At 41.7% G+C, this 143818-nt stretch overlaps 3 protein-coding genes and 23 non-coding genes across 26 annotated transcripts in view; 13 read left to right on the top strand and 13 right to left on the bottom strand.

The window, feature by feature from the left end:
- The window catches only part of LOC116680458 (protein NLRC3), a gene marked incomplete at its 3' end in the record, with an annotated part of 2377 nt that extends 830 nt beyond the window's left edge, over positions 1–1547 (bottom strand). The window contains exons 1-2 of the mRNA XM_032509491.1: positions 1258–1547; positions 1–676 (exon numbers count right to left, since the gene is read on the bottom strand). The exon at positions 1–676 is cut by the window's left edge and continues 830 nt beyond it. Of these exons, the coding sequence (XP_032365382.1) occupies positions 1–676; positions 1258–1546 (965 nt within the window). The remainder of the gene's footprint in view (positions 677–1257) is intronic.
- A 31929-nt stretch (positions 1548–33476) lies between these two features.
- On the top strand, positions 33477–33548 carry trnae-cuc (transfer RNA glutamic acid (anticodon CUC)). The gene has a single exon. It is a non-coding gene; the product is annotated as a tRNA-Glu (tRNA).
- Positions 33549–38268: 4720 nt separating this feature from the next.
- trnat-cgu (transfer RNA threonine (anticodon CGU)) lies at positions 38269–38341 on the top strand. Its single transcript has one exon. It is a non-coding gene; the product is annotated as a tRNA-Thr (tRNA).
- A 721-nt stretch (positions 38342–39062) lies between these two features.
- Positions 39063–39135, top strand: trnat-ugu (transfer RNA threonine (anticodon UGU)). Its single transcript has one exon. It is a non-coding gene; the product is annotated as a tRNA-Thr (tRNA).
- Positions 39136–40512: 1377 nt separating this feature from the next.
- On the top strand, positions 40513–40594 carry trnas-uga (transfer RNA serine (anticodon UGA)). Its single transcript has one exon. It is a non-coding gene; the product is annotated as a tRNA-Ser (tRNA).
- A 544-nt stretch (positions 40595–41138) lies between these two features.
- On the bottom strand, positions 41139–41211 carry trnat-ugu (transfer RNA threonine (anticodon UGU)). Its single transcript has one exon. It is a non-coding gene; the product is annotated as a tRNA-Thr (tRNA).
- Positions 41212–41833: 622 nt separating this feature from the next.
- trnat-agu (transfer RNA threonine (anticodon AGU)) lies at positions 41834–41907 on the top strand. The gene has a single exon. It is a non-coding gene; the product is annotated as a tRNA-Thr (tRNA).
- A 4208-nt stretch (positions 41908–46115) lies between these two features.
- LOC116680459 (zinc finger protein 345) lies at positions 46116–117882 on the bottom strand. Its single transcript, XM_032509492.1, has 6 exons — positions 117409–117882; positions 111109–111396; positions 109489–109598; positions 106017–106784; positions 104606–105006; positions 46116–46934 (listed from the first exon to the last, which is right to left on the bottom strand). Exons 1-6 carry the CDS (start codon positions 117599–117601, stop codon positions 46421–46423), a joined length of 2274 nt encoding a protein of 757 aa, XP_032365383.1. The 5' UTR covers positions 117602–117882; the 3' UTR covers positions 46116–46420.
- trnal-uag (transfer RNA leucine (anticodon UAG)) lies at positions 55251–55332 on the bottom strand. Its single transcript has one exon. It is a non-coding gene; the product is annotated as a tRNA-Leu (tRNA).
- Positions 56475–56562, bottom strand: trnay-gua (transfer RNA tyrosine (anticodon GUA)). The gene is given in 2 exon segments: positions 56475–56510; positions 56526–56562. It is a non-coding gene; the product is annotated as a tRNA-Tyr (tRNA).
- On the bottom strand, positions 63041–63112 carry trnaa-cgc (transfer RNA alanine (anticodon CGC)). Its single transcript has one exon. It is a non-coding gene; the product is annotated as a tRNA-Ala (tRNA).
- trnal-aag (transfer RNA leucine (anticodon AAG)) lies at positions 65278–65359 on the top strand. The gene has a single exon. It is a non-coding gene; the product is annotated as a tRNA-Leu (tRNA).
- Positions 67370–67443, bottom strand: trnan-guu (transfer RNA asparagine (anticodon GUU)). The gene has a single exon. It is a non-coding gene; the product is annotated as a tRNA-Asn (tRNA).
- On the top strand, positions 75719–75790 carry trnap-cgg (transfer RNA proline (anticodon CGG)). Its single transcript has one exon. It is a non-coding gene; the product is annotated as a tRNA-Pro (tRNA).
- LOC116680460 (zinc finger protein 260-like) lies at positions 78493–86308 on the top strand. The gene is made up of 3 exons (XM_032509493.1): positions 78493–78986; positions 82643–82912; positions 85009–86308. The coding sequence occupies exons 1-3, from the start codon at positions 78794–78796 to the stop codon at positions 86031–86033; spliced, it is 1488 nt and encodes a 495-aa protein (XP_032365384.1). The 5' UTR covers positions 78493–78793; the 3' UTR covers positions 86034–86308.
- On the top strand, positions 89154–89225 carry trnag-ucc (transfer RNA glycine (anticodon UCC)). The gene has a single exon. It is a non-coding gene; the product is annotated as a tRNA-Gly (tRNA).
- Positions 89488–89569, top strand: trnas-aga (transfer RNA serine (anticodon AGA)). Its single transcript has one exon. It is a non-coding gene; the product is annotated as a tRNA-Ser (tRNA).
- Positions 91223–91338, top strand: LOC116680463 (U5 spliceosomal RNA). Its single transcript, XR_004329767.1, has one exon. It is a non-coding gene; the product is annotated as a U5 spliceosomal RNA (small nuclear RNA).
- Positions 93651–93732, bottom strand: trnaf-aaa (transfer RNA phenylalanine (anticodon AAA)). The gene has a single exon. It is a non-coding gene; the product is annotated as a tRNA-Phe (tRNA).
- On the bottom strand, positions 99399–99614 carry LOC116680461 (small nucleolar RNA U3). Its single transcript, XR_004329766.1, has one exon. It is a non-coding gene; the product is annotated as a small nucleolar RNA U3 (small nucleolar RNA).
- Positions 101235–101306, bottom strand: trnaa-ugc (transfer RNA alanine (anticodon UGC)). The gene has a single exon. It is a non-coding gene; the product is annotated as a tRNA-Ala (tRNA).
- Positions 101844–101915, bottom strand: trnaa-ugc (transfer RNA alanine (anticodon UGC)). Its single transcript has one exon. It is a non-coding gene; the product is annotated as a tRNA-Ala (tRNA).
- A 1939-nt stretch (positions 117883–119821) lies between the features above and the next one.
- Positions 119822–119903, top strand: trnal-aag (transfer RNA leucine (anticodon AAG)). The gene has a single exon. It is a non-coding gene; the product is annotated as a tRNA-Leu (tRNA).
- A 551-nt stretch (positions 119904–120454) lies between these two features.
- On the top strand, positions 120455–120542 carry trnay-aua (transfer RNA tyrosine (anticodon AUA)). Its single transcript is given in 2 exon segments — positions 120455–120491; positions 120507–120542. It is a non-coding gene; the product is annotated as a tRNA-Tyr (tRNA).
- Positions 120543–121177: 635 nt separating this feature from the next.
- trnap-cgg (transfer RNA proline (anticodon CGG)) lies at positions 121178–121249 on the bottom strand. Its single transcript has one exon. It is a non-coding gene; the product is annotated as a tRNA-Pro (tRNA).
- Positions 121250–123113: 1864 nt separating this feature from the next.
- Positions 123114–123187, bottom strand: trnan-guu (transfer RNA asparagine (anticodon GUU)). The gene has a single exon. It is a non-coding gene; the product is annotated as a tRNA-Asn (tRNA).
- Between the last annotated feature and the right edge of the window lie 20631 nt (positions 123188–143818).

Raw genomic sequence — 143818 nt, 5'->3', positions numbered from 1 at the left:
GCTGCTGCAGGTCGTGTGGTTATCCAGAGGCGAGCAGAGGGAAGCAGATTCCCCCTGATGAGGTTTGTCAGCATCACACCCACTGAGGTGGACTCTGTAACATCAGTCAGGATCTCAGTGTTGGGGAAGTCCAGAGGAGGTCGACACTCATCCAGACCGTCAAAGATGAAGACCACCTGGACCTCTTCAAACCTGCTGATTCCTGCTTCTTTGGTTTCACCAAAGAAGTAATCAACAAGTTCCACCAAGCTGAACTTTCTCTCTTTCAGCACATTCAGCTCTCTGAAGGTGAATGGGAATAAGAACTGGATGTCCTGGTTGGCTTTGCCTTCAGCCCAGTCCAGAGTGAACTTCTGTGTTAAGACTGTTTTCCCGATGCCGGCCACTCCCTTTGTCATCACTGCTCTGATTGGTTCATCTCTTCCAGGTGGGGTTTTAAAGATGTCTTCTTGTCTGATTATTGTTTCTGGTCTGTCTGGTTTCCAGGATGCTGTTTCAATCTGTCTGACCTCATGTTCATCATTGACCTCTGCAGCTCCTCCCTTCAGGAGGTAGATCTCTGTAAACATCTGATCCAGAACAGTTTGGTCTCCTTCTTTAGCAATCCCCTCAAACACACGCTGGAACTTCCTGTCTAGCTTAGATTTGAGTTCTTTCTGACACTCAGCACGAATCTCTGAATGAATAAAACAATGATGTCAATGAGGGTTTGTTCTGGTGAATGTGAGTGTGAACACACACTGATATGTTGGGTGTCTCAGTCAAAAAGTATAGAAGTAACAAGAGGCCAAACTCTAGAGAAGGTTGTGTGGGTTCAGTCCAAGATGGAGGAGCTGCAGCTCGGTCATGGGTGCGTTCTGTTGAGTTTCTCCTCTTGTTACTGCTATACTGTGTCTCAGTCATACGTCTAGGAACTCCTCATTGTCCAATAAACCAGAAGGTATATGACCTAATAACAGAGGGAATTAATATTGCCCAAGCAGTTTCTTCCAGTGACATCAGAGTGTGCTGACTCTAACCAGCAGTTACCAAAACAGTCTGACTGGGTTTCATCATGTTTTGATGTCAGAGACCCTTTAAATGTAGTTCCTCTGGTGGAGGATTGGGAGCTTGTTCTCTTCTTGTCAACACAATATATGTATCTTTGTAGATGAGAGGGAGACATAGGTAACACAGCTATGGGTTGTTGACGACTGGGATATACAAGTTTGATCTTTGTTACATCCATTTTTTGAATTTATAATGAATATGACTTACCTTCACCTTCTGGGGTGTTGACTTCTCCATGACGCGGTAACTTCTTCACCAGATCATATCGATTCATCTTCACTAAAACTATTCTGGTCACATCAATAATGTGTTTACTGTAGGTCTGGAGCATCATATCCACGGTGTTAAGCCGGGTTTCTTTCTCCAGTTTACACCTTGGGATTGCTGGGAAGTCGTTGAGGGCTCCTTCCTGCTGCAGGTGCCAATTAAACGTTTCAAAGTGCTCAGCTCCCAAGGCTTGTAAGATTCTTAAGACGACTTCCTGAGGCGTGTCCATCTTTTGTCCCTGCGATGATCCAAAACATCCCAAAAAGACACACACAATTATGGTTACACACACACACAGACACCTTTGTTGACCTTTGTCACTTATTGACGTAAACACACACACACACACACACACACACACACACACACCATCACACACACATTCCATCTTCCCCCCGTTATAATGAAGCTGTTTCTTACCACCTTTAGAAGTGAGGTGAACCTCTCTCTGAAACTAAAGAACAGCTGGAGTTGACGAGTAGAACGTTCCAGACAGACGAGTTCAGAGACCTTCATGTGGAGATCCACGTCGAGAGAAAGAACTGAGACACGGACTCTGGAGAGAAAAAGGAACTAGAAACAGGAACCAAGAGGACCCGCCCAGAGAGGCTCAGCATTAGCACATCCACTGCAGACAGTTAACATGCAATAACACACACACACACACACACCACACACACACACACACACACACACACACACACACACACACACACACACACATAACTGAGGTAAGGTTGGAGACACTACCTTTTTTAATCATTACATTGTGTGTGTGTTTCCTCTTTGAACATTTCCAGGAAGAGAAACATAATAAATAGATTTTTGTAGATTTACACTTTAACATTGTTGGTTTTAATATGCTGAAGAATCATATTTTAGACATTTGCTCATGAAAATGATGGCTCCGTGTTATTGATTTACTGGCTGAAAATTTTAGGATGAATATTATTTACAACCTAGGATCAATAAGGGGTATCAACATAGTATCAATAAGGGATATCAACATAGGATCAATAAGGGATATCAACATAGGATCAATAAGAGGTATCAACATAGGATCAATAAGGGGTATCAACATAGGATCAATAAGGGGTATCAACATAGGATCAATAATAGGTATCAACATAGGATCAATACGGGGTATCAACATAGGATCAATAAGAAGTATCCACATAGGATCAATACGGGGTATCAACATAGGATCAATAAGAGGTATCAACATAGTATCAATAAGGGGTATCCACATAGGATCAATGAGGGGTATCAACATAGTATCAATAAGGGGTATCCACATAGGATCAATGAGGGGTATCAACATAGGATCAATAAGGGGTATCCACATAGGATCAATAAGGGGTATCAACATAGGATCAATAAGAGGTATCAACATAGGATCAATAAGAGGTATCAACATAGGATCAATGAGGGGTATCAACATAGGATCAATAAGGAGTATCCACATAGGATCAATAAGGGGTATCACACAGCGGTGAGTCTGCACATCGACTATTGCAACACTTCCTGGCCAAGAAAGGGAGTGGAGTCCGGCCTGTGGTTGCTTTCAACACAGAAACAGAAACTTTGTTTCCAGCTAAAACACAGACGGCACCGGTAACGTCTGACTACTGTGTACAGATAGAAGTTGTATGTATAATAAACACACACCACAACACAACACACACACACACACACACACACACACACACAAACACACACCCCTCCCCCCCCTAATAATGAAGCTGTTTCTTACCTCCTTTAGGAGTGAGGTGAACCTCTCTCTGAAACTAAAGAACAGCTGGAGTTGACGAGTAGAACGTTCCAGACAGACGAGTTCAGCAGTGACGTGCGGTGATGTCAGTAAGAGGGTAGGCACTGAGTCATGAAAGCCAGATTACCTGATTTATTGTTTAGGATAATAATCAAAACCGTAGGCTTAACGTTACGCAGAAGCGCGGCACACACGCGCGGTCGATAGCAAGACATTTCCAATCAATCTACCAATCAAAATCAATCTAATGTAATTATATAACACTTTACAGCAACCAGCAGGCTACGGTGCTTAACAGAATGAGTATAATGACGTCATCCAATAGAAAGAGAGAACATAGAAACAGTATAATGACGTCATCCAATAGAAAGAGAGAACATAGAAACAGTATAATGACGTCATCCAATAGAAAGAGAGAACATAGAAACAGTATAATGACGTCATCCAATAGAAAGAGAGAACATAGAAACAGTACAATGACGTCATCCAATAGAAAGAGAGAACATAGAAACAGTATAATGACATCATCCAGTAGAAAGAGAGAACATAGAAACAGTACAATGACATCATCCAATAGAAAGAGAGAACATAGAAACAGTATAATGACGTCATCCAATAGAAAGAGAGAACATAGAAACAGTAAAATGGGAAAAGGTCTCAAAGAAACAGAAGAATGAAACTGTCCCACCACAGCTACGTATTAAAAGCCTGATTCATTAGATACAGTGGTGTGAAAAAGTGTTTGCCCCCTTCCTCATTTCCTGTTCCTTTGCATGTTTGTCACACTTAAGTGTTTCGGAACATCAAACCAATTTAAACAATAGTCAAGGACAACACAAGTAAACACAAAATGCAATTTGTAAATGAAGGTGTTTATTATTAAAGGTGAAAAAAAATCCAAACCATCATGGCCCTGTGTGAAAAAGTGATTGCCCCCTAAACCTAATAACTGGTTGGGCCCCCCTTAGCAGCAACAACTGCAACCAAGCGTTTGCGATAACGTGCAATGAGGCTTTCACAGCGTCCTGGAGGAATTTTGGCCCACTCATCTTTGCAGAATTGTCCTAATTCAGTTACATTCAGTGATGTAGTGGAGGCTAAACGCGCGTAAACGCCGTTTATGCACCTCTCAAAATTCGGAAATGGCGTTTACCCACCTCCAAAGTGCGTTTACCCACCTCTGAATAGCCTATTGTCCCAAAGCCATTCTAAATTAAGCTTATGTCGTTTTAGTTTCATATTGTTCATTATTAGTTTCATAGGTTGTTAAACCTAAGACGAAGTCCATCATATTGCGCTACATTACTGACAGTGTTGACTAATCTCTTGCGGTGTTTGGGGTACTGAGCCTACCTGTAATGTACTAGGATTGGGCAATGGTTGGGTGCCTTGAAGTCCCGGTCGCAGCGCTGCTTGGAAGTCAACATTGAGGGCTTAAAACATAAGCAGGAAGCGGCAGACTAAAGTCAAAGATTCGTCGGTCATGTCATACTATCCTCCATGTAGTTAATGATGAATGGGTTTGAAAATGGTAAACATGTGACTTTATGTCAGATTGTTGTGTCTTGCAAATGTGTGTGAAGCATAAATATGTGTAGACTTTTGGGGACTTGAGAAGAGGTTTTGCTCTGTGTGTCAGTTTAAATAATTGTTCTATGCATGTCATTTATTGTGTTAGCAATTGGAAAAAACTGTATTCACCAACTATTTTGTTAATCAATTAGTTGGTTTGAGTATTTTTGTTAAGACAAAGTAAAAGGTCTTTGATTCCAGCTTGTTATATGTGAATATTTTACACATATTTTTGTTGTCTCTGTTTTGTCATTTAGTAACTTTATAGATTCAACCATATAATTCCTTCTTGAGTCTTTTTAACAAGAACTTTGATTAATGTATGAACTGAATACTGATTGTGCGACCTATGAGGGAACAACCAGTGATAAATTGCCTATAGCAATGTCATCAGGGTGCACCGGTAGACCGTGGCCCCCCTTATCGGTGATCGCGTCGTGGTCCACCTGATCGCAGAATTTATAGTTTACCCACCTCTTTTTTTACCACTACACCTCTGGTTACATTAGAGGGTTTTCGAGCATGAACGGCCTTTTTAAGGTCATACCACAACATCTCAATAGGATTCAGGTCAGGACTTTGGCTAGGCCACTCCAAAGTCTTGATTTTGTTTTTCTTCAGCCGTTCGGTGGTGGACTTGCTGGTGTGTTTAGGATCATTGTCCTGCTGCAGAACCCAAGTTCGTTTCAGCTTGAGTACACGAACAGATGGTTGGACATTCTCCTTCAGGATCTCTTGATAGACAGCAGAATTCATAGTTCCTTTTATCACGGCAAGTCTTCCAGGTCCTGAAGCAGCAAAACAGCCCCACCATCACACTACCACCACCATATTTTACTGTTGGTATAATGTTCTTTTTATGAAATGCAGTGTTCCTGCTACGCCAGATATACTTGGACACACACCTTCCAAAGAGTTCCACTTTTGTCTCATCGGTCCACAGAATGTTGTCCCAAAAGTCTTGGGGATCATCAAGATGGTTGAGGAGAAATTGAGACGAGCTTTGATGTTCTTTTTGCTCAGCAGTGGTTTTCTCTTGGAACTCTGCCATGAAGGCCATTTTTGCCCAGTCTTTTCCTGATGGTGGAGGCATGAACGCTGACCTTAACTGAGGCAAGTGAGGCCTTCAGTTCTTTGGACGTTGTTGTGGGTCTTTTGTGACCTCTTGGATGAGTCGTCGCTGCGCTCTTGGGGTAATTTTGGGCGGCCGGCCACTCCTGGGAAGGTTCACCACTGTTCCATGTCTTCGCCATTTGTGGATAATGGCTCTCACTGTGGTTCGCTGGATTCCCAAGCTTTGGAAATGGCTTTATAACCCTTTCCAGACTGATAGATCTCATTACTTTCTTTCTCAATTGTTCCTGAATTCCTTTGGGTCTCGGCATGATGTGTAGCTTTTAAGGATCTTCTGGTGGACCTTACTGTGTCAAGCAGCTCCTATTTAAGTGATGCCTTGATTGTGAACAGGTGTGGCAATAATCAGGCCTGGGTGTAGCTAGAGAAATTGAACTCAGGTGTGGACAACCACAGTTATAGTATGTTTTAACAAGGGGGGCAATCACTTTTTCACACAGGGCCATGATGGTTTGGATTTTTTTTCATCTTTAATAATAAACACCTTCATTTACAAATTGCATTTTGTGTTTACTTGTGTTGTCCTTGACTATTGTTTAAATTGGTTTGATGTTCCGAAACACTTAAGTGTGACAAACATGCAAAGGAACAGGAAATGAGGAAGGGGGCAAACACTTTTTCACACCACTGTATTTTGGCCCTAAACCGTTAAGTGATTTATAAACTAGCAAGAGTACTTTGAAATCAATTCTTTGAGACACAGGAAGCCAGTGTAAAGACTTCCGAACTGGAGTGATGTGATCCAGTCTCTTGGTCTTAGTTAGGACTGGAGCGATGTGATCCAGTCTCTTGGTCTTAGTGAGAACTGGAGCGATGTGATCCAGTCTCTTGGTCTTAGTGAGAACTGGAGCGATGTGATCCAGTCTCTTGGTCTTAGTGAGAACTGGAGCGATGTGATCCAGTCTCTTGGTCTTAGTGAGAACTGGAGCGATGTGATCCAGTCTCTTGGTCTTAGTGAGAACTGGAGTGATGTGATCCAGTCTCTTGGTCTTAGTGAGGACTGGAGGGATGTGATCCAAGGCAAGGCAAGGCAAGGCAGCTTTATTTGTATAGCACATTTCAGCAACAGGGCAATTCAAAGTGCTTTACACAAAATCAGTTAAACAGATAAAACACAAGTACAAACAGTTAATAAAATCATAAGCATTAAAAACCGGTAAAACACATGAATAGACAGTTAAAACAAATATAAACCTTAGGACACATAAACACAAGAATAAAAGTTACAGTGCAGCATAAGAAATTTAAAGAAATGAGAATTCATTTAAAGAAAGGCAGCATCAAAAAGAAGGTCTTCAGCCTTGATTTAAGAACTGAGAGTAGCAGCGGATCTGCAGGTTTCTGGGAGTTTGTTCCAGATATGAGGAGCATAGAAACTGAAAGCTGCTTCACCCTGTTTAGTTCTGACTCTGGGACAGAAGTAGACCTGTCCCAGATGACCTGAGAGGTCTGGGGGGGTCATAGTGTAGTAGTAGACCTGTCCCAGATGACCTGAGAGGTCTGGGGGGGTCATAGTGTAGTAGCAGATCAGAAATGTATTTTGGACCTAAACCGTTAAGGGATTTATAAACTAGCAAGAGTACTTTGAAATCAATTCTTTGAGACACAGGAAGCCAGTGTAAAGACTTCAGAACTGGAGTGATGTGATCCAGTCTCTTGGTCTTAGTGAGGACTCGAGCAGCAGCGTTCTGAATCAGCTGCAGCTGTCTGATTGATTTTTAGGGAGACCTGTAAAGACCCCGTTACAGTAGTCAAGTCTACTGAAGATGAAAGCATGGACCATTTTTCCAAGTCCTGTTTACACATAAGTCCTTTAACCTTGATATGTTCTTAAGGTGATAATAGGCTGACTTTGTAATTGTCTTAATGTGGCTGTTGAAGTTCAGGTCTGAGTCCATGACTACACCCAGATTTCTGGCTTTGTCTGTTGTTTTTAAAATTGTTGTTTGAAGCTGAGCGCAGACTTTTAATCGTTCCTCTCTTGCTCCAAAAACAACCACCTCAGTTTTTCCTTCATTTAATTTCAGAAAGTTCTGGCACATCCAGTCGTTAATTTGTTCAATGCACTTAGTCAGTTTTTGTATTGGACTATAGTCCCCTGGCGATAAGGTTATGTAAATTTGTGTGTCGTCCGCATAACTATGGTAACTTATTTTGTTGTTCTCCATAATCTGGGCCAGTGGGAGCATGTAGATGTTAAACAGAAGAGGCCCCAGAATAGAGCCTTGGGGAATTCCACACGTCATATTTGTATGCTCGGATGTATAATTACCTATTGTCACAAAGTAATCCCTATTCTGTAAGTAGGTTTCAAACCAGTTTAGTACTGAGCCAGAAAGTCCTACCCAGTTTTCCAATCGGTTTAGTAGTATGTCGTGGTCGACCGTGTCAAATGCAGCACTGAGATCAAGTAATACTAAGATTGAAATTTTGCCACTATCTGTGTTAAGGTGGATGTCATTAAAGACTTTGACGAGAGCCGTCTCAGTGCTGTGGTGTGGTCGGAAACCCGACTGAAAGGTATCAAAACTGTTGCTTAGTGACAAGAAATGGTTGAGTTGTTGAAAGACTACTTTTTCAATGATTTTACTTAAAAACGGAAGGTTTGATATTGGCCTATAGTTGCTCATTAGTGACTTGTCTAGGTTGTTCTTTTTTAAGAGTGGCTTGATTACTGCAGTTTTCAGGGCCTGTGGAAAGATACCTGAAAGAAGGGATGTGTTCACAATCTGTAGAAGATCAGAAGCCAAACAAGTTGAAACACTTTTGAAAACACCCGTTGGTAGAACATCAAGGCAACAGGAGGAGGATTTCAGATGTTGTATAATGTCCTCCAGGTTTTCATGGTTGATTATATGAAATTCTGTCATATTGGAACTAGTTTTGCTTGAACACTGTGACAACACATATCCTGTACTTGATATGGAGGCACTGACTGTTTGTCTAATCTTCAGAATTTTGTCTTTGAAGAAGGAGGCAAAGTCATTGCAGGCCTTGGTAGATAGAAGTTCAGATGCTACTGGTACTGGAGGGTTTGTTAACCTATCAACAGTGGCAAACAAAGCACGTGAATTATTATTGTTTCTAGAGATAATATCAGAGAAGAAGGACCTTCTTGCATTCCTCAGTTCCAAATTATAAATGCGAAGTCTCTCTTTATAGGTGTTATAATGGACCAGGAGATTTGTTTTTCGCCACCTTCGTTCAGCTTTCCTACACTCTCTTTTTTCTGTTCTCATCAGTAGGACATTTCTCCATGGAGATCTTTTCTTACCAGAGACAACTTTGACCTTAGTGGGAGCAATGGCATCAATAACATTTGTAATTTTACAGTTGAAATTATCTACAAGCTCACTGACTGCTAGCCCAGAGAGGGCGGGTGTGGAGGAGAAAAGCTGAATAAATGTTTCACTGGTGTTTTCAGTGATATACCGTTTTCTGATTATCTTTGTTTGGACACTTTTGGGCACAGAGATAGTGCCGTTAAAGAAAACACAGGAATGATCAGAGAGAGCAACGTCAGTCACCAAAACCTTGGAGATGTTCAGACCTTTGGAGACAATCAAGTCCAGAGTGTGCCCCATATTGTGAGTGGGCTCTGTCACATGCTGAGTCAGTCCATAGTTCTCAAAAACACAACACAGCTCTTTGGTCCCCCTGTCCTGGGGGCTGTCAACATGAATGTTAAAATCACCCGCAATGATTACACAATCAAAGTTAATACAGATTATAGACAGCAGTTCAGTGAAGTCATCAATGAAGGTTGCACAATATTTAGGTGGCCTGTAGATATTTAGAAACATCGCTTGAGGGGAAGATCTTAATTGAAGAGCAACATATTCAAAAGAAACAAATTTCCATAACATATTTTCGTACAGTGGAATGAGTCATTAAACAAAATAGCAACTCCACCTCCTTTCTTATTCACTCTATTCTCACTCATAAAACTGAAGTTAGGGGAGCTGACTCGATGAGAACAGCAGCGCTGTTGTTATGGTCTAACCAGGTTTCAGTTAAAACATAAAATCTAGATTGTGCTGTAATAAAATCATTGATTAAAAATGATTTTCCTGCCAAAGACCTGACGTTTAGTAAGGCTAGTGTTAGTGTGTTTTCATTTTTTGGGACAGGCTGTAGCTGACGAGGAATGGATGCTAAATTTGCTAAGTTTGCAGTTAAGTGCTTATTCGCCATTCTTTTCCTATTACCTATCACAACATAAATTGAGGAAGAATTGAATCCACAGGGCCCAGGCTTGTCTTTGAAAGAGTCATTAGTATCACTAGTCCTGTTGTGGTTCTGCTGCCTTTTTGTAAGCCATTCCTCCCTTTCCCCAGTTTGTCTGTGTTGTATCATCTGTCCACCACACGAGGGCGTCCTGGAGGGAACGGTCTGCCAGCACAGCTGCAGCTCATCTCCATTATCCGTCTACCTGCACAGCTGCTTCTCGTCATCATCACCACCACCACAGTATTAAAACCCGGGCTGACCACCTCCTCAGCGCCAGTTCGTTACATACTCCCAAGTGGTAACTAGGCCAGTCACTTAGTATTCGTTGCTCTACTAACCTTGCTATTTGACTAACTTTGTTTTTTCGTTCCGTCACAGATACTGTGTTCCGTCACCTATCTGTGCAGCTTCCCCGGACTGGATTACCACATACACCTTCACCGTCTCCTGTTCCTTGGTTTTTGTTTTGTGTGTTCCTTTGTGGATTAAACCTTTTGTTACCTTTTCCTGTCGTCCTGTGTTGTTCTGTGTTCGGGTCTGACTGTAACCCCAACAAGTCCTGCAGCCAAGGCCCGGCACATATCAGATAGTGCTTGCGAGATTTTGCACACAAGCGTCCTTATCAGTCTGGGGGGAAGGAGTTTTCTGACATCCTGGTATGGTGCTTGGCGTTTTACTTTTGCCCGGGGTTGAGCCATGGGGGTAGGAAGGGTGCATAATTGATGGGGGAAATAAGGAAAGGGGTGTGGAGACATCAGTAGAGACAGCGATGAATCCTCAGAAGGTTCGGGTTGGGAAGGTTTGAGGGGTGCTGGACGGGTGAAGAGGGGAGTGGAGTTTCGTGTCTCTGCTCTCTGGTCTCCCATGGTCAAATCTTTGCACAGGCGGGGCTGTCTGGATCACTGCCGCACTTTGTTGTGTCTTCCTTTTGTTTTGTGACCTTGGCAGAGGGAGCAGATGTGTAGCGCAGAAAGTAAAGCAGATTAGAGGTGAACAGCTTTACTCCTTGCTTGTTAAGGGAAAGTCTATCTGCTTTAAAAAGATGTCTGCGCTCCCAGAAAATGTTTAAATTGTCAATGAACTTCAGAGAATGGACGGTACATTCAGTTGAAAGCCATTTGTTTAGTCCCAACAGTCGGCTGAATCTCTCATCTCCTCTTCTGACTGACGGTATAGACCACTGATAAACACATTTGCGTTTAGGGGGGTGACTGTGTCAAGCAGTTCCTTAAACCAGTTTCTGCAATTCAGACGGTTGCTTTACAACATCATTGACCCTATATGCAGAATAATGTTCTTCACAGTTGGGTGTGCTGCCACAATATCTGGGATTTTTTTGGGCCAAGTCAGGCACCGTGTCTTTGGGAAAACAGAGTATTTTGGTGTTTTTACTGTTTTTTAAATCTTTTACAGCAGAGTCACCCACAATCAGGGTTTGTTGCTTATTTTCCCTTTTGCAGCTGTCCACGGCTGTGTCCTACTAGGTACAGGGGTTGAAGAGGCACTCTGCCCGGATGATAATGCAGGCCAGCCGGTCATATCACAAATCTCAGGGCGCTGTGCCCTGCCCGTTAGTCGTCCTCCCATTACCCAGGAAAATGATTTAGTCTTCGGCTTCGCACCAGACGAGTTCCAGGGAGGACCGCCACTTGTTGATTTATTACCAGTTCCACCCTCCTGTTTCTTTGTAGTCTTGTTGGTGTTAATTAGTCTCACAACAACAGGACGGTGACCCGGGTGGAGGAGGATCAGCCATATCCTGGTCATCCAGAGAGGTTTGAGTCCTGGTCTCAGCTGCTGTGTAGAGATGGTCTGACTGGTCGCTGTTACTGGGAGGTCCAGACCAGAGGACGGGTTCATATATCAGTGAGTTACAGAGGAATCAGGAGGAGAGGAGACAGTAGAGACTGTATGTTTGGATGTAATGATCAGTCCTGGAGTCTGGTCTATGATGATGATGGTTACTATGTCCGTCACAATAACAGAGTAACCTCCGTCTCCGTCCCCCGTGTCTCTGGTAGAGTAGCAGTGTATGTGGACTGTCCTGCTGGCTCTCTGTCCTTCTACACAGTCTCCTCTGACTCACTGATCCACCTCCACACCTTCAACACCTCATTCACTCAGACCCTCTATCCTGGGTTTGGGTTTTGGTCTCCTGGTTCCTCAGTGTCTTAGAGTCTTGTGTAGGACGGAGATTCTCCTCCTGTCCCTCACTGCTGATCAGCTGAGTCTGGACAGGATCACACACACACACAACCACACACACACACAGACACACACACCACACACACCAACACACACACACACATACACACACACACAGACACAGACACACACACACACCACACACACAACCACACACACACACACCACACACACACACACACACACACATACACACACATATATATATATATATATATATATATATATTATATATATATATATATATATATATTGGTTGTGTACCTCTTCACATATCAGCTGTAAACCAAGTACTGTAAATACTGTAATACTGAGTTTTAATCACTATAATCTTCTTTAGACAACTTTAGTTTGAAACTAAACATGAAGTTCTTATTCCAGAGCTTTACTACCATTTTACAACAACGCAGTACTGCAGTACAACGGTGAGGTACTTTTACTAGAGTATCTTCATTTTCTCCTACTTGCCTATTGTACGTTTTAATGATCTATTTGTATAGTTTTACTTTGCATATTCATGTACATGTTACTATATATGATGAGTATCATAACTGGAACTGTAGAAACGCCGTGGACTTGTCTCATGTTAGTTTGAGTTCTGTATCTTTTCACAATAAAAGCATGAAGTTCCTGTGAGAGTTTGTGGTCTTTCTGTTTAACTTTTAAAGCCAGTGTGTGGGGGGGGGGGGTCATCGAGGACTTGTTTGCTGATCAGGATTTATTTCTAATTATTTTAGTGTTACTTTAATAACATCCAGACCAGAGACTGTATATATGAATATTATAGTAACATTTACAGTCTATGATCTGAACACTTTCTTAGTCAGCACAACTACATGGAGGGTGCAGGTGCATTATGGGTAAACCTGCCAATCAGAAGGTTGGTGCTTCGATGGTGGTGATGCTGGTTCCTGTCAAAGTGTCCTTGGGCAAGACACTGAACCCCGAGTTGCCCCCGATGCTGCCCTGTTGGTGTGTGAACGGTTCCTGTACCCCCCCACGTAGTAAGAAGATATCCGAGACTCAAGAGAACTCGAAGCAAAATGTCCCAACTAAACACCAGGGAGACCGGCCAGCCCTTCTACATCCCTGGTCGTACCTGGACCAGGAGGTTGGTAGCCAGGGAGACCGGCCAGCCCTTCTACATCCCTGGTCCTACCTGGACCAGGAGGTTGGTAGCCAGGGAGACTGGCCAGCCCTTCTACATCCCTGGTCCTACCTGGACCAGGAGGTTGGTAGCCAGGGAGACCGGCCAACCCTTCTACATCCCTGGTCCTACCTGGACCAGGAGGTTGGTAGCCAGGGAGACCGGCCAACCCTCCTACATCCCTGGACCAGGACGTTGGTATTGACTCCATCTACTGGATCATTTGCAGTAATTGCCTTACTGTTTAATAACCTTCATAGATGTGTTTCCATGTACTTCTGTGTATATGTACACACTTTATTATATATTGTAATGGGAAAATTACATTTAAGCAAGATTTCATATAACCTTGTGTATTATTCCTCCATTATTTATATGAATCATTACTATGCTTTCCAGTTATCTGACTTCCTTCCATTCATTGTGTGTGTGTCCTCCCTGAAGAAGAGTCCCAGCTGAGACCACCACCATCACACCAGTTGGAGGTCGGGGCCTTAACGTCTGAAGGACCCAGTTGTGACGAGCGATGTTGATTGATAAGGGTTCAGGGTCAAGAAGATCTTCTATCTGTAGGGGACCAACGGCACCAGGTTGTCTTTGGCAGCTGAGATAAATAACCGCTAGAAAACTTGGAGACATGAGGGACAGAAGTAGAAAAGACACGGACACTGGCCAGGGACAGGTAGGGTTGGCTGTGGTGGGCCATGCAGAAACCTTTATTGCTAGACCTCTTCCCAAACCCTTCTCTGGGCAGGCTGCTGGTTTCCTTGCCCTCACTGAAGCATGTAGTCAGCATACTGACCAGGATGGCTTTTGGATATTGGTTCACGAATTTCCGACTCCTTCCTGATATCGCCAGAAGACCCGAGGCTCTGCTTGGCCGGGCGAAAGTGCTCGCAGGCGGCGTCGAGATCGTAAACAAAGGCGGGGGAAGGGCAGAGGACTAAGAGCTCAGCTATGCTATGAAAGAACTTCACGCATCCATCAGTAAACAACAGACTGTTCACCCGGAAGCTGCGTTTATTGTTGTGGACCAGGACCAGGACCAACAGAGTAAAGAACAGTTTTTTCCCCAGAGCTGTGTCTTTATTGAACTCTAATCCTCATTAAACATACTCACATACTGATAGACTCTCCTCTCCCTCTTCACACCTGCCTCCCTCTTTTTATCTGCAATATTATAATTTTCACCTGCACTGCTGACGGTTACTATAGTGACATGTTGTGGTTTGGGGTTTTTGTTTGGCCTCCTTGTGATTTTGTCTGGTTTCTCCATGGTCCAGTGTTCCTGGCCTTGTCTTGTTCCCCTGTGTCTGTTTGTTCTACTTTCTGCTTTATTGTGACAGTCATCTTCCTGTCTTGTCTTGTCTTGTCTTGTCTAGCTTCACTTTTTGTCTGATTGTCTAGCCTCGCCCTAATGTGATTCACCTGACGTCTCACCTGTTTCCCATTACCTCATTACCTCTTGTATTTAACCCCTGTGTTCCATTTGTCTCTTGTCAGATCATTCTAGTTGTTTGCCTGTCTATACGTCAGCCTCTGCAGCTTTCCCGGGATTGTTCCTGTTCCCCTGGATGATTTTCCCGTGAATTTTCCCTGCCTTCTTCCCCTTGAACCCTGTGGACTTCTTGCTTGCATTTTTGTGGACTTTGCTACTTGGTTTTGAATCCCAGAATGGAGGCCACTGACTGGGACTGGAGCTAACCAGTTTGGCAACCCTCTGGTCAAACTCTGCCACTTTAGCCTCGAACAGGTGCCTCTCTGCTGGGTCCATTCTACGGTCAGATCATTCTGTTATGGGTTGAGGAGAAATGGAGGACCCAAACACAGAGAAGAGGAAGGCAGGCGGGAACAGGTGCACTAGAATTTATTAACAAAGGTCCAAAAACAAACACAGGAGAGACTCACCACACATCAAAGGTGGTTGAGGAGAGGCCGTGGGTGAGTCACTTCGTTCCTCGTCTGGAGGCAGTCAGAATAAGACTGGAGACTTTTTTACTCACGGCGTCCAATGATTCGCTCCCCTGCCCGGTCACATCCAGACTCACCAACACCGTTGCAGTTGGAGCAGAGTTCCTTACCCAGCCACCAGCTTCCCCCTGCCACTGACGCGGACCCCCAGCCGCCGGTTCCCGCCTGTAGGGGCGGATGCCCAGGGAGTGTCCACTGAGCAGTCCTCCCTGAGAACAGACCCAGACCGGTTTTCCAGTGGCCGTTACTATAGTAACATGTGGCGCTCGGTGGCCCTGCCCCCGGCCAACGTTTTTGGCCCTCGGTTGTGGGTCGGTGCACCTGACCCCCAGCCGGTATCTGGGCCTCTGCCCTTTCTAGGCATTGGCTCCCGGGTCCCTGTTCCAGGGGTCCCCTGAGACTCAGTCCTCTGGCTTTCTCCGGTCTTGGCCGTAGTCCCAGGTCCTCAAGAACCCCAGTTCCTCATGTCCTAGCCCCCCTTAGTCCTGGTCACCCTAGTCTGGTGTCCGTCCCTGTCTTTGTCCCCATCACTGTATCTGTTCCTGTCCCTGTCTCTGTCCTGGTCTGTATCCCTGTCCCCGTAATTATCCCTGTGCCTACGTCTGTCCCCGTGCTTGTCTCAGTCCCTGTGTTTGTCTCTGTTCCAGTCTTTCTCCCTGTCCCGGTCACTTTCTCTGTCCCTGTCACAATTCCTGTCCCCTTCTTCCTCCCTGCATCCACCCCATCCAAATTTGCTCCTACACCTGATCCGTCTGTAGTCTCAAAGTCTCCGTCCGTCCCACGCAAAATTGTAATTGAAACCGACCCGTCTGTCTCTATGCCTGTCCCGTCTCCCTGTGGGTCTTCCGTGCGCCCCCTAACGGGTCTTCCGTGAGCCTCTCCGCAGGCTCTTCCGTGAGCTCCTCCGCGGGGGCTTCCTCGTGTCCCTAGTGCGCCCTCTCGTGGTTTTTTTAGCATACCCGCTCTTGGGTCCCTTAAGTGCCATCTCCTGGGCACCCTTGTGCATCCTCTCGAGCCTCTTTAATCCCTTCTATGCTTTCAGTTTCTATGCTCCTCATATCTGGAATAAACTCCCAGAAACCTGCAGATCCGCTGCTACTCTCAGTTCTTTAAATCAAGGCTGAAGACCTTTCTTTTTGATGCTGCCTTTCTTTAAATTACTGCTCATGTCTTTAAATTTCTTATGCTGCACTGTAACTTTTATTCTTGTGTTTTATGTGTCTATTTTTTAACTGTCTATACATGTGTTTTATTGGTTTTTAATGCTTATGATTTTTAACTGTTTTTACCTGTGTTTTATCTGTTTAACTGATTTTGTGTAAAGCACTTTGAAATCCCCTGTTGCTGAAATGTGCTCTACAGATAAAGCTGCCTTGCCTTGCCTTCCCTAGGTCCGTCTTCGGTCCCTGTGTTCGTGAGTCACCGATACTCTCCCCTTTTCTGTTTGTTGGTGTCCCTGTGTCAGTGTCTCCCTCGTTTTGTCTCTTAGTCTTGTCCCTCTCCTTGGTCTGGTCTTCTCTCGTTCCGTCCTCCTTCTGGTTGCCTGGTCTGTTTTTTTTTTTTTTTTCCTCTCTGCTTCAGTCCTTGTGCCTGTCTGTCTCACTCTCTTTGGTCTGTCTGGCTTTTACAGTCTCGTCTTCTCCCTTTTTGTGTCTCCACCCCACTCGTCCAGTCTCTCTGTGTGTTCCCCGCGCTTGGTCCCACTCCCTTCTGGTTATCTCTTTACGTGTTTTCCTCTCTGCCCCTATCTCCCACACAATTCCTCTCTTTGTCCCTCGCCTGCATTGCTCTCTTTCTGTCCCACAATCTGTGTCTCTTGGCCTCCCTCTCCGTTCGTCCAGTCTCTCGGTGTGTCCCTCCCGCTCTGTCCCTTTCGCGTTGTTTTTCTGTTTGTTTGTGTGGGTGTCTCTCTCTTTCCTTATGTCTGTCCTGCTCTCTGGGTTTTTGTCCCTTTTTCTGCTTGTTTGTGTGGGTGACTCTCCCTGAGCCTTCCCGTTTTCTCCAGTCTATCTCAACCTCTCGGTGTTTTCACCCTTCTCTCAGTGCCGCGCTGTTCCTGCCCTTGGTTGCGTCTCTGCTCCCTTTCTCTGTTCCTCTCCTCCTATTCCTCTCTTGTCTTCATCCTCGATTACTCGTCTCCATCACCCTGTCTCTCTTGCTTTCTGTCTGTCGGTCTTGTTCTCTGTGGTTCTCTCTGTCTCTTTCTGTTCATTGTATTTCTGTCTCTCCCTTTCTTCTTTCGTCTGTTTGGGTGTGTATCTCTCTCCCTGTCGGTCCTGCTCTCTGTGTCTTTTCCCCGCTGTCCCTTTGGTTCCCTGTGTCTGTCTGTCTGTCTGTATTGTCCTCTGTGTCTCTCTTTCTCTTTGTTCTGTTTGTTGTCTGTCTCTCTCACTCACTCTCTCTCTTTCTAAGTGTGTCTCTGTATCTCCCACGTTCTGCCTTTTCTCTCCCTCTGTCTGTCTTGCTCTCTGCATCTTTCTCTCTCTGTGTCCCTGCCCTTTTGTCCCTCCTCGTTCATCTCTCCTCTGGTCCCTCGCTTGCCACCGGTCTCCAGCCCTTTTTCTAGACTCCTTGGTGCCCTCCCTCCTCCTGAGTCCCTCTCTCGCTCCCTCCTCCTGAGTCCCTCTCTCGCTCCCTTCTCTTCAGTCCCTTTCTTGCTCCCTCGTTAGTTCCCTTCCTTGTTTCCTGCTCGGGCTCCTTTGTCCATGCTCCCCTGTGTTCTTGTCCCCAGTGCTCCCGGTTTGCTTCTATCCCCGGTGTCCTTCTGTCCCCTGGTTTCCCCGTCCCTCGGCCCCCTCTTTTCCAGTGTCTTCCGCCCTTTCTGGTTTGTTATTGGGGTTTTTGTTTGGGTTTTTTGACATCTGGGATTTTTCTTTGGGTGTATGTTTCCCTTTCTTTGGCCTCCTTGTGATTTTGTCTGGTTTCTCCACGGTCCGGTGTTCCTGGCCTTGTCTTGTTCCCCTGTGTCTGTTTGTTCTACTTTCTGCTTTATTGTGACAGTCCGCTTCCTGTCTTGTCTTGTCTTGTCTAGCTTCACTTTTTGTCTGATTGTCCTGCCTCGCCCTAATGTGATTCACCTGACGTCTCACCTGTTTCCCATTACCTCATTACCTCTTGTATTTAACCCCTGTGTTCCATTTGTCTCTTGTCAGATCATTCTAGTTGTTTGCCTGTCTATACGTCAGCCTGTGCAGCTTTCCCGGGATTGTTCCTGTTCCCCTGTGAGTTTTCGCTGTCTTTTTTCCCCTTGAACCCTGTGGACATCATTGCAGTACTTGATATATGGATACAACATTTAATAATACAACATGATCGCAACGTTTATGGTCATCAGGTGCCGAGTTTTTCCGACCACTTTGGCTAATTTAGTACTTGTGGCTCTAATGTGAGGTTTCCAGGATAAAGAGTCATCTAATGTAACGCAGAGGAAACGAGCAGTTTAACATTATTAATGGAGATATCATCAGTTTGAATTTTCATTGAAGATTTAAATGTATCAGACTTAATACCCAAAAATATATAACTTGTTTTTTTTTTATGTTGAGCGACAGTTTGTTGGACTTGAACCAAGTAGATAACTGGTCAAGTTCTTCATTAACTACTTTTATTACAATTTCAGGGTTTTTATGGGAGTAAAACACACTTGTATCATCTGCAAATAAAATGTTAGAAAGTTTATCTGAGACGTTAGGAAGGTCATTAACATATAATATAAATAACAAGGGACCCAAGATGGAGCCCTGTGGTACGCCACACCGAAGGGAAAGGGGGGGGATCTGTCCCATTATAGCTGACAGTTTGAAACCGGTCTGAAAGATACCTGGTGAACCAGAGTAGTGACTTGTTACGTAAACCATAATGTGAGAGTTTTTTTAATAGAATGAAGTGATTAACGGTATCAAATGCTTTTGAAAGATCCCGAAAAATACCTCCAGTATTTTCTTTTCTATCTTTTTATTTTGTATATTTCAGTCAAAAAATTGACAAGTGCCATGTAAGTAGAGTGTTGTTTCCTAAAACCATACTGGTGAGCATATAACATATTATTTTTGTCCAGATGTTGGATTAATCTTGTGTAATCAAGTTTTTCAAGAACCTTGGACAGGGCTGGTAACACAGAAACTGGTCTATAATTGTTAAACATTGCAGGGTCATCTTCTTTATAAACTGGTCTATAATTGTTAAACATTGCAGGGTCATCACACCACTCCAGTAAAATGATAGGTATGATAGTTTTGGGCCGGATTTTTGCTGTCTGACGAGCGCGTGAGCAGCTTTGATGTCGGGACTCATGACGCGGTCTTTGTCCCAAGGACTGGAGAGACAACGCTGACTAATGACGTCCTCATACAACTCTGGCCACACAACATGATTTATCATGTTATCATGTGTTTCTGAGTTTACTGCTTCTAGGAAGGAAAAGTCCAAACTGCTCAGCGACCTATGTGGCTGTTTTCAGAGGCCCTGGGACTTAGTGTCTTCAATAATCAGAGGTGTGTTGCTGGGCCCTGGGACTAAGTAATCAGAGGTGCGTTTTGGGCCCTGGGACTTAGTAATCAGAGGTGCGTTTGGGCCCTGGGACTAAGTAATCAGAGGTGCGTTGCTGGGCCCTAGGACTTAGTAATCAGAGGTGCGTTTTGGGCCCTGGGACTTAGTGATCAGAGGTGCGTTGCTGGGCCCTGGGACTTAGTAATCAGAGTTGCGTTTTGGGCCCTGGGACTTAGTAATCAGAGGTGCGTTGCTGGGCCCTGGGACTTAGCAATCAGAGGTGTGTTTTGGGCCTGGGACTTAGTAATCAGAGGTGCGTTTTGGGCCCTGGGACTTAGTATCAGAGGTGCGTTTTGGGCCCTGGGACTTAGTTATCAGAGGTGTGTTTTGGGCCCTGGGACTTAGTAATCAGAGGTGCGTTGCTGGGCCCTGGGACTTAGTAATCAGAGGTGTGTTTTGGGCCCTGGGACTTAGTAATCAGAGGTGTGTTTTGGGCCCTGGGACTTAGTAATCAGAGGTGCATTTGGGCCCTGGGACTTAGTAATCAGAGGTGCGTTGCTGGGCCCTGGGACTTAGTAATCAGAGGTGTGTTTTGGGCCCTGGGACTTAGTAATCAGAGGTGCGTTGCTGGGCCCTGGGACTTAGTAATCAGAGGTGTGTTTTGGGCCCTGGGACTTAGTAATCAGAGGTGCATTTGGGCCCTGGGACTTAGTAATCAGAGGTGTGTTTTGGGCCCTGGGACTTAATAATCAGAGTTGCGTTGCTGGGCCCTGGGACTAAGTAATCAGAGGTGCGTTTTGGGCCCTGGGACTTAGTAATCAGAGATGCGTTTTGGGCCCTGGGACTAAGTAATCAGAGGTGTGTTTTGGGCCCTGGGACTTAGTAATCAGAGATGCGTTTTGGGCCCTGGGACTAAGTAATCAGAGGTGTGTTTTGGTTCCTGGGACTTAGTAATCAGAGTTGCGTTGCTGGGCCCTGGGACTTAGTAATCAGAGGTGCATTTGGGCCCTGGGACTTAGTAATAAGAGGTACATTTGGGCCCTGGGACTTAGTAATCAGAGGTGTGTTTTGGGCCCTGGGACTTAGTAATCAGAGGTGCATTTGGGCCCTGGGACTAAGTAATCAGACGTGCGTTTTGGGCCCTGGGACTTAGTATTCAGAGGTGTGTTTTGGGCCCTGGGACTTAGTAATCAGAGGTGCATTTGGGCCCTGGGACTTAGTAATAAGAGGTGCATTTGGGCCCTGGGACTTAGTAATCAGAGGTGCGTTGCTGGGCCCTGGGACTTAGTAATCAGAGGTGTGTTTTGGGCCCTGGGACTTAGTAATCAGAGGTGCGTTTCTGGGCCCTGGGACTTAGTAATCAGAGGTGCATTTGGGCCCTGGGACTTAGTAATCAGAGGTGTGTTTTGGGCCCTGGGACTTAATAATCAGAGTTGCGTTGCTGGGCCCTGGGACTAAGTAATCAGAGGTGCGTTTTGGGCCCTGGGACTTAGTAATCAGAGTTGCGTTGCTGGGCCCTGGGACTTAGTAATCAGAGGTGCATTTGGGCCCTAGGACTTAGTAATAAGAGGTACATTTGGGCCCTGGGACTTAGTAATCAGAGGTGTGTTTTGGGCCCTGGGACTTAGTAATCAGAGGTGCGTTTGGGCCCTGGGACTTAGTAATCAGAGGTGCGTTTTGGGCCTTGGGACTTAGTAATCAGAGGTGCATTTGGGCCCTGGGACCTAGTAATCAGAGGTGTGTTTTGGGCCCTGGGACTTAGTAATCAGAGGTGCATTTGGGCCCTGGGACTAAGTAATCAGACGTGCGTTTTGGGCCCTGGGACTTAGTATCAGAGGTGCGTTTTGGGCCCTGGGACTTAGTAATCAGAGGTGCGTTGCTGGGCCCTGGGACTTAGTAATCAGAGGTGTGTTTTGGGCCCTGGGACTTAGTAATCAGAGGTGCATTTGGGCCCTGGGACTTAGTAATCAGAGGTGTGTTTTGGGCCCTGGGACTTAGTAATCAGAGGTGCATTTGGGCCCTGGGACTAAGTAATCAGACGTGCGTTTTGGGCCCTGGGACTTAGTATCAGAGGTGCGTTTTGGGCCCTGGGACTTAGTAATCAGAGGTGCGTTGCTGGGCCCTGGGACTTAGTAATCAGAGGTGCATTTGGGCCCTGGGACTAAGTAATCAGAGGTGCGTTTTGGGCCCTGGGACTTAGTAATCAGAGGTGTGTTTTGGGCCCTGGGACTTAGTAATCAGAGGTGCATTTGGGCCCTGGGACTTAGTAATAAGAGGTGCATTTGGGCCCTGGGACTTAGTAATCAGAGGTGCGTTGCTGGGCCCTGGGACTTAGTAATCAGAGGTGTGTTTTGGGCCCTGGGACTTAGTAATCAGAGGTGCGTTGCTGGGCCCTGGACTTAGTAATCAGAGGTGTGTTTTGGGCCCTGGGACTTAATAATCAGAGTTGCGTTGCTGGGCCCTGGGACTAAGTAATCAGAGGTGCGTTTTGGGCCCTGGGACTTAGTAATCAGAGTTGCGTTGCTGGGCCCTGGGACTTAGTAATCAGAGGTGCATTTGGGCCCTGGGACTTAGTAATAAGAGGTACATTTGGGCCCTGGGACTTAGTAATCAGAGGTGTGTTTTGGGCCCTGGGACTTAGTAATCAGAGGTGCGTTTGGGCCCTGGGACTTAGTAATCAGAGGTGCGTTTTGGGCCCTGGGACTTAGTAATCAGAGGTGCGTTTGGGCCTTGGGACTTAGTAATCAGAGGTGCATTTGGGCCCTGGGACTTAGTAATCAGAGGTGTGTTTTGGGCCCTGGGACTTAGTAATCAGAGGTGCATTTGGGCCCTGGGACTAAGTAATCAGACGTGCGTTTTGGGCCCTGGGACTTAGTAATCAGAGGTGTGTTTTGGGCCCTGGGACTTAGTAATCAGAGGTGCATTTGGGCCCTGGGACTTAATAATAAGAGGTACATTTGGGCCCTGGGACTTAGTAATCAGAGGTGCGTTGCTGGGCCCTGGGACTTAGTAATCAGAGGTGTGTTTTTGGCCCTGGGACTTAGTAATCAGAGGTGCGTTGCTGGGCCCTGGGACTTAGTAATCAGAGGTGTGTTTTGCGCCCTGGGACTTAGTGTTGGATATTCCAGACCAGTCTGAAGCCTGTTGGCCGGTAACCCCCCCCCTCACATATCATCAGTGTCCCGTATCAAAACAAACAACAATATACAAGTGCATGAACAAGAATTAATTACAAATTATTACAATAACACAGTACCAATGCAATAATGAATGGGTACAACATGAACACAGGACTTAGGAAACTTCTGCCTTTTCAGCCCCAAAGTGGATCAGCTGCTGTTTCCTCCTGCTTCAAGTAAGCTTGCGTCCTCCCTTGATTTTGTAATTCACTGCCTATGGTTCCAAGGGCCATACACCCTTTTCCCTTGTTCAAAAGTTTATTGGGACAGCACTAGGTTTCACGTGAACGTGCAAAACCAAGGGGAAGGGGTAAGATAGAGAACTGAGATTCAGCCAAGACCTCCTGTAACACAAACTAAGCGGTATGCCCCCTTTTAATACCTCAGAGTATCAGACAACACAACAAGCACTTTAAATGTACATGATTTACAGTTTCTACTTTACTATTTATCTATTTACAGTATTGTACTGTAGTATATTTATTGTTTTGTGTTTATGCTGCAGTTTTTATGGGTGTTAGATCAGGTTTGAGTGCTTTAATTTCTGTTTTTATGGATGAAATAACCTAACATACTATTATGGACAACCAATGCATCTCTCAGCATTTATTTTCAGTTTGTGTTACAAGATTTGCAGTGATCGTTGCATTGTCCAGCAGAAAGGCAACAGGTGTGTTACTTTTCGACTATAATTTATACCATAGGTTTTGAAGCCATATACAACATTCCCTTTACATGTTTACTACAGTTTCTTCTTTTATTCAGTGATATTTATATCTCCTTGCGGGAGTCATCCCAAAAGGATAATAAAGATAAGTTTAAGTATATCTCAGAAAACAATCCAAAAAAACATGAAAATCTTCCGGTGATGTAGCTCAGTGGTCTTTTATACCTCAGGCTATCAGACAGCCCAACAAGCACTTTAAATGTACATGTTATACAGTTTCACTGTATTTATGTACTTGTACTGTAGTGTAGTATATGGCATCAAACTCCAGTTTGTTACGTATCTGTACTGTAGTGCAGTTTTTTTTTCCAGTGTTACAGCAGGTATGAGTACTGTAGTTTCCATATTTATGGATGAAAATCAACTTGTCATGCAATTGAGTTCACTCTTCAGCAGGTGAATACTTTTCACTTCAGACACTTGTAGCAACAGATGCTTTGTTAAACATGGAAATAGACTTCATGCTGATACAAAGCATAGGAAATAGCAGAGGATGGTTTCGATCCACGGACCTCTGGGTTATGGGCCCAGGACGCTTCCGCTGCGCCAAAGCTGGGGAACAATAGTCTGTAAGGGGGGGGAAGAAGAGGAAAAAAGGGAAGAGGGAGGGAAGAAGGAAAAAGAGGAAAAGAAGAGAGGAAAAAGGAGAAAAAAGAAGAAATGAGAGAAAAGATGAGAAAGATGCTAAATTACACACATAGTGTAAGAGTTTTATAGTTTCTATTAAGTCAGATTTTAATTTAATTGCTGAAATTTGAATGTTTCTGGGAAATAAGGGAAGTTTAACGTAGATTCAAAGGTCACAGGTTCAATCCCCACCTAGCACCAGATCTTAGGTTCGATCCCCACCTAGCACCAGATCTTAGGTTCGATCCCCACCTAGCACCAGATCTTAGGTTCGATCCCCACCTAGCACCAGATCTTAGGTTCGATCCCCACCTAGTGCCAGAAGATCCAATTACACTGTCCACAACTTTAATGTTCTACTAAACAAAGTTTTGGAGGAATAAGATATTAGGAAGGTTGGGAAAAAATTTAAACAAATAATTTATAACGTTTAGATTGACTTTTGAACAATATATCTGTTTTTAGTACTGCATACATTTAGTAATCGTGCTATATTTGGTCAATATTAAAAGTTAGTCTTTATAATAAGTATTGTTTAGTAATAAATAATTTTCTTTTTCTTTAAACAATGTATGACAGGTAAAACCAAGCATTTTTTGTTCTCTTTTCTCTAAAAGCTGGTATGTCTTCCAGTAATCATTGCAGGGAAGTAGGGTGTATAAAGGCAAGTCATATGCTCAGCAGTGTGTACACTATAATTTGGAATAATCTTGAAATGAAGCCAATTAATATAATACATGCCAACTTTATTACATTATTGATCTTAACAAAACAATATGTCTTCAGGTAACGAATAATATTGTTTAGCACAAGAAATGACTATACAAAGGTTTTACGCCAGGGAGGAAAATAAGAGAATCAACAAACTAATTCTGTACAAAGAGTAAAAAACACATACACTATAAATCACAATACATCATAGTATTGTATGCATAGTAAAATCTAACTATTTACATTTTGTATTTACATTATTCATTTACATATTTGATTTTTTAATCTGATCTAACCACAACTCTTTTGACAGTGTTTCTGTATTTGGGCAGTAGATAGTGCCTTGATATTGGCTGTGCCCAGTTTATGCGGTCCTGAATTGTCCACACTTCCTGCAAGTGTTGTACTCCACCTTCCTCTATTATTATCCAGAATAAGATACCGGATTTGCGGTAATCCTGCAGGACACAAGTCCATCTTGTAGTATAGTCCTGTTCTTTACCCTTTACTTTCCTTTTGGATTCTTGTGTAAATCACAGAGTCTGATACAAATGGCTTCCACCAAGCGGCAGCAGTCTGGCCACTGGGCAGGGGAGGCAATGGATCCCAGCACACACCGCTTCAGGCTCTCCACACCAGGAGTAAACTCTGCCCGTAGTTTTGGAGACCTGAACTTTCCTGCTATGAGCCTGTCTTGGTGTCTGGCCGCAAACACCACCCGTTGCTGGTCATATGGCAGCAGGCTCTGCCAGAGGTCAATGATGGTGCTGGCCTGTTGGTTGTCAAGGTCAACCAGTATGGTTCTTCAGACCCACCAGATACTCTGCTAGGCTGTCCACAAGATCCATTCCCGGCATGTTGTGTTCATCCACAGCCTGAAAAACAACATCAGACCAACGATTAAAAGTTATCACTAATATTACGCACACAATACTGTGGAAAATTACCCATTTAGGTATTCTTTTTCTTAGCTATTCTTTAATCCCTCTTACTAGTGTTCTTCAGGCATGAAGACGGCTGCAGGCTGGGTAGCTGGGGTGGACACAGAGACAGCAGCAGGCTGGGTAGCTGGGGTGGACACAGAGACAGCAGCAGGCTGGGTAGCTGGGGTGGACACAGAGACAGCAGCAGGCTGGGTAGTTGGGGTGGACACAGAGACAGCAGCAGGCTGGGTAGCTGGGGTGGACACAGAGACAGCAGCAGGCTGGGTAGCTGGGGTGGACACAGAGACAGCAGCAGGCTGGGTAGCTGGGGTGGACACAGAGACAGCAGCAGGCTGGGTAGCTGGGGTGGACACAGAGACAGCAGCAGCTGGGTAGCTGGGGTAGACACAGAGACAGCAGCAAGGTTTGATTGAGGTGCAGCAAGAGGGATTGTGGTTTTTATTGCAGAGGTGTCAATCAAACTGCCAGATGACGTGGTGGCAGTGCTGGAAACGACCTGGAAGAAAAGAGAAATTGCACGCAGAGTAGCACCCAAACTATTCTCCCAAAGAGATACAATTTTAAGTTTCAAGTTTAACACAAGGTCATTTTAATTCAGTTTATTTAAGAAGAAGGGAGTGCAAACTAATAAAAGGCATTATTAACAGAATTCATTATAATTAACCAACATGTGGCATCATACCTGAGAAGGTTTCCTGGCCATACTGAGGTTGGGCTTCAGTGTTGCAGTGTGTGAGCCACCGAACCGTGGGTTGAATAACTGGGGAAGGATGAAATGTCCCAAGTTACAGTAAATGATCATAGAGTTGTACAGGTCAAAGCAATATACATGGAATTAAAGCTACTGTTTGCATTGATTCTGTTTATATGTTTTATTAAATAGTAGTGCTGGGTACCATTTCAAGGGATAATTTGGGTTGCACTGGACCAGCAGAGGGTCCAGCAGCAGTTGGAGCAGCAGGGTCAGCAGCAGTTGGAGCAGCAGGGTCAGCAGCAGTTGACGGAGCTGGGCCAGCTGCAGCAGCAGGTGTGGCCGTCTGCACATTAGTTTTCTAATACAATATCAAAGAAATCAACAGCCACAATATAAGTCAATTTTAACAAACATACATTATGATTGCATCTTTAGTTTTATCTATCATTTAAATATCCCATTAACTTTACCTTCTTAGTGTGAAATCCACACGTGCAGACCTGTGCTCCACCGAAAAGAGACATCTGCCCCCACTGCTGGAGTGGACACTTCTCTATCTGTAATTAACCCAATTAAAATGCACCAGAATGTTACATGACATTAATTAATTGTTGATAGTTGTTAAAAAAACATGTAAAAAGCCGTTCCTTAAGATAGAGCTCATGCCATCTCTTTTGCCTCGGGGCTGGTCTATTCCAGCATCAGTAGGCCAGACCCCTGTAGCGGCAAACGTCCTCAGCCGGGACAGCCATTCATCGTCCCCCATGGCACGATGCTTTTTTGATTGATTGATTGATTATTATTTTCACTACAAAAACATTAAGACAGTATTATATATTACACAAAAAAGATGTGACGGATGACTGCCGAAAAACCCTCCAAGGGGCTTAATAAGTGGCAATCTCCATAAAAACAATAACATTTAACAATTTAAAAACAATTTGTTATTATGTAAAAAACTAAAAAAACAAAAAAAAACAAAACCAGCAAACAACAATAAAAACAAAAACAAACAAAAAACAAAAATAAAAAAAAAAGCAAAAAACACATTTAATTTGTATGAAACAACTTAAAAATAAATTTAGAACATAAACCCAAATGGAAAATTCAGAGAACTTAGGAGCAATAATTTGACTCTCGGTTTAAAAAGTTCTTTAGAAAGCTCAGTGAGTGAGGTGGGGAGACTGTTCCATATCTTTGTCCCTCTATACAATACACTAAACTGTGTTTGAGTCGTGCGAGAATAGGGAGGCCTAATAAGACAACTACTACGAGTTGGATACTGATGAATTCATTATTAAAAGTGAAAATATTACAAAGGTGCTGGGGAAATAACTTTTTTATAGAGCTATAAAAAATAAAGCAATTTGGAGTTGATTCACTTGATATACAGTAAGAATACCTGCATGAGAAAACAAAGATTCAGAGGGGTGTCTACGATTTACACAAAATATTATTCTTAAAGCTCGCTTCTGAAGACGAAAGATAGATTCCAGTTTAGTTGGGTGGGTGCTAGCCCAAGCAACATTGCAATAATTGATATAAGGATACAACATTGAGTAATACAACATAATCGCAACTTGTCTGTTAATCAAGTGCCGAGTTTTTCCTAGTACACCAACCACTTTAGCTAATTTTGTACTTGTGGCACTAATGTGAGGTTTCCAGGATAAAGAGTCATCTAATGTAATGCCAAGGAAACGAGCAGTTTTAACATTTTTAATGGAGATATCATCAATTTGATTTTCATTGAAGATTTAACTGTATCTGACTTAATACCGAAAAACATATAACTTGTTTTTTTTATTGAGAGACAGTTTGTTAGACTTGAACCAAGTAGATAACTTGTCAAGTTCTTCATTAACTACTTTTATTAAAATTTCAGGGCTTTTATGAGAGTAAAACACACTTGTATCATCTGCAAATAAAATTTTAGAAAGTTTATCTGAGACATTAGGAAGGTCATTAACATATAATAAAAATAACAAGGGACCCAAAATGGAACCCTGTGGTAAGCCACACTGAAGGGAAAGGGGGGGGGAAGCTGTCCCATTATAGCTGACAGTTTGAGACCGGTCTGAAAGATAACTGGTGAACCAGAGTAGGGACTTGTTACGTATGCCATAATGTGAGAGTTTTTTTAATAAAATGAAATGATTAACAGTATCAAATGCTTTTGAAAGATCCAGAAAAACACCTACAGCATTTTCTTTCCTATCTTTTGCTTTATATATTTCAGTCAAAAAATGGACAAGTGCCATGCAAGTAGAGTGTTGTTTCCTAAAACCATACTGATGAGCATATAAAATATTATTTTTGTCCAGATGTTGGATTAATCTTGTGTAAACAAGTTTTTCTAAAACCTTGGACAGGGCTGGTAACACAGAAATTGGTCTATAATTGTTAAAAATTGCAGGGTCATCTTCTTTATAAACTGGTGTAATTTTTGCTATTTTCAACTCTACTGGCACAATTCCTTGAACCAGTGAAAGATTAAAAATATAAAGTAATGGTTTAATGATGTCAGGGTAAATTGCTTTTAATATTTTACTATCAATCATATCATGTCCTGGTGAACAGTCTTTTAAATTGACAATTACATCTCTAATCTCATCCTCGGTAACTGATGTAAAATTTAAATCCTCAGTTGTTGGGAGATTCATGTATTCTAATGGTCCTAAATGACTAGATGGAATTTTTGAGGCTAATGTTGGACCCACATCAGAAAAAAAGGTATTAAATCTTTTTGCAATTTGTTGTGGATCCGAGACAATAGAATCGTCAATCTTAAATTCATTTGGTAAATGTTTTTTCGAATGTTTTTTATTAAGAATACAATTGATGGTTCTCCACAACGAGGATGGATTATTTTTATGTTCAACTAATTTCACATTATAATAGTGGATTTTTGCTCCTCTTATGACATGATTTAATCTGTTTCTGTATTTTTTAAATTCTAACAGATTAAATGGAGAAGGACAAAGAAGGTATTTTTTATATAATCTATTTTTGTTTTTTAATGACTTTATGATAGCTGGAGTTATCCATGGTTTGGACAACTTGTGTTTCAAAGGCACTGGTTGGAAAGGACAACATAAGTTGTAAACCTGCGTAACTTTTTTTGAAAGCAATGAAAAAGCCTTCTGAGAATCTACTGTTTGATAGATTTCACTCCATGATAATTGACTTAAAGCCTGTCGTAAATTTACCACATTTCTTTCACTGAGACTTCGTCTATATTTAATATTTTGTAAAGGGGGGCAATTTTCACTTTCATTACCAGCGATTAGAAATATGGGACAGTGATCAGCCACATCAATACACAGGACACCAGATTTCATACTCGAGTTATATGCATTAGTAAAAATATTATCGATATGAGTTGCTGAGGTATTAGTCACTCTGGTGGGGACTGAAATCATAGGATTAAAGCTATAGGAATACATAGTGTCAATAAATTCCTTAATTAACGCATTTCCCTGACTGTTTTCAATGTTAATGTTAAAGTCCCCCATTATGTAACAGTTTTTCATTTCATTAGAAATGATATCCAGAGCATTTGAGATGTCAATAATAAATGCAGAAAGGTCACAATTTGGTGGTCTATAGATACATATAATTATTACTAAATTAATTTCTAATGCTACCACTTCTGAAGAAGAATCTAAAAGCTTTTCAATGTCGCCTCTTTCTTTATAATGTTGATTTGAATTGATAAACAGAGAAACCCCGCAGAGCACGCAGAGTAGCACCCAAACTATTCTCCCAAAGAGATACAATTTTAAAGTTTCAAGTTTAACACAAGGTCATTTTAATTCAGTTTATTTAAGAAGAAGGGAGTGCAAACTAATAAAAGGCATTATTAACAGAATTCATTATAATTAACCAACATGTGGCATCATACCTGAGAAGGTTTCCTGGCCATACTGAGGTTGGGCTTCAGTGTTGCAGTGTGTGAGCCACCGAACCGTGGTTTGAATAACTGGGGAAGGATGAAATGTCCCAAGTTACAGTAAATGATCATAGAGTTGTACAGGTCAAAGCAATATACATGGAATTAAAGCTACTGTTTGCATTGATTCTGTTTATATGTTTTATTAAATAGTAGTGCTGGGTACCATTTCAAGGGATAATTTGGGTTGCACTGGACCAGCAGAGGGTCCAGCAGCAGTTGGAGCAGCAGGGTCAGCAGCAGTTGGAGCAGCAGGGTCAGCAGCAGTTGACGGAGCTGGGCCAGCTGCAGCAGCAGGTGTGGCCGTCTGCACATTAGTTTTCTAATACAAATATCAAAGAAATCAACAGCCACAAATATAAGTCAATTTTAACAACATACATTATGATTGCATCTTTAGTATTTATCTATCATTTAAATATCCCAATTAACTTTACCTTCTTAGTGTGAAATCCACACGTGCAGACCTGTGCTCCACCGAAAAGAGACATCTGCCCCCACTGCTGGAGTGGACACTTCTCTATCTGTAATTAACCCAAATTAAAATGCACCAGAATGTTACATGACATTAATTAATTGTTGATAGTTGTTAAAAAAACATGTAAAAAGCCGTTCCTTAAGATAGAGCTCATGCCATCTCTTTTGCCTCGGGGCTGGTCTATTCCCAGCATCAGTAGGCCAGACCCCTGTAGCGGCAAACGTCCTCAGCCGGGACAGCCATTCATCGTCCCCCATGGCACGATGCTTCTTAGCCTTAGAAGCCATCTGAGATTAAAACTCAATAGGACAATAGAGCAATAATGTCAATAGTTAGGCCCTTAATAAGGTCCCTGTATTGTATCCAATAAGACAAAACTATAGTATAAGATTTAATCAAATAATGATATATTACAGGCATGACCATGGAATAGCTAATTTCTATCATCTAAATCTATCTACCTTCATCTTATAGTAAAGCATGTTGTAACATTGCTAGTACAGGGGCTTGAGTCATAATTGAGGCTTATTATAATCATTATCAACATTAATATTATTATATCACAATTATATTTTATTGTCAACAAATACTACAGTGGACTGAAGTTGGGGTAAACGTTTGAATGCTAATCTTAAAGTAATATAAATTATAAGGGACTGATGTCAATTCAATCAATTTATCAGTTCTCTCTCTCTCTCTCTCTCTCTCTCTAACGCTACTAAAAATTATAAAATATATTATAATAATAATATTTTAAACTAAAAATTAAATTACAGCTAACGTTAACTTAAGATACTGACGTTGCTTAACATATTGATGTTACTTTATACATAAAGTGATACACATAACGTAGCCTATCCTGTTGACTAACGTTATACTCTTCTCAACTAGAAAAGTGCACCGCAACATGACTTCGCAGGCAAATAAACACATAGCTACATACATGACGTGAACATGTAACAGGTTTAATGCACAACATGTGACGGTGGCGTTTGGCCTAACGTTACTGTAGCGTTAATACACTAGCTACTACTGCTTACAGCAGCATAACGTTATAAGCTTGTTCTTAACTAGCAAAGTGCACAACAATATGACATTGCGGTCAAACAAATACATCAATTAAATGAACTTTTGACAAGTTTAATTCATGAGATTTGGTGCCAGTAATAACTTACTTTATTTTCCGTGGAAAAATACCGAGATGAGTCGTCTTCTCTTGCGATTGCAGCAAAGCTGCCATTGAAGCAGAAAATGCGTTTTGATTGTTAGGAAATGGAGATGGGCGTTGCCAAGAAGAGGCGCTTTTTTGATTGGCAAGAAATGGATATGAAGTCTCTTGTGATTGGCAAAAAATGGAAGGGAGCTTTGGATTGATTGGTAAGAAAAGGAGATGAGAAAGTGGACAAATAGGTTCCGGGTGGCGCCAACAAGGCTACGAAAGGCATTGCAATGGTTCGCAAAATTTCAGAAAAACTAACAATTTGGTCATCAATCTTAATAAAAACCATGTATGTGGAGACCTATGTACTCACACAAAGGCTAGATGCTTTGTCATGACCCCGTGAAAAGGGGAGACAAAAGACTGTGTGCAAAGGTTGTATACATGTATGCAAGGTGTATGCATGGATGAGTGTGAGGTATGGTGTCAGTGATTTATGCTGGACAGTGTAAAACTAACAAAGATGAGCGGGAGAGGTGCTGGACTGAGAGACCTCTAGGGCAATCACAGATGCACAACCAATAATAAAACACTACTGAGTGAATGTGTTCAGAAAATGAAGAACATTGTTCAGAAAGCTTAATGAAGCTTCATTTGACCATAACTATTAACCAGCTGAACCTGGTAAAAGGTATGAGGTACTCATGCATAGCTAGCCAGTGATTTACCTACTGTAGATGGTGGTCGGCATGCCAACGAGGCTTGAACATTTCCAGATGGGGATTCAGAGAAGATGTAACAGTTTAAAGTGTAAAGTAACTTAATTTTCTAAATTGTCCGCCTACAGTGCCAACGAGAGCTCTTCTCTAATATTACCGGGTACGCAATAACTATTCAACTTCACAAGTTATTGTTCATCATTCATAGACGACACCATTGTATCACAACGTCCATAATTGTGTCTTTGTTATGCAAATACTCTGGAAGTCTAATTATTAAGAGTATGCGTTCCCCTTTTTCCCTATTGATTATAAAAACACCTGTCTGAGATTTTCGATCTCAGTAATAACCATAGAATCCAGGAGTCATTCCTCACCTAAAACAATATGAGTCATTCCAGTAAGTGAAAAGGAAACTCACATCTACAAAGATAAATTTGATAGCATTGACTCCCTGATGGTCTAGTGGCTAGGATTCGGCGCTCTCACCGCCGCGACCCGGGTTCAATTCCCGGTCAGGGAATTGTCTGTACTTGACACACTATAAAATAATCTGTAATTTTACATACACCAATACAGTACAAAAAATAAACTGTGAATGTAAGGGACAACTAGCACGTGTGAAACCACCTGTGGGAGTGGAACATTGATGTGTAGAGATGGGCTTTCAAACAATCCACCTTTTGACATTTTGACATGTCAAAGTCAAGAAACTACAGTGAGAAAAATAAGTATTTGAACACCCTGCTATTTTGCAAGTTCTCCCACTTAGAAATCATGGAGGGGTCTGAAATTGTCATGGTAGGTGCTTGTCCACTGTGAGAGACATAATCTATAAAAAAAATCCAGTCAGCTTCCCCAATTTCTGAGTAACAGGAAAATAGCCTGATTAGCAGACATGTGCAGCTTAACCTCAAAAAGCCATAAAGCAAATGCTTGTGGCTTACAGATCGAGCTCCCGCTCACTGTCAAACGTATCACTTTATAGAGACGCAATCATGGTCACACAATGCTCATTCTTGGCATTGGAATGTCTACACATTACAATTCTGAATAGATATGAATACCCATTGAGTCAAACGTAAAACTTTATAGAGGCGCAATCAGTCACACAATGCTCATTCTTGGCATTGGAATGTCTAAACATTACAATTTTGAATAGAGATGAATAACCATTGAGTCAAACGTATCGCTATTTGGAATTTTAATGTTCAGACAGAAGCTACATGCAAATGACTGAGTGTAATATCGTAACGGTTCAGGAATAAGTTAAACATGTTCTGAATGTCTCCTAACAGTGATAGCAGACTGCTGAAACACACCACTTTTTATCTTGAGCGAACACTTACCTGAAAACCATGGATATGTTATTAATGGCGCTGGTTTAAATAAACTTTTGGGTGCCCTGTCCTCCATCTTGACGCAGACTACATGGTGTATACGGAAGTCAAGCAGTTCAGGGACACCTAAAAAACAGATGCTTCCCTTACTGGCGGGTTGTGAAACAATTGTTTGTACACTGATCAAACCACTTGAAGAAATGTGAAATGAATTATGTTCTGGGAAAATATTTTTATTCATAAATTCTTATTTTATGTATTTTTATCAAATACAGTTAAAAAAATAAATTTAAGTTTACTTAAGTTACAGTCTGTACCATTGTCATGTTCAACTGCCCCAACAAGTAGTACTTGCTGCATTCATAACTTAACTCAGTGCCTGTGTTTGGGTAGTTCTGGTGCCAGATGATTTCATTTTACTATTGTTGGGAAGAATTGTGAAATAGACTGTCTCTGCATTTTGTTCAGATATGTTTCTGTGTCAATTAATACTCTGACGTTACTTAGGTTGTACAACATATGAAACCTACCAACTGTCCCTCAGACATTGTCCCCGTCAGAATGGTGAAGGAGGTTTTTAATAGTACCATTGGGGCGAGTCTTCTTACTCTTTTTAAGTTAACTGCTAAGCCTGTACGTTGTTACTTTTACTTGAGTAAAGAAGTTAAACCAGTACTTCTACTTTTACCAGAGTATTTCTTAACACAATTATCTGTACTTCTACTTGAATACGGGCAGTGAGTACTTTTGCCATCTCTGACGGTCATTGGTATGCAGGTCACTTGATGTAATACAAGCAAATACATAAGGCACCACCCAACAGTTTTGTGATACATGCCGTGTAACTGTATGTCAATGATCAAGCTTGTTGCTGTGACCAAGAAACCACCAGCAAAATGACCGATACATCATCAGTTCCGGAATTTTCTTGGATGCCAAATATTTGAACTAAAAGTCAGAATCCAGTTGACATGTAAGAAAACTACAATGCACGTCCAGCTTCTACATTTCCACATGAGTCAGCTTCCCCAATTTCTGAGTAACAGGAAAATAGCCTGATAAGCATACATGTGCAGCTCAACCTCAAAAAGCCATAAAGCAAATGCTTGTGGCTTAAAGATCGAGCTCCCGCTCATAAAACATCAGACAGGCGCAGTCTCTGTGGCGCAATAGGTCAGCGCAGTTGGCTGTTAACTGAAAGGATGGTGGTTCAAGTCCACCAAGGGATGTTTGTTGCTTAAATAACCTAGAGGGCAATAACTCTGGGATTTATCCTTATGCAAGACACCATAGAGCAGTCCTAAGAAAACCCAAGTGGCCTTACCTCCGTTACAAGGTACAATTCTGCAAACCATGTGCTGTACATATTCATCTTTACAGTCATTGTTATGCTGGTCACTTGATGTAATACAAGCAAATACATAACCCCCCCCCCAACAGTTTTGTGATACGTAGCGTGCAACTGTATGTCAATGATCAAGCTTGTTTCTGTGACCAAGAAACCAAAAAACAAAATAACTGTCATCAGATGTGGAATTTTCTTGGATGCCAGATATTTGAATTCAAAGTCAAAATCCAATTAATCTAACACTCTCAAATGTATCTTTGTAGATGTGAGTTTCCTTTTCACTTACTGGAATGACTCATATTGTTTTAGGAGAGGAATGGTGCCTGGCTAGAGCTTCAGAAGGCAGGACATGACAGATTACACATCTGTCACATAGTCAGTTTGTTTTCTTAAATACCAAGTCTCTTGCTTTTCCTTGACTAGTTGGCCACCCCTGCTCTGCATCGCTCCAGGTAAGTAGAAAGCAATCTGTTATGCACCTTTGCATTGCACTAAAATGTAAAAAATTTGGACCTGAATCCAACAAGAACATTACTTGACTCTTACATACATTGGTTTTCAGGTAAAAAATGTTGGTCAGGGGTTTAGTTACTGTTTGAAAAAAGGAATAGAAATGTTATTGAGATAGAGGCAGATGAAGTGTTTATGACCCGTCAATGATGTCAACAGGATACATCCGCTGTCGGGGGTCTGATTTAAAGGAAATGATACTCTTTAAAAGTGTTGGGGTTCTAGCGTTAAACTAATGAGGAAGAATTTGACAAATCTAAATCAACCAAAAAAAGAAGTCCAGGAACTTGATCTTTCCAATGTTACAAATGTATTCGTCAAGTCCTGACCATTCCCTGACCGGGAATTGAACCCTGGCCTCGGCGGTGAGAGCGCCAAATCCTAGCCACTAGACCATCAGGGAGTCACATCATCTCAAATGTATCTTTGTAGATCTGTATCTTTGTTTAGCATCTTTCTCATCTTTTCTCTCATTTCCTCTCTTTTCCTCCTTTTTCCTCTTACTTTTCCTCTTTTTCCTTCTGCCCGCCCTCTTCCCCTTTTTCCTCTTCTTCCCCCCCCCATGAGACCACTGTTCCCCAGCTTTGGCGCAATGGATAATGCGTCTGACTACAGATCAGAAGATTCTAGGTTCGACTCCTGGCTAGCTCATAGTGTTCTTTAGCGACTAAATCCCTTTTTCGTTTCCAACTTTACCCCCCAGTACATACTCCACAAAGAAAATGTACATCTATAAAGAACCAAACGATGAGAAATTATTGTTTCAGCATGTGTGCAAAGTCATCTAAGCCTCTAAGTGTCAGTCAACTACAGCAATGATCAAGCTCTTGCTGTTGTTTTTTCAGTTTTTGCTTGCTAATCATTTTTCCTGTCCTGAAGGACAGAATCAGCAGTGCTAGATAAACCATCCATGAAATTTTCATTTGTTAGTCAACAATCAGGGAAAGCGGGAAAATATCAGTAGAGCTGATACTCAGAGTTCCCACTATGCTTTCACAACAACAAGGCCCTACTGCTGCCAAGTGGCTGTGATTGTATAGTGGTTAGTACTCCGCGTTGTGAACGCAGCAATACCGGGCCGAATCCGGGTCACGGCAGCTTTGTAAAGCTAGTTCTCTGTTATGCCTCCAAATTGTTCCATCCTCTGCTTCATTTTACATTGATACTGGACAGCTTAGGATAAAGGTCCTGCAGGAGGCCCCACATGTTGGACTACAACAAAGTTTGACTGGCTTTCTGTACACTTGCCAACAAAGATGCAGGTGTGAACGGCGGGAGCGGCTGATGACTGGCAGGTGTGGCAGCGAGGACCGCTGATTGTAGATGGGAGGCAGGTGTGTGTGATCAGCTGGCTTCCGACAGGAGAAAGAATCAGTCATGTAAGTCATGTAATTAACTTTCAGTATTTATACGTTTGATAAGTTAATTTTTAGCGGGTATCTTACATTTGTTACGTCATTTGACGCTGGCCTACTGTGTTGGTCGTTTCTTTACCGCTGTAAAGATCGCTGCATGTTCTTATTAACACGGTAAGATTGTCTGTCTTTATGCTTCCAAAGTGTTTTACTTTGTAACAATTTATATTTAAGTAGCGTTATCCTTCTTAGAGATTCATTTTTCCATTTGTATAGGCGGTGCAAGGTGAATATATTTTTTTTAGATTATTTTTTGAGGGGCTTTTCCTTTATTAGACAGAGACAGTGGACAGATATGAAAGGGGGAGAGAGAGAGATGGGTGACGACATGCAGCAAAGGGCCACAGGATGAATCGGAACCGGGGCCGCTGCAGGATTCAGCCAACATGGGGCGAGCGCTCTCACAGGGTGAGCTAGAGGTCGCCCCGCAAAGTGAACATTGATAGTAAGCCTATGCTATGTTGGAGTTAGTTGACCGAGCGCCATGTTTCTATACTTGCTGTGGTTACCATCGGGCTCTGTTGTTGTTTGGAGTTGTCATTGGTGTAACTCCCGCTGTTTTATACGGGTAATTTAACAAATGTGTTCAATGCATTTCCCAACTCAAAAAACATTTGCATAGCTGCAGGAGGCGCTGTAGCTTAGTGGTTAAAGCGCCTGTCTCGTAAACAGGAGATCCTGGGTCCAAATCCCAGCAGTGCCTGGTTATCACTTATTGAAGTGTTTCCACATGGTTGCTGATACTTAACGTCTGCAACCCAGTTATTGCCTGATTCTTTAGATCACTAAAGTGACATGTGATGTTGTTTTGTATCATAACATTACATGTGTACATGTAAAGCGAATAAAAGCCTTTTGTTGGAGTTGTTTTTGCAACTTTAGTGTGAAGATTATAAAGCTTTTATTATCATGAATTTCAGTCTTACCTTGGAAGCTTAGGGCTCCTGCACACTGCCTGCGTGGCGTGAGCGTGTCAGCTGAGGTAAGAATGCCTACCGTATTGGTCAATACTGTTAACATGGGAGAAATAAAAACAGACACGCCACACAGCAAACACTATGTTGACTGTTGAGGAGGACTAAATTAAGACTGTGTTTTAAGCTTTCCATGGCTTTCCATGAGAAATGGCATGATAACAGCTGTTTTCAGTGTTGATGGAACATGGCCTGACCGGAGGGAGTGGTTAATGACCTTTGTGATGAGGGGACTTATGGCATGGAGGTTGGATTTTACCAGGGCTGTGGGGAAAGGGTCTCTCATCAAGGTCCTTGCATAGGACTTCTGTTGTTCTTGGTAGGCCTGCCTATGAACAGTGAGTCCTGAGGCATCGCTCAAGGACACGTCCAGCTGTTTTCATTTGCCGGAGTTCGTAGGGGTCCCCTACTGGAGCTGCTGGACAAAGATGGATGGACTTATCTGTAGAAGGTGCTGTAGCTTAGTGGTTAAAGCGCCTGTCTTGTAAACAGGAGATCCTGGGTCCAAATCCCAGCAGTGCCTGGTTATCACTTAATAAAGTGTATTGTATGCATGTGACTAGTGATTCATAACAGGGGCAACAAAGTCACCAGTTGCCTGATTTTACAGAGCACAAAATTGACATGTGATGTTGCCTTATAACTAAATATGTGGCTGAAAACAGTCTATACCAGTGGAGTGGAATGCTGGCTTTCATAGGTGCAGGTGGGCTGCCAATAGGTCAGCCATTTTGGGAATCACTGGTTTAGACTTCCACCGATGACACTCATCAAGTGTGCAGGTGACGACGGATGGCCTCGCGCCCTCTCACCCATCTCACCCCGGACACAACCTGTTCCAGCTTCTCCCCTCTGGTAGGCGCTACAGAGCACTTTACGCCAAAACCAACAGAGTCAGGACCAATTTCTTACCACAAGCCATCACTCTGATGAAATATTTGCACCGCTCTTCTATGGCTTCTGAATGAGAGTAAGTTTGCTGTTCTGTTTGTGAGTAGTACTCTAGGGGGTGCTGTGGCTTAGCTGGTGAAAGTACCGGTCTAGTAAACAGGAGATCCAGGGTTCAAATCACTGCAGCACCTTGTTGTTGCAGTCATTACCTCTGTTTGCATCCCATCATCATGTCTACCCAATCCCCATGCTACTCATTAAACCCTGGTAGCAAGTGAAAAAGGCATGTTACATTTATACAGAAACACTACATCAACACAGACTTAAGATGATACATAAAAAACACATGAAATTCAGAGCAATGAAAGTTTAAGCTAGTTCATTCATCAGGTTTTGTGGTTCTGTTTATATAAACTACATCCTGTTATATTGCGTGATCATACATGAATTCACGAAATCCAGTGGGTCCTTGTGACTTCAGCGGTCCGTCATGGCTTGCAACAAATCCGGACCTGGTGGGTGTTGACGGACTGCGGATCACGGAGCAGACACAAAGCGGAGTGGATCCGCAGTTGGTGGAAGTCAGGGGTAAGGCCTCCTGCACACTGCCTGTGTGGTGTGAGCATGGCATTTCTGTTGCGTGGCATTTTCTTGGTCTTTGCACACCAGAAACTTTTCTGATGTGACGCTGCTGCTGCTAGCCTTGTCTGTACACATGTATGTTTCTCATTGACGTGTGATTCAATAACTTGTTAATTGTTAATCTGGACTTGAAATGAATCAGATCATCTAAAGTGGGTGGATTAACTACCCACATTACACCTGAAATACCCTCAAGATTTGAATGATCCTTTGGAACTGAAGTGCTTGGGAATCCCCATCAGTCATTCAGAACTGCCCAAGGTACTTGTGAGATAGGCTCTATCTTTGTCTGATGGATGGTACCAACTGTAATGGAATCTGTCAGGCCTCAGGGGGTCTCCGCTGTAAAAACAGAACATCTTATACAGCTGTGATGGCCGAGTGGTTAAGGCGTTGGACTTGAAATCCAATGGGTTCTCCCTGCGCAGGTTCAAACCCTGCTCACAGCGATTACTGACAACACAATGTATAAGAATTCAGTCACATTAAAGGGAGGATGATATTTTGAGAAATTACAGGTTATTGGTGGTGCAGATCCTTACGAGTTGGCTCCCTCTTAGATCCAAGACAACCTGGTGAATCTTCCTTCAGTTGCATATCGCGATTTAGTCAACTAATATCAAATCATCAATATATTAATTTTCATTCCAGCAGCATTGAAGACGTTAAAATCAGGCAGTCAGCGCCCTAAGTGCCTTGGTCGGTAAAGTTCATGTTTATTTGACCTCTGACCTCATTTAGCATCAAACACCTGAAACCCCACCTGACAGTGATGTCACAGGGTCCTGGTGTACACCTGGGCCACGTTCAGCCCCAACAAAACAAGGTTTTGAAAGCATTAAAAAATGGGTTCAATCCATTTCCCTTCAGATATGTATTGCCCCTCAACAGGCCACAACTGGGCAAAATTAAATAATGCTTGTTAAGCACTATAGCAAAAATAAATATATACACTCTTTGTAGTGCTGATAACTAAAGTATTAACTAATTATCAGGCACTGCTGGGATTTGGACCCAGGAGCTCCTGTTTACAAGACAGGTGATTTAACCACTAAGCTACAGCGCCTACTAAACGTTTGTCAGTCATGCAAGATTACAATGAGCTAGTGAACAGGGTTCCAACCATCCATCCATCTTTGTCGAGCAGCAGCAGGGGACCCCAAACTTCCCTTTTCCGAGCAACTGGGTGATCTCAAGGCGTTCCCAGGCCAGGTTGGAGATATAATCCCTCCACCTAGTCCTGGGTCTTACCCAAGACCTCCAGGTGGACGTGCCTGGACTACCTCCCTAGGGAGGCCCCCACGAGGCATCTTGGCCTGGTCACCAATTTCTCATTTTTGTATTGCAGCACACCCAGCTGCTAGAGCTTCTCAACGATCTGGAAGAGTGCTGGGCCCTGAAACGTTCCCCCCCAGTCTGGTTCAAATGGTGACTGGTCCACCTGGTGGACTGAGCTTCACTGGCTCTAGTTTAATGTTTGTGTTTGTTGTTGTTTAAACAAGTATAATATTACTGAAATGTAATTGGTAATATGTTATATTACTGTGTTAAAGCAAAAAGGAATACATTACTTTATTTGCGTTACTTTTGTAACCCGTTACTCCCAATACTGCCAGTCAGTATACTGTATGTTTAGCTTATTCAAGGTAAAAGAGAAATTAAGACTTAACATTACACCTATTCATGGAGGTGCTGGGGCTTAGTTGGTTAAAGTGCCTGTCTAGTAAACAGGAGATCCTGGGTTCAAATCCCAGCAGCACCTTGTTGTTGCCGAGATTACCTCCGTTTGCATACCATCATCATGTCCACCCAAACCCCCTGCTACAGATCACTTTGCAATCAGTCTCGTAATAACCATAAAAATTAGGTATCACTGAAATTTGAACTTGTGTTGCTGCAGTCAGAGTATACAGTGCTCGTCCTGAATGGGCCAGTATAATGCATCAGAACTGCTTGTTGAATGGTCTGTTAGCTTTGAAACCCCCCTTTCCCCACAGCTTTCAACTGTAAATTGTGCACTCTTGGGGTCATAGCATGGATCAGGAACCAAAACGGACACACCTGGACTCAATGTGGGCGTTGGCCGGCAATATTTGACACGTTCAGACCATGAAGACAGTTATCAGTTTATTTCCCATCTGGCAGGTATACTTGTGGACTCAGTTGGACATTTTGAAGATAATTGCACAATTTTGAACCAACTGTCAGTCTATTGCCCATCTGGCAGGGACATTTCTGGATTCAGGTGGACATTGTGGACAGAAACATTGATGGATCTTGATTCCCACCATGGGATTTAGCCTGTATTGCATTTTGGGGTACAAGGTCAATAAGATGCCATTAACATCCCGCGCAATGTATTGCTATTGTCAAGCAAATTGCCACCCTAGTGACTTTCTTCCATGTCTCCATGAACGCCCATATGTTTGGGCCCACAATTACAAGAGCAGCAGAAAACCCTAGTCGACCCAGTCCAAACAATCGCGGTAAGCCTCACTGTGTGTCCAAACTAAAATGCTAAGAGGCAACTTGGTAGACTCCTTACTGATGTTTATATCTGTACTCACAATGCCCTGTTTTAAAACACCAGCCAATCACAAGTGTTACATGTGAATAATCAATGTGTGAGTAATTAGGAAGCTCACATAAAAAATAGTTGCAAAGTCTATCAAATGTTTAACTTTCGAACCCGTGAGTGGGTTGGAACCTTTGTTGGCACCTTCCATCAAAAGGTGAATCACAGACCTGGATAGAAATTCCAGAGCAGAGTGGCGCAGCGGAAGCGTGCTGAGCCCATAATCCAGAGGTCGATGGCGCGAAACCATCCTCTGCTAATTGCTTTGCTTTGTATCAGCAGTATGTCTGTTTCCTGTCTGTTAATGTTTAACAAAGCATCAGTTTCTGAAATTAAATGTTTCCACCTAAATACTGGAGCATAAAACAATAAATATACTACAGTACAAGTACATACATACTGTAAAACATGTACATTTAAAGTGCTTGTTATGCTGTCTGATAGTCTGAGGTATAAAAGAGAGAGCATACCGCTTAGTTTGTGTGACAGGAGGTCTTAGTCTACCACTACGTTCTATAACCCTACCAGTCAGATTACCACAGGAGGTAATATCTTTAGCAGCTCTTTTAAAGACTCTACCATAATACCTGCTGGAGATGCCAGGGCCTCATACATGTAAAGCATGAGCTCTACCACTGAGCTACATAAGATTTTCAGATTTTATTTAACTTTTTTCTGAGATAGACTTAGACTCCCGCAAGGAAATTAAAATATCACTGAATAAAAGAAGAAACCTGGGTAAAACATGTAATGGTAATGTTGCATATGGCTTCAAAACCTATGGTATAAACCATAGTCAAAAACCAACACACCTGTTGAATTTCTGCTGGACAATATAACACAAATTAAGGCATTAAGATCAATCGCCAAAAGATGTTTTTTTAAATCCTCTTTTTAGTCAACTTCAGCATGGGTTCCTAAACAAAGGCGGTACCCTGTATGCATGTATACCTGCATGCATTTTAAAATGTTGGCCAAGTATGTACAAAAACAGAGCCGTATTGACACAAAAAAGAATTTGACAGCAAAAAGCACAATTTTTAAGGACACACAGCAGACCTACAATGAAATTGTTATTGCACTGCTTTGAAAATAGTAAGAACCTTCTTTATCACAAACCTGATGGTGCAGTAATTTACACAAATGTAGCTATTTGTTATCGCAGTGCAACAGCAAAGACGGATGAAGTTACGTGTTAACATCCAGAGATGCCAAAAGTACTCACTTCCCATACTCAAGAAGAAGAAGAGATAATTATGTTATCTTATGTATTGTGACAGAGACTGGGACTCCAGGTTGAGAAGATTCTGACTGAGTAGCAAGACATGAATTGAGTTGTTATTTTGTGAGAAGTCTGTGAATATTCCCATTCAATTAGATTCAATTTGGTATTGATGATGCAAAAATAATAACTAACTCCAGTGAAATAATTTGAAACATAGTGAGGACTAGATTAGGACTGGATTTAAAGCTGATTCTGGTTTCCAACTTGGCCCAGGTGCGTCTGTTAACACACGAACAGAGACAACTTCTCGAATTTGAATTTGACGGAATGATTTCCAATCCAGATGAAATGATTACGCTATCGACCCGGCAGGGAATGGATGTCAGGTCATGGCTTAAATGGAGCAGAGGTGGTGATCAGGACCAGATGTGCAGACTGCAGGTGTGTGTAGTGGAGAATCAGCTGTGATGCGTTCAGGACACTTGGGACAAACAGATGTTGGTTAGAGCAACATAAAACACCGGCAACATCAAGTCATGATGCCGGAGTCATGATAGTACCACCCCTCTGACGAATTCCACCAAGCGGACTGCCAGGAGCACCAGGATGGAGCCTATAGAAGTCCCGGAGTAGGTCCGCGTCCAGGATCTGACGCCGAGGTATCCAGCACCTCTCCTCAGGACCGTCAGCCTCCCAGTCCACGAGGTACTGGAAGCCCCGCCCATGACGTCTAGAGAAGAACTGTGTAGACCATGTAATGGGAAAATGACGTGTTTTGCAAAACACATCATTTTCTTCTCTAGGGGAAACAGGATATAAGACGGGGATGCTACTGTTTTAATTTTGCAAGAGGTTGTCACACTGTTACTGCGTTAACTCTGTGAAAACTGTCTTCCCACTTGGTTATTCTCTGCAGGGAATAATTAAATCTCACCATGTTTAAACCTTGACTCAGTTGCACAGCTGTCTTTATTTTGTCTCAACAAAGTCTCACTCTCCAAACAACTCCTCTCCTGCTGTACAGAAACTTTAACAACATTCTCTATTCTGTCAGGCCTTAACCCCACCTCTTTTTTTTTTGTCTGTTGTGATGACTCGGCGCCAGCCGTGGCCAGAAGTGTTATGCTTTTGGGTCGTTCGTCCATCTCTACATACGTATACACTTCCCCTTCTTGTGAACGTGACAACACACGAGGGAGGAAGGAATTTCTTCAAATTTTGCAAAACCTTTCACTGGAACTTGCAGATCAATTGATGAGATTTTGGAGGTCAAAGGTTTAAGGTGACTGTGTCCTCATGTCTGTCCATCCGATTCTTGTGAATGCAATATCTCTGAACTCCCAGAGGAAATCACTTTAAATTTTGCAAACACAACCACATAACAACTTAGAATCACGGCTGAACCGATTAAGATTTTAAATTTTTTAGAAGAGCACCTTGTTTTCTTTTAACTGGGAAAAAGCCTTTCACTCATAACAAGGTACACAAATTGCACTTTATTGGCCTTATTAAACATTTAGGCAATTTTACATTTAGGCAACCACATTCAGTCACAGAAAATATGAAATTCAACAAAGTAGGAAAACATAATGTTAAACTACAAAACAACAATAACTTGAGAGCGTACAATTAAAAATGGCCGACTTCTAGTATGTTCTAATGATGAGGACGGTTTGGACCAATTTACACAAATATTGAATTTGCGCTTTTTAAACTCACAATGCTCAAAAGTTAGAGTTTTGCCAACTTTTGGGAGTTTAGAAATATATAAAGGTGACAAAAATGTATTCCTTAAATGAAAATTACAATGACTTCCTTTCAGCCAAAGAAATGTGTATGTTTCTAGAGATGAGAAGAAAATAAACATGTCTATGTTTACGTTTTCCAACCAAAACATCTTTAAACGTCTTAATGCTTCTCCTTTGGGCCTTCTCCTTCCCACGGTGGGTACATTGTGGTTAGGGTTGGGTACCGAAACCTGGTGCTAGTACGGCACCGGTGCCTTAACACCCGGTATCTATCGGACCGAATAGTAACGGGGATTTTGGTGCTACTGAAACACCAGCACTGCCTTTTCCATCTAGTGGTTGTTTGTCATTAAGCCGCAATTTACTGGAGAAATATTAATTTATCTTTTACATTTTTTTTTTAACATTTAATTTGGACCATATAGCAATAAAGAAGCCGTTCTTAAATGTCGACTGTCTTTTTGTGCTCCTTTTTTTTTTTTTTTATATATATACATTTAAAAAATATATTTTTAAAAGGATGGGTTTAGGCACCGATTCTGGGGCCTAAATGGGAAAGGGTTCTGAGGAAAGGCAGAAAACAGTCCAGCTGATCCACAATAACATACATGTTGATCAGAAGATAAAGTTACTGCTGGTCAGCCTTCAATGTGGAGAGAAGATCAGAATATAACAACACAGCTATCAGGGCATGAGGAGGAAGAAACAGCTTGGCTCTGAAACATGTTCACAACGAGGCAGCGTGAATGCGCTGGTGTCTTTTAAGGTTACCACTATGAGAAAATGTTTCCCCACATTGTTTACAGTTGTACGGCTTCTCTCCAGTGTGAATGCGCTGGTGAGTTTTAAGGTTACTATGCTGAGCAAACGTTTCCCCACATTGTTCACACCAGTACGGCTTCTCTCCAGTGTGAATGCGCTGGTGTCTTTTAAGGTGACTATTATGAGAAAAGGTTTTTCCACATTGTTCACACCAGTGCGGCTTTTCTCCAGTGTGAATACGCTGGTGTTTTTTAAGGCAATTACTATGAGAAAAGGTTTTTCCACATTGTTCACAGCTGTACGGCTTCTCTCCAGTGTGAATGCGCTGGTGAGTTTTAAGGTCACAACTCTGAGAAAAAGCTGCCCCACATTGATCACAGCTGTACGGTTTCTCTCCAGTGTGAACTCTCTGATGAATCTTTAAATATCCAGATGTGAAGGATTTGTCACACTGCTGACAGCGGTGACGTTTGACTCCTCTTCCTCTCCGTTTCTATCAACAGAGAAAAACCAAGAGAGTGAGTTAGTGAGGTGCCATGCTGTAGAGCTCTATCTTAAACTAGAAACAACATTTAGAGCATGTCTACGGAACATTGTTTGACTGACGCATTACTTTTCTTAATTATCTACCAACATTAGTATTATGGAGTTGCAGTATGGGAAATGTAGCATTCAGTGTTGGTTAGTTTGTGATAAATAAACTACTTTTGATCAATTTATGTGTGGCCTCCATTTTGTTGCCAGCCTTTAGCCAGCCGGTAACAAATTGGGGATCATCCGGGATTTTTAGTGCCGGGTGAGTTGTAAATGTAACATTTTCCCACAGATTTTTAGCTCTCACTGGTATCTGTAGGGGTTACCGTGTTGTCTTCATGTTGCTGGAACAGCTCTACTCCAGTAAAGTAAATTGGAACCATTGTTCCTGATGGCCATTAGCAATGAGGGGCACCAGTTGAACTTTAACCTTTTGTTTGAGGTTGTCGTTTTTGCTAAATCAAATGTGTATAGCCAGCAGTATTGTGTAAGTAGTAACATAGTAGTGTAATGTGGTATTGTCCACACAAGCTCCATTTCCTCAAGCATTTCTGAAGCTCAGCAGAGCTTTCTGCTGTGCTCGGAATAAAACTGCTGAGGATCACTGACTCCTCTGAAGAACACAGGCACATATGTCGTGGTCATGGATGTTAAAAAATAGCTTTGATGTACAGTTGTGTTCAAAATAATAGCATCACTAAACTCATAAATCATATTTTTTGGTAAAAGTGATATTTCTACAAGGCAAATAATAAAAGTCCTAGAAACCAACAGTCATGACATGCATGCTGCTCATTCTGTGGAATTGAATCTGTAATTGAAAGGAGCATGTTGAAAATAATAGCAGTGTTGTGTTCAATTAGTGAGCTGATTGATTCTGTGAAGAAACAGGTGTCAGTTATGGCCAATAATTAATCTATATACTGTATATATACATATTTAAGGAAGGAAGGAAGTACATGTTGTGCATGCTGGTTATAGTGCATTTCACGCTGAAATACTCAGCAAAATGGCTCGTTCCAGACATTGCTCTGAGGAACAGAGGACTTTGATTAAAAAGTTGATATGAGAGGGGAACACATATAAAGAAGTGCAGAAGATTATAAGCTGCTCTGCCAAAATCATTTCAAATGCCTTGAAATGGCATCCAACGCCTGACCGACGTGGGAAACAACCAAAGGACACATTGACTGGTCAAAGGAGAAATGGAGCAACATCCTGGGGACTGATGAGAGGGAAATTGTTCTTTTTGGGTCTAGGAGCCACAGACAGTTTGTCCTCCGACCCCCCTGCACTGAAATCAAGCCCCAGTCCACTGTGAAGACAGTAAAGCATGCTGGTTATGGGATGTTTCTCATACTGTGGTGTGGGCCTGTTTATCACATACCAGGGATCATGGATCAGTTCCCATACATCAGAATACTTGAAGAGGTCACGTTGCCTTATGCTGAAGAGGAAATGCCTTTGAAACGGGTCTTTCAACAAGACAAGGACCCAAACACCAGGAAGGAGCAAAGTCTTGGTTCCAGATGAACCAGATGGATGTTATGGAGGGGCCAGCCCAATCCCTGGACCTAATCCTAGAGAACACTTGTAGGGTGACATCATAAATGCTGTTTCTGAGGCAAATCCAGTAATGCAGAGGAATTATGGGATGTAGTTCAATGGTCCTGGGCTGGAATACCTGTTCACAGGTGACTCCAGGCAACACAGATATGAAGCAGTTCTCAGAAATAATGGTTATGCAACTAAATATTAGTGCAGGGATTAAAACGCTGACACATTTTCCCAGTTTATACAGTAAACATTTGAGTTTGTAAAGAAAACTGCAAATACTGCTAATATTCCATTTTCTTCATTTCCTGTAAAGGTAGAACACAGACTTGATCAATGTTGGTCATGTTCTGATTTGGAAATGAATGGGCAGTGTTCCTAATGCATTGGTATTATGGAATTAAAAGCTATTCTAAGGATTTGGAGCATTATTCACTTCTTTAAAAACACAGCTGTTATTCTGAACACAACTGTATGTAAAGGTTTTGGATACAAAGATGTAATGATTGGTCGAAAGGGGGGTGGCCTCATACACCTCCCCACAAAATACATGCATGTCCATTGATCTGCGTTTGTAGATCAACAGACAGAGTGAGTGAGTTAGTAAGGCGCCATGGTGTAGTAAGCTAAGTAAAACCAGAAGCATCATTCACAGCATGTCTGTGTCTAAGTTCCACTGCTGCATAACCATGGTTACGCTCTGTGTGTGTGTTAATAAAGTTTGGATTGAATATCAGCGTGGCCTTTTTGTTGGCGGCCTTGAGCCAGGCAGGAACAACCGGGGGATGGTCTGGGATTGGTAGTGCTGGAAACTTTTCTTTGTGGGAGTGTTTGACTCCCAGTTGACCTTGATCTAGTATCTGTAGGGGTCATCAGCCTCTCCGACTCAGGGATTGGTTGGCACTCTTTGTTTCTTAATTAGATCAAAAATCTAAATTTGATCACAAAAAATAATACTCTACATGAGAACCATAATCCAGAAAACAAAGCATGAATATATTGTTGAATCTGTTAAGTTAAATTGGTAGAAATGTACATTACGATAAACGTGACTGCACATTATATGAAAGGCACCGAGGAGATTATCAAAACTGATTTTTCCCGGCCTTTATTTATCCCTGTTGCCCCCCCCCAGACCACTATCAGAGGGCCGCAGTTTAATTGACTACCGTTTTTTCTTTGAGGAATTACGTATGATACATAAATCCTAAAAGACATTTGTTAAACCCTCTGTGTGCATTCATTAGTATTGAGATTAGATTTTTGGGACTCTTCAGTCTGGAGTACCCTCTTTCCTTCACTCACCTCCTCCTCCCTGACACCTTTCCTCTTGCCCTCCTTCTTCTTCTCCTCCGTCTCCTCGTGTCTCTGCATGTACTCAGTGATAAGGTCCAGGTCCAGGTTGTCTTGTGGCTCCCATGTGTTCTCCTCACTGGAAAGGTGAGTGCAGACAGAAGAACATCTCCTCACACTTTGTTTTTAGACAATCCATTCTTACTCTAATTGTCATTCCTATTATTCCTTTTTTCTATTGCCATCTTGTAAGGTTATTTGTGGGTCTGCAACATAGTGTCAAAATACCAAACCTTCAACTTTGGGGGCATGATACCACGCTGACACCTATTTGCAATATGTAAATATATATTATATATCTCAGGACCAAGAACACCAAGCATTAATATTATTATATAATCATAATATAATAATTATAATAATAATATTATATATATATTATACTTACTCTGAGAACCCCTTCCATTTCAGCAGAAACTCCACTCTTCCCTTCACCACTCTGCGGTCCAAAACCTTCTCCACCACATATTCCTCTTCTTCCTCTTCCACCTCCTCCTCCTTCTTGCGCTTTTTTCCTGCTCTGGTCGCCAGCTTGCCGTCTGCTGAAGGTGCCTTTAGTAGACCCAAGGAGGGGGAGGGGGGACATGCAGAGATAATGATACAAGGGTTAGAAGAACTAATGGGAGGTGTGAGTGAATTTGGGGGACGTCTGGTCACCCTACTCTAGGGTGCTAGTTAGTGTCTGTTAGCTCACAGGGCTCTAGGGTGCTAGCTGGTGTCTTTTAGCTTACAGGGCTCTAGGATGCTAGTTAGTGTCTGTTAGCTTACAGGGCTCTAGGGTGCTAGTTAGTGTCTGTTAGCTTACAGGGCTCTAGAGTAGGGCTGCACAATTAATCGAATTTTAATCGCGATCACGATTTGGACTTCCCACGATCAAATTTGCGTGATCAAGCGATTTTTTTATAAAGCGTCATTTCATAGAACGCTCCGTGTTTTTTGCAAAGCCAATCTCCCGCTCCGTAAAGCCGTCTGCTCATGAGCCAGTCAGAGTAGTTCACTGCACCCCGTGCAGCTAAGTTTCTAGATGTAGACAGTCACAGAGGACAGAGTAGCGGGAGGAAAACTCAACAGATAGCAGTCGGTAATACGTCAGTCTCAAGGTTTACCAGTTTACCAGTAAACGCAACACGTTGTCCCATTTGTGTTTTTCAGACAACAGCAGTGACCGGTGCTAGTCAGTGTCTGTTAGCTGTTAGCTAGTAGCGTCTGTTAGTTGTTAGCTCCTCTAGGACGCACCGGTGCTAATGTCCTCGCATTCGCTGCAATGCTGTTTATATGGATATGGTTTAATTTTGCGTTACACAACCCATTTCGTCTGTAAAGCCGTGCCTGTGTCGGATCTTTCTACGCTCTCTCGTCCTACGCTCTCTCGTCCTACTCTCTCTCCTCTTACTGTCCGCGCTCCGCCACACAGCGGCCGCCGGTGCACACTTCTGATATTTGTCTAAGTTTTAATTTTTCATTAACAGCTGTATATTGTTAAGTATGAGGGGTTAAACCTGTATTTGTACCAGTGTTTCCGCGGGTAACTGTTATCGCGGCCGCTACGGCGAAGAACACAGAAGACGTTTTTGAATGCAACTAACTTCAGTTGGTAACAGCGTGAGACGGAGCTGCTGGACCGAAGCCTGGACCAGGACCAGAGATGTGACCCATGGCCAGAATATCATAGTTCATAAAAATGCAGCGCAGTGAAGATACAGACGTTTAATACACACGACGTGTGTATCCCCCGTTCGACCCGTGCTGGACCCGTTCATAATGATCAGCCGTCTCTCTGTGAGTAGCGTCCATCACACTCCCTCTCGCAGTTATAAATAGCCTATGTGACAATAAAATTGTTTGGTTAAAATCAACAAATAATCGTGAGAATAATCGCGATCAAAATTTTGATCAAATAATCGCGATTATCATTTTGGCCATAATCGTGCAGCCCTACTCTAGAGTGCTAGTTAGTGTCTGTTAGCTCACAGGGCTCTAGGGTGCTAGTTAGTGTCTGTTAGCTTACAGGGCTCTAGGGTGCTAGTTAGTGTCTGTTAGCTCACAGGGCTCTAGGGTGCTAGTTAGTGTCTGTTAGCTTACAGGGCTCTAGGGCGTGAGTATATAATTAGTTTAGTTAAAATCAACAAATAACCGTGATATAATCGTGATCACAATATTATCAAAATAATCATGATATCATTTTGGCCATAATCGTGCAGCCCTACATATAAACGGAAAGTAACGAGGAGGTGAAGCTAGCCTCGCTCTGGACCAGGTTAGTCGCAAAGAATTAATCACCATGGTAACTTGGCTGGGTTTAATTAACCTGGCTTCGTGCAACCGAGTCAAAGCTCAATTCATCCAGGACAACTTGAATATCACGGCTTATTCCCCTATCTGGTTTCGTGCAACAGGCCCCTGGAGGGGGAAAACCAGAAGGCACATAACACCGGATCAACATCAAAGGAACAAAGGTGCGTTCAAAGCCTCGTGCTGCTGGGCCAGTGGCTATCATTATGAAACGGAACAGCCTCTCCAGTCTGATTGGTCCATTCTCTGCAGTTCAACCATTCATTTTACTGGAACAGTATTCATCATCTTAGTGCTCATAATACTGAAGAAAAGAAGAAGAAAAGGAGAAAATGATGCCGCTTCCCTACCTGTAGGCGCTCCTAAACCTTCACCCCCGTCCTTTCCTGGCTTGTTAATATTCCTGTAGTCCGGAAATGTCCCCAGATGTAAAGAATTCATCCAGGTTGGGAGTATTGTCCTGTAGAGTCCGTGCTAACTAGCTGCTAACTTCACGTGCCGACCTCGTTCCGTCTCCTCGCCCTGCACCGTGTTGCTGGGTATGTTTGTATTCCTCATGTTGCTGCCTACATAATCAAACTATCCCGCCTTTTCCGGTTTAGCTTTCACCCCGGGACAGCCCCCGACGTCCAGCAAGCGCTCCCACTGTGGAGCGCCAATACGCTGCGTCATCTTTCTGAGCGGCCATCTTAGAAACAGCTCTCATTGGCTATCAAACACGCCAATCATGCCAGTTGTAGCCAATCACGTTCCCTTTCCAAGGGTTCATAGCGTGATAGGAACATCCAATGGGAGCCTAGGCCCCGCCTCCAGAGCCAGCAGGCTCACACATGTGATTTATGAAACAAAGTGTTCAGAGTGGGTTTTTTCTTTTTTTCATGTCATCTTTATTGCAAATAGGAAACAGAACACTAATGACACCTTAAGTATATAATACAAAACATAATAAACATATACAATACAATTTTGCCAGGGGAAGCTTAAAGGCCGTTACAAAGATAATGAAGACCATATGTTAACAGTTTAATTGCCTTCAGAATCAGAATCAGAAATACTTTATTGATCCCCGAAGGGAAACTGTGTGTGTGCAGTTGCACAAATAGTAAAAATATCAGAGTAGAAATACAAATAAAGAAATATAAGGAGTGTGGACATGTACGGTATTTACATAGTTAAAAGAATGTTACTATACATTATTTGCATAATTAACATAATTTAGGAATTGCAATGGTGAAAAGTAAAAATAATAATAATAATAATAATAATTGTAGCAGTTGAGTATTGCCACATGTCAGGCCAGTGTGTATTGCACAAAACAGATAATACAGATAATATTGTCCAGTTTCAACCTCCTGAGTGTCTTAGAGCGAGGAGTTATAAAGTTTGATGGCCACAGGGCAGGAACAACTTCCTGTGGCGCTCTGTGGTGCATTTGGGAGAATGAGTCTGTCACTGAAAGTGCTCCTGTGATTTAGTAGCAAGCCATGGAGTGGGTGCAAGACATTGTCCAAGATGGCATGTAGTTTGGACAGCGTCCTTCTCTCTGACACCACGACAGAGAGTCCAGATCCACCCCCACGACGTCACTGGCCTGCGGGATCGTTTGTTGAGTCTGTGGCGTGCCGCTACCTCAGCCTGCTGTCCCAGCATGCAACAGCAAAGAGGATAGCACTGGCCACCACAGACTCATAAAACAGCCTCAGCATCTTCCTGCAGATGTTGAAGAACCTCAGCCTCCTCAGAAAGTAGAGACGGCTTTGGCCCTTCCTGTAGAGGGCTTGAGTGTTCTTGGCCAGTCCAGTTTATTGTCTAAGTGCACATCCCAGGTATTTGTAGTCCCCACAATGTCCACACTGACCCCCTGGATGGAAAACGGGCTCACTGTGCCTTGGCTCCTAGATCCACCACCAGTCCTGGTCTTTGCCACGTGAGCTGTAGATGGTTTGTCACTCCATGTGACAAAGTCCCACACACAGCTCGTACTCAGCCTCGTCCCCTCATGATACATTCAACCACAGCAGAGTCATCAGAAAACTTCTGAAGATGGCAGGACTCTGTGTGGTAGTTGAAGTCTGTGGTGTAGATGGTGAAGAGGAATGGCGCCTGGCTAGAGCTTCAGAAGGCAGGAGATGACAGATTACATTGTCACATAGTCAGTTGTATTCTTAAATACCAAGTCTCTTGCTGTCTCTTGAATAGTTGGCCCCCCTGCTCTGCATCGCTCAGGTAAGTAGAAAGCAATCTGTTATGCACCTTTGCATTGCACTAAAATGTCCACATTGACCTGAATCCAACAAAACTTACTTGACATCATATACATTGGTTTTCAGGTAAAACCTGTTGGTCAGGGGTTTAGTTACTGTTTGAAAAGGAAAATAATGTTAGGGAATTATGATATAATTGCAGATGAAGTTATTTATGACCATCAAAGACGACAAAAGGATACATCAGTTGTTGGGGGTCTGAAAGGAAATGATACTCTTTAAAAGTGTGGGGTTCTAGCGTTAAAACTAATGAGGAAGAATTTGACAGAAGAATATGACTATCATATGTCAAATTTATCTTGTAGATGTGAGTTTCCTTTTCACTTACTGGAATGCCTCATATGTTTTAGGCGAGGAATGGCACGTAGTTTTAGATGTTAAAATGTGCGCACAAGAAAGCTGAGGGATTACTGTGGGAAATGGGAGATGACTAGGTTACTGAAGATTTTAAAATTGTGAAAATTAACAGAACATATGAACACGTTAACACATATACGGGCATATAAACATATACCTGCAGTCTCGGTTTGGATGGTATTGGTAGCGTATGCGCCCTGTCATAGTTACCGACAATTTTGTTGAGGAATGAGTATTTCACATTGAACACTTAAGTTGGGTGTTCATTTAAAAACAGGGAATTGCCAGTAAAGATAAAAACAACAGATTCAGCAAAGGAGTCTAATACGTTGCCACTAATGACTTTAGTCACTTCACCAAGCTATGTCATAAGAGTATAATGTAACTGATACAAATTCAAGTCAACATATGGTTTGTTTCACCTATGTAACATCACAGCAATGGCAGTGGTGGGATTTGAACCCACGCCTCCAGAGAGACTGGAGCCTAAATCCAGCGCCTTAGACCACTCGGCCACACTACCTGCATGTATCAGTTTCCACATCGTGAGACACACAGGGACCGTAACTACGGTTATTTGTCAATGTCATTGGAATAAAACTTTGCAAGGAAAAAGACAATACTTTATGGGAAAATGTTGTCACTCTTTGTCATTTTCTCTGGCATTGTTGAGTTTAGAATATTGTAACCAGCATTAAGTGAGGAGGTTTAGGTCTGTGTGAATATGGGACGAGCATTTACCTGGGCTGAATTTATGAACATCTTCTTTTGCATATTCACTGTAAAGAGCCATTACTCCTCAACTGCCAACTATTGTTCCAGAGACAATAGGATATACAGTTTTAGATTGGAAGGAACTGTCCAAGACCAAAGACTTCATTGAAATACCTCAAGTGTTCAAAACAGTTTGTCAAAATGGGAAAGGTCATGTTTTTGATTACAAATTCCAGCACAGTTGTTCATTTACCATTCAAAAACAAAAGTACAATCATGAAACACATACTACTTAGACAGAATGAACCTGGTCAGGTAGCAATGAAATGATTCCAGAGACGTGGACCCTCTGGCACAGCCATACTTGGTCAGGACAACACCCCCCTTCTTGATAGTGCCCTTCTTGATGTGCTCCATGCGCACCTGGTCCAGCAGTGGCACCACCATGAGGTCCCTTCGTTTGCCCCTCCAGTTGCTCGTAACAGAGAGAGGTCTCTGCATCCCACTCAAATATGCAGGCAGAGAGACGGCTCACGAAGGTGGGACCAGACGTGAGATTTTTTTCGCAGCCCACGCTCACGTTCAAATTGATAAATGCCGTACTCTGCGTAGGAATCGGCGTACCCCCGTCCTACGCCTGTTTTAGGTCGTATGCACATTTCATAAATAAGGGCCCTTGTGAGCACAATAAAGATTTCTTAAAGAAAGGTTTGTACTTTATAGTTATAGTTTTTTTCCAGTTCTTCTGGTCACACTTGGCACTATTTCACCAGGTTTGTCTGTAGTTCTCTATTCTGTCGGGGCTTAACTCTGTCTCCCACACCTTTTTTTTTTTTGTTTCTTGTTATGTCTCGGGAAGAAGTATTGTGCTTTTAGGTCAACCATCCATCTGTACATCAGAATCAAAAACACTTTATTGATCCTTGAAGGTAGCCTCTGGAAAAAAGGTGCTCCTTCAAGCCGGATTTGAACCAGCGACCTAAGGATTTCAGTTCTATACCTCTACAGTCCTCCGCTCTACCAACTGAGCTATCGAAGGGAGCTGCCATAGCCATACGCACTTCTCATTCTGTGAATGTGAATGTGATAACACGGGGCCCCCCTGGATCTGATAATCTTTAGGGGATGTAGCTCAGTGGTAGGTGCATGCTTCACAGGTTTTATGGTTGATCGTATGAAAATCTTTCATATTGGAACTAGTTTTGCTTGAACACTGTGACAACACATATCCTGTATGGATATGGAGGCATGACTATTTGTCTAATCTTCTGGATTTTGTCTATGAAGAAGGAGGCAAAGTCATTGCAGGCCTGGTAGATAACAGTTCAGATGCTACTGGTACTGGAGGGTTTGTTAACCTATCGACAGTAGCGAAAAAGCACATTAATTATTATTGTTTCCAGAGATAATATCAGAGAAGACCTCCTTGCCTTCGTTAGTTCCAAATTATAAATGCAAAGTCTCTCTTAAGCAGAAAATGCGTTTTGATTGGTAGGAAATGGAGATGGGCGTTGCCAAGAGGAGGCGCCTTTTTGATTGACAAGAAATGGATATGAAGTCTCTCAGGATTGGCAAAAAATGGAAGGGAGCTTTGAGTTTGATTGGTGAGAAAGAAGATGAGAAAGTGGACAAATGTTCTGGGTCATGACAAGCATCTAGGGTTGATCTTAGCCTTTGTGTGAATACATAGGTCTCCACATACATTGTTTTTATTAAGATTGACGACCAAATTGTTAGTATTTGTGAAACTTTCCCAACCATTGCAATTGTTTTCATAGCCTCGTTGGCGCAGTAGGCAGCGCGTCAGTCTCATAATCTGAAGGTTGTGAGTTCAACCCTCCCACGGGGCAGGTGTTTTAAAATAAAAAAACACATCTGATGCGGAAAATACATTGACAGGTGATTGAACACTGGCACATAGCACATACATGGAAGTTGTGATTCTGGTTATTTCTGAGATCAACAATCTCAGGAAGGCTTTTTTCAAACATGGGCGTTGTGATAGGATGGTGTCGTTCATCATTGTTTCTGAGATCAACAATAACTTCAGAAGTTTCGAATTCAATGCCTACCTATGGTTTCTTTCTAGGAGCGGTTCAAATTACATTGCACTATTTTGTCTAATTGCTTAGGTCATAATATTCCGAAGACTTAATTTCTTTCAGGTGGTTAATAGATATGGTCAAATTGAAGCTTCATTAAGCTTTCTGAACAATGTTCTTCATTTTCTGAACGCATTCACCCAGTAGTGTTTTATTATTGGTTGTACATCTGTGATTGCCCTAGAGGTCTCTCAGTCCAGCACCTTCCCGCTCATCTTTGTTAGTTTTACACTGTCCAGCATAAATCACTGACACCATACCTCACACCCATCCATGCATACACACTCACCTCTGACTAAACTGACTACCACCATCATTGAATTATCATTTATTTTGTTGTAGTCATATAATCGCATTTCCTTCAACCTTTGCACACGGTCTTTTGTCCTGGTTGTTTCATGAGGTCATGACAAAGCATCTAGGGTCGATCTTAGCCTTTGTGTGAGTACATAGGTTTCCAGAAACATTGTTTTTTATTGAGATCGAAGACCAAATAGTTAGTTTTTCCAAAATTTTCCCAACCATGTTATAGCTTTCATAGCCTCGTTGGCGCAGTAGGCAGCGCGTCAGTCTCATAATCTGAAGGTCGTGAGTTCAACCTTCACAGGGGCAGCTGCTTTAAAAACAAAAAAAAACAACTGATGCTGAAAATACAGTGACATTAGGTGGTTGAACACTGGCACTATCACATGAATGGACTTCTTTGGTTATTTCTGAGATTGATACAATGAAAGGAATTATTTAAGAGTGGTAGCAAACCAATGAAAAGGGTTAAAGAACATATGTGGTATGTCCTTGGACATACTATCCAAGCAGGGAGATGAGTACAGAGATTTGGGTGTAGCAAGATGGATGTAGGTTGCCCATTGTTCATTTAGACTTACCAGCGACATTGTTATGATACAAACCTGCTTGAAAGATAGCGACAGTTCTATTTAAGACTTGTGCATGGAACACACATGATATGGCAGTGTCTGAAGTGTTCAGACATGTCAAATGGACAACTTATCTAGCAGAATGTGTAACTCTACACCTGAACAGGGACTTGAACCCTGGACCCTCAGATTAAAAGTCTGGGTGCTCTACCAACTGAGCTATCCAGGCTTCTAAAGCTATTGGCTGTGGAAAAAAAACAATCTGCTGAACTACAAACTATAGTGCAAGTAAATGAGACCATTAAGCTGTTGCCATGATCACGGTCTTCTGGACAGCAGGAGGGTAGGCCATGATTTGCACATTGCCTGAGAACACAAATGTTATTGCACAAACTGGTTGAAAATTGGCCAAAACGGTTAAAAAGCTCAAAGTCACAACTCATCATGGCCACTAGCAGACTGTGAACATACTGCAAACCTGCATGACAGATGCAATAGCGAGCACTTCATACATATCCTAGAATAAACTGTTGCCGTACCCGGGACTTGAGCTGTGGTTTTCTTTTTTGCTGAAAACGTTTATAGCCTAATGCAATTTTATGGCTACAGACAAATAAACTTTACTGCTAGTAGGTACAATAAACAACTCTCCCTCTCATCAGCTTCCTCTTGACGGGAAAAATCCACCAGATGACTTGCCATCCAAGCAGGGAGATGAGTACAGAGATTTGGGTGCTATCAACATGGATATAGGTTGGCCATTGTTCATTTAGAGATAGCACCCGCATTGTTATGATGCAAACCTGCATGAGAAACAGCCACATTTCTTTTTAAAGACTTGAACTCGGCCAATTTTGCTCGATTTAGCCTTAATTGTTTCTGGACATCTGTTCTTTTTAAACAGTTAAAAAGCAGGCCGGTTAGCTCAGATGGTTTGAGTGTGGTGCTAATAATGCTATGCACCCGCAGACACTTTAGGGGTGATAAAATCGCCAAACCCTACGCCCAACATCATCTATATCCACCTTGTGTATGCACAAATCGGCCATTGACGCAAACAAGTCTCATCTCTATAGCTTTGCTTTCCATGTCTTTTGTAGCAAGGCCAAAAACATACAGTTGAAAGGTTGTCTGCTCAGCAAGTGCAAATATGAGTCACAGGTAACTGATGTGCCTCACATTCAATCTATTTCCTTCAACAAAAGCTAACTGATAAACGATTGACTTGTTTTAAATGTCTGGGAATGTGGAACAGCTCCATGCTGACTACCTGAAATAAAACAAGGCCACATGCTGATTATTGGGGACTTGATTGATGGATTTATTCTTCCTGTTGTGTCTCTGTTTGAACTTCTAATTTAAAGGTAAAGTCAGCATCCACTAAAGGTTGTGTTGTTGCTGCTGACAGACTCAGATCATTATTCTAAGTGTGTGACAACATTATGGGATGGATCAATACAGAGATAGACCTTTTAGTTAAAGAGGAACATCCTTTGAGTTTAGATCCTTTAGTTTCCAACCAGACCAGAGTGGTGATTGGAGGAACAGTGGAAAGATGAACCAAGACGGCTTTTCATAAATATATATTCTTTTTCTATGACTATAGTTGTGTTTGTTATTAACAGAAATCACCTGTCAACATTTCTATTCATCATAAAGTTCCGATGTTAAGTTTTTTACCGCCAGTTCAAATGGAGCTGAACACGGAGGAGGATTCCTCCCTAACGGCCGCTCTGCTCTGCTCCGTGCCCCCGCTGTCCGGTAATAGTTAAAGCAGATAAAAACCTAAAGAACACTCAAAAGCTTCAAGATAAAACTTTCTTAAGAAGCTTCTTCAGGTTCAAGAGAAGGCCTGTTTCCAGCCAGACTATGAATTGATTCATGAAATCCCTGTCAATAAGGTGTGGTCAGTCCCATATGGTCTAGCGGTTAGGATTCCTGGTTTTCACCCAGGTGGCCTGGGTTCAACTCCCTGGTATTTAGCTGGTGAAGATCTGCAGCAAGGTCAGTACTGTATAATCAGAGCTGTAGTTGCCCTATGCCCTTACAAGCATGTGTCAAAAACCATATAATGTTAATAACTAGACATGATATGCATCTCTATAATCAAACATCATAAAACTATAACTGGACAGGGTGGTGGTGAAAACTTGAATCCTTACTGTCAGACTGTACTTATTGCTCTGTTTTATCAACAAGTGATGTATGTATTTATGTGCCCTGTTCCTGGCATATCATATCTATGGATGTATTCATAAAATCACTGTTATTATTCAACGTGTCAGTCCCATATGGTCTAGCAGTCTGGACTCTGCCTAAATAACCTTTACACACATTCTTAAGGAGTCCTCTGGAGACTACAATCAGTACATCTGAGAAAGCTTTCAGTCAGTTTCATTTTACGTTCATTTGGCTTAAGTGGTGCCAAAAAGTTCTTTTGGTCCTGCTCCTAAAGACTTCTAATAGTAAGGAAAACCCTGGACCAATGGCAGACAACATGGAGTTAGAGCAGGTTGTTTTGCTGGGAGAACCTGCATCGGCAACATTCAGATGAAGTAGAGAAGGACAGTTTTTATTCATGCAGGACTAGAGTTCATCAGCTGAAAATTCTCATACCGGTAGTTGAACCCACAACTTAACAACTTGTGGAACAGACCTGGAGTTGCTTAAAGATCGAGCTCCCGCTCATAAATCATCACCCACGCGCAGTCTCTGTGGTGCAATAGGTCAGCGCAGTCGGCTGTTAACCGAAAGGATGGTGGTTCAAGTCCACCCAGGGACGAGTTTTGCTTAAATAGCCTGGTGTGAGCCAACTCTGGGATTTATCCTTCTGCAGAAGACCATAGAGCAGCCCAAAGACAACACAAGTGGCCTTACCTCACTTAGAAGGTACAGTTCTGCAAACCATGTACACATAAATCTTTACGGTCATTGGTATGCAGGTCACTTGATGTAATACAAGGAAATACACAAGTCGCAACCCAACAGTTTTGTGGTACGTGCTGTGCAACTGTATGTTAATGTTCAAGCTTGTTGCTGTGACCAAGAAACCACCAGCAAAATGACTGATACATCATCAGTCAGCTATTGCCTCCCCAAGGAAGCTAGCAGATACACACACACTTCCCATTCTTGTGAATGTGATAACACAGGACCCCCTGGAGGGAATTTCTGAGACATCAGGGGCTGTAGCTCAGTGATAGAGTGCACTTTCAGTCTCAATGCCCCGATGTATTTCAATATTTGAAGTGAACATTGTATAGCCCAGCGATGGTGGTATAGTGGTGAGCATAGCTGCCTTCCAAGCGGTTGACATGAGTTTGATATCCAGCCATTGCTGGGTTGCAGTAGCTTTCTTTGAGTGATGTTGCTTGCTTTTTTTTTTACAAGAAGTCAGCAAAAAGGTTACTTTCCCAAACTGGTTTGATAAAACATTAGATCTCTTTGGGCTGCACGATTATGGCCAAAATGATTGATCAATATGGAGGTCACGATTAATTATCACAATTATTTGTTGAAAGGAAGGTTTCACCATTCATTGAACCTCAGGTTAACAAGGAACAATCTCAGCAAGGTGCTTGATGGATGATTCTAGTTACTTCACCAAGTTCAGCCCAAATGAAACAGCTCTAAGTCATCACATTGTTCAGCTTCCAACTATGTAATATAAACAAATGGCAGTGATGGGATTTGAACCCACGCCCCCAGAGAGACTGTTAATGTTGTATATGGCTTCAAAACCCGTAAATGTAACTGCGGTGGCTGGAAATTAAACCTGGGCAAAATGATTGCACTGCTATGGTATAAATCATAGTCTAAAAGTAACACACCTGTTGCCTTTCTGCTGCTTTCTGCACTGTTGATAAACTTTTCAACTGGTTAGTAGTAGTTACCAGACACGGTCGAAGTGCAAATCGTAGTGCACTGCCTGTGTCCGTGGATCCTCGTGGAGGCAGCTTGATTGATTTATATGCTCCCTTATTTGTACCATAACAGAGATCTAATATTTTATCAAATCGGGTTGGGTGAGTAAATTTCTGGTTAATCTTCGAAAATAAAGCAAGTTACCACACAATGAAAACTTATGCAATAGCAGGGAATCAAACCCAGGTCAACTGCTTGGAAGGCAGCTATGCTCACCACTATACCACCACCACTGGACAATACAGTGTTCACTGAAAATCTTGTAACACATCTGGGCATTGAGACTCAAAATGGGCTCTATCACTGAGCTACAGCCCCTGAAGATTTTCAGATTCTTTTGACTTTTTGGTGAGATCACTGAATGAGAGAAGAAACCTGGGTGGAATATGTAAAGTTAATGTTGTATATTGCTTCAAAACCTGGTAGTGGCTGGAAATCAAACCATGGCAAAATGCTTGCACTGCTATGGTATAAATCATCGTTAAAAACTAACATCACTCAAAGAAAGCTACTGCAATGGCTGAGACTCCAACACAAGGAGATTGCCTTTTAATAGTTTTCTCTTTCAAAATAAGAGCTTCTGCAGCTTTTTGATAGACTGGACAATAACACTAGTTGGAGATGCCAGGGATTGAACCCGGGGCCTCATACATGCGAAGCATGCGCTCTACCACTGAGCTACATCCCCTGTATATTTTTGGATTTTTTTAGTTTTCTGAGATCATTGAATAAGAGAAGAACCCTGGGTAAAATATGTAATATTTCTGTTGTTAATGGTTTCAAAACAGGAACTCAGTCTTTCAAACTCCTTTATCTATCAATTCGTGACACTTCCCTGACCGGGAATTGAACCCTGGCCACGGCGCTGAGAGCACCGAATCCTAGCCACTAGACCATCAGGGAGTCACACCTAGCAAATTTATCTTTGGAGATGTGAGTTTCCTTTTCACTTGTTGTTCTTGCACATAACCGTGTTCCTGTTGCTCCTCACACGGAGAGTGAAATCACTTTAGTAAATGTCTGGTCTTGACATGTTTACAACTTGATCGTGTTTTTCAGCATATTATTTAGGTAGTTTGTTTCCCCATCCTGTATATGTTCAAATATTTGTTCTTTTAATCCTATTATTATTATTTTTTCATGTATATTGTACGTATATTTCATTATATTTTTAGTCTGTACTGTGTGACTGTTGTACGCTGCTGTAACACTATAATTTCCCTTTTTTTTGGATCAATAAATATCTATCTATCTATCTAGCTATCTCATCGAAGCAGAAGCAAAAATCCAAATGTCACATTCCTTGCTAGGTCTACACAATGTTGTGATGTTAAAACGTAATTTCATTCCTTTTTGGTGTTGCATTGCGATAACAAATAGCTACATTTGTGTAAAGTAATCAACAGGCTTCATGTCCGTGTTGAGTAGGGAGGGAAATGTAATGCATACCCCTACGTTTTATCTTCTAATATTTATCATGAAACGAGGAAGCGATATAGAGCCCTAGTAAACAAAAAGGGAGAAAAACAGCAGTGAGAGAAACAAATCAAGGGACTGGAGAGCAGGAAGAGGGAGAGCCAGAGGAGTTTGGGGAGAGGGCATGTGATGAGAGGGAGGGATCTGACACAAAGAGGGATATTCCAGAGGGTGAGGAGGATGAAGAAGAGGGTGAGGAAGATGACAAAGTGGTTGAAGAGCATGAAAAAGTGTGTCCTTAAAATGGTGCTTTCTGCTGTCAAATTATTTTTTTGTGTCAATACGGCTCTGTTTCTTTTTTTTAAGTACATACTTGGCCTACATTTTGAAATGCATGCTGGTATCCATGTAAACAGTGGTGTGCATGCATTTAGGAACCCATGCTGAAGTTGACTTAAAAGAGGAATTAAAAAAAATCATCTTTTAGAAATTGATCTTAATGCCTTAATTTAATAAAAAGGAAAAAGCCAACCTTTAAGTATACCAAATGCATTGTCCAGCGATGGTGGTATACTGGTGAGCATAGCAGTAGTTTTCATTGTGTGGTTACTTGCTTTATTTGTCACGAAGTAACCAGAAAGGTTACTTGCCCAACCCAATTGGAAAAAATATTAGATCTCTGTTATGGTACAAACAAGGGAGCATTTCAATCAATCAAGCTGCCTCCACGAGGATCCACAGACACAGGCAGTGAACTACAATTTGCAATTTGTTTAGAGTTTATGAACATTTGAGCAAACATATACAGTGCTGCTTTTCAGGTTGTTGTGGCCGAGTGGTTAAGGCGATGGACTAGAAATCTATTGGGGTCTCCCCTCGTAGGTTCAAGTCCTGCCGACAACGAAAGGTGATCTTTAAGAGTGGCAGCAAACAAATGACACCTCAAGGCTTACCAAATTGCAGATGCACCTTCACAAACAATATTGTGTTATCTCATAGGTACTGGAAGCCACCAATGTGTTTCTTGTCTGTGTTACAAGATTTGCAGTGAACGTTGTATTGTCCACTAGAAAGGCAACAGGTGTGTTACTTATTGACTATGATTTATACCATTAGCAGTGCAATCATTTTGCCCAGGTTTGATTTCCATCCACCGCAGTTGTATTTACAGGTTTTGAAGCCATATACAACATTAACATTACATGTTTTAGCCAGGTTTCTTCTTTTATTCAGTGATATTTCAATATCCTTGTGGGAGTCATCCCAAAAGGATTAATAAAGATAAGTCTAAGTCTATCTCGAAAAAATCTGAAAATCTTCAGGGGATGTAGCTATTGGCTTTTTCCTTGCAAAGGTTTTTTTTCCCAATAACATTAACAAGCGTACCAGTAGTTACGGTGCCAGTGTTTGTCACGATGTGGAGAGCTGATGCTTGCAGGTAGTGTGGCCGAGTGGTCTAAGGCGCTGGATTAAGGCTCCAGTCTCTCTGGAGGTGTGCGTTCAAATCCCACCACTGTCATCTACTTTATTACACAGCTGGAAGCCAACCAAGGTGATGTCTTACAGCTGTATCATTCGGGTTGAACTTGGTGAAGTAACTAGAATCATTCATCAATCACCTTGCTGAGATTGTTCCTTGTTAACCTGAGGTTAAACAATTGGTGAAACCATCCTTTCCAGCACTTTGGAGTAGAAAATCAACAAATAATTGTGATTATTAATCGTGATCTCCATATTGATCAAAGTATTTGTCGTTATCATTTTGGCCATAATCATGCAGCTCAAAGAGATTATATCAAACCAGGTTGGGCAAGTAACCGTTCTGCTGACTTCTTGTAAAAAAAAGCAAGTAACATAACTCAAAGAAAACTACTGCGATGGCTGGGAATCAAACCCAGGTCAACTGCTTGGAAGGAAGCTATGTTCACCACTATACCACCATCGCTGGACAATACAATGTTCACTTCAAATCTTGTAATACATCTGGGCATTGAGACTGAAAATGCGCTCTATCACTGAAAGTCCCTCCAGGGGGGCCCTGTGTTATCACATTCACAAGAATGGGAAGTGCGCAGGAACATGCATAGCTCCCTTCAATAGCTCAGTTGGTAGAGCGAAGGACTGTAGAGGCATAAAGCTGAAATCCTTAGGTTGCTGGTTCAACTCTGGCTTGAAGGAGAAGTTTTTTTCCAGAGTTTCCCTTCCAGGATCAATCAAGTATTTTTTATTCTGATGTAGAGATGGACAGACAACCCAAAAGCATAATACTTCTTGCCGAGACATAACATGAAACAAAAAAAAGAGTTGGGGTAGATATGAGCGCAGAAATCCTTTTACGACAGGCTTTACGTGAGATTCATGAAACGTTCGTATCACACCAATCAGAGCGTAAGAATGATCGTACATTGATAAATGCAGCGGCTGGAAAGCGACTTGATTTTGCCACTAAGAAGTGATAGTAGTATTGTGATAAATTTGCCTCGCGCGTGACACTCTTTTCCATCAAATTCAATAACTAAACCAGATTATTCAATCCATTCCTCTACTTAAATGCAAAGTAGTCTCATCCAGGACCTATCGCACCCTAAGCGAGAATCATAAACCTAGACCAATGAACAAGGAGAGTCATGTCCTGCTCATTGTTCCTCATATCTTTTCCCAGTTTTTTTCTATTGCGTGCAGTTGAAGCAGGACATGAAAATTGCCAACATGCTGTACTACAATTGTGCTGGCTCCTAATCTGGGTTAATTTAACAATAAAAAGGATTTTAAAGTACAGATTAGGGTTGGAACAGCACCTTGCTTCAGGGCTTGTCCGGGAGTTGAACCCGGGACCTCTCGCACCCGAGAATCATACCCCTAGACCAACAAGCCACGTAAACATACCTTATTAGCAATTTTCCATCAAGTAAATGTGATCAGTCAGTGACTCAAAAGCCAACCGTTAAGTAGTTTGTTTGGCATGTAGTGTTTTTATGGCTCCACTGCCAGACTGAGCTTTCTGATTATATTGGACTAAAGACTACTTTTGAAGCAAAACATTTTACCAAGATTGGAACTTGAATTTTTTGGTCAAAAGTGACAGCAGATAAGCCTAGTTTCCACCATTTATTGGACAACAGACTACTTTTGTCAAAATTAGAAATTGAATATTGGTAAAAAAGAAATGCAGTTTGAAAGAGGAAATGCAGCTTGGATTTGTCACTGACTTGAAAGACTATGGTCAGGTAGATTGGCATGGGGTCTTTTCACGGCTCCACGGCCCGATTCAGCTTTCCGATCTCATTTGACAACAGGAAACATTTGATACAAAATATTTTTACCAAAACAAAGACTTGATTTTGTCAGTAAAAAGTGATAGTATAATATAACAGCTCTCCACATGACACACACAGGGACCGTGACTAACATTACGTTTGTTAATATCACCAGACATAAGGCCACGTGGGTTATCTTTGGGCTGCTCTATGGTCTTCTGCAGAAGGATAAATCCCAGAGTTGGCTCACTCCAGGTTATTTAAGCAACAAACGTCCCTGGGTGGACTTGAACCACCATCCTTTCGGTTAACAGCCGACTGCGCTGACCTATTGCGCCACAGAGACTGCTCCTGTCTGAGGTTTTATGAGCGGGAGCTCGATCTTTAAGCCACAAGCATTTGCTTTATGGCTTTTTGAGGTTGAGCTGCACATGTATGCTTATCAGGCTATTTTCCTGTTACTCAGAAATTGGGGAAGCTGACTCATGTGGAAATGTAGAAGCTGGATGTGCATTGTCTTGTTCTTACATGTCAATTGGATTCTGACTTTCAATTCAAATATTTGGCATCCAAGAAAATTTCAGAACTGATGATGTATCAGTCATTTTGCTGGTGGTTTCTTGGTCACAGCAACAAGCTTGATCATTGACAGACAGTTGCACGCCACGTATCACAAAACTGTTGGGTGGGGCCTTATATATTTGCTTGAATTACATCAAGTGACCTGCATACCAATGACTGCAAAGATTAATATGTATATGGTTTGCAGAACTGTACCTTCTAATAGACATAAGACCACTTGGGTTATCTTTGGGCTGCTCTATGGTCTTCTGCAGAAGTGTAAAGACCAGATTTGGCTTAATGAGCAAGGACATTTAACAATGGCCATTATATCGAATCAGGCAGGTGTAAGCTAGCTAACAGGTGTAACCTAGGTAACAGGTGAAGAACACAAACAAGCTAACTTTTAAATTTGCCAGAACTACAGACCAATACAACAACAGGCTTAAATGAACTGACAACATCAGTTCTAGGACTTACAGTTCTCAAAGACGCACACAATCTCAGTTGATTATCCTCCGGACAACTAGTCTCTTGTTCTTTTCTCTCACAATCACACCTTATATACGGCTTTTAGTACAAAACTAAAGTAACAAGCCAATTTTGTAAAATGTAAGGAGTAGAAAGTGCAAATTATAGTAGACTGCCTCAGTCTGTGGATCCTTATGGAGGAAGCTTGATTGATTGATATACTGCCTTATTTGTACCATAACAGAGATCTAATATTGTATTAAACCAGGTTGGGCAAGTTACCTTTCTGGTTACTTCTTGACAAATAGAGTAAGTAATATCACTCAACGAAAACTACTGCAAAGGCTGGGAATCAAACCCAGGTCAAGTGCTTGGAAGGCAGTTACCTAAAGCACCCTAAGTAAGTAAAAGGATTAATAAAGATAAGTCTAAGTCAATCTCAGAAAACAGTTTTAAAAAACTGAAAATCTTCAGGGGATGTAGCTCAGTGGTAGAGCTCATGCTTTACATGTATGAGGACCTGGCATCTCCAGCAGGTATTATGGTAGAGTCTTTAAAAGAGCTGCAGAAGATATTACCTCCTGTGGTAATCTGACTGGTAGGGTTATAGAACGTAGTGGTAGACTAAGACCTCCTGTTACACAAACTAAGCGGTATGCTCTCTCTTTTATACCTCAGACTATCAGAAAGGACGACAAGCACTTTAAATGTACAGTTTAAATTACAGTCTCTACTTTACTGTATTTATGTACTTGATCTGTGATATATTTATTGTATTAGACTCTAGTTTTTATGGGTGTCATGGCGGGTATGAGCAATGTAGTTTCCGTTGCTATAGATGAAATTTGTCATGCCATTAAGTTTGCTCTTCAGCAGGTGGAGACATTGCATTACAGAAAGTAATACTTTGTTAAACACCAACTAACAGGAAATACAAAGCACAGGAATTAGCAGAGGATGGTTTCGATCCACCGACCTGTGGGTTATGGGCCCAGCACTCTTCCGCTGCGCCACTCTGCTCTGGTGTTTAGGCCCAGGGGCTGGAAATATGTGATTGACATTTGGTAGACCTTTCTGCTATCTTTTATGTGAGCTTCCTGATTAATGATACATTGATTATTGACACACTTGTGATTGGCTGGTGTTTAATGCAAAGAAAGGACTGGAGCATTTATTGTAGATAATAAGTAGGTTGACACTGAAGTATTGAGACAACAGTGACTGAAAATCTAATTCAAACTACATATCGGTCTTCTTAAAGATCTAAATAGATTTTCTCACCTCAGAGTCTCTATTTTACTGTATTTATGTACTGTAGTGTAGTATATTTATTGTATTATGCTCCAGTTTTTAGAGGTGTTACAGCAGGTATGAGCACTGTAGTTTCCATTTTTATAGATGAAATAAACTGGACATGCTATTAGGTTTACTCTTCAGCAGATGGAAACCTTACATCCCAGACACTTGCTTTGCTAAACATCCACAGACTGGAAATAGACTTAGTGCTGATACAAATGATGAGATTTAGCAGAGGATGGTTTCGATCCATCGACCTCTGGGTTATGGGCCCAGCACGCTTCCGCTGCGCCACTCTGCTCTGTTGTTTGGGCTCAAGGGATGGAAAATTCTGTGATTCACATTATGAGGGAAGGTGGCAACAAAGGTTCTAACAGCTTACGGGTGGCAAAGTTTAACATTTTGTAGACCTTGCAACTTGCGTATCACTCTGCTCAGCCTCCCTGGTCTACTCCAAGGTGGTGGCAAGTAAGCTTCAGCCAATCCTCCGCCAACTTCTCTTACTTGCAGGTAGTGTGGCCGAGTGGTCTAAGGCGCTGGATTAAGGTTCCTGTCTCTCTAGAGGCGTGGGTTCAAATCCCACAACTGCCATTTGCATCTACATCTTGCATAGCTGGAAGCCAACCAATGTGATGTCTTGTAGCTGTGTCATTTGGGCTGAACTTGGTGAAGTAACTAGAATCATCCATCAATCACCTTGCCGAGATTGTTCCTTGTCAACCTGAGGTTAAACAATTGGTGAAACCTACCTTTCCAGCACTTTGGAGTAGAAAATCAACAAATCATTGATCAAAATAATCGTGATTATCACTTTGGCCGTAATCGTATAGCCCAAAGAGATCTAATGTTTAATCCAACCAGGTTGGGCAAGTAACCTTTCTGCTGACTTCTTGTTAAAAAAAGCAAGTAACATCACTCAAAGAAAGCTACTGCGATGGCTGGGAATCAAACCCAGGTCAACTGCTTGGAAGGCAGCTATGCTCACCACTATACCACCATCACTGGGAAATACAATGTCCACTTCAAATCTTGTAATACATCTGGGCATTGAGACTGTGAAGTGCGCTCTATCACTGAGCTACAGCCCCTGATGATTCCGAAATTCCCTCCAGGGGGTCATGTGTTATCAAATCAATAAGAATGGGAAGTGTGTTCATAAACATTGTTGACCTTCAATAGCTCAGTTGGTAGAGTGGAGGACTGTAGAGGCATGAATCCAAAATCCTTAGGTTACTGGTTCAAATCTGGCTCAAAGAAGCAGTCTCTTCCAGAGTTTCCCTTCACAGATCAATGTAGTGATTCTGATGTAGAGATGGACAGACGACCCAAAAGCATAATACTTTTCGCCGATACATAACAAAAAAAAACAAGAAGGGCTCATTTAAAGGTTTTATTGCTTACTTAGCCATATAATTGTAACATTATTTATTAAAATAACATTAAAATAATCACATGTTAGTCATATTTTTTATGAATTAATTTATAAAAAAAACTATTAAAGAAGATAAGGATAAACAAGATAAAGGTAGGATGGCTGAGCGTTCCAAGGCTCTGCGTTCAGGTCGCAGTCTCCACTGGGGGCTTGGATTCAAATCCCACTTCTTACATGAATTGTTTCCTTCTAGAACTGATTTCCGAGACATGGTATTGGGAAGCTTGAACTCAGCTATTCTCTACATTGTAGTGGATATTAATTTGCACAAGATACTGAATTGAAAGTACAGCCGCACCTTTTGTGACCATCTGCATTATCAACCCAAGTAAACTTTCCATGTGTACACAGTAGACCTATCTACTGCCAGAATAATTGTTTGTGGCAAGTCCTTTAAAACCTTTTCTTGACTTTTTTCCACATCATGTGTGAACGCTTAGCTCCATAAATGAATTAAGTTAGCCACCAATCGCTGCATTTTCATCAAATCTTCTTTCTGATTGTTGTTTGTTTTCAATAGAATAAGTGTTGATATTATGAAAGAAGCTGGCTGACAAACCAATGTTGCCTTTTAGAACAGTGGTTCCATGGTGTAATGGTAAGCACTCTGGACTTTGAATCCAGTGATCCGATTTCAAGTCTCAGTGGAACCTTTAAGCCAGAGTACTGGTGAAATTAAAAAATCAACCTATATAGTGTCTGCATGTAGTTTAAACTAGGCCTTTCCGACATTTCTGGGCACAGGTGGCCATTGTGGACAGAAAACATTGCTGGATCTGACGTATGGCTTAGTTGGTTAAAGTGCCTGTCTGATAAACAGGAGATCCTGGGTTCAAATCCCAGCAGCACCTTGTTGTTGCAGAGATTACCTCAGTTTGCATCCCATCATCATGTCAACCCAATCCCCCTGCTACCCTTTAAACAGATCACTTTGTATTCAGTCCCGTAATAACCATAAAAATTAGGTATCACTGAAATTTGAACTTGTGTTTCTGCAGTCAGAGTTTACAGTGCTCATCCTGAGTGGGCCAGTATAGTGTGTTAGAACTGCTTGTTGAATGTTCTATTAGCTTTGAAACCCCCCTTTCCCCACAGCTTTCAAATGTAAATTGTGCACTCTTGGGGTCATAGCATGGATCAGGAACAAAAACGGACACATCTGGACTCAATGGGGGCATTGGCCGGCAATATTTGACACATTCAGACCATGAAGACAGTTATCAGTTTATTTCCCATCTGGCAGGTATACTTGTGGACTCAGTTGGACATTTTGAAGATAATTGCACAATGTTGACTAAATTGTCAGTCTATTTCCCATCTGGCAGGGACATTTCTGGATTCAGGTGGACATTGTGGACAGAAACATTGATGGATCTTGATTCCCACCATGGGATTTAGCCTGTATTGCACATTGGGGGACAAGGTCAATAAGATGCCATTAACATCCCGCGCAATGTATTGCTATTGTCAAGCACATTGCCACCCTAGTGACTTTCTTCCATGTCTCCATGAACACCCATATATTTGGGCTGACAATTACAAGAGCAGCAGAAAACCCTAGTCGACCCAGTCCAAACCATCGCAGTAAGCCTCACTGAGTGTCCAAACTAAAATGATAAGAGGCAACTTGGTAGACTCCTTACTGATGTTTATATCTGTTCTCACAATGCCCTGTTTTTAAACACCAGCCAATCACAAGTGTTACATGTGAATGATCAATGTGTGAGTAATCAGGAAGCTCACATAAAAGATAGTTGCAAAGTCTACCAAATGTTTAACTTTCGAACCCGTGAGTGGGTTGGAACCTTGGTTGCCACCTTCCATCAAATGGTGAATCATAGACCTGGGTAGAAATTCCAGAGCAGAGTGGCGCTACCCAGAACAGATTTGTCCACTTTCTCATCTCCTTTTCTTACCAATCAAACCCAAAGCTCCCTTCCATTTTTTGCCAATCATGAGAGACTTCATATCCATTTCTTGCCAATCAAAAAAGCGCCTCCTCTTGGCAATGCCCATCTCCATTTCCTACCAATCAAAACGCATTTTCTGCTTCAATGGCAGCTTTGCTGCAATCGCAAGAGAAGACGAGTCATCTCGGTATTTTTCCACGGAAAATAAAGTAAGTTATTACTGGCACCAAATCTCATGAATTAAACTTGTCAAAAGTTCATGTAATTGATGTATTTGTTTGACCGCAATGTCATATTGTTGTGCACTTTGCTAGTTAAGATCAAGCTTATAACGTTATGCTGCTGTAAGCAGTAGTAGCTAGTGTATTAACGCTACGGTAACGTCACCGTCAACTGTTGTGCATTAAACCTGTTACATGTTCACGTAATGTATGTAGCTATGTATTTATTTGCCTGCGAAGTCATGTTGCGGTGCACTTTTCTAGTTGAGAAGAGTATAACGTTAGTCAACAGGATAGGCTACGTTATGTGTATCACTTTATGTATAAAGTGACATCAATATGTTAAGTAACGTCAGTATCTTAAGTTAACGTTAGCTGTAATTTAATTTTTATTTTAAAATATTATTATTATAATATATTTTATAATTTTTAGTAGCGTTAGAGAGAGAGAGAGAGAGAGAGAGAGAGAGAACTGATAAATTGATTGAATTGACATCAGTCCCTTATAATTTATATTACTTTAAGATTAGCATTCAAACGTTTACCCCAACTTCAGTCCACTGTAGTATTTGTTGACAATAAAATATAATTGTAATATAATAATATTAATGTTGATAATGATTATAACAAGCCTCAATTATGACTCAAGCCCCTGTACTAGCAATGTTACAACATGCTTTACTATAAGATGAAGGTAGATAGATTTAGATGATAGAAATTAGCTATCCCATGGTCATGCCTGTAATATATAATTATTTGATTAAATCTTATACTATAGTTTTGTCTTTTTTGGATACAATAAAGGGACCTTATTAAGTGCCTAACTATTGACATTATTGCCCTATTGTCCTATTGAGTTTTAATCTCAGATGGCATCTAAGGCTAAGAAGCATCGTGCCATGGGGGACGATGAATGGCTGTCCCGGCTGAGGACGTTTGCCGCTACAGGGGTCTGGTCTACTGATGCTAGGAATAGACCAGCCCCGAGGCAAAAGAGATGGCATGAGCTCTATCTTAAGGTACAGCTTATTACATATATTTTTTAACAACTAGCAACAATTAATTAATGTCATGTAACAGTCTGGTGCATTTTAATTTGGGTTAATTACAGATAGAGAAGTGTCCACTCCAGCAGCGGGGGCAGATGTCTGCACGTGTGGATTTCACACTAAGAAGGTAAAGTTAAATTGGGATTGGGATCACATTAAAAAATCAAAAATGTAAATGTATAATGTAAATAGAAAATGTAAATAGTTAGATTTTACTATGCATACAATACTATGATGTATTGTGGTTTATATGTTATGTGTGTTTTAATCTTTGTACAGAAGTAGTTTGTTGATTCTCTTATTTTCCTCCCTGGCGTAAAAACCTTTGTATAGTCAGTCATTTCTTGTGCTAAACAATATTATTCGTTACCTAAAGACATATTGTTTTGTTGAGATCAATAATGTAATAAAGTAGGCATGTATTATATTATTGGCTTCATTTCAATATTATTCCAAATTCTAGTGTACACACTGCTGAGCATATGACTTGCCTTTATACATCCTACTTCCCTGCAATGATTACTGTATGACATACTAGCTTTTAGAGAAAAGAGAACTAAAAATGCTTGGTTTTACCTGTCATACATTGTTTAAAGAAAAAGAAAATTATTTATTACTAAACAATGCTTATTATAAAGACTAACTTTTAATATTGACCAAATATAGCACGATTACTAAATGTATGCAGTACTAAAACAGATATATTGTTCAAAAGTCAATCTAAACGTTATAAATTATTTGTTTAAATTGGTTCCCAACCTTACTAATATCTTATTCCTCCAAAACTTTGTTTAGTAGAACAATAAAGTTGTGGACAGTGTAATTGGATCTTCTGGCACTAGGTGGGGATCGAACCTGTGACCTTTGAATCTACGTTAAACTTCCCTTATTTCCCAGAAACATTCCAATTTCAGCAATTAAATTAAAATCTGACTTAATAGAAACTATAAAACTCTTACACTTTGTGGGTAATTTAGCATCTTTCTCATCTTTTCTCTAATTTCTTCTTTTTTCCTCCTTTTTCCTCTTTTTCCTTCTTCCCTCCCTCTTCCCCTTTTTCCTCTTCTTCCCCCCCCCCTTACAGACTATCGTTCCCCAGCTTTGGCGCAGCGGAAGCGTGCTGGGCCCATAACCCAGAGGTCGATGGATCGAAACCATCCTCTGCTAAATCTCATCATTTGTATGAGCACTGAGTCTTTCACTTTTTACTGACAAAATCAAGTCTTTGTTTTGGTAAAATATTTTGTATCAAATGTTTCCTGTTGTCAAATGAGATCGTTAAGCTGAATCAGGCAGTGGAGCCATGAAAAGACCCCATGCCAATCTACCTGACCATAGTCTTTCAAGTCAGTGACAAATCCAAGCTGCATTTCCTCTTTCAAACTGCATTTCTTTTTTACCAATATTAAATTTCTAATTTTGACAAAAGTAGTCTGTCGTCCAATAGATGGTGGAAACTAGGCTTATCTGCTGTCACTTTTGACCAAAAAATTCAAGTTCCAATGTTGGTAAAATATTTTGCTTCAAAAGTAGTCTTTAGTCCAATATAATCAGAAAGCTCAGTCTGGCAGTGGAGCCATAAAAACACTTCATGCCAAACAAACTTCTTAACGGTTGGCTTTCGAGTCACTGACTGGTCACATTTACTTGATGGGAAATTGCTAATAAGCTATATTTACGTGGCTCGTTGGTCTAGGGGTATGATTCTCGCTTCGGGTGCGAGAGGTCCCGGGTTCAACTCCCGGACGAGCCCTGAAGCAAGGTGCTGTTCCAACCCTAATCTGTACTTTAAAATCCAGTTTATTGTTAAATTAACCCAGATTAGGAGCCAGCACAATTGTAGTACAGCATGTTGGCAATTTTCATATCTTGCTTCAACTGCACGCAATAGAAAAAAACTGGGAAAAGATATGAGGAACAATGAGCAGGACATGGCTCTCCTTGTTCATTGGTCTAGGTTTATGATTCTCGCTTAGGGTGCGATAGGTCCTGGATGAGACTACTTTGCATTTAAGTAGAGGAATGGATTGAATAATCTGGTTTAGTTATTGAATATGATGGAAAAGAGTGTCACGCGCGAGGCAAATTTATCACAATACTACTATCACTTCTTAGTGGCAAAATCAAGTCGCTTTCCAGCCGCTGCATTTATCAATGTACGATCATTCTTACGCTCTGATTGGTGTGATACGAACGTTTCATGAATCTCACGTAAAGCCTGTCGTAAAAGGATTTCTGCGCTCATATCTACCCCACCTCTTTTTTTTGTTTCATGTTATGTCCCGGCAAGAAGTATTATGCTTTTGGGTCGTCCGTCCATCTCTACATCAGAATTGGAAATACTTTATTGATCCCTGAAGGGAAACTCTGGAAAAGAGAGCTCCTTTGAACCAGTGACCCAAAGATTTCAGCTTTATGCCTCTATAGTCCTCCGCTCTACCAACTGAGCTATCAAAGGGAGCTAGCACACATACACACGCACTTCCCATTCTTGTGAATGTGATAACACAGGACCCCCTGGAGGGACTTCCAGTCTCAATGCCCAGATGTATTACAAGATTTGAAGTGAACATTGTATTGTCCAGTGATGGTGGTATAGTGGTGAGCATAGCTGCCTTCCAAGCAGTTGACCTGGGTTTGATTCCCAGCCATTGCAGTAGCTTTCTTTGAGTTGTGTTAGTTGCTTTTTTTACAAGAAGTCAGCAGAAAGGTTACTTGCCCAACCTGGTTTGATAAAATCTCGTTGAGCTGCACGATTATGGCCAAAATGATAACGACAATTAGAGATCACGATTAACTATCGCAATTATTTGTTGATTTTCTACTCCAAAGTGCTGGAAAGGAAGGTATCACCAATCGTTGAACCTCAGGTTGACAAGGAACAATCTCAGCAAGGTGATTGACGGATGATTCTAATTACTTCACCAAGTTCAGCCCAAATGACACAGCTGTAAGACATCATATCGGTTGGCTTCCAGCTATGTAATAAATAAAAAAATAAAAAAATAATGCAAATTTCTTGAGGTCCAAATGGCATCTTTGATGGCGGCCAGGGTGAGCCACTGATTTGCAAAGTGTATAGCTGTACATCTGCTTCCTAAAAACAATAGCACTCCTTTCCCTCTTTTCTCTTTTGGCTTCTTCATCACTCTTCTTTGCGCTCATTCCCACTTGGACCTCCACAGTAAATAAAAGATGGCTCGTTCCACGTCTAAAATCACTTAAAAAAAGAGTTGATGAGTAAATCAAAGCTGAAAACACTGCCTTTTTTAAAACACCAAAGTGAATAGTCAACGTGTGAGCAATCAGGACACATTAAAGATAGCTGTTGGAACCTTGGTCCTTCCCTCAAAATGTGGGGCCCATATTCACACAGACCTAAACCTACTCACTACTCAAATCAACAATGCCAGAGAAAAATGACAAAGAGTGATAACATTTTTTAATAAAGTACTGGCATTTTTTCATCAACAGTTTCACTCTACCTATCGACAACTCCTTGGTCTCCCCTTCCCCACGGGTCAAGAGTCTGGGCGTAATCCTCGACTCCTCCTTATCCTTTCAGTCACACATAAATTATATAAATGACCGCCTCACTGCCTCCATCCTTATCCACAGCCTCCTCACCTCCCGCCTTGATTACTGTAACTCCCTTCTAATTGGCCTCCCTCAAAAATCCCTCCATAAACTTCAACTTCTTCAGAACTCAGCAGCTCGTGTCGTCACCAGAACCCCCTTTTCATCATATAACCCCGGTCCTCCAGCAGCTCCATTGGCTTCCAGTTCATTTCAGAATATAATTTAAAATCTTTCTCCATACTTTCAAAGCCGTCCATAACCTTGCTCCTCCATATCTAACTGAACTCCTTCACATTGCCGTCCCCTCCCGCTCCCTCAGATCCTCCTCCTCTATCCACCTCACTGTACCCCCCCAGCTCGACTTGTCACCATGGGGACCAGAGCCCAGACTGGAGCTCTGCTGCTCAGAGGGAACCTCTGCTTTAACCACCGACAGCTGCTGGACGTCTGAGGAGAAGAATCAAATACATGCACATTAGTGTTTTTTGGCACAAAAGTGCCAAAAAAACATGAAAAAACAGCAAGAGGGTCTTGTTTTGTTTCCAAGTCCCAGATGGAGTCTAGAGTCTGGGTATTTTAATTCCAAAAGACAAAGGAATTTTATCAGGATGCATAGTATCCGAATCCATGTAATAACTGGCCTTTAATAATAAAACTCTCCCAACCACATATAGGTTATTAGTCTGGCTATGGCCGGGTAAACTCAAACTATCCATTAAAGACAATTTTTAATATATCAAAGTTCTTAGAGCAAGACGTTTTTAGGAATTGAAGAATGTTTACCATTGAAATAAACCACTTCTTGTACCTCCTTTTTATACAGACCTTTATTTTGAAGGCTATTCACCAAGCTGCAGCAAAACCGGATGTTATTCTTTGAGCAATATGGCGTCTAACGTGAGTGAAAACATTGGAGTCGGTTTGTTGTGCTGGGAAAGTGTGTGAGCTCCAACAGATGTGGTCCATCAGAGCCCGTGTGTGTCCGGATAAACCTGTCTGGTGGACTTTGTGCTGCTCACCTTCTTTCTGAATGTTTTACCTCGGACTCATCTCCCGGAAGCTACAAAGCTAACGACGCTAGCTTAGCATGCTAGCTGCTTAGCAACAGTTTGAAGGAAAACAAACAGCGTTTTTGACGGAGTTTGTTCGGAGGAAAAGTTTCTGTCCTTGTGTGAAAATGTCTAAAGTCCAAATGCTGAGAGGGCTGGTGGAGCAGCGACTAACTGCGGCTGCTGAAGAGATATTTGGGCTGTTTGAAAGAACGATAGCAGAGCACGAGGAGGAACTGTGTCGTTCTAAAGAGGAGCACGAGCGCAAACGGAAACGACTGGACGCTGTTTTCAGCCCTCAGCTCCGGCTGCACAGAGCAGGTTGGTACCTTTACTTCTTCTCTCCGTTCACCCTCTGGTTACACTGACATCAGACCGGGATGGGCCCACTTCCAGGACCCCTGTCATTCTGGTTCATCAAACCATGTTATAACAAAGTTAATTAGCCTCCATAATGCTAATGTGCAGACAGGTCAGCCGAAGCCAGTTCAGGGCTCCAGACTAACTGTTTCACTAGGACCACTACAGACTTTATAGCTTTATAATTATATTATCAACTGTGCCAATGTGCCATTTGCTTATGGCCAGACAATGCAACCTATATGTATTTTATATTTTATAGAAGAAGCAGTCACATCCAGGGGCGTAGAACAAGATCCTGGGCCCTAGTCCTGATGGGCTCCCATGCTCCTCAACTCCCCCCCAATATAAATACCTGGGCCTCAGTACACATATCTATAGGCCTAGATGTTTATAGGTAATAACTATTAACTAATGCTAGGTAGTAGGAGTAGGCTGATTTGTCTACGCACATTTTAAGTCTCCTTTCTCAACATTAGACTTCTTTACTGTGGTTACTAGGCCTACTACATTAGTTTTCTCTGTACCTTTACTTGCCAACCTGTGTACTGTGGTGTCTCTGATCATCATTAATTTATCCGGCCGTAGTCCTGGATCCTCTGGCAAAAACTGGTCTGCATTGCTCGGCCTACTTTCCAGTTCCTTCTTTCATTTCCACACTGCGCTCAGCAACACTCATGCTCTCTTCACCCCCATCCTCCTCAGATCTCATCTTTCTTTATGAAGGATTCATTTGTTATTAAGCTATTATATTTAATTGTAACCTAATATAACACACTAAGATGTTTTAGTTAAAACCTTTAAATCAAAATGGCTAAACATGGTTTACTTTAATTTTGATACAAGTCCACCGGGTCAAATCCAAAGAGGGTGGTGTGTTGCGTCTCCACCCCATCCCCCCCCCCCGGTGTCACAGCCCTGTGTTTCAATGTTAAGATCTACTTCTACTAAATCTGACATAGCTAATGTTGACATGTATCTATCAATGATCTACCAAGCTACACATGACACTGATTAGCCTTTTCTTGCTAAGTAGAGACATAGCCTATTATAAAATTAGGCATGTTTCAAACTAGGCGATTATAATGGTGTTTTGAATGGAAACAGAGGTTAGTGTTGTTTACATGTATAAGTTATTTGATACTGTATATTCTGCTCTTTCAACGGGTTGTCAGTCTGTTTTTAACGGTCGGAGATATTCAAGCAGTTTAGCACCATGGATTTAGTTTCTAGTAAGTTACCAATTGTTTCCCCTCATTTGGTTTTTCCTTTCTTTTTTGGGTTTTTCCCGTTTTTTTGACAAATAAATACTGTACTGTAAAATAATAATTTTAATCATCAATACGAACGGAAGGCTTCAAATTGCGAAGATCAGCACCGCCCCCTTCTGAGATCCTTCAACGTGTGCAGCAGGATGTGATGATTGTGATTACAGCTCCGCCTTTAACACAATCATCCCGGACATTCTCATATCCAAACTAGTCACTCTAGGCCTCCCCCCTCTCACTTGTGCCTGGATAAAGGACTTTCTCACCAATCGGCCGCAGACGGTGAGACTGGGCCCCCACCTCTCCTCCACTCGTATGTTGAGTACTGGCTCCCCACAGGCTGCGTGCTGAGCCCCTCCTGTACTGCCTCTACACCCACGACTGCAGTCCGACCCACAACAACAACCTCATCGTCAAGTTTGCTGACGACACCACAGTGGTCGGACTCATCTCAAAGGGAGACGAGCAGCCTACAGAGAGGAAGTCCTGAACTTGGCAGCTTGGTGTTCGGAGAACAACCTGTCTCTGAACACCAAGAAAACCAAGGAGATCATCATCAACTTCAGGAAGAAGAGCACTGACCTAGCCCCCCTGTACATCAACGGCGAGTGTGTGGAGAGGGTCCACACCTTCCGGTTTCTTGGTGTCCTCATCTCAGCTGACATCTCCTGGTCAGCCAACATCACAGCGGTCATCAAGAAGGCCCAGCAGCGACTACACTTCCTGAGGGTCCTCAGGAAGCACGACCTGGACTCCAACTTGCTGCTGACCTTCTACCGCTCATCCATCGAGAGCCTGCTGACCTACTGCATCACAGTATGGTACGGCAGCTGCACCGTGGCAGACAGGGAGAGGCTGCAGAGGGTTGTAAGGTCAGCACAGAAGATCACCGGCTGCCCTCTCCCCTCCCTGACGGACATCTACACCTCCCGCTGCCTCAGCAGAGCAGAGAACATCATAAAGGACAGCTCCCACCCCGGCTCTGATCTGTTTGACCTGTTGCCCTCAGGAAGGCGCTACAGGTGCATCAGAGCACGGACCAACAGACTCAAGAACAGTTTCTTCCCGAAGGCCATAACGACCCTGAACTCACATATGCACTGACTCCACTCCACAGCCCCCCCCGGCCCCCGGACTGTCTTCTTCATTCCGTCCGACTGTGCAATATTATTGTTATACTGTTACTGTTATATAATACCTCATAGGACACTGGAATCTGTGCAATTTCATTTCATACAGTGCAATATTTAATACATTAACCTTTCCATTACTGTGCAATATGTATTTACTTAATATTAGTACTTAATCATTTCATTCCATCACTGTGCAATATTATTTATTGAGTGTTAACTCTTACCTATGCTTATTCAAGCTGATTTATATATGTATACTTGACAGTCACTACACTTTATATCTTTGACTTTATATTTTGATATTTTATACTGTTATATTTTATACTGTTATATTCTTATATTTTTTTGTGTCAACACTGCAAAGGGATTGCTTTAATCTCGTTGCACAAGTACCGTGTACTTGTGTATAATGACAATAAAGGCATTCTATTCTATTCTATTCTATGTTGGAGATGTTCTACCAGTCGGTTGTGGCCAGCGCTCTGTTCTCCTCTGCCATCTGCTGGGGGGGGGGGGCAGCAGCATCGGAGCCAGCAACACAAACAGACTGAACAAACTGATCAGGAAGGCTGGCTCCGTGATCGGCTGCAAACAGGACACATTTGAAGCTGTGGTGGAGAGGAGGTCACTGAACAAACTGTTATCTATCATGGATAACCCTGACCACCCTCTCCACCCCACACTGGTCCAACAGAGGAGCAGCTTCTCTAAGAGGCTCCGACAGCTTCGATGTCGCTCGGACCTCTTCAGGAAATCCTTCCTACCACAGGCAATAAAACTCTTCAACATGTCATCACTGGGTGCTAGATGAGACTTTTAGACACCACAATACTGCACTAAGGGCAACCGGCACAGTTGGTTTATTTACATTTTAGCATACATTTAGCATATTATTTAAGCAGTTGCACATTTTTGTTTTCCCATCCTGTATGTATTTAAACATTTGTTCTTATATTTTATTCCTATTATTATTATTTCATGTATATTGTATGTAGTATATTTTTTACTATTATCTCATTTATATTTATATTCTGTGTTGTGTGACTTATGTACGTGTGCTGCTGTAACACCGTAATTTCCCATTTTTGGGGGATCTATAAATATCTATCTATCTATCTATCTATTGACTAGTGGACTGGGAGATTACAGCCCTAGTGTTCTGGTCTTTTCTCCAGTAACAGTGGTATCCTATTTCTTTGGTTGTCTGTCCCTCCAGAGCTCCCGCAGCAACATGTCTGTAAGGAGGAGGAGGTTCTCTCTGACCAGCAGCTCAACATGCCAGTTATAACCTCTGTGGAATCAGAAGCAAACCGTGACCACCAGCTCCTCTCTCACAACTCTCATGGAGCTGAGAGCCAAGATCAGAAAGGAGGCCAGCATGGAGACTCAGGATCAACTAGAAATGCAGAGCCAGAACCAAAGAAGAGACGACGCAAGAGCAGAAGTCACTGTAACAACGTAGACAACACTAACATATCAGAGACAGGTAAATGGAATAAGTCTTTCATGTGTGACATGTGGAAAAGTGTAATTCAGAATTTTGGAGACACATGATCATCACATAGGTGAAAAGCCTTGTTATTGCAAAACATATGGAAAAGATTTCAGACATAAGGATGTTTTTAACATCTACATGAGAATCCACACAAGTGAGAAGCCTTATTCTTGTAAAACATGTAGAAAAGACTTTGGATGTAAAGATAACTTAAAAATCCACATGAGAACCGACATTTATACAAAGCAGTGGCTTGTTGGTCCACGTGAGAAGAGCCCAGACAGGTGAGAAGCTGTACGTTTGCAAGACCTGCAGGAACAGATTCTGTCATGATTCAGGTTTAATGCAGCAGATGAGAAGCCCCAGAGGATAGACTCTGAACAGTGGCCGCTGCAGTCTTGTTTTTTTTTTTTTTATCAGGCTGTTTTAGAGAATGTAATCAGCTTTGGAATGACTGCATGGTTAACGAACCTTTCTGTATCATCCAAATTTAAGTTATTGGTTATTTGTTAAAGACAGATAATCCCCTTTTTAGTCTATTTTTGACCAGTGCGTACTTAAACAGGTGAAGATTGTCCTCTGTGGTCCGTCCCATGTTCTGGACTGAGTGTGTGAATTGTTACCATATAGGCATTGGTCGGTTACCGGTTTCAAGGTATATTGTGGTTTGAAAAAGTCACGGTTTCAAATCCTCTAAAGTTTTCTATAGTGTTCCTAAGGTATCAGCTTTTTACCCAGACATTTTAAAATAATACATTTGAAAGCTGTGATTGCAAAACCGTGAAACCGTAATATTTTTGCTTAAGGTTATCATACTGTCAGGATCTCATCCACATATACACAGCTCAGCAGTTCAGATGGAATATGTTGCCGATGGGGACATGGGTTAATGACAATTATTTTAGAGAATAAAATGACAAGTATTTTAAGTGTAACAAACGCTACCTCATTTACACTTTCAGAAATCAGCTCTAAAAACTGTATACTTGTATTTGAGTACAGCTGATATACAGATTCATGCCAGTGGTTCTCTATTTTATTACCGTGAATAACATTTCTTCCACCTCTGCTTTTTTCATAAAAATCATTGCATACAAAGTAACAAAAAGATATCCGTCACTTAAAGTAGTAATTTATAAAAGAGAAATGTCCTTGTGGAATGAAGAAAGGTAGATGTACATCCTAAATGCTGATGTTAACACTGTTAAATAAAATGCCCTCAAGAAAAAGCAGAAAGCAAATCTCTCGCACTTTAACCAATATTCTTGGTGTGTTTGTTGCTTCTGAACAATAAATGTCTGTAGGCTGAAATTTGCATTTAATGCAATTAATTTGGGTGTTAATATGTTGTTTAGAAACAGGAAGAGAAACCCTATTCCTGGATGGTGCAGTTCCTGCTGCCGTCCTCCAACCTGGAGAAATAACATTGGTCTCTAGCAGCGTTACCCGGCGGTGCTTAGACGTATATAAACTACAACACCCACACAAAAATATCTATTAATTAAAAGATTAAGTAAGGTTGTGTCTCCAAAATTACCTTAGTTTATATACTTCTAAGCACCACCACAATGTTATTTCTCCAGGTTGGAGGACGGCTCATTTTGATAAAAATGAGTTTGTAGCTCATTGTTAACCTTACTACGTTAGGAAAGATGCGTCATTTGTGATTTAATATAATTTTGATATAAAGTAATTGATCCCAGAAGTTTGAATCTGTGAATATCTTTCCTGTTTTGCTCACATTTATAAAACCGTGAGAACGTTTATGAATCTGTGTGCACAGTGTATTATTATTTTTTTTTATTTATTTATTTTGTTTTTTTTACTCAGCTGACCCCAGGGGGGCCTCCGTATGTTTCTGTGATAAAGAGCCGAACTACCTCACATTAATTTAAGCATAATGTTGTCAAACTTACAGGTTGCACATTTGTGAATATTTGTAAGAATTGCTTGTCCTTTTGAAAAAATAATAGCAGAATGCAACAATTTGGTTGTAGTTAAGAGCCCTGTAAAGAGATCATGTCAACATGAAATTACAGTTTTCTAACAGTTTTCTACATGTGCTTGTACTTCCTTAATCTCCTCAGACGTCCAGAAGCTGTCGGTGGTTAAAGCAGAGGTTCCCCCTGAGCAGCAGGGGTGGAGCTCCAGTCTGGACCAGGAGCACCCAGACCCCCCACACATTAAAGAGGAACAGCAGCAACTCTGGACCAGTCAGGAGGGAGAGCAGCTTCAAGGGCTGGAGGAGGCTGATATCAAGTTCCCGTTCACTACTGTCCCTGAGAAGATTGAAGAAGATGATGAAGAGAAAGCTCAGTCCTCTCAGCTTCATGAAAGCCAAACTGAGGAGAACAGAGAAGCAGAGAGAACAGGACCTGATGGAGAGGACTGTGGAGGACAAGAACCAGCCAGGAACTCAGATCCAGTTAGTCCTTTACAACCAGCTACTCATGACAAGACTTCAGACTCCGCTGAATCTGAGACTGATGATAGTGCAGAATGGGAGGAGACTAGGGAACCTCAGACAGGTTTAAACCCTCTGCCAAACAATGAAGAACCTGTAAGTGATGTTGGATGTAACACTGGAAACACATCAGTTAGCTCCTCTGAATGTACAGGAAGCTTTGGCCGCAAGAAACATCTGCAGAAACACTCTGGAGCCCAAACAGGAGAGAAACCATTTAGTTGCTCAGTTTGTGGTAAAAGATACCTTCGGAAGAAAACCTTAATGACTCACATGAAACTTTATTCAAAAGAAAAATGTTCCACCTGCTCAGTTTGCAAAGCAAGTTTCTGTCAGCCTGGCAATTTGGCTGTACACATGAGAATCCACACGGGAGAAAAACCATTTAGTTGTTCAGTTTGTGATCAAAAATTTGCACAAAAGAAAACTCTGAGACAACATTTGACTGTCCACACGGGGGAGAAACCATTTAGTTGCTCAGTTTGTAGTAAAAGTTTTGCAGCCCCTAGCAATCTGAGACGACATTTGACGGTCCACATGGAGGAGAAACCATTTAGTTGCTCAGTTTGTTGTAAAAGGTTTACACAAAAGCAAACTCTGAAACAACACTTGATCATCCACACAAGTGCTGAATCTGAGATCTCTTAAATTGCATTTTCATTCCCTTTTGTCCCTTCCTGCCTTAGTCCGTCCCACCGGGGAAGCATGGGAGAGACAGAGGAGACATCCTTTCTTCTAAACCATCACATAACTTCGTCAGCTTCTGTGGACGGAGTTAGCGATGGCGTTCAGCTGCACGGCCATCAGGTCCCGTTGTTCTGGACCGAGACCAGTGAAGTCAATTAGAAGCTATTAGGCAACCAGGCTGCCAACCAGAAGCTATTAGGCAACCAGGCTGCCAACCAGACGCTGGGCGACCAGGCCGCCAACCAGACGCTGGGCGACCAGGCCGCCAACCAGACGCTGGACAACCAGGCCGCCAACCAGACGCTGGGCGACCAGACTGCCAACCAGACGCTGGGCGACCAGGCCGCCAACCAGACGCTGGGCGACCAGGCCGCCAACCAGACGCTGGGCGACCAGGCCGCCAACCAGACGGTGGGCGACCAGGCCGCCAACCAGACGTTGGGCGACCAGGCCGCCAACCAGACGCTGGGCGACCAGGCCGCCAACCAGACGCTGGGCGACCAGGCCGCCAACCAGACGCTGGGCGACCAGGCCGCCAACCAGACGCTGGGCGACCAGGCCGCCAACCAGACGCTGGGCAACCAGGCCGCCAACCAGACGCTGGGCGACCAGGCCGCCAACCTGGCGCCCGTTACCTTGTCAACCTGATGTGCCTTTGACATGTTTCTGCATGTACCTACTTCTATCTGTGCTGATATTAAACTGAACTGATTTTACCATACTTCTCTGATAAATTGTAAGCAATGAATGATTTCATCTGCCAGGAAGCACAATGGTTTCCCTTTGCCATTACTTTATGCATGATTCCAAACTAAAACAATTGCACGAAAAGGTTGTCAGTTTAGATTAACTACAACAGTCAGCATGGCAAGTACCCACTAGTAGGCTTGAGTCTATTTTAGTTTAAAACTTGTTTTTCCTTTTTGTCTTGGGGTCAAATTTGACTTAAGTTTCTTTATCAGAAATTAGTTTCTCTTAACTAAAAATAACATGGGTGGTCATCAATGATCTTTGCAAGTAAAAATACTGATATCATTGAATTTTAGGGTTTTAAATACATAGTGTTTGGTTTTCCTAGGTCAATTTTGACCTGGTGGGCCAATGGAGCGCTATTGTGCTTTATAGGAGATGAGTACATGTAAAGACCTAAAACACCCTCACATATACACGGCCCCCCACAAACACACAATCATACAACCAGCAGCGGCAAACTACCTCATGTAATGGTAACATTCTGCTTTCCAACACATGGAAATGCACAGTACCAGAGACCTGCAAAAGATCACGTTGTGCTCTCCAGCAAAAACGTGCACACACACCGGGGGTAATGGGTCATATATTGTACTTTTCAGCAGATGGAGACGTCAGTCCCTCCAGAATTTTGTGGTCTTTTTTTCCTAGTATTGCAGCCCAAAATTAGATTTTTTTTTTTTTTTTCTTTTGCCGGAGCTTTTGAAAAAAGCTTTTTTTTGTCTCGCGATAAAAGTAACAATGTCTTGTATTGCAATATCTTTGTTTTTATAATGTTTAAAAATAAGGAAACTTGAGGAAAATTAAAATTACTCTAGGCTAAGTTTTCTTAGTAACTGTACCTCTACGTGGGACTGCTGGGATTAGAAGAAGTAGCGGGAGACTCTGGTTATTGGTCAAATTTGTAGAAAAGTTGCAATGATTGGACAAAATTGGGGGTCGCACCAAAGTCACGGTGATTGGTTGAATTTGTGTGAATTGTACAATTATGACATTGCGAAATGCTGGAAGTTGTGTTCAGAATAATAATGAATAAAACAGTGAATAATGCTCAAAATCATCCTTAGAATAACTTTTAATTCCATAACATAAATACACTGGGAACGCTGCACATTCAATTCCAAATCACACTTATGACCTCAATAGTGTATGTGTGTGAGTGAGACTGTATGTGTGTGTGTTTGTCTGTGTGTGTGTGTGTGTGTCTGTGTAAGCGTCTGTGTGTGTCTTTGTGAGAGTGTATGTGTGTATATATGTTTCTGTGTTTGTGTATGTGAGAATGTATGTGGGTGTGATTGTGTGTGTGTGTGAGTGAGAATGTGTGAGTGTGTACAGGTCTGTGTATGTGAATCTGTGTGTATGTGAGAGTGTATATGTGGGTGTGTGAGTGTGTGTAACATGGTCGCCAGGAAGTCCTCCTGGTGTTCTGACACTGTCGAGATAAGCCTCTTTAAACCATATTATTCTGCTTTTTAAATACAAAATTTAAAAAATACAATGTTCAGTGCAAATCTTGTAACACAGACGGAAAATAAAGGATAAGAGATGCATTTGTGGTGACAGGTGGCTTCCAGTACCTATGAGATAACACAACATTGTTCATGGAGGCACATCTGCAATTTGATATTCTGTGATGTGTCATTGGATTGCTACCACTCTTAAAGAATGCCTTTTGCTGTCAGAAGGATTTCAACCTGCGCGGGGAGCCCCCCAATAGATTTCTAGTCCTTCACCTTAACCACTCGGCCACAACAACCTGAAAAACAATGCTATACCTGTTTGGACAAATGTTCATAAACTTTCAATTGGTCAGTAGGAGTTACCAGACACGGGCAAAGTGCAAATCGTAGTGCACTTCCTGTGTCTGTGGATCCTCGTAGAGTCAGCTTAATTGATATGCTCCCTTTTTGGTTGGATAAAACACAACAATAAACAGTTAAAAAATAAAAACAGATAAAACACAAGAATAAAAGTTACAGGGCAGCATACAAAATTAAACATTAAAGAAATGAATAACCATTTAAAGAAAGGCAACATCAAGAAGAAAGGTCTTCAACCTTGATTTAAAAGTTACTGAAGATGAAAGCATGGCCAAGTTTTTCCAAATCCTGTTGACACATACGTCCTTTAACCCTTGATATATTCTTAAGGTGATAATAGGCTGACTTTGTAATTGTCTTAATGTGGCTGTTAAAATTTAAGTCCACGACTTCACCAAGATTTCTGGCTTTGCAATCTTTGCAAAAAAATTATCTTTTGGAAATTGATCTTAAGGCCTTAATTTAATAAAAAAGAAAAGCCAACCTTTAAGGACACCAACTGTCTTGTCTAGCGATGGTGGTATAGTGGTGAGCATAGCTGCCTTCCAAGCAGTTGACCTGGGTTCGATTCCCAGCCATCGCAGTAGTTTTCATTGTGTGGTTACTGGCTTTATTTGTCAAGAAATAACCAGAAAGGTTACTCGCCCAACCCGATTTGATCAAATATTAGATCTCTGTTATGGTAAAAATAAGGGAGCATATCAATCAATCAAGCTGCCTCCACGAGGATCCACAGACACAGACAGTGCACTACGATTTGCACTTTGCCCGTGTCGGGTGACTACTACTAACCAACTGAAAAGTTTATGAGCGTTTGTGCAAACAGGTAGAGCTCTTCTTTTCAGGTTGTTGTGGCCGAGTGGTTAAGGCGATGGACTAGAAATCCATTGGGGTCTCCCCGCGCAGGTTCAAATCCTGCCGACAACGAAAAGCATTCTACAAGAGTGGTAGTGAGCACTAAACTTGTTCGAAATAAACTGAGCATTGCCTGTAAAGTAGACGAGAGCAGCAGCAGCGGGTGTGGTGACAAAAGCTGCGGTAAAGTTAAGCTGATTCCAGCAGCTTCAGGCTGGACAGAAAGTGACAAAAACACTGTGGTGCTAGAACATGTGTTCTGTATAGAATAAGTCTTTAAATCAGACAAATAGCAATTGAAATCCCTCAGATTCAAAAACATACAAATTTTATATAAAACGTCGTCATGTTGTAAACCAATCAGGTGTTAAAACAGATGAGAAGCCGGCGTTTCCCAGCATGCTTTGGGTCTGCCTGGGTCCGCCGGCTCTTGCAGTCGGTGAAAAGCAACTGCGGCCGCCTTGCTCTCGTGAGATTTCCGTTGCCCACGTGTGCATGACGTCAGAGCAAGTCGGGATCAAGTCGGACACAATCTAACCGGCATTCAACGGGCGCCGATCGCAGTGATATGCCTTCATGAACAATATTGTGTTACCTCATAGAAACCGAAGAAACCCATGTCCAGCAATGTATCTCTTAGCACTTATGTTCAGTCTGTGATACAAGATTTGCAGTAAACGTTGTATTGTCCAGCAGAAAGGCAACAGGTGTGTTACTTTTCGACTGTGATTTATATCATAGCACTGCACGCATTTTGCCCAGGTTTGATTTCCAGCCACCACAGTTGCATTTGCAGGTTTTGAAGCCATATACAACATTAACATTACATGTTTTACCCAGGTTTCTTTCTTGCGGGAGGCTTCCCAAAAGGATTAATAAAGATAAGTCTAAGTCTATCTCAGAAAAAAGAAAAAAAAACTGAAAATCTTCAGGAGATGTAGCTCAGTGGTAGAGCTCATGCTTTACATGGATGAGGACCTGGCATCTCCAGCAGGTATTATGGTAGAGTCTTTAAAAGAGCTGCAGAAGATATTACCTCCTGTGGTAATCTGACTGGTAGGGTTATAGAACGTAGTGGTAGACTAAGACCTCCTGTCACACAAACTAAGCGGTGTGCTCTCTCTTTTATACCTCAGACTATCAGACAGCACAGCAAGCACTTTAAATGTGCAAGTTTTACAGTTTCTATTTTTATGGATGAAATGAACTTGACATGCCATTAAGTTTACTCTTCAGCAAGTGGAGACATTTCATTTTGGAAACAGATGCTTTTTTAAACATCAAACTATAAATAGAATAACTGCTTATACAAAGTATAGAAATTAGCAGAGGATGGTTTCGAACCATCGACCTCTGGGTTATGGGACCAGCACGCTGCCGCTGCACCACTCTGCTCTGTCAGTTAAATTCTGGGATTCACATTTTGACGGAAGGTGGCAACGAAGGTTCCAGCAGCTTACGGGTTGTTAAGTTAAACATTTGGTAGACCTTGCAACTATCATTTATGTGAGCTTCCTGATTACTCACACCTTGATTATTCACATGTAACACTTGTGATTGGCTGGTGTTTTAAAAAAGGGCATTGTAAGTACAGATATAAACATCAGTAAGGAGTCTACCAAGTTGCCTCTTATCATTTTAGTTTGGACACCCAGTGAGGCTTACCGTGATGGTTTGGACTGGGTCCACTAGGGTTTTCTGCTGCTCTCGAGCAGACGGCTGTACTCACTCTGGTTTCTCTTCATAACGCACAACTCTTTTGCCTTTTACTAAAGACTTCCTTGGAGGGGAACCCTGATGAGTTGAAACTATTTTTGTTGAGCTTTGCTGTTTGGCCGAGCCTTTTGTACTTGCTTTTTCTTACCTTTGCTTTTACTCATCAGCTCTGTTTTCATCCCACCCAGAAAAGAGATTTTAGACCTGGAACGAGCCATCTTTTATTTCCTATTGAGGTCCAAGTTGGAACGAGTGCAAAGAAGAGTGATGAAGAAGCCAAAGGAGAAAGGAGAGAAAGGAGTGCCGGACCTGTTATTGTTTTTAGGGAGCAGATTTACAGCTATACACATAACAGCAGCCACGGCCCCATCCAGAAATCCTAAAACTGCAGCTATGGCACGGGTCTGGATGGGATCATACCTCAGAAGATTGAAGACCTTACCCTCTGATCTTATAGTACCTGGGTATTTTATCCTGCCACCAAGCTATGCTTTTACCCAGATGTTTTTAAAACATTTTCAACTTGAGCAAGAAGAAGTGTATGTCGGGGATGAAGCTAGGTGCTGTTCCAACCCTAATCTGTACTTTAAAATCCAGTTTATTGTTAAATGAACCCAGATTAGGAGCCAGCACAATTGTATCAGAGCATGTTGGCAATTTTTCATATCCTGCTTCAACTGCACGCAACAGAAAAAAACTGGGAAAAGATATGAGGAACAATGAGCAGGACATGGCCCTCCTTGTTCATTGTTCTAGGTTTATGATTCTTACTTAGGGTGCAATAGGTCCTGGATGAGACTACTTTGCATATAAGTAGAGGAATGGATTGAATAATCTGGTTTAGTTATTGAATATGATGGAAAAGAGTGTCACGCGCGAGGCAAATTCATCATAATAGTACTATCACTTCTTAGTGGCAAAATCAAGTCGCTTTCCAGCCGCTGCATTTATCAATGTACGATCATCCTTACGCTCTGATTGGTGTGATACAAACATTTCATGAATATCATGTAAAGCCTGTCGTAAAAGGATTTCTGCGCTCATATCTACCCCACCTCTTTTTTTTGTTTCTTGTTATGTCTTGGCAAGAAGTATTATGCTTTTGGGTCGTCTATCCATCTCTACATCAGAATCAGAAATACTTGATTGATCCGTGAAGGGAAACTCTGGAAAAAAATTTCTCCTTCGAGCCAGAGTTGAACCAGCGACCTAAGGATTTCAGCTTTATGCCTCTACAGTCCTCCGCTCTACCAACTGAGCTATCGAAGGTAGCCAGCACTGTCATATGAACTTCCCATTCCGTTGATTGTGATAACACAGGACCCCCCCCTGGAGGGACTTTCAGTGATAGAGCGCATTTCCAGTCTCAATACCCAAATGTATTACAAGGTTTGAAGTGAACATTGTATTGTCCAGTGATGGTGGTATAGTGGTGAGCATAGCTGCCTTCCAAGCAGTTGACCTGGGTTTGATTCCCAGCCATCGCAGTAGCTTTCTTTGAGTTTTGTTAGTTGCTTTTTTTACAAGAAGTCAGCAGAAAGGTTACTTGCCCAACCTGGTTTGATAAAATCTCTTTTAGCTGCACGGTTATGGCCAAAATGATAACGACAATTAGAGATCACGATTAACTATCGTAATTATTTGTTGTTTTTCTACTCCAAAGTGCTGGAAAGGAAGGTATCACCAATCGTTGAACCTCAGGTTAACAAGGAACAATCTCAGCAAGGTGATTGACGGATGATTCTAATCACTTCACCAAGTTCAGCCCAAATGACACAGCTGTAAGAGATCACATTGGTTGGCTTCCAGCTGTGTAATAAATGTAGATGGCAGTGGTGGGATTTAAACCCACACCTCCAGAGAGACTGAAACCTTAGTCCAGCACCTTAGACCACTCAGCCACACTACACGCAAGCATTAGTTCTCCACATCGTGACAAACACAGGCACCGTAACTAACGGTTTGCTTATAAATGTTAATGGAAAAAAAAACCTTCGTAAGGAAAAAGCCAATAGCTACATCCCCTGAAGATTTTCAGATTTTTTTTTTCTTTTTCCTGAGATAGACTTAGACTTATTTTTACCAATCCTTTGGGATGACTCCCACAAGGATATTGAAATTTCACTGAATAAAAGAAGAAACCTGGGTAAAACATGTAATGTTAATGTTGTATATGGCTTCAAAACCTGTAAATGCAACTGCGGTGGATGGAAATCAAACCTGGGCAAAATGATTGCACTGCTATGGTATGAATCATAGTCAAAAAGTAACACACCTGCTGTCTTTCTAGTGGACAATACAATGTTCACTGCAAATCTTGTAACACAGTACTCCACAGTACCTATGAGATAACACAATATTGTTTGTGAAGGCACATCTGTGATTTGGTAAACCGTGAGGTGTCATTTGTTTGCTGCCACTCTTAAAGATCACCTTTTGTAGTCGGCAGGATTTGAACCTGCGAGGGGAGACCCCAATGGATTTTTAGTCCATCGCCTTAACCACTCGGCCACAACAACCTGAAAAGCAGCACTATATATGTTTGCTCAAATGTTCATAAACTTTAAACAAATTGCAAATCGTGGTGCGCTCCCTGTGTCTGTGGATCCTCATGGAGGCAGCTTGATTGATTGATATGCTCCCTTATTTGTACCTTGACAGAGATCTAATATTTTTTCCAATTGGGTTGGGCAGGTAACCTTTCTGGTTACTTTTTGACAAATAAAGCAAGTAACCACACAAAGAAAACTACTGCGATGGCTGGGAATCAAACCTAGGTCAACTGCTTGGAAGGCAGCTATGCTCACCACTATACCACCATCACTGGACAAAGCAGACGGTGTCCTTAAAGTTTGGATTTTTCCTTTTTATTAAATTAACGCATTAAGATCAATTTCCAAAAGATGATTTTTTTAATTCCTCCTTTTAGTCAACTTCAGCATGGGTTCCTGAACGCATGCATACCACTGTATGCATGTATACCTGCATGCATTTCAAAATGTAGGCCAAGGATGTACTTCAAAAAGAAACAGAGCTGTATTGACACAAAAAAAGAATTTGACAGCAGAAAGCACCATTTTAAGGACACACAGTAGACCTACAATGAAAGTGTAATTGCACTGCTTTGAAAATAGTAAGAACCTTCTTCATCACAAACCTGATGGTGCAGTACTTGATCCACATGGATCCACTTGCTGTCCCTCTGGCTGTTCATCTCTCTGTCCCATTTATGTTTTCTTCCTCACTCTCTTCTTCCTCCTCCTCACCCTCTTCTTCCTCTTCCTCACCCTCTGGAATATCCCTCTTTGTGTCAGAGCCCTCACTTTCATCACATGATCTCTCTCCAAACTCCCAGAACTCCTCTGGCTCTCCCTCTTCCTGCTCTTCAGTCCCTTGATTTGTTTCTCTCACTGCTGTTTTTCTCACTTTCTGTTTAATTGGGGCTCTAAATCGCTTCCTCGTTTCATGATAAATATTAGAAGAAGAAAAAACTTAGGGGTATGCATTACATTTCCCTCCCTACTCAACACGGACATGAAGCCTGTTGATTACTTTACACAAATGTAGCTATTTGTTATCGCAATGCAACACCAAAGAGGAATGAAATTACGTTTTAACATCACAACATTGTGTAGACCTAGCAAGGAATGTGACATTTGGATTTTTGCTTCTGCTTCGATGAGTTTGATAGATAGATAGATAGATATTTATTGATCCAAAAAAAAGGAAATTATAGTGTTACAGCAGCGTACAACAGTCACACAGTACAGACTAAAAATATAAATGAAATATACGTACAATATACATTAAAAAATAATAATAATAGGATTAAAAAAACAAATATTTGAATATATACAGGATGGGGAAACAAACTACCTAAATAATATGCTGAAAAACACGATCAAGTTGTAAACATGTCAAGACGAGACATTTACTAATGTAATTTCACTCTCTGTGTGAGGAGCAACAGGAACACGGTTATGTGCAAGAACAACAAGTCTCTTACGAGATGAAATTATTTTGCTTACCTCAGACTCTGGCAACAGGAGAAATCCTCCCCCCACAAACACACACACACACACACACATTTCATCAGTGTCTTGTATCAAAACCAAGTGCCAACCAAGTGCATGAACAAGAATTAATTACAAATGATTACAGTAATTCAGTACCAATGCAATAATGAATGGGAACAACATGAACACAGGATTTAAGAAACTTCTGCTCGCTTTCAGCCCCAAAGTGGATCAGCTGCTGTTTCCTCCTGTTTCAAGAAAGCTCGCGTCCTCCCTTGATTTTGTATTTCACTGTCTATGGTTCCAAGGTCCATACACCCCTTACCCCTTGTTCAAAAAGAGTATTGGGACAACACTTGGTTTCGCGTGAACCCGCAAAACCAAGGGGAAGGGGTAAGATAGAGAAATGAGAGTCAGCCCAAGACCTCCTGTAACACAAACTAAGCGGTATGCCCCCTTTTTAATACCTCAGAAAATCAGACAACACAACTAGCACTTTAAATGTACATGATTTACAGTTCCTACTTATCTATTTACAGTATTGTAGTATATTTATTGTTTTGTGTTTATGGATGAAATAACCTGACATACCATTAAGAGTGTACTTTTCAGCAGATGGAGACATTTCACTTCAGACACTTGTAGCAACAGAGGCATTGGTAAATGTGATCAGGTGTGCAGTACAGTCCAGTCACAAAGCATAGCATTTAGCAGAGGATGGTTTTGATCCATCGACCTATGGGTTATGGGCCTAGCACACTTCCGCTGCGCCACTCTGCTCTTGCTCTCGATAATCTGTGATCCACATTTTGAAGGAACAGTTTATGGGTTGTAAAGTTAAACATTTGGTAGACCTTGCCACTATCTTTTATGCTTCCTGATTACTCACACATTGATTATTCACATATAACACTTGTGATTGTCTGGTGCTTTAAAAAAAGGGCATAGTGAGTACAGATAGAAACATCAGTAAGGAGTCTACCAAGTTTCCTCTTTTCATTTTAGTTTGGACACCCAGTGAGGCTTATCGCGATGGTTTGGACTGGGTCGACTAGGGTCTCAATATCAGACGAAACAACAGAATTACAACTTCCATTCATGTGCTTGTGCCAGTGTTCATCCACCTGTCACTGCATTTTCAGCTTCAGTTGTGTTTTCTTTGTTTTTAAAACACCGACCCTAGATGCTTTGTCATGACCCCATGAAAAGGCCAGGACAAAAGACCGTGTGCAAAGGTTGAAGGAAACACGAGAACATGACCACAACAGAAGAAATGATAATTCAATGATGGTGGTAGTCAGTTTAGTCAGAGGTGAGTGTGTATGCATGGATGAGTGTGAGGTATGGTGTCAGTGATTCATGCTGGACAGTGTAAAACTAACAAAGATGAGCGGGAGAGGTGCTGGACTGAGAGACCTCTAGGGCAATCACAGATCCACAACCAATAATAAAACACTACTGAGTGAATGTGTTCAGAAAATGAAGAACATTGTTCAGAAAGCTTAATGAAGCTTCATTTGACCATAACTATTAACCCCCTGAACCTGGTAAAAGGTATGAGGTACTCATGCACAGCTAGCCAGTGATTTACCTACTGTAGATGGTGGTTGGCATGCCAACGAGGCTCGAAAATTTGCCTCATTGGCAGACCAATCACTCTCAGCTACTGTTCCAACCCCCACACCTCAGTGAAGAGGAAAACACTTCAATTAAAGGGGAGCAATGCAGTTCTGGCCATTTCTTGGCTGTTTTCTCACTTTTTTCTCGCAGGTATTGTCTATTGAGCTCCACCTCCAGCTTCTGAATAGATCTTTGGCAGCTCTTCTGTTTCCTTGTGTCTGACTCCTCCCTCGGTCAGTCTGCAGTTTCCTCTTTCTCTGTTCCTCCCACAATGCTTTCTTAAGTTTCTGTTTCCCTTTTACCGGCTCAGTCATGACGATACTGTGAAAAACACCAAAAGAAATCCATCGCTATCTTGTTAGCAAGACCTGATCTCACGCTATACTTCCTGACGCTGAGTTGGCGACTCGCTGACTGAAAGTCGCAAGGGGGGGGGGTTTCAGCTCACAGGCGCTAGGGGGGAGCGAGACGACCACCATTCAACTCATTCCAATGACTCCGCAGCTGTTCTGTTGGGTAAATTAAGCTAAAAATAAATGCATAGTTGTATAAGTTCTAATGTTTATTTCTTGACTCCCAGGACATATGAGAAGGGTTTTAGAGGAGACTGGCTCAGCTCGTACTGCTCTGTGTGTGATATCAATACATAATTGGAAGATTCACGTTCCCTTTAAGGTCCTACAACCATTTTTAAAATTCAAGTGACCTCAGTGCAGCACAAATATCCTAATAACCCAGTTTGTTCTGAAAGAAATGATGTTGATCTCTTGACTGGAGACACCAGGGTTGAGGTTTTACAAGCTTTTATAGAAAATAGAAGCAGACGGACAATGAGCTATAAAAATGACCTTAGGTCTCAGAAGGTTAAATAATAGGAAGTTGCTGAGCACACACAGTTACTAGAGTTAGAGAAAATGACGTCCCAAACGGCGCATACTTGTGTGTACTGCTCTTGTGCAAAGACATCCATCTTTTTTTTTTATTAGATTCAACTTTATTGTCATTGTGCAGAGTACAAGTACAAAGACAATGAAATGCAGTTTGTGTCTAACCAGAAAAGTGTAATATGATATGCAAAGTACAGACAGGTGGTGCATAGGCAGGACAAGACATATATTACAGTGTTATTTAAAGTTTTTTTTACTGTTTATTAGCATTTTTTTCAAGAAAAATTTTCAGTCCGATTGTGAGTTGGCCTGGCCGTTGGCTAGTTAGCTAACGGTAGCTTCCATGCTACATGAATAAGCCAGACCGAGTTGTCCCTCATCTGGTGATAGAACCCTGATTTCCCCCCCCCCCGTCCTGTTAGCTCAGAGCTCCACAGACTCAATCCACAGGTACTAATTAGTTTGAGAGGTTGTCATCACTGAGTTGTGGTTGTGATGGAAAATGAACCAGAATAAAAAAAAAGTACACGAGTAAATGTTGCACTACACGCTTGCAGCTGTCATTCTGTTCATGGAAATATCAATCTACACAGTTGTGAATATTTTTTCTGGGACTTCACATTCAGAATACCGGTGTGTGAATATTTTCAACAAGTGCAAATAACAAATTCAGATTTTTTTCACAATCTCTCATGTATTTTTTCAGTGTGTGACATAAAATTAAGATCACACGTGTGTAAATACTTGCAAGTGCAAATTTTTATTTTTACAAGTGCAAATTTAAACATATAAGTTCAGATTTTTTTGTTCTGCTAGCTCCCACCTTTTGCCCCATATTTCCCTTCATATGAGTCCGAGCCAGCAGCACTAAGGAAGAGCAGCCTCTCCTACGGCGAGTGGTGGCGACCCACGGGGAAACTTTGGTTTCCCAGTCAGTTCCAGTAGTACAGGTGAGAGAGTGGTGGATAAAACGAGGACTGTGGGTCGGCGTTGTTGGTACGTGAGTGGAAATACATCCAACATGCTAACGCATATCCAACGCCATCACCCAGACATGCCAATCACTGGAACAAGACAAAAAAACTGTCCAACGTCTCCTCCCTACAGTGGTTAACCAGCCTTTAGATCCAAATACAAATAGGCCAAAAAAATCACTGAATCAATCAGGATTTCCACATCACCTTCAATGCCCCGTATCCACTCGTAGAGTAACCTGGCTTCAAGTATTTGCTGTATGAACTCAAACCTCGTTACAACATGTCATCCCGTCCACCGGGACTTCAGTGGACCGTTCCACCCCTTTAATACATGTCAATCAAGCTGAGCCTGTAAAGGCCACACAGTCTGATTAGTCAAGTGGAAACACCTGTGGGAGTGGAACATGGATGTGTAGAGATGGGCTTTCAAACAATGCACCTCCTTGACATGTCAAAGTAGGAAAAGCAAAGGTAGAAATGAAAATGAATTATGGCTTAACTCGGTTTATATTTTTACACTGGACATAAGGCATTACAAAGTCAAGAAAGTAGGTGTTAACCCTTTCAAGCAACCTTGTTCAACATGGACTAAACATACTTTGAGACTGACTATAAATTCAGTTAATTAGAAAGTTTAGCATGTTTTTTTACCTTCACTGATGTTAGTGTCCACATATCTGCTACTACCACTCTGATCATATTCCCTTCCTCAATACTCCATAAAGAAGCAAAGAACAATCATCAATGACAGAGAGCATATGAAGTGAATCATTACTCTCTGTCAGCTTCTCGCTCAGAAAGGAATATCACGACTCATCATCGTGGTCAGCGAGACCAAACACTTTAGAAACACATTCCTCTAGTCAGAAACTCTAGAAATGATCCCTGATCATATAGTCTTGGTTAGACTGAGGGGGGAACTGCATCTCATTCACTGCAGAGTGATTGTCACTCAGGGTTCAGAGGGACAGAAGCTAATCGTTACGTGCTCCAGATGACTCTGAGGTGAGAAAATCTATTTAGATCTTTAAGAAGACCGATATGTAGATTGAATTAGATTTTCAGTCACTGTTGTCTCAATACTTCAGTGTCAGCCTACTTATTCTCTACAATAAATGCTCCAGTCCTTTCTTTGCATTAAACACCAGCCAATCACAAGTGTTACATGTGAATACTCAATGTATGATTAATCAGGAAGCTCACATAAAAGATAGTTGCAAGGTCTACCAAATGTTTAACTTTACAACCCGTAAGCTGTTGGAGCCTTGGTTGCCATGTTTCCTCAAAATATCAGATCAGAGCGGAAGCGTGCTGCGCCCGTAACCCAGAGGTTGATGGATCAAAACCATTCTCTGCTATTTGTTATGCTATCAGCATGAAGTCTATTTCCAGTCTGTTAACAAAGCATCTGTTGCTGCAAGTGACTGATGTGAAATGTCTCCACTTGCAGAAGAGTAAACTTAATGGCATGACAAGTTTCATCTATAAAAATGGAAGCTACGGTGCTCATAACCGCCATGACACCCATAAAAACTGGAGCATAATACAATAAATATATTACAGTACAAGTACATAAATACAGTAAAATAGAGACTGTAAAACATGTACATTTAAAGTGCTTGTTGTGCTGTCTGATGTCTTAGGTAACACATCTGTTGCCTTTCTGCTGGACAGTACAACGCTCACTGCAAATCTTGTAACTCAGACTGAAAATAAATGATAAGAAATGCATTGGTGGAGATGGGTAGCTTCCACTACTTCTGAGATAACACTGTCTTTGCTACCACTCTTGAGGAACACCTCTTGCTGTCGGCAGGATTCAAACCTGCACGGGGAGACCTCAATGGATTTCTAGTCCATCGCCTTAACCGCTCGGCCACAACTACCTACAATTTAGTGCCAGACCTATTGGAACAAATGTTCATAAACTTTTTGATTAGTTAGTAGTAGTTACCAGACATGGGCAAAGTGCAAATCATAGTGCACTTCCTGTCTCTGTGGATCCTCGTGGAGGCAGCTTGATTGATTGATATGCTCCCTTATTTGTACCATAACACAGATCTAATATTTTATCAAATTGGGTTGGGCGAATAACCTTTCTGGCTAATCTTCACAAATAAAGCAAGTACCCACAAAATGAAAACTAATGCAATGGCTGGGAATCACACCCAGGTGAATTGCTTGGAAGGCAGCTATGCTCACCACTATACCACCATCACTGGACAATGCTATGTTCACTGCAAATCTTGATACACATCTGGGCGTTGAGACTGATTTTGCATTAATTACCATAAATGCAAGGAGGTCACGGCAACTCACAACACTGTGCTATTCAAATATGCACTAATCCTTTTCAATTGTTGAGTAAAGCAAGACATGGGTAAAGTGCACCGAGTTTTAAGACACTTGATAAGTTCATCATCCACTTTATGACCTTTTAATACTCGCTGCATTGTTTCATTTTCTCTTTCAGAATAAGAGCTTCTGCAGCTCTTTGACAGACTGGACAAGGAATACCAGCTGGAGATGCCGGGGATTGAACCCAGGTCCTCATACATGCAAAGCATGCGTTCTACCACTGAGCTACATCCCCTGAATGTTTCTAAATTTCTTTTACTTTTTCTAAGATCATTGAATAAGAGAAGAACGCATATCAGAATCGGAAACTCGGTCAGTGGAGCCATGAAAAGACCCCATGACAATCTACCTGACCATAGCCTTTCAAGTCAGTGACAAATCTAAGCTGCATTTCCTTTTTACCAAAATTCATTTCCAATTTTGGTAAAATGTTTAGCGTCAAAAGTAGTCTGTTGTTCAATATAATCAGACAGCTCAATCTGGCAGTGTTGCCATAAAAACACTGCATGCCAAACAAACTACTTGAACATTGCCCTTCTAGTCACAGACTGATCACATTTCCTTGATGCATTAATGCATTTTGTTTGTTTGTTTTATTTGATCCCCATTAGGACAATGCACTGCTCACTGCAAATCTTGCAACACATCTGGTCATTGAGACTGGTTTTTGCATTAATTACCATGAACACAAGGAGATTGCCTTTTAATACTTTTGTCTTTCAGAATAAGAGGTTTGCAGCTCTTTTACAGACTGTTGTAACAGAACACTTGTTGAAGATGCCGGGGATTGAACCCAGGGCCTCATACATGCAAAGCATGCGCTCTACCACTGAGCTACATCCCCTGAATGTTTCTACAGAAACCCCTACCCGGGAAAAATGTTGAAGTAAACTTGTTTGTTTGTTTTATTTGGATCCCCATTAGCTTCAGCATGAACTAAAAGCTTTTCTTCCTGGGGTCCTACAATCTTTTCTTTGACAATACTCTTTATGACATTTCATTACATACACACAGACATAAATTAGAAAATACTAACCATAATTAAATCTTAAAGTTAAGCAATTTATACAAGAAATAAAATAAAAGACACTACTCCGAATAGATAAATCAATTTAAGAAATAAGATAACAAAAGCCCTATAACAAACTAATTTTAAATTACATATTTAATTCCTTTGAAATAAATATGTCTTAAGTGATCTTTTAAACCATACTGAGAGTTGTGTTTGATAGTCGTTGGGAGAGAGTTCCATTCACACATCGCTCTGTACCTGACTGAACGCTGAATTTATTTAGTTTTCACTTTAGGTAAAATAAAACTCCCTTCTACTGCACGCCTCGTTGGATAATCATGTATAGCAGTACTAAAGGATAGTTTTCTGTTTGAAATAAAAGGTGTTTTGTTTGTTATAGCGTTATGTAAAAAAAACATTAGCAAATACACAAATCTATTTTTAACTTTAAACCATGAGAGTTGTTCATGCATGTTATCAATATTTGATCTAAACCCACACAAGAGAGCCACACGTGCAGCTTTATTCTGAATCACATATTAATTGCTGAAGTGTTGGACCACACCCTGAGCAGTAATCCAAAAAAAAACAAACCTGAAGGACTTTTTTACCTGTCTGTGGTGTGAAGATGTTTGCACACATTTTAATAACTGACCAGGTGTTGCCCATTTTAGTTACAAGCTTCTGAACGTGTTTGTCCCAACACAATCTCTTGTCAATAATCACACCCAAAAGTTTAGCCTCTTCTCTTGGTCTACAGAAGTTTTCTTTATACTGAGTTCAAGTTTCGGTTTGGAACATTAAAAAAATGAGTTCCAAGCACTAAAATGGTAGTTTTAGATCCATTGAGATCAGTTTGTTACTTCTGATCCAGTCCACCACTGTAACTCTCTCTGTAGTTTAGTAAACAGATAGTAAATCGTTTGTGAAGAGGAGTGGCCCAAGACAACTTTCTTGAGGAACTCCATGTTCCACAAGCCTGAAAATCTTCCATTAAAGTAAACTAATTGTCTCCTATCAGTCAAATAACTTTCCATCCATAATAATGCGGTTTGTGAAAAACCATAATATTCCAGTTTTTTTAACAGTAAGTTGCGGTCAATCATATCAAATGTTGCAGTAAAATCAAGCATCACAACACCTATTATTTTTCTCTCGTCCATATCCTTAAACCAGTCATCAACCATCTGAGTCAGGGCAGTGGCTGTTGAGTGTTTTCCTCTGTATGTATGCAAGCTGAAAAACTAATTAAATTATTATTTAAAAAATAAAACTGAATCTGTTCATAAACAATTCTTTCCATTATTTTACCGAGAATTGGTAATAAGCTTATTGGTCTACTCTTTGATCCAGAGAAAGGCATTTTCTTATTCTTTGGTATTGGCACAACTTTACATATCTTCCATGCTTGCAGACATATATTTTCCATAAAACACATATTAATTATATGAGCAATAGTAGGAACAATGATTGAAACTATTGGCTTAATCCACTTATATTCAAGATAGTCCACACCAGGTGGTTTATTTTACAATTCATCAGAAGCTACATGTTTTACTTTCCATGATCTTATTTATCAATGTTTTTGACAAAGCCGTGTTGTGTAGCTGTGTAGTATTTTTAAGATTATTTATTTTATTTATGAAATAATCATTGACACAATTTGCTATATCACTTGGTTTAGTAAGAAAATCACCTTAATTTTTCTATCTAAAAGGTCTATCTCTGTAGGGATCCATCCCATAATGTTGTCACACACTTAGAATAATAATCTGAGTCTTTCAACACTTTTAGTGGATGGAAACGTTCTCTTATCAAGGAGTTTAAACACAGAAACGGCAGGAAGGATAAATCCACCATATCAAGTCTCAAATAATCAGCATGAGAGCGTACAATTAAAAATGGCCAACTTCTAGTATGTTTGATTTGCGCTTTTTCTAAACTTCAGACTTTTCATAGTTTCATCCCAAACCCACTATATAAGGGTGACAAAATGTATTCCTAAAATAAAAATTACAATGACTTTCTGACAGCCAAAAAAAAGTATGTTTCTAGAGAGGAGAAGAAAGTTTTTACTAAATAAAAAAAGTTTAAAACACGTCTACGTTTTCCAACCAAAACATCTTTAAACGTCTTAATGTTTCGCCTTTGAGCCTTCTCCTTCAAGTAATTTACTGGAGAAATATTTAAAAAAAATTACATTTAATTTGGACCATATAGCAATAAACAAGCCGTTCTTAAATGTTGCTGGCTGTCTTTTTGTGCTCCTTTTTTTAAGATATATACATTTGAAAAATAGATTTTTAAAAGGATGGGTTCAGGCACTGATAATGGTGCCTAAATGGTAAAGGGTTCTGAGGAAAGGCAGAAAACAGTCCAGCTGATCCACAATAACATACATGCTGCTCAGAAGATAAAGTTACTGCTGGTCAGCCTTTAATGTGGAGAGAAGATCAGAATATAACAACACAGCTATCAGGGCATGAGGAGGAGGAAACAGCTTGGCTCTGAAACATGTTCACAATGAGGCAGTGTGAATGCGCTGGTGTCTTTTAAGGCTACTACTATGAGAAAAGGTTTCCCCACATTGTTCACACCAGTACGGCTTCTCTCCAGTGTGAATGCGCTGGTGAGTTTTAAGGTTACCACCACGAGAAAAGGTTTTTCCACATTGCTCACACCAGTACGGCTTCTCTCCAGTGTGAATGCGCTGGTGTTTTTTAAGGTTACCACTATGAGAAAAGGTTTTTCCACATTGCTCACACCAGTACGGCTTCTCTCCAGTGTGAATGCGCTGGTGTTTTTTAAGGGTACTACTCTGAGAAAAGGTTTCCCCACATTGATCACAGCTGTACGGCTTCTCTCCAGTGTGAACTCTCTGATGAATCTTTAAATATCCTGATGTGAAGGATTTGTCACACTGCTGACAGCGGTGACGTCTGACTCCTCTTCCTCTCCGTTTCTATCAACAGAGAAAAACCAAGAGCGTGAGTTAGTGAGGTGCCATGCTGTAGAGCTCTATCTTAAATTAGAAACAACATTTAGAGCATGTCTATGGAACATTGTTTGACTGACGCAATACTTTTCTTAATTATCTGCCAACATCACTATTATGGAGTTGCATTATGGGAATCCATGCATCCATTGTTGGTTAGTTTGTGATAAATAAACTACTTTTGATCAATTTATGTGTGGCCTCCATTTTGTTGCCAGTCTTTAGCCAGCCGGCTAAAATGGGGGACCATCCGGGATTTTTAGTGCCGGGAGAGTTGTAAATATAACATTTTCCCACAGATTTTCAGCTCTCACTGGTATCTGTAGGGGTTACCATGTTGTCTTCATGTTGCTGGAACAGCTCTACTCCAGTAAAGTAAATTGGAACCATTGTCCCTGATAGGCATTAGCAATGAGGGGCACCAGTTGACCTTTTGTTTTAGGTTTTTGTTTTTGCTAAATCAAACTTGTATAGTCAGCAGTATTGTGTAAGTAAGTAATATGGTAGTGGAATGTGGTATTGTCCACACAAGCTCCATTTCCTCAAGCATTTCTGAAGCTCAGCAGAGCTTTCTGCTGTGCTCTGGAATAAAACTGCTGAGAATCACTGACTCCTCTGAAAAACACAGGCGCATATGTAGTGGTCATGGATGTTTAAAAAATAGCATCACTAAACTCATAAATCATATTTTTGGTAAAAGTGATATTTCTACATGGCAAATCATTTACTAGTAAGTGTTGTAGAGTCCTAGAAAACCAACAGTCATGACGTCCATGCTGCTCATTCTGTGGAATTGAATCTGTAATTGAAAAGAGCATGTTCATAATAATAGCAGGGTTGTGTTCAATTAGTGAGCTGATTGATTCTGTGAAGCAAAATGTGTGGACAGTCAAATGTTGTCTCAGAGTTTTCTTTTGTGTAAAACCTTTACTACAAACTGAACAACTAAATGGTTTTTCTCCCGTGTGGACAGTCAAATGTCGTCTCAGATTTTGCTTCAGTGCAAATTTTTGATCACAAACTGAACAACTAAATGGTTTTTCACCTCTGTGGATTCTCATGTGTACAACCAAATTGCCAGGCTGACAGAAACTTGCTTTGCAAACTGAGCAGGTGTAACATTTTTCTTCTGAATGAAGTTTCATGTGAGTCGTTAAGGTTTTCTTCCGAAGGTATCTTTTACCACAAACTGAGCAACTAAATGGTTTCTCTCCTGTTTGGGCTCCAGAGTGTTTCTGAAGATGTTTTTTGCGGCCAAAGCTTCCTGTACATTCAGAGGAGCTAACTGATGTGTTTCCAGTGTTACATCCAACATCACTTACAGGTTCTTCATTGTTTGGCAGAGGGTTTAAACCTGTCTGAGGTTCCCTAGTCTCCTCCCATTCTGCACTATCATCAGTCTCAGATTCAGATTCAGGGGAGTCTGAAGTCTTTTCATGAGTAGCTGGTTGTAAAGGACTATCTGGATCTGAGTTCCTGGCTGGTTCTTGTCCTCCACAGTCCTCTCCATCAGGTCCTGTTCTCTCTGCCTCTCTGTTCTCCTCAGTTTGGCTTTCATGAAGCTGAGAGGACTGAGCTTTCTCTTCATCATCTTCTTCTCTCTTCTCAGGGACAGTAGTGAACGGGAACTTGATATCAGCCTCCTCCAGCCCTTGAAGCTGCTCTCCCTCCTGACTGGTCCAGAGTTGCTGCTGTTCCTCTTTAATGTGTGGGGGGTCTGGGTGCGCCTGGTCCAGACTGGAGCTCCACCCCTGCTGCTCAGGGGGAACCTCTGCTTTAACCACTGACAGCTTCGGGACATCTGAGGAGATTAAGGAAATACAAGTACATGTAGAAAACTGTTGACAGGGTCTCTTTACAGGGCTCCAAACTACGACCAAATTGTTGTTGTTTTTTTTAAAGTACAAGCAGTTTTTACAAATATTCACACCTGGTAATCTGACAACATTATGCTTAAATGAATGTGAGGCAGTTCGGCTCTTTATCACAGAAACATACGGCGCCCCCCAGGGGTCAGCTGAGTGAAAAAAATAAACTGTGCGCACGGTTTCATAAACCGTGCTCACGGTTTTATAAACGTGAGCAAAAAAGGAAAGATATTCAGAGATTCACACTTCTGGGATCAATTACTCTATATATCGAAATTATATTAAATCACAAATGACGCATCTCTCCTAACGTAGTAAGGTTAACAATGAGCTACTTTGTAAGCATTGATTTTTAGGAAAAACGCAGAGGTGGAAGAAGTGTTCTGCTTATTTTTCAGGAGAAAAACCCAAATGTTATTCAAGGTAATAAAATAGAGAACCACTGGCATGAATCTGTATATCAGCTGTACTCAAATACAAGTATACAGTTTTTAGAGCTGATTTCTGAAAGTGTAAATGAGGTAGTGTTTGTTGCACTTAAAATACTTGTCATTTTATTCTCTAAAATTATTGTCATTAACCCATGTCCCCATCGGCAACATGTTCTATCTGAACTGCTGACTGTGTATATGTGTATGAGATCCTGACAGTATGATAACCTGAAGCAAAAATATTACGGTTTCACGGTTTTGCAATCACAGCTTTCAAATGTATTATTTCAAAATGTCTGGGTAAAAAGCTGACACCTTAGGAACACTATAGAAAACTTTAGAGGATTTGAAACCGTGACTTTTTCAAACCACAATATACCTTGAAACCGGTAAACGACCAATGCCTATATGGTAACAATTCACAAACTCAGTAAAGAACATGGTACGGATCACAGAGGATAATCTTCACCTGTTTAAGTACGCACTGGTCAAAGAGAGACTGAAAAAGTGATTATCTTTCTTTAACGAATAACCAAACTTAAATTTCGATGATACAGAAAGGTTCGCTAACCATGCAGTCATTCCAAAGCTGATTACATTCTCTAAAACAGCCTGATAAAAAAAAAAAAACCAAGACTGCAGCGGCCACTGTTCAGAGTCTATCCTCTGGGGCTTCTCATATGCTGCATTAAACCTGAATCATGACAGAATCTGTTCCTGCAGGTCTTGCAAACATACAGCTTCTCACCTGTGTGGGTTCTTCTTACGTGGACCAACAAGCCACTACTATGCAAAAATGATGGTTCTCATGTTGATTTTAAAGTTATCTTTAACCCGTTTGTGCCGGATGCTTCGCGACGACACATCTACCGCCGGTTACTGCGTTGCGCAACTCTGACCCTCCCGCCGGCTGCTGCGTGGCGCAGCATTTTCTATTTGTCGGTCTTTTCATGACGCGTCCAGCAGAGAACGTCATTGGTTCAAAATACACATGAGGCGGGTCTTGTTGGCTATTTAAAGCCATGTGACCACCAAAATGTACCGTAGTTTGCTGAAAATCACGTCAATCAACCAGACAAACATGTGCGTTTGTTTATGAAGTTTTGAGAGACGAGCGAGAAAACGGCCCCGACAGAGGAAGTGGTAGATTATGATGAAGACATCCTCCCTCCCAAACTCCTCCCTATCTTCCACCTCAATGTCACTGCCCTCGCTGTCTAAATCCTCCTCTGATTGCCTCATAGCCGTTTTCTCGCTCGTCTCTCATTAACAATAAACAAACGCACATGTACGTCTGGTTGATTGACATGAATTTCAGCAAACTACGGTACATTTTGGTGGTCACATGGCCAACAAGACCCGCCTCATGTGTATTTGAACCAATGACGGTGCGTTCTCTGCTGCACGCGTCATGAAAAGACCGACGAATACAAAACGCTGAGCCACGCAGCAGCCGGCAGGAGGGTCAGAGTTGCGCAACGCAGTAACCGGCGGTAGATGTGTCGTCGCGAAGCATCCGGCGCAAACGGGTTAAGTCCAAAGTCTTCTCTACATGTTTTACAAGAATAAGACTTCTCACTTGTGTGGATTCTCATGTAGATGTTAAAAACATCCTTATGTCTGAAATCTTTTCCATATGTTTTGCAATAATAAGGCTTTTCACCTATGTGGATTTTCATGTGTCTCCGAAATTCTGAATTACACTTTTCCACATGTCACACATGAAAGACTTATTACATTTACCTGTTTCTGACATGTTAGTGTTGTCTACGTTGTTGCTGTGACTTCTGCTCTTGCGTCGTCTCTTCTTTGGTTCTGGCTCTGCATTTCTAGTTGATCCTGAGTCTCCATGCTGCCTCCTTTCTGGTCTTGGCTCTCAGCTCTACGGAGCTGGTGGTCACTGTTTGCTTCTGATTCCACAGAGGTTATAACTGCATGTTGGCTAAAGACTCTTTCTCTGCTGCATTTAGAGTGTCGTCATCAGGTTTAAGTTCAGAGTCTGACCTCACTGTGGTCCCTTTCCTCATAAGTAGGAGTCAACATAAGGTATCAGTCTCCTGCTTCAGGACAAGCTGCTCTCCCTCCTGACTGGTGCACAGGTCCTCTTTAATCTGTGGAGGCTCTGGGTCCTCTCGGTCCAGACTGGAGTTCCTCACCTGAATACAGAGCTGCTGGTCAGAGAGAACCTCCTCCTCCTTACAGACATGTTGCAGTGGGAGCTCTGGAGACAACAAAAGAAATAGATACCACTGTTACTGGAGAAAAGACCAGAACACTTGTTATTTTCTTGAGAACATAGACTGTAAAACTAATGAATGACACCTTGGGGGGCTAAAAAGTGAAGCCAATGCTGAAGTTCATTAAAGCTGCATTCTATATATTTTCAGCAGGGGGCGACTCCACTGGCTCCAAAAATATGATCTCTAATGTCGTTTTTCCATTTTGTGGTACCTGCTCAACTCTGCAGATTAGTACCGCCTCATGCGTGACGTGAGCGTGGCTGGTCGCCATAGCAGGAAGATTGAAATCTCGATTCACCCTGTTCACTAGGGCTGTAATCTCCCAGTCGACCAGTCGATTTATTGGTCGATACGTTCTGGCTCGACCAAAATTCTGATTGGTCGATTTCTTGCTGTGTTATTTCATCAGGTGGAAGCATGGACGTTACGGTCTACGGGTGGAAAGCACTCATTGCTAATGGGGGTGTTTTTAGAGCATCCCTGTTTCACAGGTAACAGTCTTCAGAACACCCCCCTTGTTTTCTCTTTTGTTGGATTAACCCGACCTTCTGGGGACAGATTGAAGAAAGAACTAGAAAGCCTTTTTTTAGTGGTTTGCTGAATATTTATTTAATTGGGAGTGTTTAATTTCTAGTCAGTCCTCCTCAACCATGTCGAAGACATTGCCAGTGTGGCAGCATTTTACAAAAATAGATAACGGAAAAAAGTTGAATGCAAAGATTGCATGTAACAGTTTGCATACGACAACAAACATGGCGTATCACCTAAAAACGGTAAGCTAACTTGTCTGCGTTAGGTTGCCCAGTCTGTTTGGAGCAGGCTATATGAACATATCAGAATTGGCATATTTCATAGTCTAATAATCGTTTTATAACTACCGGCGCACCCTCCCGCAACTACGGTTGCGACCCCGCTGGATGTTAAGCCTCTACTATCCAAACGCAAAAATAACATCACGGAAGGAATTGTCGACTTTATGGCTCAGGATTTGAGGCCCGTTGCTGTTGTGGAGGGCTGAGGTTTTAAGTTTGTTAATATACAGCGGCAGCACGTCACACCATCACGCAAAATGTGAGCGACTCAGAGAGAAAGTTTCAGAGTTAATACAACACAGCGAGGCACTGAGCTTGACCACAGATATGTTTAAATATACATTAAAGTGGACGTGCCTTTTGTGTTTAAGAGTAAAAGCTTTAAACTAATAGTCTATTTGCGTCTCCGTGTTCAGCCGCTAAGTGCGAGGACACAGAGTGCTGATGCAGCGCTGTCAGGGCTGACAGATGAGAGGCATTTTCTTTGGTTGATTACAGTCCTACTGTTCACAAATTAATTTAAAAAAAACATTTTCTTATTACTTTGATTCTTTTTTACGAAATACGAAACAACTGCGAATTTTACGAAACAACTGCATCACAAATGCTACTTTCTTCTGTGAATTTTAAACTCAAATTGTACATAACTGGTTTAAAAGCGCTGCAATGCTCTTTTTACCTGTTTGAGTATTAGAGTGAACCTCTGATATGTTAGTGTTGTCTACGTTGTTGCTGTGACTTCTGCTCTTGCGTCGTCTCTTCTTTGGTTCTGGCTCTGCATTTCTAGTTGATCCTGAGTCTCCATGCTGGCCTCCTTTCTGGTCTTGGCTCTCAGCTCCATGAGAGTTGTGAGAGAGGAGCTGGTGGTCACGGTTTGCTTCTGATTCCACAGAGGTTACAACTGGCATGTTGAGCTGCTGGTCAGAGAGAACCTCCTCCTCCTTACAGACATGTTGCTGTGGGAGCTCTGGAGGGACAGACAACAAAAGAAATAGGATACCACTGTTATTGGTGAAAAGACCAGAACACTTGCTCTCTTTTCATTAGACCGTAGACTGTTAAAAATAATGGACAGAGCATCCAGGTCAGTGGAGTGGAGCCAATGCTGAAGCTCATTAAAGGTCCCATGGGATGAAGATTTCACTTTATGAGGTTTTTTAACATTAATATGAGTTCCCCCCCCAGCCTGCCTATGGTCCCCCAGTGGCTAGAAATGGTGATAGGTGTACACCGAGCCCTGGGTATCCTGCTCTGCCGTTGAGAAAAATAAAGCTCAAATGGACCGATCTGAAGTCTATGAGGTCATAAGGAGCAAGTTTACCTCCCCTTTCTTTGCTTTGCCTGCCCAGAGAAAGAGAGAGACATCGTGGCTTTCAAACAAGCAAAGTGGCAGTTGGTCAAGGCAACAACTCCTGAGACTTCAGATACAGTATTAGGGACCACTAAGGTCTCTATAAAAGAGACTTCAGATACAGTATTAGGGGACCACTAAGGTCTATATAAAAGAGACTTCAGATACAGTATTAGGGACCACTAAGTTCTCTATAAAAGAGACTTCAGATACAGTATTAGGGGACCACTAAGGTCTCTATAAAAGAGACTTCAGATACAGTATTAGGGACCACTAAGGTCTATATAAAGAGACTTCAGATACAGTATTAGGGACCACTAAGGTCTATACAAAAGAGACTTCAGATACAGTATTAGGGACCACTAAGGTCTCTATAAAAGAGACTTCAGATACAGTATTAGGGGACCACTAAGGTCTATATAAAGAGACTTCAGATACAGTATTAGGGACCACTAAGGTCTCTATAAAAGAGACTTCAGATACAGTATTAGGGACCACTAAGTTCTCTATAAAGAGACTTCAGATACAGTATTAGGGGACCACTAAGGTCTATATAAAGAGACTTCAGATACAGTATTAGGGACCACTAAGGTCTATACAAAAGAGACTTCAGATACAGTATTAGGGACCACTAAGTTCTCTATAAAAGACTTCAGATACAGTATTAGGGACCACTAAGGTCTATATAAAAGAGACTTCAGATACAGTATTAGGGACCACTAAGTTCTCTATATAAAGAGACTTCAGATACAGTATTAGGGACCACTAAGTTCTCTATAAAAGAGACTTCAGATACAGTATTAGGGACCACTAAGGTCTATTTAAAGAGACTTCAGATACAGTATTAGGGACCACTAAGGTCTATACAAAAGAGACTTCAGTACAGTATAGGAACACTAAGGTCTATATAAAGAGACTTCAGATACAGTATTAGGGGACCACTAAGGTCTATATAAAAGAGACTTTCAGATGCAGTATTAGGGACCACTAAGGTCTATAGAAAGAGACTTCAGATACAGTATTAGGGACCACTAAGGTCTATATAAAGAAACTTCAGATACAGTATTAGGGGACCACTAAGGTCTATATAAAGAGACTTCAGATACAGTATTAGGGACCACTAAGGTCTATATAAAGAGACTTCAGATACAGTATTAGGGACCACTAAGGTCTATATAAAGAGACTTCAGATACAGTATTAGGGACCACTAAGGTCTATATAAAGAGACTTCAGATACAGTATTAGGGACCACTAAGGTCTATATAAAGAGACTTCAGATACCAGTATTAGGGACCACTAAGGTCTATATAAAGAGACTTCAGATACAGTATTAGGGACCACTAAGGTCTATATAAAGAGACTTCAGATACAGTATTAGGGGACCACTAAGGTCTATATAAAGAGACTTCAGATACAGTATTAGGGACCACTAAGGTCTATATAAAAGAGACTTCAGATACAGTATTAGGGACCACTAAGGTCTATATAAAGAGACTTCAGATACAGTATTAGGGACCACTAAGTTCTCTATAAAAGAGACTTCAGATACAGTATTAGGGACCACTAAGTTCTCTATAAAAGGGACTTCAGATACAGTATTAGGGGACCACTAAGGTCTATATAAAGAGACTTCAGATACAGTATTAGGGACCACTAAGCTCTATACAAAAGAGACTTCAGATACAGTATTAGGGACCACTAAGTTCTCTATAAAAGAGACTTCAGATACAGTATTAGGGACCACTAAGGTCTATATAAAAGAGACTTCAGATACAGTATTAGGGACCACTAAGTTCTATATAAAGAGACTTCAGATACAGTATTAGGGACCACTAAGGTCTATACAAAAGAGACTTCAGATACAGTATTAGGAACCACTAAGGTCTATATAAAGAGACTTCAGATACAGTATTAGGGGACCACTAAGGTCTATATAAAAGAGACTTCAGATGCAGTATTAGGGACCACTAAGGTCTATAGAAAGAGACTTCAGATACAGTATTAGGGACCACTAAGGTCTATATAAAGAGACTTCAGATACAGTATTAGGAACCACTAAGGTCTATATAAAGAGACTTCAGATACAGTATTAGGGACCACTAAGGTCTATATAAAGAGACTTCAGATACAGTATTAGGGGACCACTAAGGTCTATATAAAGAGACTTCAGATACAGTATTAGGGACCACTAAGGTCTATATAAAGAGACTTCAGATACAGTATTAGGGACCACTAAGGTCTATATAAAGAGACTTCAGATACAGTATTAGGGACCACTAAGGGCTATATAAAGAGACTTCAGATACAGTATTAGGGACCACTAAGGTCTATATAAAGAGACTTCAGATACAGTATTAGGGACCACTAAGGTCTATATAAAGAGACTTCAGATACAGTATTAGGGGACCACTAAGGTCTATATAAAGAGACTTCAGATACAGTATTAGGGACCACTAAGGTCTATACAAAAGAGACTTCAGATACAGTATTAGGAACCACTAAGGTCTATATAAAGAGACTTCAGATACAGTATTAGGGGACCACTAAGGTCTATATAAAAGAGACTTCAGATACAGTATTAGAGACCACTAAGGTCTATATAAAGAGACTTCAGATCCAGTATTAGAGACCACTAAGGTCTATATAAAAGAGACTTCAGATACAGTATTAGGGACCACTAAGGTCTATATAAAGAGACTTCAGATCCAGTATTAGAGACCACTAAGGTCTATATAAAAGAGACTTCAGATTAGGGCTGCACGATTATGGCCAAAATGATAATCACGATTATTTTGATCAAAATTTTGATCGCGATTATTTGTTGATTTTAGCCAAAACAAATTGTATTGTCACATAGGCTATTTATAACTGCGAGAGGGAGTGTGATGGACGCTACTCACAGAGAGACGGCTGATCATTATGAACGGGTCCAGCACAGGTCGAACGGCGGATACACACGGCGTCTGTATTGTCACTGCGCTGCATTGTTATGAACTTTGATATTCTGGCCATGGGTCACATCTCTGGCCCAGATCCAGCAGCTCCGTCTCCCACGCTGTTACTCTACCAACTGAAGTTAGTTGCATTTATTAACTTCTTCTGTGTTCTTCGCCGTAGCGGCCGCGGTAGCAGAGTTACCCGCGGAAACACTGGAACAAACACAGGTTTGCCGCTCGTATTTAACAATAGCTGTGTTAATAAAAAATTAAAACTGTGGACAAATGTCAGAAGTGTGGACCGCCGCTGCTGTGTGGCGGGGCGCGGAGAGTAAGACGAGAGAGAGTAGAGGAGAGATCCCACACAGGCACGGCTTTACAGACAAAATGGGTCACGTAACGGAAAATTAAACCATATCCATATAAACAGCATCGCTGCGGATGCGAGGACATTAGCACCGGTGCGTCCTAGAGGAGCTAACAGCTAACAGCCGCTAGCTACTAGCACCGACTAGCACTGGTCACTGCTGTTGTCTGAAAAACAACAGACTCGACAAATGTTGCGTTTACTGGCAAACTGGTAAACCTTGATACCGACGTATAACCGACTGCTATCTGTTGAGTTTTCCTCCCGTTACTCGGCCTCTGGGACTGTCTACATCTAGAAACTAAGATGCACGGGGTTGCAGTGAACTACTCTGACTGGCTCATGAGCAGACGGTAGTAGCGGCAGATTGGCTTTGCAAAAACCCGGAGCGTTCTGTGAAATGACGCTTTAAAAAAAATAATCGCGCGATCACGCAAATTTGATCGTGGGAAGTCAAAATCGTGATCGCGATTAAAATTCGATTAATTGTGCAGCCTACTTCAGATACAGTATTAGGGACCACTAAGGTCTATATAAAAGAGACTTCAGATACAGTATTAGAGACCACTAAGGTCTATATAAAGAGACTTCAGATCCAGTATTAGAGACCACTAAGGTCTATAAAAGAGACTTCAGATACAGTATTAGGGACCACTAAGGTCTATAAAAGAGACTTCAGATACAGTATTAGGGACACTAAGGTCTATATAAAGAGACTTCAGATACAGTATTAGGGACCACTAAGGTCTATATAAAGAGACTTCAGATACAGTATTAGGGACCACTAAGGTCTATATAAGAGACTTCAGATACAGTATTAGGACCACTAAGGTCTATATAAGAGACTTCAGATACAGTATTAGGGACCACTAAGGTCTATATAAAGAGACTTCAGATACAGTATTAGGGGACCACTAAGGTCTCTATAAAAGAGACTTAGATACAGTATTAGGGAACACTAAGGTCTATATAAAGAGACTTCAGATACAGTATTAGGGGACCACTAAGGTCTATATAAAGAGACTTCAGATACAGTATTAGGGACCACTAGGTCTATACAAAAAGAGACTTCAGAACCGATTAGGAACCACTAAGGTCTATATAAAGAGACTTCAGATACGTATTAGGGACCACTAAGGTCTATATAAAAGAGACTCAGATACAGTATTTAGAGACCACTAAGGTATATATAAAACCATCCAAAAAGCACCATGTCATGGGAATTTACAGCTGCATGTGCTCTAATTTTTTGCAGGTTCCAAAAAGAATAATTATAACTCAGTAAACTTTATCATAATGACTTTGTAGTCTCAATGCTAGTTTGGTCCCGTTTATTTTATGTAAAATAAAAGATAAGCAGGGATCTTTCGGACCTGTCAAACAGGACAGAGGCTTTAATTATTGTAAATTGAAATTTAAATCTGATGTGTTTGTCCCACACAGTGGAGTTATACGCCTAGCTTTATTCAAGACCACAGTCTTTCAATTTGACAGCATTTCTCACTAATATTACTTTCGTATTGTAATAAATTACCAATAGGCTAATTACTTTGTAATTTAAGAACATGTGTGTGACGACCCAGAATGACAGGGGCCCTGGAAGTTGGCCCATCCCGGTCTGATGTCAGTGTAACTTTTTATTTTACAAAAAGCTTTATTTGAAGGTTTTTACAATTACATGTTATGACATACATACATAGAGAGCAGAAAAAAATAAATACAAACTACAAATTACAAAACATGATAATTTACATACAGTGCAGAGAGAGTGTTAAAGTGCATGTGCTAGAAGTGCAAAGAACAGACCATAAAGTGCAGAGTGCAAGCATCACAAATTAATAATATTCCAAGGTAGGAGCTGATTTTTGTCTAATTTCTTTCTCTTCTCAACTCAGTGATGACCTGTTAAAACGTCATCACTGGTTATGAAAGTCTGCTGAATTATCATATAGCACCTAGTCTTCCCAGTTTGAAACACACAATACATATATAATTTGCAAAAGTTCTTTTTCTTTTTCTAAAACACTCTGGTCCTTTATACAATACATTACACTCTTATTAGTCACATTAAATTTCACACCACACACTCTCATTTTATCCCAGACTTCCTGCGCTCTGAAGCAGTCCATGAGGAGATGCTGTTGTGTCTCATCATCGTTGCATGTGGTCATGGGACAGGTTTTAGTCTTCACATAGCAACTCCAAGACACAACAGCTCTCACAGGAAGTCTGTTAACGGCCAGCAGCCACCTCATGTCTCGGATGCTCTCAGACATGTCAGTGTAACCAGAGGGTGACCGGAGAGAAGAAGTAAAGGTACCAACCTGCTCTGTGCAGCCGGAGCTGAGGGCTGAAAACAGCGTCCAGTCGTTTCCGTTGGCGCTCGTTCTCCTCTTTTAAACGACACAGTTCCTCCTCGTACTCTGCTATCGTTCTTTCAAACAGCCCAAATATCTCTTCAGCAGCCGCAGTTAGTCGCTGCTCCACCAGCCCTCTCAGCATTTGGACTTTAGACATTTTCACACAGGGACAGAAACTTTTCCTCCGAACAAACTCCGTCAAAAACGCTGTTTGTTTTCCTTCAAACTGTTGCTAAGCAGCTAGCATGCTAAGCTAGCGTCATTAGCTTTGTAGCTTCCGGAGATGAGTCCGAGGTAAAACATTCAGAAAGAAGGTGAGCAGCACAAAGTCCATGAGACAGGTTTATCCGGACACACACAGGCTCTGATGGACCACATCTGTTGGAGCTCACACACTTTCCCAGCACAACAAACCGACTCCAAGTTTTCACTCACGTTAGACGCCATATTGCTCAAAGAATAACATCCGTTTTGCTGCAGCTTGGTGAATAGCCTTCAAATAAAGGTCTGTATAAAAAGGAGGTACAAGAAGTGGTTTATTTCAATGGTAAACATTCTTCAATTCCTAAAAACGTCTTGCTCTAAGAACTTTGATATATAAAAATTGTCTTTAATGGATAGTTTGAGTTACCGGCCATAGCCAGACTAATAACCTATATGTGGTTGGGAGATTTTTATTATTAAGGCCAGTTATTACATGGATTAGGATACTATGCATCCTGATAAAATTCCTTTGTCTTTTGGAATTAAAATACCCAGACTCTAGACTCCATCTGGGACTTGGAAACAAAACAAGACACTCTTGCTGTTTTTCATGTTGGTTTTGGCACTTTACTAATGTGCCAAAAAACACTAATGTGCATGTATTTGATTCTTCTCCTCAGACGTCCAGCAGCTGTCGGTGGTTAAAGCAGAGGTTCCCCCTGAGCAGCAGGGTTGGAGCTCCAGTCTGGGCTCTGGTCCCCATGGTGACAAGTCGAGCTGGGGGTACAGTGAGGTGGATAGAGGAGGAGGATCTGAGGGAGCGGGAGGGGACGGCGATGTGAAGGAGTTCAGTTAGATATGGAGGAGCAAGTTTATGGATGGCTTTGAAAGTATGGAGAAAGATTTTAAATTATATTCTGAAATGAACTGAAGCCAATGGAGCTGCTGGAGGACAGGGGTTGTATGATGAAAAGGGGGTTCTGGTGATGACACCAGCTGCTGAGTTCTGAAGAAGTTGAAGTTTATGGAAAGAGGCCAAATAGTTACAGTAATCAAGGCGGTAGGTGACGAGGCTGTGGATAAGGATGGAGGCAGTGTGAGTGGTAAGGGAGGGACGGAGGCGGTTAATGTTGCGTAGGTGGAAGTAGGCAGACCGGCAGATATTATTTATGTGTGACTGGAAGGATAAGGAGGAGTCAAGGATGACGCCCAGACTCTTGACCTGAGGGGAAGGGGAGACCAAGGAGTTGTCAAGTGGTAGAGTGAAACTGTTGATGAAAAAATGCCAGTACTTTATTAAAAAATGCTATCACTCTTTGTCATTTTTCTTTGGCAGTGTTGATTTGAGTAGTGAGTAGGTTTAGGTCTGTGTGAATATGGGCCCCACATTTTGAGGGGAGGTTTAGGAAGGACCAAGGTTCCAACAGCTATCTTTTATGTGAGCTTCCTGATTGTTCACACCTTAACTATTCACATTTAAAAAAGGCAGTTATTTTAGCTTTGATTTACTCATCAGCTCTTTTTTTAAGTGATTTTAGACGTGGAACGAGCCATCTTTTATTTCCGTGGAGGTCCAAGTGAGAACGAGTGCAAAGAAGAGTGATGAAGAAGCCAAAAGAGAAAAGAGGGAAAGGAGTGTTATTGTTTTTAGGAAGCAGATTTACAGCTATACACTTTGCAAATCAGTGGCTCACCCTGGCCGCCATCAAAGATGCCATTTGGACCTCAAGAAATTTGCTGGTAAGAAAGAACATGCAGATCCCCCCCTGTTTTGATCAATTGAGGTATTTCAGTGAAGTCTTTGGTCTTGGACAGTTACCTTACAATCTAAAACTGTATATCCTATTGTCTCTGGAACAATAGTTGGCAGTTGGAGGAGTAATGGCTCTTTACAGTGAATATGCAAAAGAAGATGTTCACAAGTTCAGCCCAGGTAAATGCTCAGCCCATATTCACACAGAACTAAACCTACTTACTTAATGTGGTTATAATATATAAAAATCACTGCCAGAGAAAAATGACAAAGAGTGATGTCATTTTTAATAGTAATATTGGCAGTTTGTAATAAAGTGTTGGCTTTTTCCTTGCAAAGGTTTTTTCCCAATAACATTTACAAGCATACCGTTAGTTACGGTGCCTGTGATTGTCACAATGTGGAGAGCTGATACTTGCAGGTAGTGTGGCCAAGTGGTCTAAGGTGCTGGATTAAGGCTCCAGTCTCTCTGGAGGCGTGGGTTCAAATCCCACCACTGCCTTTTGCAAATATTACATAGCTGGTAGCCAACCAATTGATGTCTTACAGCTGTGTCGTTTAGGCTGAACTTGAAGTAACTAGAATCATCCATCAATTACCTTGCTGAGATTGTTCCTTGTTAACCTGAGGTTCAACGATTGGTGAATCCTTCCTTTCCAGCACTTTGGAGTAGAAAATCAGCAAATAATTGCGATAGTTAATCGTGATCTCTAATTGTCGTTATCATTTTGGCCATAACCGTGCAGCTCAAAGAGATTTTATCAAACCAGGTTGGGCAAGTAACCCTTCTGCTGACTTCTTGTAAAAAAAGCAACTAACACAACTCAAAGAAAGCTACTGCGATGGCTAGGAATCGAACCCAGGTCAACTGCTTGGAAGGCAGCTTTGCTCACCACTATACCACCATCACTGGGCAGCACTTTTTCACTTCAAATCTTGTAATACATCTGGGTATTGAGACTGGAAATGCACTCTATCACTGAAAGTCCCTCCAGGGGGGTCCTGTGTTATCACAATCAACCGAATGGGAAGTTCGTATGACAATGCTAGCTCCCTTCGATAGCTCAGTTGGTAGAGCGGAGGACTATAGAGGCATAAAGCTGAAATCCTTAGGTCGCTGGTTCAACTCTGGCTCGAAGGAGAAGTTTTCTTCAAGAGTTTCCCTTCAGGGATCAATCAAGAATTTCTGATTCTGATGTAGATATGGAAACCTACTTATTGACCCAAAAGCATGATACTTCTTGCCGAGACATAACATGAAACAAAAAAAAGAGGTGTGGTAGATATGAGCGCAGAAATCCTTTCACGACAGGCTTTACGTGAGATTCATGAAACGTTCGTATCACACCAATCAGAGAGTAAGAATGATCGTACATTGATAAATGCAGCGGCTGGAAAGCGACTTGATTTTGCCACTAAGAAGTGATAGTAGTATTGTGATGAATTTGCCTCGCGTGTGACACTCTTTTCCATCATATTCAATAACTAAACCAGATTATTCAATCCATTCCTCTACTTAAATGCAAAGTAGTCTCATCCAGGACCTATCGCACCCTAAGCGAGAATCATAAACCTAGACCAATGAACAAGGAGAGTCATGTCCTGCTCATTGTTCCTCATATCTTTTCCCAGTTTTTTTCTATTGCGTGCAGTTGAAGCAGGATATGAAAATTGCCAACATGCTGTACTACAATTGTGCTGGCTCCTAATCTGGGTTAATTTAACAATAAACTGGATTTAAAGTACAGATTTGGGTTGGAACAGCACCTTGCTTCAGGGCTCGTCCGGGAGTTGAACCCTGGACCTCTCGCACCCGAAGCGAGAATCATACCCCTAGACCAACGAGCCACGTAAACATAGCATATTAGCAATTTTCCATCAAGTAAATGTGACCAGTCAGTGACTCGAAAGCCAACCGTTAAGAAGTTTGTTTGGCATGAAGTGTTTTTATGGCTCCACTGCCAGACTGAGCTTTCTGATTATATTGGACTAAAGACTACTTTTGAAGCAAAACATTTTACCAACATTGGAACTTGAATTTTTTGGTCAAAAGTGACAGCAGATAAGCCTAGTTTCCACCATCTATTGGACGACAGACTACTTTTGTCAAAATTAGAAATTTAATATTGGTAAAAAAGAAATGCAGTTTGAAAGAGGAAATGCAGCTTGGATTTGTCACTGACTTGAAAGACTATGGTCAGGTAGATTGGCATGGGGTCTTTTCATGGCTCCACTGCCCGACTCAGCTTAACGATCTCATTTGACAACAGGAAGAATTTGATACAAAATATTTTACCAAAACAAAGACTTGATTTTGTCAGTAAAAAGTGAAAGTATAATATAACAGCTCTCCACATGACACACACAGGGACTGTGACTAACATTACGTTTGTTAATATTACCAGACATATGGTCTCTATGGTCTTCTGCAGAAGGATAAGTCCCAGAGTTGGCTCACTCCAGGTTATTTAAACAACAATCATCCCTGGATGGACTTGAACCACCATCCTTTCAGTTAACAGTCAACTGCGCTGACCTATTGCGCCACAGAGACTGCGCCTGTCTGATGTTTTATGAGCGGGAACTCGATCTTTAAGCCACAAGCATTTGCTTTATGGCTTTTTGAGGTTGTGCTGCACATGTCTGCTTATTAGATTATCAGGCTATTTTCCTGTTACTCAGAAATTGGGGAAGCTGACTCATGTGGAAATGGAGAAGCTGGACGTGCATTGTATTGTTCTTACATGTCAATTGGATTCTGACTTTCAATTCAAATATTTGGCATCCAAGAAAGTTTCAGAACTGATGATGTATCAGTCATTGTGCTGGTGGTTTCTTGGTCACAGCAACAAGCTTGATCATTGACATACAGTTGCACGCCACGTATCACAAAACTGTTGGGTGGGGCCTTATATGTTTGCTTGTTTTACATCAAGTGACCTGCAAACCAATGACTGCAAAGATTAATATGTACAAGGCTTGCAGAACTGTACCTTCTAATAGACATAAGGCCACTTGGGTTATCTTTGGGCTGCTCTATGGTCTTCTGCAGAAGGATAAATCCCAGAGTTGGCTCACTCCAGGTTATTTAAACAACAAACGTCCCTGGGTGGACTTGAACCACCATCCTTTCAGTTAACAGCCGACTGCGCTGACCTATTGCGCCACAGAGACTGCGCCTGTCTGATGTTTTATGAGCGGGAGCTCGATCTTTAAGCCACAAGCATTTGCTTTATGGCCTTTTGAGGTTGAGCTGCACATGTATGCTTATCAGGCTATTTTCCTGTTACTCAGAAATTGGGGAAGCTGACTCATGTGGAAATGGAGAAGCTGGACGTGCATTGTATTGTTCTTACATGTCAATTGGATTCTGACTTTCAATTCAAATATTTGGCATCCAAGAAAGTTTCAGAACTGATGATGTATCAGTCATTTTGCTGGTGGTTTCTTGGTCACAGCGACAAGCTTGATCATTGACATACAGTTGCACGCCACGTATCACAAAACTGTTGGGTGGGGCCTTATATGTTTGCTTGTATTACATCAAGTGACCTGCATACCAATGACTGCAAAGATTAATATGTACATGGCTTGCAGAACTGTACCTTCTAATAGACATAAAACCACTTGGGTTATCTTGGGGCTGCTCTATGGTCTTCTGCAGAAGTGTAAAGACCAGATTTGTCTCTCTCCAGGTTATTTAAGCAACAAACGTCCCTGGGTGGACTTGAACCACCATCCTTTCGGTTAACAGCCGACTGCGCTGACCTATTGCGCCACAGAGACTGCGCCTGTCTGAGGGTTTGTGAGTGGGAGCTCGATCTTTAAGCCACAAGCATTTGCTTTATGGCTGTCTGTTAAAACATGAACAGAGACAACTTCTCTTTGTTGAAGCATTATTACAATCAAGCATCAGGATATACATGGGGGGGGGGGGGGGGGCTCTGCCATGGCTGTGTGTGGTAATAAAAGAAATACATAACATTGTAAAGGCTACCATACACAAGGCATAGGAATCATATATGCTAGTAAATAATAACAATAAACCCAATATCAATTACATTATCTTAATGAGCAAGGACATTTAACAATGGCCATTATATCGAATCCGGCAGGTATAAGCTAGCTAACAGGTGTAACCTAGGTAACAGGTGAAGAACACAAACAAGCTAACTTTTAAATTTGCCAGAACTAAAGACCAATACAACAACAGGCTTAAATGAACTGACAACATCAGTTCTAGGACTTACAGTTCTCAAAGACGCACACAATCTCAGTTGATTATCCTCCGGACAACTAGTCTCTTGCTCTTTTCTCTCACAATCACACCTGATATACGACTTTTAGTACAAAACTAAAGTAACAAGCCAATTTCGTAAAATGTGAGTAAAAAGTGCAAATTGTAGTAGACTGCCTCAGTCTGTGGATCCTTATGGAGGAAGCTTGATTGATTGATATACCGCCTTATTTGTACCATAACAGAGATCTAATATTGTATTAAACCAGGTTGGGCAAGTAACCTTTCTGGTTACTTCTTGACAAATAGAGTAAGTAATATCACTCAACGAAAACTACTGCAAAGGCTGGGAATCAAACCCAGGTCAAGTGCTTGGAAGGCAGTTACCTAAAGCACCCTAAGTAAGTAAAAGGATTAATAAAGATAAGTCTTAGTCAATCTCAGAAAACAGTTTTAAAAAACTGAAAATCTTCAGGGGATGTAGCTCAGTGGTAAAGAGCATGCTTTACATGTATGAGTACCTGGCATCTCCAGCAGGTATTATGGTAGAGTCTTTAAAAGAGCTGCAGAAGATATTACCTCCTGTAGTAATCTGGCTGGTAGGGTTATAGAACGTAGTGGTAGACTAAGGCTGAATCCCATTCCTTCCCCTTACCCCTACCCCTTGGCCCTTACCCCTACCCCTTGGCCCTTGAAACCAAGGGGTAGGGGTAAGGGGTGAAAACATACCCCTATGAATTGGGACACCACTTGGTGACATCACCATACAGTATTGATCACAAACCTCCAAGATGCCGTCTAGGTCTGTTGATTGTGTGGGTTTGGACAACAGTGTTATATATTTTAGTTATTTTAGGTTCACTTTGGTAGTGCAGAGTACTTATCTGTGTAGTACTTAGGTCTGTTTGCAATACAAATGTGTATACACATGCATCATGTGTACATATACATACATATACACCCTGTATACATGGTGTGTGTATATCTGTTTCAGTTATCACCGTTTTGAATGTCATTGATGTTCACAAAAACATTTTGTTGACAAAAATCTGTCTTATGGTGATAAATTGAACATAACAGGCAAAAACGTTACATAAAATAATGTTACAGAACCATTGTCAACTATTAGAACCATAACTAACATGTCGCCCACAATAAAAGGCACTCATATGTGTAAAACTAAAAAAATACACACAAGACCACAAACAAACTACACACACACTACACTGTTGTAGCTACAGCTGCTCTGATATTCCAGACCAGTCTGGAGCCTTTTGGCCAGTAACCCCCCCTCACATATCATCAGTGTCCCATATCAAAACCAACAACAATATAACAAGTGCATGAACAATGAACAGGAATTAATTAAATATTATTACAATAATAGTAGGCTACCAATGCAATAATGAATGGGTACAACATGAACATATGAATTAGGAAACGTCTGCTCGTTTGCAGCCCCAACCTGGATCAGCTGCTGTGTCCTCCTGTGTCCTCCTGTGTGAGACAGGGCGGTATATGTTAAGCACGTAGCGATGTATCATAGACCGTTAATATATATCTAGCTATACAATCTATGCGATCTATACAGTCCATTCAAGGCAGAAATATGTGGGACTGTTCAACGTTAGCGTTAGCGATTAGCGTTAGCGATTAGCGTTAGCGATTAGCGTTAGCATTGCAAGCTAGCGATTTTTAAAAAGTTTCAGTTAGGAACATGGGTACACATGTACAGGACTGCATAGACCACAAAACAAGACTGTCGTAACTTTTTAATCAATTATTTAAAGCTGAAAGTACTTACATTCATGTGTCTCTCTGGTTGATGCAGCAGCCACACACTGCCTGTGTGTTTTCTAGTGAGGTCGCGTCCACACTAGATCCGTAGGGGTATACAGCCCTTGATCGATGCCCTACCCCTAGCTCGTAATACGTATTGGACCGGCACTAGGTGCCGCGTGAACGCGCAAAAGGTAGGGGAAGGGGTAAGGGGAAGGAATGGGATTCAGCCTAAGACCTCCTGTTACACAAACTAAGCGGTGTGCTCTCTCTTTTATACCTCAGACTATCAGACAGCACAACAAGCACTTTAAATGTACATGTTTAGTCTCTATTTTACTGTATTTATGTACTTAAACTGCAGTATGTTTTTAGTATTATGCTCCAGTTTTTAGAGGTGTTACAGCAAGTATGAGCACTGTAGTTTCCATTTTTATAGATGAAAACTGGACATCTTATTAGGTTTACTCTTCAGCAGATGGAAACCTTACATCCCAGACACTTACTTTGCTAAACATCCACAGACTGGAAATAGACTCAGTGCTCATACAAATGATGAGATTTAGCAGAGGATGGTTTCGATCCATCGACCTCTGGGTTATGGGCCCAGCACGCTTCCGCTGCGCCAAAGACCGCCTCTTCAGGGCCAGATCATTACATGCACTACTGTGGTAACTTGGCTCCTAGTCATTTGCGTTCGTGTTGTTGTATTCTAGTACTTTGTTTTTGGTTCTTTAGGGGTATGATTCTCGCTTTGGGTGCGAGAGGTCCCGGGTTCAACTCCTGGACAAGCCCTGAAGGCAGAAGCTGTTACTTTCCTAATCTGAAATTTAAAATCAAGTTTAACGTTAAATTAACCCAGATTAGGAACAATTAAAAATTGTAGTACAGCATGTTGGCAATTTTTCACGTCCTGCTTCAACTGCACGCAACAGAAAAAAAATGGGAATAAATAAGAGGAACAATGAGCAGGACATGGCTCTCCTTTTTCGTACATCGACTCTCTGCCTGTCAGAGATTTTTATTTTCTAATTTATTCAATCTATCTGATCCGTAGAACACAGTCCCCCCCGCCTCTGATCAACCCATATCGATTGCATGCTTAAAATAACATACAGGTTAAAGCCCCGCCCATTTCAAGACAACCCGACCCACTTCAGGATTACAGTTTTTTCCTATTGCTAACACACAATTTTGCAAACTAGTCTGGTTTTACTTAACACAATTCACAAAACCACACACCCAAACTGCAAAATACCTCATATATCCTGCAAAATGAAGCACTGCAACCAAAACTACACATAGCATTATCAAAAATCAAACTTTAGCATGAAATGGCACACACTTCAGTCATATTACCAGATTTTTGCATGACCAACAACACACTGTTAGGCATAATAAAAAGCACCCCCATCTTTACCACCAAAATGTACCGTAGTTTGCTGAAAATCACGTCAATCAACCAGACAAACATGTGCGTTTGTTTATGGAGTTTTGAGAGACGAGTGAGAAAACGGCTCCGACAGAGGAAGTGGTCGATTATGATGAAGACATTCTCCCTCCCAAACTCCTCACTATCTTCCACCTCAACGTCCCCGCCCTCGCTGTCTAAATCCTCCTCTGATCGCCTCGGAGCCGTTTTCTCGCTCGTCTCTCAAACATTCATAAACAAACGCATATGTACGTCTAGTTGATTGACGTGATTTTCAGCAACCTACAGTACATTTTGGTGGTCACATGGCCAACAAGACCCGCCTCATGTGTATTTGAACCAATGACGTTCTCTGCTGCACACGTCATGAAAAGACCGACAAATACAAAATGCTGCGCCACGCAGCAGCCTGCAGGAGGGTCAGAGTTGCGCAACGCAGTAACTGGCGGTAGATGTGTCGTCGCGAAGCATCCGGCGCAAACGGGTTAAACTAGAAACAACATTTATGTCTATAGAACATTGTTTGACTGACGCAATACTTTTCTTAACCCTTGTGTTGTCTTCCCGTCAAAATTGAAAATCAACACTTTTGGTGAGGCTTTGTGTGAATGTTTTAAATTTTTCTTCAGTTTTTGTCACTTTTTTGACGTTTAACAATACATTACACCAACTTATTAACTTTTACTTTTTTACAGTTATTTTTGGAATTTATGGTCAATAAACCTCATGTATAGGAAATTATACCTAATGTTTGAGTGAGAAAAGCAGAAATTAGGAATTATTTAGAATAAAATTAAAGGAATGGATATTGATGATAATCACAGACTGGAATATGTCAACTTTTACTCAATACTATTTCAAAAACACTTCAACATTTTCTCCAAATGCTATAAAATTGAATAAGAAAGTAGAGATTTGTACTTGGCAAAGAGCGTTGTGTGGAATCAATCATGTTATTTTGGGTAATTAAAAAGAACATTGATATAGGACAACGGGTCATTTTGACCCGAGAACGACATGAGTGTTACGACTGGGGTCGTGTTTGGTGTGTCGCTGTGTGTGTGTGTGTGTGTGTGCATGTCCTATGTCTCTCTCCCTATGTAAATAGGCTGTGCCGTCGCTCGGTGCTGGGGTCCGCTGAGTCCTACTCGTGATTGGCGGCAGCTGCGCACCACTGTCCATATAAAGGGCCAAGATGGCGACCGTCAGAGACACAGAAAGACACAGAGGGAAGCCAGCAGGCCAGCTCCGTTTCTCCTCGCCTCCCAACCTGCCACACTTAGTTTCTTTGATTGTGTAATGTTCAGTTTGTTATTGTATGGGTGGACCTTTGTGTGTTTAGTTTTCTCCTGTTTGTTTAAGTTAGGAAGGTAAGTCGTTGTTCTTTTGGTTTGTTAGGTTATCTTATTTTTGTTTTCAAGACAGGGTTGTTTTTGTTTGTTGTTTTGATAATAGGCCACCCTACAGTTTAGGTAGTTTTGGTTCTTTGTTTATTTAACATATACATCATGATTGTGTCCAATAAAAATACTTGGACCTACATATGTTTTGTGGCTGCTTGGGGGACGGGGATAAATGGGGAAAATTAACTCGCTTTATGTTGCGTCCTAGGCACCCCTAGACTGGGGCGTAACATAATTGGGGGCTCGTTCCGTTTTTCTTGTTGCGCTTTGTTCTCGGGTGCGTTCGGGCGTGTCCTTTTTGTGTTCTGGTTGGCGTTGTTTTTTGGTGTGTGGGGGGTTATGGAGTTTTTACTGGACGAGTTTGTGGCTAGACCTTCTTTGGTTAAACTTGAGAAATGCAAAAAATCAGACCTGTTGTTGGTAGCAAATTATTATGATGTGCAGGTGTCTTACAGTACTAATAAAGCGGAGCTTAAACAGTTTCTGTGTGCAGAGTTGGTGGAGCGGGGCGTTTTGCCTGGCCCAGCTGCTGAAACGGCTGCTGCGGGTGGCGCGGCGGGTGACGCACCGATGGCGGAGGTGAAAGCGGCGGGGGCTGCTGGCATTCTCGCTGCTGGTGTGGGACTGACGCCGGTCACGGATCCTGTCATGGGTAACATGACTACGGAGGATCTCCGCATTACCCTCCAAATAAAGGAGGTAGAGACAAAAAACAGACAAAGTGCAAGCCATGCATCTGCGGGTCAGAGCTCTTGAGCTGGAAAGAGGTAACCCTGTAGTCTCCACCCCGACGTCTCCTCTTGGCCGCAGCACTGTTTCTGTTCCGGCTTTTGACATCAGTAGGCACATTGCACTAGTTCCTCCATTTCGTGAGTCAGAGGTTGACTCGTATTTTAGCGCTTTCGAGCGAATAGCGGCTGCCCTGAGTTGGCCCAAAGAGTTTTGGTCCCTTCTCCTCCAGTGCAAGTTAGTGGGGAAAGCTCAGGAGATCTGTGCCAGTCTTTCTATTGAGGATAGTCTTGACTATAACATGTTGAAAAAGACTGTGTTGCAGGCCTATGAGTTGGTCCCCGAAGCGTATCGACAGAAATTTAGAAACCGTGAGAAAACCGCTAACCAGACATATGTTGAGTTTGTGCGTGACAAGAGTGTTTTGTTTGATAAATGGTGCCAAGCGTGTAATGTTAAAACTATGGCGGAGATCAGAGAGCTGATCTTGCTTGAGGAATTCAAAAAGTGTTTGCCAGAGCGCATCGTGGTTTATTTGAATGAGCAAAAAGAGTCGTCGGTAGCAAAAGCGGCGGTGCTGGCTGATGAATTTGTTCTGACCCACAAAAATGTTTTCTCTACGCCGGCCAGTTTTGGGTCACGTGTTTTTCCGGAACGCGGAAATAGGTCGCCGAAGACGATGCGTAAACAAACCCCACTAGCTACGAGTGAGGGCCGCGAGTGTTTTTATTGTCATGAGCCAGGCCATTTGATTGCTGTTTGTCCGGCTCTTAAAAAGAAAGCACCACACAAGCAGTTTAAACATCCTGCAGGTGTGGGGTTTATAAACACCGCGTCCTCACCTGTAAAACACACAGAGTCTTTTAACGAAGTGGGTATCACGGATGTTGATCCTCGTTTTAAGCCGTTTGTGTCTCACGGATTTGTTTCGGTTACTGGCGAAGAATCGGATAAAGTACCGGTAACCATTCTTCGAGATACAGCCGCCTATCACTCGTTCATACTGGCTAATGTTCTGCCGCTCTCTAATGAAACGTCGTGTTGCTCTGATTTGTTAGTATGGGGGATTAAAATGAGTGAGCTTAACGCCCCACTTCATAGGATCTATTTGCATTCAGCACTTGTGTCAGGACAAGTGAAGGTCGCCGTGCTTCCGCAGTTTCCGATCAGTGGCATTTCGTTTATTTTGGGTAACGATTTGGCCGGAGGAAAAGTGTTTCCTCTGCCCGAAGTAGTTACTGATCCCATTTCGGTGGCGCCTGTTGGCTACTCCTCTGTCTCTTCTGCTTTATCTGTGCCAACTCTGTTTCCTGTTTGTGCCATTACGCGAGCACAGGCTCGTAAATTCGGTGAAACTGTTGATTTGTCTGAGTCGTTTATGGCTACATTAGATGAGGATGAGCTTGTTTGTCCAGTGTCCTCTGCTACCGAAAGTGTAACAAAGTGTGAAAAAGTTACTAAACGCGTCAACGAGTTTGATCTTTTTTCTGCTGAACTAGACCTGAGTTTAAACGTGACCCGAGATATGTTAATTGATGCTCAGATGAATGATCCGTCTCTAACTTTGTGTCTGTCCTCTGTTGTAGCCGCTGAGGACGACAGCAAGCCTGGATTTTTTCTAAGCAGCGGTGTCTTGATGCGACGGTGGAGTCCTGACTCCAGTGAGATACGCGTTGTGAATCAGGTGGTTGTGCCGACCGACTATCGTGCTCAAATTTTGAGTCTTGCACATGACTCCAGTTTGGCTGGACACTTGGGTGTTAAAAAAACTTATCAACGTGTGTTGCGCAATTTCTTTTGGCCCGGTTTAAAATCTGACGTAACAAAGTACTGCCGCAGCTGTCACATATGTCAAGTCGTGGGAAAGCCCAATCAAACTGTTCCTCCGGCACCACTTCATCCGATTCCTGTGCTTGGTGAGCCGTTTGAGAGAGTGTTGATAGATTGTGTGGGTCCGTTGCCACGAACTAAATCAGGGCATCAGTACATTTTGACTGTGATGTGCGCCGCGACGCGGTACCCAGAAGCCATTCCATTGCGCACCCTCAGAGCTAAACCTGTTGTGAAAGCGCTCATTAAATTCTTCACAACTTTTGGTTTGCCCAAAATTATACAGAGTGACCAAGGTACAAATTTTATGTCCAAGCTGTTTGCACAAGTGATGAGTGAGTTAAAAGTTAAACATGTAACATCGAGTCCTTACCATCCAGAGTCCCAAGGAGCACTTGAGAGGTTCCACCAAACCTTAAAATCCATGTTGCGTAAATACTGTCTCGAGTCCAGCAGAGAGTGGGATGAAGGTCTCCCTCTTCTGCTATTTGCTGTGCGTGAAACTCCACAGGAATCGTTGGGTTTCAGTCCTTGTGAGTTGGTGTTCGGTCATACAGTGTGCGGTCCTCTTCGTCTTCTTAAGGATAAGTGGCTGTCCGAGTCGCCAAAAGTTGAGCATAATGTGCTTGATTATGTCAGTTCTTTTCGTGAGCGTCTTAACTATGTGTGTCAGTTAGCCCGTGATAACATGACACACAGTCAGGTTAAGATGAAGCGTGGCTATGATAAAAAGTCTGTTCTTCGTGTTTTTCAGTCAGGTGAGAAAGTTTTGGTGCTGCTGCCGTTACCTGGATCTAGTCTGCAGTCTCGGTTTTCGGGTCCATATACAGTAGATAGGAAAATCAGTGACACGGACTACGTTGTGCTAACACCAGACCGGAAGAGAAAATCCAGAGTATGTCATGTTAACATGCTGAAACATTACTTTTCCAGAGTGAGAGATTCCCCGCCGTCTCCCGTTGTGCCCGTGATGTCCGTGCCTGCTCCTCAGTACATTCTGGCTGATGATGGTTTGGCAGAGAAAAGTGGATTGATGCCGGCCGCTCGTTTAAGAAATTCAGAGGTATTGTGTAACATAGAGGTCTTTTTGTCCCATCTATCTGATTCGGCCCGTGCGCAGATTGTAGACTTGATTGAGGATAACTTATTGCTTTTCTCTGACCATCCCAGGCAAACGTCGGTCCTATATCACGATATTGATGTGGAGGACCACAAACCCATAAAGCAACACGCATACAGAGTGAATCCGGCGAAAAGAGCTATGATGCAGCAGGAGGTGAACTATCTGGTTGAGCATGGGTTGGCTGTTCCCAGTGTAAGCGCGTGGAGCTCACCCTGTGTTCTAGTTCCGAAACCTGATAATACCCCTCGTTTTTGTAATGATTACCGCAAAGTGAATTCAGTTACTAAACCCGATTCTTTTCCGCTCCCTAGGATGGAGGATTGCATAGACCGTGTAGGCTCCGCCAAGTATGTGACGAAGCTGGACCTGTTAAAAGGTTACTGGCAAGTTCCTTTAACACCAAGGGCATCGGAGATATCTGCTTTCGTTACACCTGATACTTTTCTCCAGTACACCGTCATGCCGTTCGGATTGCGTAACGCGCCCGCTACGTTCCAGCGGTTAATGCGCATCGTTTTATCTGGCGTCGATAATTGCGAAGCATATTTGGATGATGTTGTTGCTTATTCCTCAGACTGGACTGACCATCTTAACACGTTGTCCCTTATTTTTAGTCGTCTCCGTGAGGCTTCCCTCACTCTTAACCTCGCGAAATGTGAGTTTGGGAGAGCCACTGTTACCTATTTGGGTAAGCAGGTAGGTCAGGGGCAGGTGCGTCCTTTAGCTGCAAAAGTGCAGGCGATTATCGATTTTCCGGTCCCACAGTCCAAGAAGGCATTGCGTCGCTTTCTTGGAATGTGTGGATATTACCGTGGTTTTTGTCGCAATTTTTCTGAGGTGGTGGTTCCTCTCACGGGTCTCGTAAGCCCTTTAAAGGAGTTTGTGTGGTCTCCAGCGTGCCAAGCTGCTTTTGAGTCTGCCAAAGCTTTGTTGTGTAGTGCCCCTGTTCTCGCTGCCCCCTGTTTTACGCGTCCCTTTAAACTGGAGGTAGACGCCAGCGCTTACGGTGCAGGCGCTGTGCTTCTGCAGGAGGATGGTCAGGCGATTGACCATTCTGTCTGTTACTTCTCCAAAAAGTTTAACAAACATCAGCTTAACTACAGCACCATCGAAAAGGAAGCGTTAGCTCTTCTTTTAGCTTTGCAGTATTTTGAGGTTTATCTCGGGTCTAGTTCACAGCCTATCACTGTTTTTACTGATCATAACCCGTTGATATTCCTCGCAAATATGCGAAACTCCAACCAGCGGCTTATGCGTTGGTCACTCCTTCTACAAGATTTTAACTTACAGATCTGCCATAAGAAGGGTACCGAAAACATAATGGCAGACGCCTTGTCCAGGTGTGCCTCGGACATCTAAGTTGAGACAGAGGGGGGGGGTTGGTTCAGTTTTTAGTTGTGGGGGTGTTACGACTGGGGTCGTGTTTGGTGTGTCGCTGTGTGTGTGTGTGTGTGTGTGTGTGCATGTCCTATGTCTCTCTCCCTATGTAAATAGGCTGTGCCGTCGCTCGGTGCTGGGGTCCGCTGAGTCCTACTCGTGATTGGCGGCAGCTGCGCACCACTGTCCATATAAAGGGCCAAGATGGCGACCGTCAGAGACACAGAAAGACACAGAGGGAAGCCAGCAGGCCAGCTCCGTTTCTCCTCGCCTCCCAACCTGCCACACTTAGTTTCTTTGATTGTGTAATGTTCAGTTTGTTATTGTATGGGTGGACCTTTGTGTGTTTAGTTTTCTCCTGTTTGTTTAAGTTAGGAAGGTAAGTCGTTGTTCTTTTGGTTTGTTAGGTTATCTTATTTTTGTTTTCAAGACAGGGTTGTTTTTGTTTGTTGTTTTGATAATAGGCCACCCTACAGTTTAGGTAGTTTTGGTTCTTTGTTTATTTAACATATACATCATGATTGTGTCCAATAAAAATACTTGGACCTACATATGTTTTGTGGCTGCTTGGGGGACGGGGATAAATGGGGAAAATTAACTCGCTTTATGTTGCGTCCTAGGCACCCCTAGACTGGGGCGTAACATGAGGGTCAATTATCTGCCAACATCACTATTGTGGAGTTGCATTATGGGAATCCATGCATCCATTGTTGGTTAGTTTGTGATAAATAAACTACTTTTGATCAATTTATGTGTGGCCTCCATTTTGTTGCCAGCCTTTAGCCAGCCGGTAACAAATGGGGGATCATCCGGGATTTTAGTGCTGGGAAAGTTGTAAATGTAACATTTTCCCACAGATTTTTAGCTTTCACTGGTATCTGTAGGGGTTACCGTGTTGTCTTCATGTTGCTGGAACAGCTCTACTCCAGTAAAGTAAATTGGAACCATTGTCCCTGATAGGCATTAGCAATGAGGGGCACCAGTTGACCTTTAACCTTTTGTTTTAGGTTGTTGTTTTTTCTAAATCAAACTTGTATAGCCAGCAGTATTGTGTAAGTAAGTAATATGGTAGTGTAATGTGGTATTGTCCACACAAGCTACATTTCCTCAAGCATTTATGAAGCTCAGCAGAGCTTTCTGCTGAGCTCTGGAATAAAACTGCTGAGCATCACTGACTCCTCAACAAACTGACAAACACAGGTCAAACCAACAGTCATGACATGCATGCTGCTCATTCTGTGGAATTGAATCTGTCATTGAAAGGAGCATGTTCATAATAATAGCAGTGTTGTGTTCAATTAGTGAGCTGATTGATTCTGTGAAGAAATAGGTGTCAGTTATGGCCCATATTTAATCTATATACTGTATATATACATATTTAAGGAAGGAAGGAAGAACATGTTGTGCATGCTGGTTATAGTGCATTTCACACTGACATACTCAGCAAAATGGCTCGTTCCAGACATTGCTCTGAGGAACAGAGGACTTTGATTAAAAAGTTGATATGAGAGGGAAAACATATAAAGAAGTGCAGAAGATTATAAGCTGCTCTGCCAAAATGATTTCAAATGCCTTGAAATGGCATCCAACGCCTGACCGACGTGGGAAACAACCAAAGGACACATTGACTGGCCAACGAGAAATGGAGCAACATTCTGGGGACTGATGAGAGGGAAACTGTTCTTTTTGGGTCTAGGAGCCGCAGACAGTTTGTCCTCCGACCCCCCTGCACTGAAATCAAGCCCCAGTCCACTGTGAAGACAGTAAAGCATGCTGGTTATGGGATGTTTCTCATACTGTGGTGTTGGCCTGTTTATCACATACCAGGGATCATGGATCAGTTCCAATACATCAGAATACTTGAAGAGGTCACGTTGCCTTATGCTGAAGAGGAAATGCCTTTGAAACGGTCTTTCAACAAGAAAAGGACCCAAACACACAGGAAGGACCAAAGTCTTGGTTCCAGATGAACCAGATGGATGTTATGGAGCGGCCAGCCAACCCCCGACCTCAATCCCAGAGAACAATTGTAGGGTGACATCATAAATGTTGTTTCTGAGGCCAAACCCAGTAATGCAGAGGAATTATGGGATGTAGTTCAATGGTCCTGGGCTGTTCACAGGTGACTCCAGGCAACACAGATATGAAGCAGTTCTCAGAAATAATGGTTATGAAACTAAATATTAGTGCAGGGATTCAAACCCTGACATATTTTTCAGTTCATACAGTAAACATTTGAGTTTGTAAAGAAAAATGCAAATACTGCTAATATTCCTTTTCTTCACTTCCTGTAAAAGGTAGAACACAGCTTGATCCATGTTGGTCATGTTCTGATTTGGAAATGAATGGGCAGTGTTCCTAATGCATTGGTATTATGGAATTAAAAGCTATTCTAAGGATTTTGAGCATTATTCATTTCTTTAAAAACAGCTGTTATTCTGAGCACAACTGTATGTAAGGTTTTGCATACAAAGTGTAATGATTGGTTGAAAGGGGGTTGCCTGAACACCCCCCCAAAAAATACATGCATGTCCATTGATCTGCGTTGTAGATAACAGACAGAGTGTGTGAGATAGTAAGGGGCCATGGTGGAGAGAGCTAATAAAACCAAAGCATCGTTCACAGCATGTCTGTGTTTAAGTTTCACTGCTGCATTACCATGGTTACGCTGTGTGTGTGTGTGGTGTGTGTTGTGTGTGGTGTGTGTGTGTGTGTGTGTGTTTATAAAGTTTGGATTGAATATCTGCGTGGCCTTTTTGTTTCCGGTCTAGACATGCTCTTTAGGAAAGACCTAGGAGATAAATAACATCCCAGAGTCCGGTCTAGACCTGCTCTTTATCTTTATGGAAAGCACAGAGAAAACTGATGTTGTGATTTAGCGCTATATAAATAAACTGAATGAACTTGGACTCTTCAGTCTGGAGTACCCTCTTTCCTTCACTCACCTCCTCCTCCCTGACACCTTTCCTCTTGCCCTCCTTCTTCTTTTCCCGCCTCCTCCTCCTCCTCGTGTTTCTGCATGTACTCTGTGATAAGGTCCAGGTCCAGGTTGTCTTGTGGCTCCCATGTTTTATCCTCACTGGAAAGGTGAGTGCAGACAGAAGAACATCTCCTCACACTTTGTTTTTAGACAATCCATTCTCACTCTAATTATCATTCCTGTTATTCCTTTTTTCTATTTCTAAGGTTATTTGTGGGTCTGCAACTTAGAGTCAAATTACAAACTTTCAACTCTCAGTGCATGATACCATGCTGACACTTATTTGCAATATGTAATATATTAAATATATCATGACCAAGAACACCAAGCATTCATATTCTAGACTCATACTTACTCTGAGAACCCCTTCCATTTCAGCAGAAACTCTACTCTTCCCTTCACCACTCTGCGGTCCAAAACCTTCTCCACCACATACTCCCCTCCTCCTCCTTCACTGCTGCTTCAGGCTGCTCCTCCTTTCCTGCTCTGGTCGCCACCTTACTGTCTGCTGAGGACGCCTTTGGTAGACCCAACGGGTGGGGTGGGGGGGGGGGGGGGACATGCAGAGATAATGATACAAGGGTTAGAAGAACTAATGGGAGGTGTGAGTGAATTCTAGCTTACCATGTTTTGCTGTATTCAAATCAAAAGTTTTCTTTCATGACAACACAGAACGTGTGTGTTTTTTTTTAAATACAAAAAAAAAAATTGCATTTTCTGACATTTTTGTCACTTTCTCAATGTAGTGGGCCTTTTTAATGTTTTTTTTCCAATGTTGTTTGTTACTTCTGATGATGACATTTTCAGCTTATTTTGAAGGCCCATTTTTTGTGATGAAAAAACTGACAATGGGTCGAATTTGACCGAGGGTTAACATTTTTCTATATGGACATGATATCCTAAAACATTTTTTGCATTTTATTTTGGGATGTTACATGTTATGTTTGAGAACCTGTGAATGAAACATTTCCATTTTAGGACTAAAATAAATCTCTAATGTTCACTTAGTTGTTTGCCTTTTTTTTCTTTCAGGAGTTAAAAAGGAACTTTTTGCAACTAAAAGGTACAAAATGGCTTTGTCACTGGGGCGGTACCTTAATGGGACAACATGGTACCTTTTCTAAAGGTACTTGGTTGTGTTGGGATTAATATTTCATATCATGTGTGCATGAACATCATTATAATCATGTAGTGCATTATATTATCATGTGTGTTAAATTCATTATATTTTGAGCTAAAGAGCAAAGCATTACACATAGTCTGCTAGGTTTCAGTGTGATAGTTCATAAAGTTTACTGTGACCTTTTGATAAGTTGTTATGGTACAATGTGTCCAACCATAGCTCTGCCGAGTGAGTCTAATTCTGAAAAGCAGGGCCAAGGGTGGTTAGGGACACGTCCTGTGTTTGGGTGAAGGTCCTCTCCAGTAGCAGTCTGAGACCTGTATCTATTTTGCAGGCCAAGCTCTGCTTGGCACTAACCTTCTGAAGACAAAACACAGCGCACAAACATGTCACGTGGTAGCAATGAACTGCCCCTGTGCACATAAGATCATGCAGAAAGGGAAAAGAGTGACAAACTTAGGGAGAGCTATGGAAGCATATTCTCTTTAACCTTGTCTCTGGAATATTCCATGGTAATAAACGTTCTTTCCATCCAACCTACGGACTTGAACCCTTCTTCCTGAAAGAATCTAGAAGGGCAAGATGTCGCCCCAACATTTTGGCGAGCTAGCCAGGAGGAAGAGGTTCTATTGGACAAACAACCAGAACCGGACACTCTAATCATTCACCAAGTGTGGCCACCTAAAAGGTAAGCAGAACCTGTTTATATCAAATCTGCTATATTGGAGAAAACTAAATTGAATGGGTGAGGTCCTTGGTTCTGGTTGACATTTTAAAAGGTATTTTGATTAATCTTGACATCAAGACATAGAGGTTGGATTCTAGGAACGTACCATATTGTAACTAATTTGTTGTGATAATATAAAGAAAGTCAGACTCAAGGGTAGCACTTTAAAGAAAAAGTGTGAAGGTGTAATGTTGAAGTAGACATGAAAGCAGCACTATATTGGCTAAATTAGTGTGAAGAAGAGTCAGAGGCGAAAAGTAACATCTCTAAAAATAGAGTCGTGAAAGGTAGTGACACTGAGGTGATCATGAAGGATAGCACTAACATTGACTATTTAGTGTGAAAGGTAGTCTCAAGTTTAAAATATTCTCTGTAAAACTAAATAAATAAATAAATAATAAGAATAAAATAATAATAATAATAATCATAAATTTGGAGTAATGGAGGCCCAAAGGATCATATAATTACTGGTGTAGGCTGCGGGCCCTATAAACCGTGGAAAAAACAAATTGAATTGATAATGCGCGGAATGGTAGGTAAGACAGCTGAAAAAGACCAGGAAAAGGTTAAAAAGAAACAAAGACAGTGTTGTGGCCTCTCGTTCAGGATAACGCAGAGGACACCACAACTACATTATTGGCACATTTGTGGAAAGTCAGAAATAGATATAGACAGGAGTTAGAAGAGTATAAGAAACAATTTGACTCAAAGGCTTTGATACCGCGATCAAACTCAAGAAAAGGGTAAAAGAATTAGAGGCCCAGGGTCTGAAATTCATGAATTAGCATTAATTGGGCAAAGCGTGAGTCATCTCATGCCAGATAAAAAAAAACTAAAAAAAAACGAAGGAGTCCAGGGAGCCAAGATCCTACGTTTCAGAACAAGACAGAATCAGAACCCAGACATGACAATCATATGTTGCTACATCCGACACTCAGACTGACGAACTAAAGGCCCCCAGACCCCCGGACTATAGCCAATAATAGATGTGACAAGCGGCACAGTTACTTTCTTCCTTGACTCAGGACACCAGACCAGACAGACAGAGCCAAGCGCGCCCCCGAGCCCCTCCCCTCTCTGCTCCTCTCCTTCTGTAGAACAGGATCGCGCACTCTCAGAGCAGCAAATGGAAAGTTATGAGAATGCTCCTTCAGTCAGAGAATGAGGCTTGAACAGCTGGAGGAATACAAGAAACAGAGTAGTTCAGGCCACAAGCAGAGAGCAGATCACTCTGGAGGAAAGGTACGAGAAAGATTAAGGGACAGGAAAGGAGAGAAAGGGAAAGAGATCAAAGAGACAGGAGAAGCAAAAGGTAAGACAGGTATGGGTCGCTGCAGAGATTAAGAAAATTAGAGAGATAGCAGTGAATCAGAGGGAGAAACTGATAGCAATAGAAAAGGAAGTAGAGATGTGTGAGACTCAGGAAGTGGAGATTACAAAGAAAAAGGAGGAAAATTGGATAAAAGGAAGATGATATCAGGTACAAAGAGGTACTGCCCCCTGTAGATGCAGCTAAGGATGGCTTAAACACACCACATTACTAACTCGCTCACACATACGTGGAACTCTGAACATTATCAAGCTCTGTTAATACAGGAAAAATCCAGAGCAAAAGTGCAATACATCTGTGTGGTTCAGGAAGGTGGTGTTTGCAGGGCTGCCATCAGAGGTGTGTGTAAAATTGGAAGAAAATCCAGATTTAGATGATGATTGTGAAGGCAAGGCAAGGCAAGGCAAGGCAGCTTTATTTGTATAGCACATTTCAGCAACAAGGCATTCAAAGTGCTTTCCACAAATCATTTAAACAGATAAAACACAAGTAAAACAGTTAAAAATCACAAGCATTAAAAACCGGTAAAACACATGAATAACAGTTTAAAAACAAAGAGAAACATAAACACAAGAATAAATTTACAGTGCAGCATAAGAAATTTAAAGAAATGATTAGTCATTTAAAGAAAGGCAGCATCAAATAGAAAGGTCTTCAGCCTTGATTTAAAGAACTGAGAGTAGCAGCGGATCTACAGGTTCTGGAGTTATTCCAGATATGAGGAGCATAGAAACTGAAAGCTGCTTCAACCCTGTTTAGTTCTGACTCTGGGGACAGAAAGCAGACCTGTCCCAGATGACCTGAGAGGTCTGGGTGGTTCATAGTGTAGTAGCAGATCAGCAATATATTTTGGACCTAAACCGTTAAGTGATTTATAAACTAGCAAGAGTACTTTGAAATCAATTCTTTGAGACACAGGAAGCCAGTGTAAAGACTTCAGAACTGGAGTGATGTGATCCAGTCTCTTGGTCTTAGTGAGGACTCGAGCAGCAGCGTTCTGAATCAGCTGCAGCTGTCTGATTGATTTTTTAGGGAGACCTGTAAAGACCCCGTTACAGTAGTCAAGTCTACTGAAGATAAAGGCATGGACAAGTTTTTTCCAAATCCTGTTGACACATAAGTCCTTTAACCTTGATATATTCTTAAGGTGATAGTAGGCTGACTTTGTAATTGTCTTAATGTGGCTGTTAAAGTTCAGGTCTGAGTCCATGACTACACCAAGATTTCTGGCTTTGTCTGTTGTTTTTAACATTGTTGTTTGAAGCTGAGCGCAGACTTTTAATCGTTCCTCTCTTGCTCCAAAAACAACCACCTCAGTTTTCCTTCATTTAATTTCAGAAAGTTCTGGCACATCCAGTCGTTAATTTGTTTGATGCAGTTAGTCAGTTTTTGTATTGGACTATAGTCCCCTGGCGATAAGGTTATGTAAATTGTGTGTGTCGTCCGCATAACTATGGTAACTTATTTTGTTTTTTCTCCATATCTGAGCCAGTGGAAGCATGTAGATGTTAAACAGAAGAGGCCCAGAATGGAGCCTTGCGGAACTCCGCACGTCATATTTGTACGCTCAGATGCATAATTACCTATAGACACAAAGTAATCCCTATTCTTTAGGTAGGATTCAAACCAGTTTAGTACTAAGCCAGAAAGGCCAACGCAGTTTTCCAATCGGTCTAGTAGTATGTCGTGGTCGACCGTGTCAAATGCAGCACTGAGATCAAGTAATACTAAGATTGAAATTTTGCCATTATCTGTGTTAAGGTGGATGTCATTAAAGACTTTGACAAGAGCCGTTTCAGTGCTGTGGTGTGGTCGGAAACCCGACTGAAAGGTATCAAAACTGTTGCTTAGTGACAAGAAATGGTTGAGTTGTTGAAAGACTACTTTTTCATGATTTTACTTAAAACGGAAGGTTTGATATTGGCCTATAGTTGCTCATTAGTGACTTGTCTAGGTTGTTCTTTTTAAGAGTGGCTTGATTACTGCAGTTTTCAGGCCTGTGGAAAGATTCCTGAAAGAAGAGAGTGTTCACAATCTGTAGAAGATCAGAAGTCAAACAATTGGAAACATTTTTGAAAAGTCCCGTTGGTAGACCATCAAGGCACAGGTCGAGGTTTTCAGATGTTGAATAATGTCCTCCAGGTTTGTATGGTTGATCGTGTGAAATTCTGTCATATTGGAACTATTTTTGCTTGAACACTGTGACAACACATATCCTGAACTTGATATGGAGGCACTGACTGTTTGTCTAATCTTTTGAATTTTGTCTTTGAAGAAGGAGGCAAAGTCATTGCAGGCCTTGGTAGATAAAAGTTCAGATGCTACTGGTACTGGAGGGTTTGTTAACCTATCAACAGTAGCAACAAAGCACGTGAATTATTATTTTTCTAGAGATAATATCAGAGAAAAAGGACCTTCTTGCATTCCTCAGTTCCAATTATAAATGCGAAGTCTCTCTTTATAGGAGTTATAATGGACCAGGGATTTTTGTTTTTCGCCACCTTCGTTCAGCTTTCCTACACTCTCTTTTTTCTGTTCTCACCATAGGACATTTCTCCATGGAGATCTTTTCTTACCAGAGACAACTTTGACCTTAGTGGAGCAATGGCATCATAACATTTGTATTTTACAGTTGAAATTATCTACAAGCTCAGTGACTGAGAGCCCAGAGAGGGCTGGTGTGGAGGAGAAAAGCTGTATAAATGTGTCACTGGTGTTTTCAGTGATATACCGTTTTCTGATTATCTTTGTTTGGACACTTTTGGGCACAGAGATAGTGCCGTTAAAGAAAACACAGGAAATGATCTGAGAGAGCAACGTCAGTCACCACACCTTGGAAATGTTCAGACCTTTGGAGACAATCAAGTCCAGAGTGTGTCCCTTATTGTGGTGGGCTCCGTCACATGCTGAGTCAGTCCATAGTTCTCAAAAACACAACACAGCTCTTTTGTCCCCCTGTCCTGGGGGCTGTCAACATGAATGTTAAAATCACCCGCAATGATTACACAATCAAAGTTAATGCAGATAATAGACAGCAGTTCAGTGAAGTCATCAATGAAGGTTGCAGAATATTTAGTGGCCTGTAGATATTTAGAAACATCGCTTGAGGGGAAGATCTTAATTGAAGAGCAACATATTCAAAAGAAACAAATTTCCATAACATATTTTGCGTACAGTGGAATGAGTCATTAAAGAAAATGGCGACTCCACCTCCTTTCTTATTCACTCTATTCTCACTCATAAACTGAAGTTAGGGGAGCTGACTCGATGAGAACAGCAGCGCTGTTATTATGGTCTAACCAGGTTTCAGTTAAAAGCATAAAATCTAGATTGTGCTTAGTAATAAAATCATTGATAAAAATGATTTTCCTGCCAAAGACCTGACGTTTAGTAAGGCTAGTGTTAGTGTGTTTTCATTTTTTGGGACAGGCTGTAGCTGACGAGGAATGGATGCTAAATTTTGCTAAGTTTGCAGTTAAGTGCTTATTCACCATTCTTTTCCTATTACCTATCACAACAGAAATTGAGGAAGAATTGAATCCACAGGCCCGGGCTTGTCTTGAAAAGAGTCATTAGTATCACTAGTCCTGCAGCCAGGCCCGGCACATATCAATAGTGCTGCCAGATTTTGCACACAAGCGTCCTTATCAGTCTGGGGGGAAGGATTTTTCTGACATCCTGTAGTGGTGCTTGGCGTTTTACTTTTGCCCGGGGTTGAGCCATGGGGTAGGAAGGGTGCATAATTGATGGGGGAAATAAGGAAAGGTGTGTGGAGACATCAGTAGAGACAGCGATGAATCCTCAGAAGGTTCGGGGTTGGGAAGGTTTGAGGGTGCTGGACGGGTGAGAGGGGAGTGGAGGTTTCGTGTCTCTGCTCTCTGGTCTCCCATGGTCAAATCTTTGCACAGGCGGGGGCTGTGCTGGATCACTGCCGCACTTTGTTGTGTCTTCCTTTTGTTTTGTGACCTTGGCAGAGGGAGCAGATGTGTAGCGCAGAAAGTAAAGCAGATTAGAGGTGAACAGCTTTACTCCTGGCTTTTTTAGGAAAGTCTATCTGCTTTAAAAAGATGTCTGCGCTCCCAGAAAATGTTTAAATTGTCAATGAACTTCAGAGAGTGGACGGTACATTCAGTTGAAAGCCATTTGTTTAGTCCCAACAGTCGGCTGAATCTCTCATCTCCTCTTCTGACTGACGGTATAGGACCACTGATAAACCATTTGCGCTTAGGGGGTGACTGTGTCAAGCAGTTCCCTAAAGTCCAGTTTCAGCAATTCAGACTGTTGCTTTACAACATCATTTGACCCTATATGCAAAATAATGTTCTTCACAGTTGGGTGTGCTGCCAC

The sequence above is a fragment of the Etheostoma spectabile genome, unplaced genomic scaffold (genome assembly GCF_008692095.1).
Source record: "Etheostoma spectabile isolate EspeVRDwgs_2016 unplaced genomic scaffold, UIUC_Espe_1.0 scaffold00018463, whole genome shotgun sequence".
NCBI lineage: Eukaryota > Metazoa > Chordata > Actinopteri > Perciformes > Percidae > Etheostoma > Etheostoma spectabile.
This window is presented reverse-complemented; position numbering and strand designations above follow the sequence as displayed.

Bases quoted from the DNA above. Each gene is read 5' to 3' on its own strand.
- LOC116680460 (XM_032509493.1), top strand. From the start codon at position 78,794: ATGTCTAAAGTCCAAATGCTGAGAGGGCTGGTGGAGCAGCGACTAACT. The intron at 78,987-82,642 runs GTTGGTACCTTT...CTGTCCCTCCAG, and splicing joins GCTCCGGCTGCACAGAGCAG to AGCTCCCGCAGCAACATGTC. The intron at 82,913-85,008 runs GTAAATGGAATA...TAATCTCCTCAG, and splicing joins CACTAACATATCAGAGACAG to ACGTCCAGAAGCTGTCGGTG.
- LOC116680459 (XM_032509492.1), bottom strand. From the start codon at position 117,601: ATGTCTAAAGTCCAAATGCTGAGAGGGCTGGTGGAGCAGCGACTAACT. The intron at 111,397-117,408 runs GTTGGTACCTTT...CTGTCCCTCCAG, and splicing joins GCTCCGGCTGCACAGAGCAG to AGCTCCCACAGCAACATGTC. The intron at 105,007-106,016 runs GTTTGTAGTAAA...CACCGCTGTCAG, and splicing joins AAAAACCATTTAGTTGTTCA to CAGTGTGACAAATCCTTCAC.